At 39.1% G+C, this 142,040-nt stretch overlaps 11 protein-coding genes, 1 long non-coding RNA gene and 1 pseudogene across 26 annotated transcripts in view; 5 read left to right on the top strand and 8 right to left on the bottom strand.

Moving 5' to 3' along the window:
- The first annotated feature begins 4,995 nt into the window (after positions 1 to 4,995).
- Positions 4,996 to 7,056, top strand: LOC103718991 (uncharacterized). 2 transcript variants are annotated; one of them, XM_088709126.2, is made up of 3 exons: positions 5,065 to 5,457; positions 5,572 to 5,608; positions 5,720 to 7,056. In XM_088709126.2, the coding sequence occupies exon 3, from the start codon at positions 5,782 to 5,784 to the stop codon at positions 6,649 to 6,651; it is 870 nt and encodes a 289-aa protein (XP_088565252.2). In that variant the 5' UTR covers positions 5,065 to 5,457; positions 5,572 to 5,608; positions 5,720 to 5,781; the 3' UTR covers positions 6,652 to 7,056. The 2 variants fall into 2 exon arrangements, with proteins under 2 accessions (XP_089782851.1, XP_088565252.2); XM_089926725.1 differs by having other exon boundaries at positions 4,996 to 5,457; positions 5,572 to 7,056.
- A 5,400-nt stretch (positions 7,057 to 12,456) lies between these two features.
- LOC103718992 (stem-specific protein TSJT1-like) lies at positions 12,457 to 14,218 on the bottom strand. The gene is made up of 5 exons (XM_008808030.5): positions 13,927 to 14,218; positions 13,554 to 13,794; positions 13,342 to 13,462; positions 13,067 to 13,176; positions 12,457 to 12,944 (listed from the first exon to the last, which is right to left on the bottom strand). The coding sequence occupies exons 1-5, from the start codon at positions 14,127 to 14,129 to the stop codon at positions 12,903 to 12,905; spliced, it is 717 nt and encodes a 238-aa protein (XP_008806252.3). The 5' UTR covers positions 14,130 to 14,218; the 3' UTR covers positions 12,457 to 12,902.
- A 3,593-nt stretch (positions 14,219 to 17,811) lies between these two features.
- LOC103718993 (signal peptidase complex subunit 3-like) lies at positions 17,812 to 27,544 on the top strand. 3 transcript variants are annotated; one of them, XM_008808034.6, is made up of 6 exons: positions 17,812 to 18,133; positions 19,602 to 19,649; positions 23,394 to 23,456; positions 25,132 to 25,185; positions 26,226 to 26,312; positions 26,542 to 27,544. In XM_008808034.6, exons 1-6 carry the CDS (start codon positions 18,008 to 18,010, stop codon positions 26,665 to 26,667), a joined length of 504 nt encoding a protein of 167 aa, XP_008806256.1. In that variant the 5' UTR covers positions 17,812 to 18,007; the 3' UTR covers positions 26,668 to 27,544. The 3 variants fall into 3 exon arrangements, with proteins under 3 accessions (XP_008806256.1, XP_088565254.1, XP_088565253.1); XM_088709128.2 differs by lacking the exon at positions 23,394 to 23,456; XM_088709127.2 differs by lacking the exon at positions 19,602 to 19,649 and having other exon boundaries at positions 17,866 to 18,133.
- Positions 27,545 to 28,892: 1,348 nt separating this feature from the next.
- LOC103719017 (tetraketide alpha-pyrone reductase 2-like) lies at positions 28,893 to 30,928 on the bottom strand. 2 transcript variants are annotated; one of them, XM_039130144.3, is made up of 6 exons: positions 30,711 to 30,928; positions 30,464 to 30,636; positions 30,046 to 30,234; positions 29,609 to 29,771; positions 29,245 to 29,434; positions 28,893 to 29,131 (listed from the first exon to the last, which is right to left on the bottom strand). In XM_039130144.3, the coding sequence occupies exons 1-6, from the start codon at positions 30,814 to 30,816 to the stop codon at positions 28,969 to 28,971; spliced, it is 984 nt and encodes a 327-aa protein (XP_038986072.3). In that variant the 5' UTR covers positions 30,817 to 30,928; the 3' UTR covers positions 28,893 to 28,968. The 2 variants fall into 2 exon arrangements, with proteins under 2 accessions (XP_038986072.3, XP_038986073.3); XM_039130145.3 differs by having other exon boundaries at positions 28,893 to 29,126; positions 30,711 to 30,924.
- Positions 30,929 to 35,098: 4,170 nt separating this feature from the next.
- Positions 35,099 to 36,493, bottom strand: LOC103718994 (transcription factor MYB8-like). Its single transcript, XM_008808035.5, has 3 exons — positions 36,286 to 36,493; positions 36,045 to 36,174; positions 35,099 to 35,818 (listed from the first exon to the last, which is right to left on the bottom strand). Exons 1-3 carry the CDS (start codon positions 36,422 to 36,424, stop codon positions 35,362 to 35,364), a joined length of 726 nt encoding a protein of 241 aa, XP_008806257.1. The 5' UTR covers positions 36,425 to 36,493; the 3' UTR covers positions 35,099 to 35,361.
- Positions 36,494 to 47,870: 11,377 nt separating this feature from the next.
- On the bottom strand, positions 47,871 to 52,276 carry LOC103718995 (multicopper oxidase LPR1). The gene is made up of 3 exons (XM_008808036.5): positions 51,867 to 52,276; positions 48,786 to 50,243; positions 47,871 to 48,095 (listed from the first exon to the last, which is right to left on the bottom strand). The coding sequence occupies exons 1-3, from the start codon at positions 52,074 to 52,076 to the stop codon at positions 48,042 to 48,044; spliced, it is 1,722 nt and encodes a 573-aa protein (XP_008806258.3). The 5' UTR covers positions 52,077 to 52,276; the 3' UTR covers positions 47,871 to 48,041.
- A 4,079-nt stretch (positions 52,277 to 56,355) lies between these two features.
- On the top strand, positions 56,356 to 69,358 carry LOC103718996 (actin-interacting protein 1-2-like). Its single transcript, XM_008808037.6, has 6 exons — positions 56,356 to 57,079; positions 57,965 to 58,126; positions 59,423 to 59,609; positions 63,786 to 64,211; positions 64,757 to 65,164; positions 68,633 to 69,358. Exons 1-6 carry the CDS (start codon positions 56,688 to 56,690, stop codon positions 68,885 to 68,887), a joined length of 1,830 nt encoding a protein of 609 aa, XP_008806259.4. The 5' UTR covers positions 56,356 to 56,687; the 3' UTR covers positions 68,888 to 69,358.
- A 546-nt stretch (positions 69,359 to 69,904) lies between these two features.
- LOC103718997 (AAR2 protein family) lies at positions 69,905 to 102,354 on the top strand. Of its 3 annotated transcripts, none has more exons than XM_088709131.2 (13): positions 69,905 to 70,250; positions 71,545 to 71,627; positions 80,563 to 80,620; positions 81,061 to 81,120; positions 84,349 to 84,478; positions 85,241 to 85,467; positions 88,932 to 89,024; positions 89,095 to 89,166; positions 90,929 to 90,961; positions 96,805 to 96,945; positions 97,293 to 97,349; positions 101,947 to 102,036; positions 102,121 to 102,354. In XM_088709131.2, the coding sequence occupies exons 1-13, from the start codon at positions 70,137 to 70,139 to the stop codon at positions 102,178 to 102,180; spliced, it is 1,218 nt and encodes a 405-aa protein (XP_088565257.2). In that variant the 5' UTR covers positions 69,905 to 70,136; the 3' UTR covers positions 102,181 to 102,354. The 3 variants fall into 3 exon arrangements, with proteins under 3 accessions (XP_088565257.2, XP_088565255.2, XP_088565256.2); XM_088709130.2 differs by lacking the exon at positions 69,905 to 70,250 and adding an exon at positions 70,870 to 70,940; XM_088709129.2 differs by lacking the exon at positions 81,061 to 81,120 and having other exon boundaries at positions 70,003 to 70,250.
- On the top strand, positions 72,342 to 72,935 carry LOC149751562 (uncharacterized). The gene is made up of 3 exons (XR_016397945.1): positions 72,342 to 72,480; positions 72,561 to 72,665; positions 72,796 to 72,935. It is a non-coding gene; the product is annotated as an uncharacterized LOC149751562 (long non-coding RNA).
- A 3,374-nt stretch (positions 102,355 to 105,728) lies between the features above and the next one.
- Positions 105,729 to 108,247, bottom strand: LOC103718999 (uncharacterized). The gene is made up of 3 exons (XM_008808041.6): positions 107,849 to 108,247; positions 107,668 to 107,743; positions 105,729 to 106,967 (listed from the first exon to the last, which is right to left on the bottom strand). The coding sequence occupies exons 1-3, from the start codon at positions 107,885 to 107,887 to the stop codon at positions 105,925 to 105,927; spliced, it is 1,158 nt and encodes a 385-aa protein (XP_008806263.3). The 5' UTR covers positions 107,888 to 108,247; the 3' UTR covers positions 105,729 to 105,924.
- Positions 108,248 to 112,689: 4,442 nt separating this feature from the next.
- LOC103719000 (uncharacterized) lies at positions 112,690 to 120,851 on the bottom strand. 8 transcript variants are annotated; one of them, XR_016397943.1, is made up of 6 exons: positions 120,714 to 120,850; positions 118,420 to 118,476; positions 118,169 to 118,224; positions 115,511 to 115,973; positions 114,729 to 114,898; positions 112,690 to 113,054 (listed from the first exon to the last, which is right to left on the bottom strand). XR_016397943.1 is itself a non-coding variant. In XM_089926427.1 (5 exons), the coding sequence occupies exons 4-5, from the start codon at positions 115,952 to 115,954 to the stop codon at positions 114,791 to 114,793; spliced, it is 552 nt and encodes a 183-aa protein (XP_089782553.1). In that variant the 5' UTR covers positions 115,955 to 115,973; positions 118,169 to 118,224; positions 118,420 to 118,476; positions 120,714 to 120,850; the 3' UTR covers positions 114,540 to 114,790. The 8 variants fall into 8 exon arrangements, 2 of the variants coding, with proteins under 2 accessions (XP_089782553.1, XP_088565258.2); XR_015972255.2 differs by having other exon boundaries at positions 118,169 to 118,279; XR_016397944.1 differs by having other exon boundaries at positions 118,420 to 118,536; positions 120,714 to 120,847.
- A 3,134-nt stretch (positions 120,852 to 123,985) lies between these two features.
- LOC103719001 (uncharacterized) lies at positions 123,986 to 135,580 on the bottom strand (annotated as a pseudogene). The gene is made up of 10 exons (XR_016398051.1): positions 135,412 to 135,580; positions 134,597 to 135,223; positions 130,693 to 130,818; positions 130,403 to 130,600; positions 129,322 to 129,549; positions 127,878 to 129,035; positions 126,530 to 126,817; positions 125,620 to 126,157; positions 124,368 to 125,234; positions 123,986 to 124,125 (listed from the first exon to the last, which is right to left on the bottom strand). The product of XR_016398051.1 is annotated as an uncharacterized LOC103719001 (transcript).
- A 5,549-nt stretch (positions 135,581 to 141,129) lies between these two features.
- The window catches only part of LOC103719002 (small ribosomal subunit protein RACK1z-like), a 2,824-nt gene continuing 1,913 nt past the window's right edge, over positions 141,130 to 142,040 (bottom strand). Inside the window, exon 2 of the mRNA XM_039130148.3 lies at positions 141,130 to 141,552. Within this exon, the coding sequence (XP_038986076.1) occupies positions 141,451 to 141,552 (102 nt within the window). The 3' untranslated portion in view covers positions 141,130 to 141,450. The remainder of the gene's footprint in view (positions 141,553 to 142,040) is intronic.

The following is a 142,040-nucleotide window of genomic DNA, read 5'->3' on the forward strand; positions in this document are numbered from 1 at the left end:
CAATCAAGAAGTGATCTTGCCCGTTCAACATCTGATCCTTCCAACAAGGCATTGATCTCATACAAGATCTGGTCGAAAGATGCTCTGCCGAGCCAGCTTTTTTCCCCCAACAGTCACGAACCGATTCTACGCTCCGGTTCATGTTCTACAGTTCCGGAGCCAAAATCAAAATTCCGAGGCAGTTGCCAATGTCCCCCTTCCCTTCATGGGGCTATGGAAGATTTGTGTCGTCCGTGGAAGGTACAAGAAAACGATGTGCTAAGATAGGTAGCTATCTATTATTTTTCATAGGGGTGCGATGAGTCGGACGCAATCAGCCCCCTGTGGCTTTGCCTAGCATTTATTGATGGCACCACCAGCCTCTCAGGTTTAAGCAGGGGACAGGGGTGTGTGTAAAGCCGTTACATGGACAGAATAAAGTGTGTCTGCTATACTTAGGTATTGTAGGTTTTGTATTTATTTCAAATCGACACGGAGAGGTTGGCAAGTCCATCTGACCTAGAAATTGCTATCCCTAAGATAAATTTTATTCTACACCATGTACACCAACATAGCATACATCACCTCAATTAGGTCGTTTCGTTTTAATGGACTAATCACCGAAACGAGGGCATGATAAATGAGGCCTAAGAAATGAGACGATTTGATTGATATGGTGTACATAAAGGCCCACATGGTGCATACGGTACAGCACATAATTTCTCCTTCTCTCGATACAAAATGCATTAGATTAGAGAATACGCAAGGGTTTAAATAGTCTTGGACTATAGATTTTTGAATCTAATCTTCTTCTTTTTTTCATGTGCTTAGGAGCTGCTTGGCTCTAAAAGTCTTTTTTTTTTCTATTTTTTTTTGCATTAGTGAATACATTGTCCACAAATCCCAAAAGGAGGTATTTATCTTAGTTGTACTATTAAATTATAGTGGTAGATAGACAAGCATAGCATGTAGTTGATAATTGATATAAAACTTGGTATGAAATCTCATTTTCGTAAAATTTGGGGAGACAAGAGTTACCTGCAAAATACAGTATTCATCCGAAATAATAAACAAATATTAAATTAAATAAAAATAAAAATAAAAATAAAAATAAAAATAAAATTGCATGCCCTTTCATGTGGATTTCACGTGCCAGACGCTAGATGACCATCTGCCCTTCCGGTACAAGGCGAAGAAATCGATGAGGATTCCAGCTGGGAGACATGGAAGATAGAATTAACCGGCCTTGACCACGCACATTAATGGATCATCGCTTGGGTCTAGTGGGGAATGGGACGCACCACGGAAGATAGAATTAACCGGCGTATTGGTACGGGTGGCCATTGACACGTGGAAGACATGGTCACGAGGGAGATCCATGCCGCCTTAAATGAGGTCTTGCGGCTTGGCATTAAACGACCGTACCGGGGACACGTATCATCGATGTCTCATTTTCTGTGTCAGGCTCAGCAACCGGTCCGCGTGGGGCTCCCTGCAATACTCCACGGATATAAAGAAAGATGATACAAAATATTAAAAGGGAAGCACGGTTAACAATTTCCACTCAATTCGTTTTCTTATTAAAATCCACGACATGCTGCTTCCTTTGTTGCTCTAAAAACAATGACACACTTGAAGAGTAATGTTACTTTCGATTGGTCGTTGGCTTCTTATCAGATTAAATTATTAGGTTTCACGGGCCACCTGCCACGAGTGGAAACGCAGGAACATCTAATAATATTTTAGTTGGGCCCAAACCTAAATTTTATTCATTTTTAGACTGGTATTAAGCCGATTTTATATAAAATTTGATATTTTTCAGGTTCAAGTATAACCCTTTGAAGATCAATGTTGATGTTATTGGAGCAAAAAGGCATATAATCTGCAAAAAAAAAAAAAAATGTATATATATATATATATATATGGGCTCTTCTTACTTAATTGACTCACTTTTTTATTGAGAAAAAAATAAAATATATTATACAAGTATCATGACCGCATACTGTATGCAATGCAAAACAGATCGATAGCCTTTTATAACTTGATTTTATAAACTTATACCTTCATTGAGAGAAAAAAATTTAAGACACAATGTACAAGTGTTGAGGAAAAAAATAGACCACCCCACACATACAATTAAAGCACCCAAATCTCACAACAAGCCTGCGCTCATCATGCAGGTCGAGCTCATCATGCAGGCCGAGCTCAGAGAGCCGAGCCGAGCTCAGAAGACTAAGGCCAAAAGGCCGAGCACAGAAGACTAAGGCCAGAAGGCCGAGCACAGAAGCTGTCGAGCCCATCCAGGCCGAGCTCATAGTCCGAGCCAAGCTCAGAAGGCTGCCGAGCTCATCCAGGCTGCCGAGTTCAGAAGGCTAAGGCCAGAAGGCCGAGCACAGAAGCTGTCGAGCTCATCCAGGTTGCCGAGCTCAGAAGGCTGCCGAGCACAGCAGGCCGAGCACAGCAGGCCGAGACCAGAAGGCCGACCTCGTCGTCTATATGCTGCGGTCATCCCCTGCAGCAGCCTCACCGCACCATGCTTTACTTGCCGGCCACGCCACGACATATTAATCAGAAACTATACCCTGCTACGACTGTCAACGCCTCACCATTCCCAAGAATGTACTGCACTGCGCACCACAAGCAAGCTCTGGCTACGCGCCATCTCCTCCCATGATGGGAACGGGCCATCCACGGCAACTCATTACTTCACACGCCCACGTCCAATCGCGACGGTAACCCATTAATTCACCCAGTCACATTACAGGTAACCCTGCCACTCTCCCTATAAAAAGGGAGGCTTCTTCCTCCCAAAGAGGAGGCTTGGGACTGGGAAATACAGTCCCTCCCCTTCTCCAAAATTAAGCCCCCCTCTGACTTAAGCATCGGAGGGCCGGCGCCGGAAACCTCGGCCACCGGCTTTTTGCAGGCCCCCCACGGAGGACGCCGCTCGTCGACGGATCGTCGCCCGCCAGTGTTCGCCGGAGCTCCTCCTCCTTAGCCAACGACCGCCCCCGGGTCCAATTTCCAGCAACAACAAATATTAGAACAGGCGTACATAATATGCTGGCATATTGCAAAAATATGAATATATGTAAGTTTTTTTAATCTTACAGAAGAAAAAAAAAACAACAAAAGTGAAACAAAATATCAGAAGTCACTTAAAAAAAATACAATTACCCTTATCAAAAGATTTTAAAAAAATAGAATATGGGGTTGCCTCAAAAAAGATCTTTATCCCGTCTAGATACCTAGATGTCATTGACCACCCGATAAGTAACCAAAATATAATTTTAACAAGCACAAAGATCCAGTGCACCTTGTACAAATTAAATGGGGGTACCGACTTCATTCCAAATATTACCTTTACTAGGTCTTAAAGCAAAAAAGATGGTCTGCTCATATAAAAAAAACTTCGTATACTCCAAGATACGGTCGCAAGCCTTACCCCGGCTTCGCACATGCTGAATTATTATTATCAGCAAACTTTGTATATCATCAAAAAAGAAATATTATTATCACAGAATCCGTCAAGAACTTTTTAAGCTTATATAAATGGGAAAAGTGACTTACTTCTTGTCCTAATGTCCTGGTAAAGTAAAGCTCTATAATAAATGCAGCATGTAAAGAATCCAACGAAATTATAGTGCTGATAAAATCAAGTTAGCTTCGGTAACAAATGAATCAGTAGCATCGAGCAGTGCATGCATCCAAACAATTATATTCTTCCTCTTCTCTTTGGTACTAAACTAGCACACCTCAACCGGTGTGAGTTCTATTCTTAATATCAAAAGAAACAAGGGTACATAAAAGTAGACGACAAAAATAGCTTCTAACTAGAAAATTTTTTTACAATAATTTGTAGCAAAAAAGATGGCCCAATCTGCTGCCGTATTTGCCTTCCGAACCGTCACCTTGAATTCTTTCCCTCTAGCACATAATAAAAGGGTTTGGGTTGATTAGATGGCCCGTGCCATCAAAACCTTGTTTAGAAATTAAAAAATAAAATGAATTAGGTGTTACGTGCTTTTTATTCTTTATTTTTTTTTCAAAAAATCTTTGGTAACATGGATCACTCAATGGATGAAGGGTTGATGCACTCTAATAAACGGAGCCAGATGAACTGTATTACGTTTTTTTTTTTAATTTCTTTAGTTTCTAAACAAGGCGACTGTTTAATTAATAAACTTATGATGACTATCATAGTGTTGAACCAAACCTCTCTGGTCTCTTCAGAACTGGACTCTCAGCGAGTTTCTGATAATAAATACAACAGCATCCTGGAAAGAAGTCATCACTCTACCACCGATGTGGCCCAGGTTCGAAAGATGCGGGCCACACCTTTCAAGATCAGATGCCCTTCGTCTGGACATACTCGGTGGGAACACTTCTGGTCCGCTGGTATCGAGATGGTGCTAGGGTGACGTACTCACACGTGAATAACCACGGATTGAAGAGGATATAAGTAGGAGCTGCTACATAGGTGGGGTTAATTCTTCTTCTCCTCTTTTTTTTTTTTTACCAAAAAAAAAAAGTCGTCACTCTCAGTTCATTTAAAGATGTAATTAATTATTAAATGTCGGCGAGATAAACTTAATTATAAATTAACTGCATTTAGTTATTTGAACTATGTTCCCCTTACCTTGATATAAAAACCGCTGCTCCCAGTAGGGCACAGCTGTAACTGAGTTTGTCAGTGGAAATAACTTACCATATATATAAAATATTATTTGTTACTTAACTTTGTATTGACATTAAGAACCCCAATAATAACACCAATATGCGCCGGCTCACGCAAAAGCAGTGTCACCGGGGGGTTGCAGAAACCCATACCCTGGTCATTTTTCGAGTTTAAGAATGGTGTCTTGGCTTAGATAAATAAAGAGCGCGGGGCCATCCATCTTATCCGTCCATTCTATGCTTGCCCATCGCGATCGGGGACCTTTTCGCTCTTTTTCTATATATTATTAATTTAAAATTATATTACTAAGATGTCATTAAGATAAATATCTTCGGAAATGGTGGAGACTCTGAGAGTGGGGAGTGGTAGTCTGGTAGAAGAGGGGGTGCGTTGCGCCCCTTTTTTTTGGGGGGGAGCTAATCACAGCCATTGGTTCCTGATCCTGTGGTTGCCGCGGGCGTTTTAGTTGGGCGCATCATCGCTTTGAATAAATCCCGATTCTATCTCTAAAAGCCTTTTGCCTCTGTCTGGGGTTTTAGGAGCCGAGAAGGGGAGAGGAAGAACAGCGAGCCGAAGAAGAAGAGAGGAGAGAGCAAAGGATTTATGTCGTCTGATTCCCTCGAATCAGCGTTTCCCTGTCCGTTGCTGCTTCCAGAAAGCCGAGCTCTGCGCCAGATCTCTTCACTCTCTTGTTCTTCGTCGCTTGGCCTCGCTGTTCTTCTCGCCTTCTCCTCTCCCTCTCGTATGCGACGGAGGCCGGAGGGATCGAAGACGGCTTTGATGCGATTGCGATCTTTTGGGTATCGATCTACTTCCCCTTTCCCTTTTCCCTCTTTTAGTTTCTCCAATCTAATGTCTCGATATATTCATCGGTTAAATCCTCCTAAAATCTCTCTCCTTTCCTGTGCTCGCAGGGTTGGATTTGGAGTGAAATACCTTGGATTCCAACATGTAGAGAATTTTCTCTTCATCTTCATAAGAGGCGTCCTTTCCTGACAGAGTTAATTGTTTTTTTGTTGCCGCTTTTTAGTTTTTTTTCCCTCGATTTTGTTCTCTTTACAGAGGGAAAAGAGGAGAAAAGAATACCCGGGCGTCAAAGGCATCTCTCGAACCAAGAAAGAATCATGTTGAATAGAAAAGAGAGGAAGAAGAGGATTAATCTCGGCGGTCTCAAATATGGAGCGAAACCGCTGACGGTGGTGAAAAAAATTCGGATCCATTTCGAGGATCCGGAAGCGACCGAGTCCAGCGAGGACGAGGTAGAGAGGGTGATGAATTGGAGGGGAAGGAGACGGGTGATCCAGGAGTTCGCTGTATACCCGTTGGCCTCCTTTTCCACCCGGGCCCCCGCCTCGTCCCAAGAGAGCAGCGAGAGAAACCCCAAAACGCCCAAATATTTGCACAAGAACGCCAAGGCTCCCGGCTCGACGAGTTCGTCGTCCACCACCTCCCCGTCGAGGCACAAGGGTGTCCGCCAGCGGCCGTGGGGGAAATGGGCGGCGGAGATCCGTGACCCCATCCGCGGGGCCCGCATCTGGCTCGGCACCTTCAAAACCGCCGAAGAGGCCGCCCGCGCCTACGACGCCGCGGCCAAGCGCTTCCAGGACGAGAAGAGCGGCGTCTCCGCCGCCCCCGCCTCCATTTCGATCTCTACTTCCTGTCTCGCTGTGGGCTGCTCCGAGGCGGCGGCGCCCTTCTCCGTCCCGTCGCCCTCCTCCGTCCTCGACCTCTCCGCCGCCGTGGTGGCGGCGTCGGACGGCCAGGGCTCGCCGTCGAAGAAGGCGGCGATCGAGGAGGAGCGGTCCATCGCGGATCTCTTTGCAGAGCAACCGCTGCCGTTAACGGAGCTGGTCTTCGATTTCGGATCTGATCCGTTCTTCCCGCTAACCGACTTCGACTCGGTCGACCACTTTCTGGGGCCCGCAGACCTACCGCACCAGATCGACGGCGGTGATTTTGCAAGCATCGACGGCTGGATGGACCTGGACCTCTGAGAGAGCAAATTTTTGTAGTTTAATCAATAATCTATATTATTATTATTATTCTCTTAAGAAAATGTTCCGAGTAGTTTGTGATGTGGTGAGAGAAATAAGGTCTAAAAGGGTTGTTATAATAAGAGGGGTTCGTTTCGTTTGTCTCGGCGAGGAGAAGAAACAAGAGGTCTGATGGGTTTGGTGAGAATTTCTTGGGTTTTTCCGAGCTAAGAGAGCCGCCCCAAGGGAATATTTTGGTCTACATTTCAACGCCTAAACATTGCTATTATCTCCTCTCTTTTCTTTTTTTTTTTATTTTTTTATTTTGTAGCTCATCTTTCTTGCCTTTTGAACTTCATCTGCTGTTGTAGTGTTATGCACTATTCTTTGGGACGAACAGTGTAATGGAAGAGAGCCGTGTGTTTATATCGTGATGGTTGTGAATTGTGATGCATGTTTGCTTTTCGTTACACCTTTTTGTGATGAAAAGGGTGGTGGAAAGGCGCTTGATGAGCTCACTGCGTGTTCTTCTTATCCCTGGTTCCCATTGGTTGGAGTGGTCTTGTGTTCAAAGAGGCTTGGGTTTTACTGGGTCTCTATCTGAGACTAATCAAATGGCAGCGCAAGTGGTTCCTCCATTAGGAGGCACCCTTTTCAAGCATGGGGATGGTAGTGGGCAGCAGGGGTGGATCGTTCAATTTTGACCATGAGCGGCCTGTCAAGGCTACTTTGTTTATTGGAATCCAGTTTCTTGTAACATCAAATGGGGTGCGTAATTGTTAATTTTTGACCAGCACTGCAAATAGGGCCGGAATTGGTCGGCTAGGGCCCTAGGGTTTGTTCAGGTGAAGCTTAATTTAGGAGAAACAATTGCCTCGAGGTCTATGAAATTACTCGCCAGCATGGTTCAGCCTTTTGATGTTTCTATTGGAATATATATACAGAGCTGCTCCATGCAGTGCTGCTGATTGAATGGTCTTTTTTGTACTCATCATTTGGAGGTACATCTTTGGATGGGCGAGGCGGAGTTGTCGAGTGCACTCCAAGATGTATTGCTTTTTGATGTTTTTGGTTGTATCTGTACACGTTCTTTATAATACTCTCATCCCCCCCCCCCCAAAAAAAAAAAGACATATAGTAATTTTCCGTACTATTATAGATTTTTTTTTTATGCACCATCTAACAATCAAATCCTAATCCAATTTTTTGAAATGCAGTGTCTGAAAATCAATTTTTAGTCCAGATTTTTGAAATGCATCATCCGGAGGGTTGTGACAACTAGGACAAGTTTCTGCTCAATATATTTAATAAAACTAAGCTCTTGCCCGTTGACAATCGGAAGGAGAGCACGTAAGTTTGAAGACATTGATTAAGAAGCCAAACATGAGAAGAGAATAAAACTTGGCAAGAACATGAGAAGTAATTTTTCTGCATGTCTGTATTAGCCTAATGCTTTTTCTTGAAAAAGTACATGACGATGATTAAGTAACATTAAAGATAGCAACGGTTACATTGTCAACATATAAGAAGAAAAGAATTAAATTACAAGAATATCAGTATACATCTTATTTTCAATCTTCTCTTGTTATGCCATTCTCAAAAGAGACGACTACTGAGAATCCTACCACATGTAACGTGGCAAGGAAGAATTTAAATTATAAGCAACACATCCAAAAAAAAAAAAAATTATATTTTTTTTTGAAATTAGGAATAAATTATACTTACACTCAGTAGTATGAAAAACATGTACTTACCCTATTGAGGTTTATTTTTATTCAATATTTCAATCCATAACTTAACAGAATATTAGTCAAACCATTAACTTTTAATGAAACCCAAATTCAACGTTAGAATTTTTTTTGAAAATGACTAAAATAATCTTACAAAAACCTATGTGAGATTTATATTTATTACACTCATATTCAATATTTTGTAAAAACCTATACTTACACCTAATTAAATTGACAACATTAATGAAATTGTTTATCTATTGTAAAAAGTCAAAATTATCTTTATAAGAATAATGCTAATCATTCACTTTTTCGACTCTCGGAACTTTTCGAGTCGAATCTTCTTCTCCTCGAGATTAAACAGCTAGGGGTTCTTTCTCACTTCACCACCCCACCACGAGTGTCCTTCTCGACATCCTTCCAACCGATATCTGACGACTAGCATCCTTCCCAACTAGCCTCTATCCTTCTTAATCAAGTTTTGTTCTTAGTTCTCCGCCCACCACACCATAGAGATCGGGAATGCCGGTGTATTATTTGCGGATTTTGAGTTCTACTTATCCAATATTGTGACATAATTTCTTAATATTGTCACTGTAAATAAGGATTTCTATATCTATAAATGGAGCTATAAAGTTTTGGCAGTCTATCATCAAAAGGATCCAAATCAGTATGTGCGTGAGAACTCTTCTTTTTGGAGGGTACATCAGTTACGGTTCCATAGCCTGGCTAGGGCTATGGATAGGTTGTCTCAAGCGATAAAACTCTTGATATTAGTTTTCTGTAGCAAAAAATTTTAGATGCATGTACTTGTTTGAGAGATCTAGATTGCTTTTTTCTTGGCGCATAGCTCTTTTCTGATTATTCTTCAAGATCAAACTCTGACCGATGGTAACTTACAGTTCTTCTCCTTGGGTGGATGTTATATCACCTAATGCTAGTTTGGTTATTTTTTAAATTTTTTCTGACGTGGCAGTTAGGTCCTATTTAAGTTAATGGTTTGGCTAACATTTTGTTAAGTTTTGGGTTGAAGTGTTGGATAAAACAAACCTCATCTTAGGAGGCCTTTTGTAATTTAATCACCACTTAGAAATAATTTTGACTTTTTATATGAGGTAAATTGATTCACTAATGCCGTTAATCTAACTAGGTGTAAATGTAGTTTTTACAAATTAGTAGATATAAGTGTAATAAATATAAGTTTTTAAAAAAATCTATAATTTACTCAAAAAAAAATTTTGTTGTCTCCAACTATCTAGGGCCTGATCTAAAATTGTTTCAACCTGTCCATGCGCAAATATGCCATCTCATTAAACCACCAGCATGAAGCTTGTTGTTGGCACGAGGTTTGGGCCCCAAAGCTACGTCGTCTCGGGAAAACGGGAAGCAAACGGGATCCATTCATGTCTCTTTCAAAACCCCATACATGTAATTAATTGCCAACTACTTACAATACAGCACCGAGATGAACCCTCTCTCTCTCTCTCTCTCTCTTCCTTTTGATTGCCACCAAAATCCGATTCAAAGGTTGAGAAATGCCTATTGTTCTACGTAAAAAAAAAAAAGTGCAAATCTGCGCACAAGAAGAAGATAGAAAGTTGCAAGAGCTGACTTGGCTAGAGGTCCACCAATGCTTAAGTCAACGAACAGGCTTTGGAACTCTCTCTCTCCCACCAAAATTGGATCCGAAGGTTTGAGGAAAACTGATCGATCTGCATGGAAAGAAGAAGCGCCAATTTGTATACAGGAAGAAGACAACAAGGCATAGGAGCTGATCCCACCAAAAATCCGCGGATGCTTAAGTCAGCAAAAGGACTTTGAAAAATAGTAGCGGAGATTAAGTCCATTATAAGTTGTAAATACCCATGCTCCTCTTAACATACGTATTATATGCTGATTGCCTTGTTCTTGATAGAATTCCTTAGCCATAGATTGGCACAAGATTAATGGAGTGGGTAGTTCTAAGTGCATGTATTTTTATTAGTATCAGCTACCACCAGGGCTGGCAAGGTTGCCAGATTTTTTAAGACCGTAACCTCCAGCTAATGCTTCCAAAGATTCTTCCAAAGATTTTTTATGACAGGGTTTAGAAAGACTCAAATTGGCTATGAGTTGCCTCAAACTTGGTGGTGAATAAGTCCTTTTCCTTAATGGGCCACCTGCAACACAATTTTTCTACACACACACACACACACACACACACACACACACACACACACACACATATATATATATATATATATATATATATATTAACACTACAAAAGAAAGGGTATCTCCCGACGCTTTTTTTGGTCTCTCCCGACGCTTTTAAGCGTCGGCTAATTTCCTGCCCACGCATCGCAAAGCGTGGGTCAGACGTCGGGCAGGTGGGCATGGATCGGATTTAATCCGACGCGTCAAAAAAGCGTCGTCGGTCTATGCCGACGCTTTTAAGCGTCGTTCCTTTTATAAGCCTCCGACGCTTAAAAGCGTCGGCAATGGCATTTTTTTTAAAAAAAAAAATTTAACGCTTGCTGGGAAGCCTCCCACCCAGTTCACCGGCTTCGGCTTCGCCACCGTTCTCTTTGAAGACCGGCCGACCAGTGGCGATGGATCCTTCGATTTCGCCTTCTCCGCCCCCGAGATCGCGGCGGCAGGCGGAGGATTGGCTAAAGAAGAGGAGTCGGCAGCAGCGGCGGCCGAGGCGGAGGGAGGAGGAATCGGCGGCGGAGGTTTGGACTTGGATTTGGATTGGCGCGTTCCGAAGCGGGGAATGGGATCTGGCCCTCCGGCGAATCGATCGGCTCCGGAGCTTTAGATCCCGCCCCCTCGCGGCCATTTCCGGCGGGTGACGCTCGAATTCATCGTCGTCGTCTTCTTCTTCGTTGAGATCGAGGAGGAGGGCGAGGACCTGGGGCCGCTGGAGGTGGGAGCAGAGCTTCATGGGGCGGATCTGGCCGTTAAGGAAGAGCTCGTCGGCGGAGGTCATGGATCCGGTGGCGAAGGCGGCAGCAGAGGGGAATCGGGCGGAGAATTCGAACTCGAAGGAGCCGGCGACGGAGGCGTCGGGGGAGTCGGAAGGGAAGCGGCCTCCACCGCCGCCGGCGGAGGAGAGGATGAAGTGCATGGGGCTGGTGGGGGCGCTAAAGAAGTAACCACCGGCGACGCCGCCGCGGCCGGGGCTGGAGGGGGCGCCGACGTAGGGAGTGGAGCAGAAGCTGTCGACATCGTCCGAGGGGAAGCGCAGGGGGGAGAGGGGAGGGTCGAGGTGGTGTTCGCCATGGTTGGGTTCTGCGAGCTCGGAGCTCGGAGGGTCCTTGGAGCTCCATTCTCTCTCTCTCTCTCTCTCTCTCTCTTTTTCTCTGTGGACTATAGCTTCTCGGAGAAGATATTGTAGACGGAAAGGACGAAGGGGGAGGTGGGGCTCGTTGGACACGCAATAATCAGAAGGCGGGGGATGGAAGGGGAGAGGTTTTGAGCCTTTGACGACGCTATTTAGCGTCGGGGTCGACCGCTTAGACGACGCTTATAAGCGTCGTCCCACTAGAGTACAATAAACGACGCTTTTAAGCGTCGTTTATTCTTCAATAGGCTCCACGCTCTCCAAAAGCGTCACAAAATTTGGCACGGGAGAGTATTTTGCCGACGCTTTTCCCTAGCGTCGGCAAAAAAGAGTCGGCTTTTTCTAATTTTACTGTTGTGTAAGGACCACCTGCAACACAATTTTTCTACACACACGCGCACACACACACATATGCATATATATAATTACTTCTTTTATTTATTGCAGGCTTTCTCCACTAGCAATTTAAAATTAGCAAAGCCACCCCCAAAACTTGGGAGAACTTCTACGACGTTGCATCACTATCAACCCATATTAATTACCAAATCTAATAGACGGCCCCGGAACTCAAGGATGCATTGAACCTACCTCAGAAACAGGGTGTGGGGCCTGTTGTTTATGTTTTTATATTAAATCGTTCTGATTGCTACCTGACCTATCCGGTCATTTTCCATGCCATATATATGCATTATGTCAAATTATGTTGGCCTAAGAGATGTCATAAAATATACGCAACTCAATCATTGTACCCATTCAAAACAAAGGAGAGGAGAAACTGATAAGGTGCATGGCCAAGATGCATCATTCACAACAGCCACTTTATATATCAGGTTAAGCCATATTATTCAAGACAAAATGGTGAAGTTTACAACTCTAGTGACGTGGTAAAGCTAGCGAGTACGTCTTGTCTTCATCGCCCTAGTTGCTGGGCCATGACTCCCAAGCCAGGAGGACGTAAGCTGACAAGTTGAAAAGGAACAAAGGATAAGATGGATAGATAAGAACATGGATGCAGGAGGGTGGATATGTAGTCAAAGCAAAAGCAAAAGGTTCTCGTTATTGGAAGGAAGAATGCTTCAGAAGAGACCAATTTTAAGTTTTTTTCACATGAAACGCTCTTCCTTTGCGATCACCATAACAACCCAACATAGCTAGCGACCCATGACTAATACTATTATTTCTTACGACATGTAGATTATTAACTGGTGTTCCATCAGTTAACGCAGAACATCTGTTGGTTGCATGTTTGGTCTCTCAATCTGCGAACAACAAATACACGATCGAGTGAATTAATAAATTAAAAGATCAAGATCTACAACACGGTAATTAATTTTTATGAAATAGAATTTAAGTAGACTGCGAAGTCGCCTATATTCAGTACCTTGAAAGTTGCACCACAAATCTCCTCCTCCGTTGCGGCCAGTACTGCAGTGACCTTGTTCTTTGGATGCTCATAGCTTCGAAGACCGGTGCTCGTCGAGAAAAAGCACCCTTATTGTGTATTCCAATATTAATAAAAGTTTTGGTTAGAAATTATCACCTTTCCCAATTAAATCGGTCATATTACAAATTGTTCACCTATGTTAACACAAACTATGACACGGAGCACTGACATATAGAAGGTGGAGTCATGTACTCTGAGAGAGAGCGAGTCACCTGGAGGAAATGATGCCAATGATTTCCCACAAGCATCTCTAAGTATCTCAGCATCGTTGGAGAAAGCAAGACATCCATCAGCCGTTATCCCCAGGAACAAGGGAATCTTGCCATCTTGGTCCTGCACAAAGTACGTGGAATAGATTAGTTGTGCTTCCTGAAAGCATATGCATGGTTGTGTTCTCTGATCATATCTCATCATGCATGCTTACCGATGCGATGAAAACGCTGGACGCAGACCTGTCGAAGATGATGAAGGCAAAATTGCCAACGAGGTGCGAGAGCATGTGGTTAGTCGAATAAGGAGCTCGGTCCCTCAGAGCCCGATATGCCTCCATTGCCAAAACCACCTCGTTCGCATTCTTTCCTAGCCCATATTGTTGCCTTAGGCTCGCAAGGTTCTCCAAAGCCCCCTCAAACGTGCAAAAGATATCATCCTTCACAGCAAATGACCTGCGGCGCCAGTGATCATATATAGGATCTCACTATTTTCCTTGGGCAAAAATTTGTGCTTCATGACCATGAGAGATCACACATGAATTACCATTACGGCAAAGAATATATAGCAGGATCGATAACACTTGCCTTGGCTGCATCGAGGATTCAGTTTCATGGGTGTAGGAAATTCGCGCGAGTGGGTCGATGTTTATGGCAACCGAAGAAGAGAATTTTCGGACGAAGGTGTCGAAAAGCCTGTTCGCCGACTTCTTCGGTGTGGGGGTACGGTTGCCGGCTTGGACGAGCTCTTCGGGAGCTCTGACAACTGCACCACTGAAGACGGCAAGCATCTTTGCCTCGAGAGGAGGGGAGCGAAGAGGAATGGCACCTTCTCTCAGAATATAGAGAGGAATGTCACAACTGGGCAACTCCAGGGACGGACATCAAGCTTGTATAATATCTAAGCGTTGATGGTGACCATATTATCTTATCTTTCCTCTCTTCGAGGGGCAGAGAGCGACAAGGCGCTATGGAAAATGAAATCATTTAGTACACAATTCTATTGGGAGATAAGGGGTGGCTGGGCATTGGTTGTAGCGTTGTGGACGTGGGTGTCCTTGGGGTCGGGGTCTTTTGGCGGGGCTCTAATTACGATCGCGACGTTGGAGGGGCGACTCTGGTATGGCCGGCGAGGGGAGTGAGTCCAGGTGATTAGCGTTAGAAGACACGTGCCAAGCGCTTAGGGCGTCATGATGCATGGAGATTACAGACCTCAGCCGTGAGAAATTATACCCTACACTGTGTGCACCGCGTGAATCACCCCGTGGCACGCGGTGTGGGGTATGATTTCTCATCGTCTCCTCACGTACATGTGAATTATTGCATGGATCAGTTCCATTGTAAACCTTGAATGGAATAAATTCATTTATTCATCTTAGAGTGCAATGAATATATATATATATATATATATATATATATATATATATATATATATATATATATTGCCGGTAAATTATGAATTGGAGTCGAGATTCTCTTTGACGGGCTCCAAGGTCGGAGGTCCGTAAGGACATAAGAGAAGTCAGGTCAGGTAATATCGAGATGAAAAAAAAAGTTGATTGCTGCTGAGACCAACCTACAAGAAGTCTGCTCGCCGAAAGATTTCCGGACATTCTAATGCGTAAGTTAAAATAGTGGTGCAACAGTGTGAAAAAAAAAAAAATTTATAGAATAAAATCTCCAAATAAACTTATCTCCTGAATTCTTGAGTTACCCCTTTATATACGGTAGAATATGTATCCATTACCTAATTTAGTACTATATGCATTAACTGTATGGAAACGGTCGATTACACGTTGACAACATGGTAACCTTTCCATGCGAGCCACCTGAGGCGATGATTACGCTGATTGTCTTATAACCACAGTCTTGATTTAACCATTAGTTTTTATTACTTCGAACCAAGTGTCACCTCGATTTTTACTGAGGTTATTCATCTCGGTTATGGCCAAAGTCAAGAAGGTCAATTTATACCAAGGTCAAGGTGTCTAATATTAACCTCGGTTATGGCCAAAGTCAAGAAGGTCAATTTATACCAAGGTCAAGGTGTCTAATATTTTTTTCCATCAGAATCCACCTAGAATGATTTTACCCCAAGTCTCGACCCGATTCATCTAATAATTTCTCCTCTTGTTTGCATGAATGCACACCTACACCGTGTACGCAGGATATAATTTTCTTGTGGTGGACCTTGATGGCTGGCATATTCCAACCAGGTTGTCCAGTTGCCACGTATGTGCGCGCGCGTGTGAGAGAGAGAGGTATGATCTCCAAAGATAACTTGGCAGCCCTCCGCCCCGCTTGACCTGGGTCTAACTCGAAATGGCTTTGGGTCTAAAGTGATCTTGTATCAAATTCTCGTGGTGGATTGGTTTGGTTGGATCTATACCGGGATTGGGCTTGAGCTCCATCTTGATTGATGACATCCCATATCCCAAGCCTATGAAAGAGAGAGAAGTAGGAGTGAAACCCCATAAGGTAATACCTTTAACATGCAAAAATGGACCTAAGTTTTGGCATTCAACTAGTATATTTATATTGGCTTTTCAATCTACTAGGAAAAAATGGATTCTCTATGAATATACACAACCTTTTGATTTGTATCAAGATTTATTTTACCAGTCGCAATTAGCTGGTTGGATTGGATCAAGTTCAGGGTGATCTGAGCTTATATATTAAAGTCTATATGGCTTAACCCGAACCAGAGGTGACCTACCAGTGGGTCAGATATGCCTGACCCAAACCCAACCCACAACCAACTTGCTAACACATAGCTAACCTGCTAACCTAGTTAAGGTCCAAGCCCATTCAATTTTGGCATTGTATTAAATGGTCATGCATGATCTAGTTAGAAATTGGATCTATTGCTAGCGGCATGTTCCATTGCCGCTAATGGATATTTGGACTTTGGAAAACAATTCAAAAATTCAGTTATCCCGTTTTAATTAGACTTGTTGGGCAATCAAAAGTGCTAGATTTAGGCCCAGTTTGGCAGAGCTTCCAGTGGGTCAGAAAGTATTTTCTGACTATCCAAAACTATTTTTAGATGAAATATGAGTGTTTGATAAAAAAAGGAAAAACTATTTTAGCTTTACTAGAAAGCTATAAATATTTACTTGGAAAAAACTCCAAAATGGAGCGTCTTCGGAAAAGTACTTTTTGCACACGTCGAAAGCTGTTTTAGATTTATAATTTCTTTAGACCAAAATACTCATGATAAATCATATAATTACAGAAAGTGTCTCTTTATATCATAATGCATGAAAAATATTATATTAATAAAATATTAATATATAATGATAATATTTTATATCAAAAATATTCTATTATACTATAAATATAATATAATATTATATTATATCATGTAATATTGATATGCTATATTATATAATATCGAATTATGTTATATTATTATGCTATAGTATACAATATTATATTAACTATATTAGAATAATGTTATATTACATTATAGTAATATTATACTATATCATATTTTTTTTGTATGAATATATATTGTATTTTATTATGCTCTGTTGTATAATACTATGTAATATCTTGTATGGTTATTTTGCTATACCAATAGTACTTTCTCAGTTTTTAGTCAAACACATATTAAAGTTTCACGGCACTTCAAAAATATAGTTAATAAACAATAAGTAGCTACTTAAAAAAAAAAGCTCTACTTCAAAATGTTCTATTTATAAAAGCTCTAGTACCAACAGATTTGCCAAACAGAGCCTTAATGATAAACTATGTTGTACAACTGAACATGGTGACTAGGCGGATCATGGATTTCTTACCTTAGTAGATGGAGATGGTGCGCCTAATCCGAGTACAAACTGGTCCTTTAAGTTTATCTACAGCAGGCAGGGTCTGCTACAATTATCCAGACATGTTGATGTATACAATTCATTCATCACAGCCGGCCAACAGCTCCAGCGATCGCGGCTATAGAAAATTCTACAAGAACCGAACCTATTGGTCCTTTGTGTCTGTCCAAACTCCAAACCTATAAGTAGAAAAACATCTATATATTTTTTTTTATATATAAGATTTAGATTGAAAAAAGTTTGATCGATAAAGCTATATTAAAATAATTTATAAAATTAGCAGAAAATTCAATCAAGCTTGCTTGATAATCCAAAGAGGCTCTAGGCGTTTTATTGCGCTGGAGAGACGTACCAAGTCGGATCGGTGATAAGGCTCTGAATCCGAAGGCTATCAGGGTTCTTTTAGCCAAAAAAAGGCTATCAGGGTTCCCGGTGCATCTTTTGTAAAAAAAGAATATATATCTTTTTTTTTCACGATATATAGATGATTGGATCGTATCCCATACAGATCTTAAAAGCATTTCAAATTTCTTTATTCCCTCATCTGCACAGATCTCGAAGCAGTCACTAGGTGATTTAACGGTGGATTCGCGCGAAGGACGTGCAGGAAAGTTACGACCTCTGTCCGGGCTCTCATCGGCCCAACTAGACGGGGGTGTCACGAGGCGTCGAAAGATTTAGCCATGTGTCACTCCATTCCGTTACACGGTCTCCTTCTTCCTCCGATCCTCTCAACTGCGTGCACATCGTAGCTCTGAAGACAGGATCGGGTCGGCGAAGCTTTGTCTCTTTCTGTTCTTTCTTTCTAACGTCAAAGGGGAAGGGGGTGAGAAAGAGAGATGCATTCGTTCGTGTACCGGCTGAATACCTTGGTCACCTTCGCCGCCGTCCTCCTCGCGATGCTGTGCGCCGCCGCCTCCTTGCTCGACGCCTTCAACTCCCCGACCGTCCACGCCCACGCCGAGGTCAACCATCCAATCCTCTATCTTTGCCCCTTTAATTAACCTAGACCTTGATTCCAATTCCAAATTGAAATATTTTGTTTTTTTTTTTTTGTTAGAGGAGTGCCGTTCTGTTCCTCTCCCTTAATCTCCATTTAATTGTCTGTGGCAAGGGTTTCTGAGTCTATGATGAGTTGTGAAATTGCTGCCTTGGTTATTCACTAAGAATGCCTTGATATGTAGTACAGTATCATAATATCTTGTTACTTTACAACTTCTTAAATTGATGCACATGCTTTTCTACAACAAAATGCTTTTGGTTAGATAGCGAGAATTCCTAAAATCCAAGAAATCATGGAATTGGAACTCTAATTCCCCCCCCCCCCCCCCGCTTCTCAAATTGTCTTTTTTTTTTGTATCTTTGAGCTTTCTCAAATTAACAAAAACACATGTCCGCCTAGCACCCAAAAACATAGATATGTAAATTTAAGGAAGTGGTAGAAGCGTTAAGTTGAAATTAAAATCGTTCAAAAATAGTCACTAGTACTGTCATAGAATTATATTTTTTTTTCTCAGGATGTGATTTTGCTCTATTATGAAGTTGAAAGGAGAGTTTTCCAAAGAATCTGAACCCAATGCTTGCTAGAATTTAAGATTGAAGGCATCAATTCAATGCAGGCTAGAAGGAATCAATGAAGAATTCCCACTCAACTCAAGCTGCTATCATTATCCTAATAAGTGGTTGTTTTGCGTCCATGCCCATAGGAAGAATACCAATCTCACCAGCCTTTTTTTAAATAACATGAATTATCATAGGGATGATTTTGGTTGCATGGAGTTTGTTTGCATTATAGGGTTTATTTTGGATGCCCAAGAACACACGTGTTGTGTTTTCCTCATGGGTGCAAACTGTGGTCATTTTGTTTAATCGAGGGATGGTTGCATAGGAAATGAACAGCATAGAGGATTGGGGATGCCATTGATTCTGCAATCTCAAGATTCTTCGGATACTACTAACAACCCTTTTAATTGGATTGTCATATCATGTGTGTGGATTTTGCCTGGCAGAGAGAGAAGATATGGCATGAGAGAGACGAGATAAATGGGAGCAAAAGAGTGGATTTTGCTTGCATTGCACGTACTAATGCAATTCCTCTTATTTTATAGATTTGGTGATCGCTAATTAAGGGGTCAGAAAAGACTAAATGCCCTTATATGTTGATCAGTTACTAGGCAGCCCTCATATTTAAGTGCACGAATCATGCGCAATCACAACAAGCCCTCATATCCTCAAGCCTTAATCACAATTAGCAAGTATATGCCTGGATCTGCCAAACCTCTTCTGTTATGGTTCTTATATTGCATTGTTTTTTGTCATTTTCTCTTTAATAACAATTACTTCCCTAGAGGATAAGTACTGCTCAGTGTAGATTATAAAGATGCTAGGTCTTACCATCCGTAAGTACATAATCACCTCTTCTTTCTCTTTCAGGTCATCAAGATTAATCGATTTCGAAAACAGTTGAGTGGAAACGATGAGGTTAGGCTTTTTTTTTTTCATTTGATGTGCTATTGCTATCTCTATCTTAGAAATAAGTGAGAACACATCTTTGATCAGCAATTACAATCTTTTCAGTTGGTCAATTGCATATTTTGTCTGCATTTTTTGTCATTAGATGACGTAGAAGATCATAATATCTGTTACCTATTTATCTACTATGCTGTTACCTTTTTCTATTTGTATAATATACTCTCACAAAAATACATTTGCTCATTTGGGAACTTGTGCTGTGTGTTTTGACGGCTAATGATCATAATGCTCATGATTCCAAAATTGAATATATATATATATATATATATATATATATATATATATATATATATATATATATATGTGCTTATGTACTTTGCTTTGGTAAAATGTCTGTCAAATTTTGACTGTGTTTTTGTTGCATTTATTAACATGCAATGGCCCAATTTTTTTTCCTGAAGATACTTGGTAATTCAGAGCACAATTCCGGTATTTTCTGAAAGTAATTTGCAACAAATACACATTTAATAATCTTTTTGTCATGGCTGTGTTTAGTCTTATGATCCATTTTACCTACTTTGACTGCAAGATTCTCATCTTTCTTCTGTCCCAGATGCATTTCCTTTTAAACACTTATCACAGACATATTTCTTTTTAAACACTTAAATCACAAATAAAATACAATTAACATAAGGTTCAAAATTTATGTCTCGTCAGAAACAATTTTTTTCACACTTATTTTACTTAATATATCCTTTACTGGCAACACTGTCAGACAATACCTCTAATGTTCTGCAAGCACCAAAGTTTTTCTTAGACTAATAATGAATTTCATTTTCTGAAACAGAACTTTAAGGATACATCATGATGTTTACTTGTTCTATCCTTGTTCTCTTTTCTTGAAAATAACACTTTAAGAGAATGAAGAAGAGGCGAAGAAGGAAATATATAATAAATGATTGCAACCATGACATTGATGCTGGTTATTGAGTCACATTGGTTTTAGAAGAGGGGGGTGGGGGGGGGGGGGGGGGGGGTGTTTACAAATGCAACCCAAATCTCATTGCATTCCCTTTATACGGCTAGTATATGTAGTTGGGCTGCATATGGGCTGAAAAGATGGTTTGCTGAGCACCATATGGATCCATATGTAGTAGGATTAAATATTTTGGGGCTGCATGTGCATCCTACTTGTTATTGCATGACCATATATGTGGCTTTTAGCACTGTATATCATGAGGTTGGCCACTGATTGCTAGCCAATGCAAAACGGGGCATGTTGATGGTTGGGTTAGATGGGGGTTTTAGATAAATCAGGTATCTGTATATCAATAATGTCAATATGTTATATGCTATAATTATAACTTAAGAATTAAACACTAAGTAATAAGCACAAATTGCTGGATGTTATTGTTATTGATATTGCCATTATTTATAAAATATTACTATTATTATTAAATAAAAATATTTATTCTTTTTTAGATATTTGAAGCACTAACTGCATATGCAGCATGCATAACGTGTGTGCTTTGTCCGTTGACTGCCTGTATATTGTAGCTACCTTGTGAAACATGGACTTGCCAACATAGTTAAGTGCGGGTTACCTAAAAAAAAGAACTCTTTAAGCCACTCTCAAATAGCCTATCCATGCTTAAACTTCAATTTTGTTATAACTGCCTTTACTCGTCTAATTATTTTTTGACGTGAACTTGAGCTGTTCACTGGCAGCTCCTTTTTTTGACTTTCAAAAGCCCAAAGTCCCCTTTTTGTCCTTTACATCTAACAAAACAGTTGAGATGTATTCTTCCTTGTATAAAATAAATCTGTATCTAATAAGCAAATTTAGAAATTAGAATTTCTTTACTTAAAATTAACTAAATATAGTTTTGGCATTTTATTTGTATTGCTAGCTTTAACATGAACGTGCTACTTAAGATTGACTCACTCGTTTGGCAGTAGTCTGTGCATGATAGTATAATTTTCTTTAAACTTCTTGCTAACTTGGATTTTTGGCGTGGCCTTCCAACTACTGGCTCCTTAACTTGCTTTTGTTTCTGGTCTCCCTCTTTTCATAACCACACAAAGAATAAAATCTAAATCCTTTACCATGATGCATATCATTCTTATCCTTAAATTGTTTTTCTTTCTTTTGCTACCTCTTTTGATAACCACTCTAAGAATAGAAACTAAATTCTTCACCATGGCGCACACGTGTTTGTTGTCCTTCTGCAATTTTTTTTGCATTTGGCTCTGTAAATGTGAGTTCAATGGTATTCATGCTTAGTTTTGAACTTATTGAAAAATGCAGACTGAGATTGATGGATCATATAAATCAGTCCAGATTAATCCATAGTCTATCCAAGATTCGCCAGATAGCTGACTGCCCATCATCTTAGTGAAATTTTGACATGCTATACATTCCTCAGAATCTAATCCTTTTTTACCAAATATCTGAGAAAGACCTGCTGCAATCTAGAAGCCATCTATTGGTATTATTCCACTTAGTGCCTTGTTTTAGTTTACGGGAGTAACATCCTTAGGCATATTAGAAGGGTTTTTTTTTTGTCACAAAGCGAAACATGCTCAAATGTGGACTTATGTGGAGCTTACTTTCCAGTCCACGTTTTTGGAGCTTTCAGTTTTCATCCCCTAAAACTTTTGCTAGAAAGTTCAAGACAGTTTAACTGCTATCAACAGCAAAAGACATGCACAAATCATATTATTGTGACATCTAAATACAAACATGATAAACAAGATAAAGAAAATATAAACTATAATTGTTATCAAATTTATTCTCATTGTTGATCAAAGAAGTGGATTTAAAATCATGGCCTTTTTTTGCAGTAAAAGAGGAAACTTTTTTTGTTTGTGATTTACAAAAAAAAGGTTCTACAAAACAATTGTTTGGCCTTATGCCATGTGTTTAGACTGTATTTGGCAGCTTCAGATGTGATCTCTTGGGCTTTGGGGAGATCATCCAAATGCATTCTGTCTCATGCTTCCTGCGATTAAGTGCCAACCCATCAACACATTCCAGCATGGAAACATCTAGTATCATGGAACATGTCTTTGGGAATGTATTGCCCCTGTTCTGATTTACGCATTCTTGCATGTGTCATGAATGCAAGCGAACCATCTAGCATTGGAAGCTTGTCTATAACAAGTTTCTTCCTAGCCTTCATGCAAAGGGTACACCCATGGGTATTACACGATGGCGAAGCTTGATAGTTATGTCTTTTGATATGTTTACTTAATATTCTTGGACCAAGGCATAGCACTATAGCTTAACAAGATATCAAATACGCAACAAAATAAATAATGGCATAATCAAAAAGTAAAAATTATCCTGTCATTATCTTAATTTCTAACAGAAGGAAGAAACACATATAAAGAGGTTCGCCCCCTGATCTCTACTTTGTTCCCCTCTTGAATTGTATGTGGCAATGTAGAGTTTTATTCCTAAATTCTAAGGTCACCATTGGCTCAATATGTGAGTCCATGACTTCCTTGCGTATTTGACCTTATTGCATGTTCTGTCCTTATGGAAATGCTGAGATTATTTGATAAATTATCTTGACCTTGAACATTCATTTTGGATTGCTCTCTCTCTCTCTCTAATATATTATATCTGTGTGTATGTATACTTTTGGTTTCATGTTGCCTTAGCATGTGCCTTATCTTCTCAGTTATTCAGATACATATAACTATGAGATGCACAGGAAGTAGTATTCTGAAACGGTTACTATCTGGCAGGTAAGCTTGGCCCTGAACATTTCTATGGACTTGCGATCACTGTTTACATGGAACACAAAGCAGGTATTTTTGCAAGTTGTTCTTATAGTTTCACTGTTTACATATAACACGAGATTCAAGATTCATCTTCTAATATTTTAATATTTATAGCAAGTGCTATAAACGTGTTTTATAATGCTCTTCTGGTGGTCCACACCATTGTTGTGTATAGATAGATTAAGAGTTCTGGGTCCTTTGCTTCTTTATGTGTAAATTTTCATGACCATAAGCACAATGTATCCCTCCATCCTTCAAATTATTTTCTTGGTAGTTCTAATTATGGTACAAAGTCTGCTTATATTCTACTTAACATTCTATAATTTTATGCCTGTAATAGTCAACTATTTGCAAGATGACTTTGAACTCATATCTCTATGCTTTTGCTTGATGGGTAACACTTATTCTGTCATTAGCTTTGAAATCAATCAAGCTATGCCAAAATTTGCTTTTGTTGAAAGCTTTAAGTTTGATGTCACCATTGATCCTTAATCTTCTTCTTGAGGCTCAAAGTTTGAGAACAGTGTTTGAGATTTTTATGTCTTCTTTTCTTGAACAATCTATCATACTTTAAAAAGCCCCATATAGATGAATTCAACATCACAATTAGTTATTAGGTTATATATTGTTTTTGAGGACTCTAACTTGAAGAGCAGGTATTAGAAAGTTGAAACGGTGCAAATTTCTTCTAGCTGGCTATAGTCACAATATACAATTTGGAATTGTCAATCAGGTCATACATATAGCACATTATATTTGAGTCTGTGGCATGCTTACATGGACAAATACAGATGTTTCATGCAGTTCATGTTTGTCAAATAGAAGTCACAGTAGACATTAGAAATATGAGGTATGTGGTCTTCATAATAAAGAGGACAAGCAATAGTTTGTATATAAGAAAGCAATCAGGTGTTTTGACTGTTATAGTAAACAAGTAGCAGCTGATACTTATGTGCATTGCTTGTAAAAATCTCAATTATTTGCTATTTGTATGACATTCTGATTAGCACACGGGAGAGCGATAGGAGTCACATACATGATACACTTGAAGATTAAGAGGCTTACGATATGAGAAGAAATGGTGGGTTGCAATACTCATTCGGTTGACAGGGACAATAGCCCTAAGGCGCATTCATTATAATGGTAAGAATACCATATATGTTGTACAAGTTGAAAGATTGATTAGATAATATGTTCGAGAGTATTGATTTTAATAATACTCGATCATACATAGTCATGATTTAATCTAGTTTTAAGGTTCTTAGCTGATTTTTATTGGGCTTGATGCAATACCGCTGATCTTTTGGACTAATTTTAAGTGGTAAAACATATTATCATGGCTGGGAAAACCTTAGGGTATCCTGGTCATTCAGCTATCTGTTAGTGCTTAATCTAATAAGACATGAATAGGACAGAAAACTGCAAGACTGAAGACATCAGATCAGACCAGACATCTGCTTTCTTTTCATTCTTGTGCTTTCTTCTAGGTCATTTCCTCTTCATTCTTCTAATTCATACTTTCTGTTTGTTCTTTCAGTCTTTTAAAAGATATATTTTCTTGCTTATTTCTTCGTGGTTGTGGATGTTATTATGTGATCTAAGGCTTCTTTTAGAGATGTAATGTCTTTCTTGTTAATCTATCCCAAGGTTTTGATCATATATACGCTGCTCTGACCACCTATGTATTTTGATTTATATGCAGGTTTTTATCTTTCTGGCTGCCGAGTATGAAACTTCAAAAAATTCCCTAAATCAGGTAGGCCGTTAATTACGGCTCTTGCAGCAACTGCTGTCAACATTAATATTGTTGTTGTGCTCACTTTTATGGTTTGGTTTGCTTGTCAGTCTATAATATGTTGTAGGAAATTTGTGACCATTCCAGATATTGATAAATATACATGAAGATCATAATCTTGTAAATATCTCTTTTTTTTTTAAGTTCTTTTTGGACTCTACACATGCATATTGGTTTGCTACCATCCCCATTAATAATATCGGACTCCTACCTTCTCTTCATTTTTCGGTTAGTATGTTAGAAGAGCTTTTAGACATGTGATTGGAATTTTAGAGTTATTCCTGGGTTGCTTACTAAAATCCATGGAGTCACTTGGTAACTTTATTGTCAACTCATCATGTTTTCATTGAATTAGCCACTGCTTTCTGTTTGTTTTTTACTTATTAATAATGACCATTTTGGCTACAATCAACTTTGCAAAAAATCCAAAAATTGTATGGCTCCTGTTCTCTTCTTTGAATCCATTACTAGAATAATAATATTCAATGTTTTAAGGTATGTTTAATATTACCATTTTCCTTGAATCTCAGCTACCAAAGCAGGGGTCTGAATTTGTGTTTGTTTCTGGTATTATTCAATGTCCTTGCTCTTTGAAAAACCTAAACCATGAACCAGTCAATGTTCCTTGTGAAAGTTAATGCTGACATATGAGCTAGAAGCTTAGTCAGTGTGACCCCTCAGAGTCGTTCTCATTGTCCGGAATTTTAGCATGGTTTAAATTGGGAGAAATCAAGTAAAAGTTATTATGAGAATTAAAAAGTCGGGAAATATAGCCTTTATATTGTGTTAGATTGTGGAAACCGCAGATGTGTGGATTCAGTGGTCCAGGCTAATAATTTGATTATAATAGTAGACATGTTATCAGGGTAATGTTGCTTCCACCATTACATAACTGGGACACTTCTTCCATCATCATTTTGTGCTGTTGTATGCACTATGGTGTTACACAGGTTCTTACTGAAGAGCATTTCATATTGATTTTTCTGTTGTCCATTGTTCAGATTTCGCTATGGGATCATATAGTGCCTGATAAGGACCACGCAAAGTTCCAAGCACAGGTTGCCAACAAATATCCCCTAATTGATCAGGCAAGTTTCCTTAGAATCCGCACCTCCGTAAGTACTCACAGTGCAAAATTGTAAAAAGGAAGTATATTTCAGAGTACTCAGTTTGATTGATATTTTATAAAATAATGGTCTCTTTTGATTGAAATGAAAAATATCAAAAATGCAATGGACAGATTTCTTAGACTACATAATACTTTATATCGTAAGATTATATATCAAGAACCTAATGGTTTACATTTATTTTGTCCAGGGAAGCAACCTTCATGGTAAGAAAGTTGAACTTGCTCTCCACTGGCATGTTATGCCCAGGACAGGTAGAATGATTCAAGATAAGATGGCCGTGTCCAGTTTCTATCTACCTGGGACATATACATAGTTTATAGCATGTCCCATTGATCACTGATTGTCAGTGATAGTTCACGGGTACCATAGTCAAATTTTAGGTGAACTTCTATTTAAATATATTTTTTCCTAATGCCTATTGTTTTCTTTCTTGAAATCAATTTTGTTGCATCCCTTGAATAGAAACATTAATGATTATCAATGGTCTCGTGTATTACATCAAAGATGGGTACTTCAATTCCTTCTTTTTCCGTTGTCGCTAATAAGAGGAAGTGCTTTATAACTCTAATAGCGGACAAGTGCGGAAAAGATGAAAAAGTGTCCCATGCCACCTTCTGTCTTTGCCCTAAGAACCGTCTTCCCCTGTATGGAGCCACCGTCGTTCATCCTTGCTCATAATTTTTGCGGAGGCTTTGTTAAGTGCTAAATTTTTTTTCTCCGTGTCAGTAAATTGCAAGCAGTACTCATCACTCTGCCAAAGAAAAGACTTTTTATACATCATACACACACATACATATATTGATGGTTACAAACTTATATAAACTGATCTCACTCTTAGAAGTTTGTTTAATATACTGCAACTATGTACTTATTTGTGATGGTACTGTTAATGAATGAAAAGCAGCTCTCCGAATGGAAGAGGTGGTGGCCTAAAACTGTTAATTGTCTGACAAAGCCAATCCTCTTTTTACCTGAAAAAATAATGAAAAATAAAAGTTCAATGCTTTCCCTGGAGATTGTGTTCGATAAACCCAATATATGGGAATAGAACTTGCATGTTTGAATCAGATCTTTTTCTTGCTTCTTCTGATTTCTCTTGTGACCCCATGATCGGTCCATTCTCCTAAACCTCTCAATATTGCACATGTTTCTGTACCAAGTTCATGGTGAAGGATTTGGGCTATTTGTTTGATCATGTTAGTATATTGATATTGAGACGATTATTTCTTTTCATTTATTTCTACATGTGTTTCAATGTTCAATTATATGACTTGATATTTTCAGGAAATTAGATTTGCAATGACTTGTGGACCAGATTATCCCTTAGTCTTTTGGCTTAAGTGGTAAAATAGATCTTAGCTATCATGTTCCTCTGAAATGGAAGTGCTACCTAACCTAATGGGCTTGTCAGGAATCAATGTTGATGCAAATCACCATTATTCGAAATCAAAGTACAGGGGATAATGTTCCATACAGAGCCACAAAAGTCTTAGATGTGACTCGATATCAGACTTTTACGTAATGTTGAATCTTTTTCGAGATAATCTTATTTAATCTTGTTTGAAGTCATTGTTAAACTACTCCTCTAAAAGGATTCATAAAATTTGTAAGGAGACATCATGCGTTCAAGTTGACTGGTAGAGTCAAGGCCTAACTTTTGACTCTGAGCACTCAATTTGGTTGAATAACTGATACTGGTTGCAATTTCTACCACAGAATCTGGATAGATATGAAAGGTTCCGCAACTTTTGATCCTTAATTTGGGAGTAGGTAATTCTGACCCCAATTTTCAATGCAGTTCTGTGCCTAAAACCCAGGCAGATGTACTGCAAAACTACTAATATGAAAAGGTGTTGGCAAGGTGTGAAGAAAGAAATGGACAATGCAATGCTGTGTTATATAGGGAGATACCATGAAGTATTAGCCATCAATCGAGCGGTGAAGGTTTTTTTTTTTTTTTTTTCTTTTTGTTGTTGTTGCTCTTTCGAAGAGATTATTATCACTATCATAAACCTACCAATGTTCTTTTCCAGTTTCCAAGATCCAAGACTTTTTTTTGACCAAAAAAGGGATCTAGGACATTTACTCTGTATTTCTTTTCTAATTATTTGAAGTAGGTGGTTGTTTTGTATTTGTATGTATGTCTTCCAGTTCCACTTTTTCTCCTCAGAGATTATCACCATGCTAAACCTACCAATGTTGTCTCAAAGATCCAAGACATTTTAGTAGCCAAAAACGATCTAAGACATTTTTTTATATCCAAAAACGATCTAAGACATGTACTCTGTATTTTTTCTATAATTTTAAAAAGAAGACATTTCTTCGACTGTGGAAATACCCAGCACTTTAATAACGCGGATTTGGTCTAAAGCTCGAATTTGGCTTTCCAAAATAAAAAGTGCACCATGAATCCTGACACCGCCTACGACTTCCGAGATCATAAGTTCCAGCCAAAGCGTTGTTGTCTGACCTCCGGAGATGGTAGATCGAGCAGAGAAATCCATCTTTAGTCACAGAAAATTCTTGACGCTAATGGAGTAGATCAAAACACTCAAAACATCTTAAATTGATATAGATATAGCACATATTGCTGTTCCCAAGTGTCGGATGGCCTTCAACAACGAAGAGCTTCACAAGAATCCCTTCTCTTGGAGACTCTTGACGCAGTCATCAAGCATCTGGGGGATAGTCTTGAAAGGCGGCATCCCGAGGTCCCTGATCTTAGTGGTATCCATGCTGTGGGGGTTGTCCTCTCCATGCTCATCGCCACGCCTAAACTTTCCACAGATCCAGCAACACCATGTCAAGAAAGCAGAATCTCTAACAAGAGAAAGAGAGAGAGAGAGAGAGAGAGAGCTCAAAAAGCAGAAAACAAAAAAGGAATTCTCACTTGTTGGGGATTGGATAGGATGGATATTTGGCTCTCAGCATCTCCACAATCTCGGACCAATCAGCTACGCTGCCTGAACAAATGAGCCTTCCTGAGGCTCTGCTCTCCTCCATTGCCAAAATGTGGCCGAGGACCGCATCATCGATGTGCACGAATCCCCCCTTCCTGTTAGGATAACGAGGGCGCTCTCCTGCTTGCCGATTTTTGATGGACAAGAAGAGCAAACGTGTGTGTGACATTTATGACTTCATTTGATTAATATAATTAAAACAACTGGACATATTACATATATATATATATATATAGAGAGAGAGAGAGAGAGAGAGAGAGAGAGAGGCCTTGGATTTGGACTATAATGCTTCACCTTTTATGATGGATAGTAGCGTTTTGAGGGTGCTTGTGGGCTGTGGCGTAAGCAACGTCCCTACAACAAAAGATGGGAGCACAACCACAAGACTAATGCCATATTCCTTTGCCAGTTGCCATGCCTCTTTCTCAGCCAGCGTCTTAGCGTAAGCATACCACATCTGCCATTCAGCCCAAAATCCAAATCAAATCTAGCATGCTGCTCGATCTCCAAGTTGCTACACAGCAAGTGGCGAAAATAATAATAATATTAATTCCTACCCTACCAATAACGCAGAATACCAGAGGCCGGTGCAAAGATCTTTTCCATCTTACTCAACTTCAAGAATTGTTCTTGAATCGAAGCATTTTTATTGATGTAAAGAATTGCTAGAGCCTGATGGTCTTTTGAACTCATTAAAAAGAAATGAAAGGTAGATAGATTGAGAGGATTACGTTGTATCTTTTGCAGTACTCGAGGTCACTCCAGTGCGACTCGTCGAGCGGGGAGGCGGCAGTCACATCGTCTCGATACCTGAGTGCCGCGCAGGAGGAGGTGAGCACGACACGCCGGACCGAGTTTGCTTTAGAGCAGGAGTTGAGCACATTTGCTGTGCCTCTAATGGCTGGATCAATCAGAGCTTCCTGCAAAACATTTTAATATATATATATATATATATATATATATATATATATCATATCTATTATTAAGCGATTTTTTGAGGTAAGTTCATGCATAGTTCAGAGAATATTGTTGTCATGATGCGCAGATAAGGAACTAAAGATTTGGCCTATGACGTGAGTAATTCTGATCATGGATAAGAAACACAACAGCTAAATGATGATGCCCGTATGCTAGCTGGAACCCTGCTACCTGAATGTTTTGGCCAGGGAGAGCATACACTGGGCTCGCCGTGTGGAAGACGCCATCAGCTCCGTCCACGGCCTCATCGAAGCTTCCTTCAACCAACAGATCAGCCTTCACCAACCTGAGCCTCTCCTTGGCTCCATCAAAGCTCCATAAGAAGCCAACCTTGGCCTCATCCCCTTGAGAAGAAACCAAAGAAAGTTGAGCTTTTAATTAGTCCAATATAATTGAGACATAGCAGGGCCCTAACTACCTGGATCTCTGACGGTGGCCCGGACTGTGTGGCCTTTGGCCAGCAGTGCTCTAACGAGGTGAGAGGCTATGAAGCCCGTCCCCCCGGTCACGCAATACTCCGGCATCTACCCGCTGCTTCCTCCTTCACTCTTTTTCGAGGAAGTTCTTTCTTTCTTTCTTTACACTTTGTGCACTCTTCCACTCTCGGTCTTCTCGATCTCTCCAGTCTCCGCTCACAGTAGTCGGTTAATTATTGGCGTAGTTTTTCTGACATGTCACTATCATAATATATTTTTTTGTTGTTATCATTTCTCCTTCCTTTTTCTTTGCAAAAGGCCCCACAGAGGTATTGGATGCATCGACTATCATAAACTTTGCAAGTCAATTACTGCAAAGCCTTCCTTGGTACCAACATTTTCTTGGAAAAAGTGCTTCCCTGAAGACTCGATTTATATAATAAATTGATGGCTTCACACGTGTATCTACAAGATTTGCCGGCCAAAATAAATCTCCCGATAACATGATAGTTCGGTTTAGCTCCAAGAAGTTGAGTGCCTCTTGGTGGGACTAGAAGAATCCCTTTACGTACCAACTACACTATTGCCCGTAGTTTGTGGAATGCCATCAAAATTCAATGAAACGGAAATGGTCATACTTTGGACCGGTTGGAAGTGAAGAAAATTTCAGCCTCCTGGAAGAAAGTGGGAGACTAACATTGTGCAGCTCTGTATTAAAAAATCTTAAAAAAAGAAATGCAAGAATCTTCACTAAGAAGATCTTCTCCGTTTACGCAACTCTTTTAAAAATATTGTACACTTTCCACAGTTGGCGGCACTTGTATTCTAAATAGAATAGATCGTCATGAGAAGCTATGGTGCAGCTTTGTAACCTTGACGCACAATTTAGCAGACTGAATTTTACTAGCTTCTTTTTGTATTCTGCAGGCTTCTTTTCTTTTTTTTCTTTTGTTCATAACCATTTCCTATACATAACTTCTTCTATTAATAAATAGGGAGAAGCTTCCTCCTTCCTCCAATTCTTTTTCACAAAAAAAAGAAGATTAGAAGGGTCCCAACTCTTTATATAAAGCCGTAAATGCTCCAAATTTTTATCTTATGAAACATGCAATGCCCTAAGTAAGGCTATAGCTTCAGCTTCCCCTACATTTTCTGTCATTATTGCTTTTGAAGATGCAGTGTGCTGCATGGATGTAATTCTCGCTTTGTCCTCGTGTTAAATGGGATTTTTTTATTCTGTTAAAGACAAAAAGAGCCCATGGCGACCATATTTCATTTAATTTGGATCTGATGCTGAATTTTTGACTACCGGGGATTTGTCCAAGGAAACATTTATTGTCATCCCCAAGTCAACGCACTCATACTGATAATGAAATAAATCAAAATACTACTTATAAATTTTTTCCGAGATGTACGTAGCATATATTGCCGTTTTCGAGTGTTAGATCGTTGCCATGGTGGATTTCAAGGATCTCACAGAAATCGCCGCTCTTGGGAAAACTTGATGCAGTTGTCAAACATCTAGGCAATAATTTTGAAGGGTGGCAACCCTAGCTTGCTAATCTTATTCATCTTGAAGCTGTGTGGGTTGTTCGTGGTAATGCAAGATCTATCCCTTGTATGTTCAAGATCTTTTTTCATTTCTCCTTCTCTTTTGTTCACACATTTTCTTTGCAGTGGCCTTTGTAAGGTGTTGTTATTTTGGCGTAATAGTTCATGATTTTGATGATCTCTTATAGCTTTTTTACTCTTTTACTATCATTTTTTTAAGGAAGGATAAAAGATGAAGTATGAGTTATTTATCTCAAATTAGTGTTTATATTTTTAATGTGAATAGAAAGTTGATTTACATTAAATTTAACTCTATTTACCGGCCTTCTAGTTCTCATATTTAATCCTAGAAAACTATGGCTGCCAAGCTTCCGAACCAATAAGATGGCTTACTATCTAAAACTACGTTTATAATAAGTTATTAGACAAGTACTTTTGCTTTTTCCTTTAGTCGTATTCACTTATCCCATCACTTGGTATCAGATTCTAGTAAACCATGCTTTAAACACCAAAATGGAGCTAGAAAAGAATACCCATCTGTCTAACATTTGAAGTAATGTGCATATAGATTTGCCCAGTCATGTTCAAGACAACGATCGAAGAGGAGCTAATTTCTCTCAAAAGGAAGATAGGTATAGGAGTTAAGAAAATCGGGAAAAGGCTATGGCCTCATAGGAAGGAGAAATTATATCCTAAACCACGTGCACCACATCACTTGCTCAAATTCCATTTGAATCCTTCTTTCGCATGCAACCCAAATTCCTTTTATGGAATCTTGGCGGTGCGTCGTTTGCACCCTAAAATGTTGTGCAATGCAAACGAACAACCATCCAACGAGATGCCTTACATGCCATATACGATACGTTACTATCGATAGCTACTCTTCTGATGATAGCTATCAAGTGTTGCACAGTATTCTGCGATGCATAAGGTCCTAGGTCTTGACATATCCATCCTATCATGCTGTGCCATTGTCTATGGTTCCTTGTCGAGTAGAGCAGTGGAACTCATTAGCAAGAAAATCCTGTCCAAAACTCCTCAAATCCAATGATTGCTGTGAATTGCATTGGTACGTCATTAATCATCGGACATGTGAGTTTAGAAGGGCCATTGGATCCACCCCGTGAGGGTTCTCTAGACGCACGCAATTTGTGAACTCTTCTTGTTATTATTATTATTTTTTTTTTGTTGATGATGATAAGGGAGGCTGAGCTGCCTCAAAGACTTCTAAGGCACCTATCAAGGGTGTCTATCAAAACTATGTTTTTTATTTGTTGTTGGGCCCCGGGTGGGGGAGGCTCCTGTAGAAAAGGATTTACGCAAGTTGGGTCTCCAAACGAGCTGAGAGAACCATTGAGCTGGTTGTGTAATCCTATATGTGTATGAGAGACGTCGAGCTTGTGCTTTGCCTAGTCAATTTATATATGACTGAATTAAATAAATAATTATTAGTATCCTTTTTTTATAGTTATTATATGTAATAATTCTGGTTTATATTTAGTTCTTAGATACTAATATAAATATCTTTCAGCTATAATGTTGATATCTCACTGTAGAATAAAATATAGAAGATTTCTAGCTGGCTTTGGATATAACTCTTTTGCGAACGACTCAAGATTGGCTTGACTAAAATCAAACTAAGATTGAGCTAGGCTTACCTTACTTAAGCTTGACTTCTTTACATTCTTAAAGACAACATCCAGGATCTTGTTTTTATTTTTCAAAAATATCACTTAAGTGCCTTCAGCTAGGATATTTCGTAGAAATATTAGAATAATTATGCATATTGTACATCATGGAAACATCTCCTAGAGATTTGCCCGAAAGACCAACTAGTACTTAGACTGTAGCCTAGTATATATACCCGGACCCAATCTTCGATCTCATTAGGCATCATATAGAATTTTATTAAAGATCAAATGTCTAGGTGCTAATGCCTTAACATGGACGATCGGCATTAATGCTTTCGAAGCCTAATATCTAGGACATCTCCATTGGTGGCAGATGCTAGCATGAATAGAGAATATTGCAGTTTATTTCAACTAAGATGGAATGCCAGAAAATTTGAAAAAGATATAATTCAACATCGATGGACAAATAGATTAGACATTTAAGTTTCAGTCACAATATAAAAATAAGACTAATTATTAATAATGCATTTTTTAATATTTAACTATAAAATATTAAAGATTGTATAAGAAAGGTCGGAAAATCGGATGCAACGTATGTTACCATTTTCCGGAGATACAAATACCAATTTGTATATGGATGTTGATGCAAATATAAACTGACATATCGGAAACCTTGATACACATAATAGAATTCCGATATACTAGGATGCTGTTTTGTAAGAAATTAAACATGTACATTCCATTTTTTTTAAAAAAAAAGAAAAGAAATTTTTTTTGGAACTCAATGAGGCGGAAAAGGTGGTGTTGATTTTGATACACAGTAGAGGAATCACTTGCTCCTTTGTTTGACTACCATTTTCTTCAGTTCTAACACAAGTATTATTTTAGTCTTCTACATGTATATACTTAGTCTCGTTTTTGCATTCATATGTACTAGTTTCTTGACATATATAGTTATATCTTTACACACTTCTGTGCAGGGTTAAACATATATAAAATGGCTATGAAATCTAAGGGTTAAAATAATTATATATAGTTATTGAAGTTCAATATAATTTGTTTTGATAAATTAGAATTCAACTCATAGTTAAGCTTTCTTGATTTTTACAACTTGGGCAGCTATTTAACATAATTTCCATCTTTTTATCTATGATTTGGACCAGCATTGGCAACTTGAATGGTGTACATGCATATTAAAATGCAAAGGGTTCTTCTGTAAATTTGGAATATCTTACTGATATGCCAAAAATCTATGACTGCATCATGGAAACAAACAGTCTGCACTGCCATATCCATTTCGTTTCCCTCTCTTAGCCTTCCCAAATCTTAATACAAGCACAAGATTAGCCTTAGAAAAGAACCATGCTCTCGCTTCCATGATAGCTAGGTTTCAGAACAATAAAGGATCTCTCCCCTTACCCACTTTAATACCCTAATATTCAACACTAATCCAACATCAAGCATTATCAGGTTATCTAAAGAGGAGGAGCGTATGGTTGGTTGCATTCCCTAGGTCTGACGGTGCCTCCAACTCTGCTGATTCTTGGTTCCACTCCGTAAGTGTAGTAGATGGAGAAGGAACGGACATGGTAGGATCAAGGTTCAAGTCGGGCAGCACGTTGGTGTTGTCCTCCAGGCTGCTCGCAGAATCTTTTTTCGGTGGGAGGCAGCTCGCAGTATCAGACAACCGATCATTGTCCGTCGTCGAGATCAAGGGCCGCCATTCCTTACGTTCATGGTTCACAGGTCCACCTACCAAGGTTTCGTTCCCCGAGCTTTGTGGCCGGTGGAGAGAGAGGGTCTGGCTGACATGGTGGTTGTTGGGATCAATCCCCATATTTATGAGCTTCCTCCTCAGATGAGAATTCCAGTAATTCTTCACCTCATTATCTGTTCGTCCAGGCAGCCTTCCAGCTATCAATGACCACCTAAAGCCAAAAAATAGATAAGCAATCCACGATAAGCGTACTTCTCATAACTTCCGAACATGGTTATATATATATATATATATATATATATATATATATATATATATATATATATATATATATATATCCATATGCACATACACAAGAGTAGAAATCCTTAATTTCTACAAATTCATTGGTACTAGAAAGTATATATTACTGGTTCTTCATTGAAAGCTAAGCGTACCGGTTGCCAAGAAGAGCATGGAGCTTAATGATGAGGTCCTCTTCATCCTCTGAGAAGTTCCCTCTCTTGATATTGGGCTGTAGGTAGTTGATCCATCGAAGCCTACAACTCTTACCGCACCGAAGTAGTCCTAAGAAAAGAATCTAGAAACAATTATTCAAGGAACCAATGCAATCACTCATAACACTCTTCTTTTTTTAGCAAGATCAGTCATGATACTCAGACTTGTGGTGTGTAACACCTGCAGCCTTGGGGAGAGATCTCCAAGAACCTTCTCCATGGGCGCGGATGTAGTCAATGAGCTTCTTATCCTCCTCCTTCGACCATGCTCCCTTGTTGGTGTCTTGCTTATCGCAACAAGGCTTCCTCATTGTCCTCATTGTTGTGTGTGCGAGAGAGAGAGAGAGAGAGAGAGAGGTGTCGAGGAGAGGGCAATGGGGAAGAATATATAGTAGAGATTCTGGGGGTCTAAAGAAATGGGAGGGCTGAGAAGGAGTTGACTATTGGCCAGAAGAATGGTGGTTTGGGATCGGGGGGTGTGAGGGAAAGTGTGGCCTGTTAGTTGCGGTTGGAAGTCGTGGTATTGTTACATTTGCTACGACCGCTAGCAAAAAAGTAGCCAACCTGTCGACGTGAGATTTCTTCCAGAATGGTGATAGAAGCTGGTTGGTCACGCGCTCCCTCTCTGACCGATAGCTTTCCATCCCCATGCACCCCTCTCTCATCGATCCTTTGTGCGCCCACGGATCAGCTTGAAACTTCAATTAAAGTGCTGTTCGACATTTAGCCGTCCAAGATATGAGATCTTTTTGGGCTCCTATTCTGCTCCTAGAGCGTCTCGCTTGGTGTTCTTCACCTAGAAGGCCCCATCTTCGAGCTTCCTCAAAGTTAATTTTGATGGATGTGTACTGGATGGTGGTAGCAGAAGAGGAGTGGGCTTCGTCGTTAAGGGTCTAAACTCTAGGGTAATTGCGGCTGGTGGTTTCCAGATTTTCGATACCTCTGTCCCGAGGGCGGAGTTGAGGACTATCTTAGTGCTTGAGGGCGACTCGGTTATTGTCATTGGATGGATCCAACAGAGTGTGCGAGGGGTGGGTAATTACCATCCACTCCTTAGGGATATTCATGAGATAGTGAGAGGTGGAATGGCCCTGTAGGCTAAGCATATGTATCGAGAGGCCAACGGGGCAGCAGATTGGGTAGCCTTCTATGTGGCTAATCACTCTACAGAGACCTTGTGACTGGGAGAGAGAGGGCTATCTGGTGCCTTCCAAAATTTGTTATCTTTTGTTTTTTTTTTTAGTGTATTCGTACCTGCTATGTATGATACATCTGTTTTCAGCAAAAAAAAAAAGGGATCTTTAGTACTTGTTATATTTCCAAACAATGATGTTGAAGGAAATTCAATGGAATTTAAGTGATCGCACAAATATGGTGCTATGAAATTATAATACAAATTTTGCATGTAGAAAAACAAGTTACAGCTCCTCAGATCAACCTTAGATAAGCTTCCTTTGGAACAAGGCTTGGGATGGGGCACCCTTAACCTAGTCCAGAGTGAGCTACATAGTATAAGCTTAGACCCACCAGAGCCGAAAAGGTTAATAATCTCTTTGACCAGACTAACCATGCCAGAGTTGAATGCCGACGCTTAATCGGGATGATTGGTCCTCACCAGCTGCAAGATTTTTTAGCTAGCTAGGCTGGCACGTTGCAAACCAATCGTTCTCACCCTTAGGACGTGAAGACTTTAACTATACGAGGATGAAATCCAGTTGGCATATCACTACTTTTAGAAGAAACAAATAAACACAACATGGTAGCCAATATCTATTGCCTTTAAAGGAACCAAGACTAGTTATATAAGGACCCATGTGGGCATGTGTTTAGTCTTACATCGATTATTTGTTGGGTAGATCTTGGGTACTTATATAGGATCAAGGAACTCAAATAATACCTTCCAGCTAGCCATTTTGGATGAGATCCTGGGTTGTTGCAAATGGTATCGGAGCGGACCTGGCCTATAACCTATGTGGACTAGGGGACACTGTAACACAGATCCATTAGTGCTGACCATAGGCCGATTGTGGTGTTTGTGATTAGATTTGAATGGATTTAAATCTCTAGTCTGACGAGGACGTCAGGATTTAAACGAGGAGAGTATGTAAGAACCCGTGCGGGCATGTGTTTAGTCCCACATCGGTTATTTGCTGGGTAGATCTTGAGTACTTATATAGGATCAAGGAACTCAAATAATACCTTCCAGCTAGCCATTTTAGGTGAGGTCCTGGGTTGTTGCAAGTTATTTCTGTCTCTTTTTTTTCTCTTTCTTTCTCTCTTTTTTTTTTTTGACAAAATCCAATCCCTTCTTAACTGTTATAATGGAAAGTTTGTATAATCTATTGGGATCTTATAAGCCTTGAGCTCAACCTCACGCTTGATATTATAGGACATATACGAACATTTCGGCCACAAATTTTTGCTTAAAAATAATTTTTTGTCTTTTTGTTTTTTTGCATTTATGCAGCATAATTCTTTCACACTCTACCTTCCGGTCTTCGTACTAGCTAGACCGAAAAAAAACTAAATTTTGAAGAAAAAAAATCTCTAAACCTTGAGAACATGGACAAATGGAGAGTGTTTTATTTTCTCTCACTAAACATGGGACCTATGTAGAGATAGAAGCCGGGCAGTTTTTTTTTTTGGGGTATTCGACCTATCTCAAACTTTAATAGGACTCATTTAGCAACACCCTATAGGGGAAGGATTTGGAATTTAAAACTAAAATCCATTAAGACTTTGGGATGGGTTTGGAATTGACCCTCGAATATCCGTAAACAGAACTCAATTATATAATATATATAAATATATATTATAAAATTTTACAAAAATATATATATGCAATGGAGGGATAAGGGGATTATAGACTTAATATTGGTATTATGGATTGTGGTTATTTGTTTAAGTTTGAATTGGAAGTTTGAATAGGTATCCAATTCGACTTGAATAATCTAATTTGAATAAACATTAATCGAACGGATTTGGGTACCCAACAGATTTACCATTTTTTGGTGGGATGGGTTTGAAATTTTTAGGCAATTTTTTAATCAAATTTTGAATGATTGGATTCAAATACAAGTAGAGCAAATTTTGCAGGTACTTTGTCCACTGTCAATCCTAGACCTATGGTTCCATTAAGCTATCGCCAAGCTGGTCGATCATGCTCATATCCAAAGAATGAAGGATAATGGATTGGTTAGTTGTTGGATGGGGATAGCAGGCCAACCTAGGTACTCCTGGTCTGCATGGTACTGAAGGACAAAACTGAGGTTTGGTGAAACTTCGACACGTCGAGACCACAAACATAATAGATAGACAAAGAGGTCGTGTATATCTTATTCTTATCCAAAGCATGCATGAAGCGACCGTAAAATTTTTAGCTGGATCAGATCCTGGAGGACCAATCCAGCTGTAAAGCAACACGTACAAATGCTCATATATACGCTCTTATCCTCTTTATTCATTTTGTGCATATTCTAGCCTTGCGGTTGGACTGATCCACCACCTCAGCATTGGACTCGTTCCACCCAAGAACCACTCGAAGTGACCCCTCAAATTGGTTCCTAAGGTCAACATCTAGGGCCTACAATTGCAGGTGCCAATGGGACGTGTCGTTTTCAATTGCTTGGCATCCTTATCTACCACCAAACCAAAATATCTGATTGGTCGATGTGTTTGCCTCCAACTTGATTAAAAAAAATTGAATGTTACTTACATATTTTTATATTTTTTAAAAATATTTTTATATCATTTATATTTTAAGTTTAAGAGAGAGAAATAAAATATGTGCACCACCCAAGACTAAAAGTTTGGATTTACATTTATAAATAATAATAAATTCTAATAGTAAGAATTGAAAGTTCAAAACCATCCATACTATCTTCATATGCATCATCATGCATCCCAAGAATGCCATGAGATGTTCCCACGCATAACGCATGCTAAGATCTAGTCCATTTAATACTGGCTGCAGTTAGGAACTTTATTCATATATATCTAATTATTCCATCTTCTATCTCAGCAAAGATTAGTCAAAGGTATCCCTGTTCACCTCGTTGGAAACCTTGGATCGATAGGTGGGCCTGAACCCTGCATTGATAGCGAACGCCCTTCCTATCACATCATTTTTATTAAGAAAGTTGTGTGGAAATAGCCCAAGGGCAACGTATTGTGGGATCCAGGTCTTGTATCTAGTTTTGTTTTAAATGTAGTGATGCCATGACAATTATTAACCCCTACTAGAGACCTGCATAGGATCTGTAATTATAAAAGTCCGTACAAGCATCTATTTAATTTCATATCGATCATCCATTGAATAAATATTGAATACTTATATATATATATATATATATATATATATATATATATATATATATATATATATATATATATATATATATATATATATATATATATATATATATGATCAAGGAATCCAAATAATACTTTCTGACTAGCAATTTTGGATGAGATCCTAAGTTGTTACAAATGGTATCAGAGCGAATCCAGCCTATAATCTATATGAACTAGGAAATACTGTAGCACGAATTCATTATGGCCGACTATGAGCCGATTGTAGTGTTTGTGATTATATTTGAATGAATTTAAATTCTTAGCCTGACGAGGACGTCAGAGTTTGAACGGAGGAAGTATGTGGGGATCCGTGCGGACGTGTATTTAGTCCCACATTGGTTATTTGCTGGGTAGATCTTAGATACTTATACATGATCAAGAAATCCAAATAATACTTTCCGGCTTGCCATTTTAGGTGAGGTCCTAGATTGTTACAGTAATGATGTTTAGATATGACTGCAGTCTTGGATTATACACATGTTTGTACACAACAATTATCCACATATAAAACAGTTTAATGCCAATAAAACATTACTCCCCATGTAGGGCAACACTAGCCGAGTACATGTATGTCTATTTCAATACGAAGTTGGCAAGGAAATAATCCCAGAGATGTTTTACTTTACCGACATTTGTGAATCTTGTACTCATAAAAATATCCAATTTCCACGTAACTTGATAAATATAGAGCTGCATTACTTCTTTTTCTGCTGATCAATAAATATATTGGGGATGAATCAACAAAATATTTTAGAACGAATACAACCAGTAGAGGATGGTATTTGTAGGCGTATGATGTTATCCTATTCTTATGAGAAACTTTTGGATCTACATCTGCCTTGTGAGATGCAATAAGCCCTATAGCTTCCCAATAACTGAGGACCTTCACCTCAAGGATATTTTGGGTGCGACAGCCAACTGGTGCCAGAAGTGCTGTGATGCGGACCACTTCATCATGCCACGTTTCATAGCATTGGCGCATTCTAACACGTACCAATGTTACAACATGCAGGCCGTAAGAGGGTTCATGATAGTGGGGGAATGCCATTTGGAAAGCAAATGGTAACTTAGGATACTTGGATAGGTAAGTATTTTATCTCAAGATGTATTAGAGTATGAAACCAAAAACTTGAAGAGGCATGCAAGATAGTCCGTTTCACATGAATAAACTGGCATAGCTATACTCCATAAAAAATCTTACCTTTTCTTTTTTCCAGTAAGACAGGAGAATTACATTATAATCTTTTAAGGGACCTGCTGTGGCATGAACGAAAGAGAGAGTTTTGAACCCCAAAGACCTGATAATGATGCTATACACCTTGTTTCGCAAGACAACTTTGAATCTTAATCTCTAATTTGTCTCCTGGTATCGATGCTAATATGTTCTATCAGGGAGTCGTAGGGGTCTTGTTGAAGGTTTTATTTTGATCCAAATGATCATTATCACAAGATCCTCAACATGTAGGAAATTATCTTTCTCCTAGCCCAAATTACTTCATATTGTCTGGTATGAGCTCAATCATTTCCACATAAGCAAGTTACAATGGAATAGATTATATATGAATCACTCTTCTTTGATGATCTGTTCGAGAAAGCCAAGATTTACTGATCTTTAATTTGTGTCCAAAGATCCCTTAGAGTTGAATTTTAACCGCACTACTCGGTGGATATATCTGATTGAAGAAAAATGATTTCGGGAGGAAAAGTCTCGAGGTCTGAATTTCCCAGAAACATAATGACTACATAGCTTTTGGATAAGCTTTCCCATCCGTGAATTAGTAGTTATTCCTTTGCCTATATTATGAACCTAATGCAAATCACATAAAATCGAGAGAAAAAATGGTTTTCTTGTTGGTAAACCAAGGGATGAGTCCCATTAATTGCACCTCAAAAGGAAACACCAAACTAATAAAATCCTATGAGATCATATTACATGCCTTGAGGGATTTTTAATTACATCCAAATGTGTGCGTCTAAACAAAATAAAGACTCTCAACCACTCTGAGAACATTCCCGATAAATGGTTCAATCTTTATATAGCATTCACCCATGCACAAATCTTGCATCAATGCCTAGCTACGTTACTAGATATGGAACCAAAAGCGTGCTTGGAACTCTGTAGGTCGATCTGCATGCAAGTCAAGTTATAGATATAGCCAATCTCAAATGTTTGGAAGCCTATAATTTGAAATAATATTGCAAAGTCTAGTTGTGGCATGCTTGTAATTGAGATTCAACAATCCGTAACATGACTTGTGACTAAAATGTTTGCAAGACGAGCTGCATGGCTCAAATCCTAAGCTCCCCTTCTCTAGTTTTCCGCTTTGCATCTCCACCCAACTTCCTGTGCCTCCCTCTTCTCCTTTGTTGCTTTCCTCCTCCTTCCACCGTTTGTCCGAGAAATGCAAGCTTGGACTACCCCTTGCTACGGGACATTTGGATGATGACAAGGAATGTAGAGGCTTTTCAGGCTAAGCATATATTTAGAAAGGCCAATTGGGCTGACGATTGAGTGACCGTTTATGTGGCTAACCATTCAGAGAATGTCTTGTGGTCAAGGAAGAGAGTTGCCTCGAGCACTCCGTAAGATTGTCTTTTCTGATTTTGTTAGATGTGTTCATACACGCATTGTATGGCTAACTCATTAAAGCAAATAAATAAATAAATAAATAAAATATTGTCTCCTAAACTTGATTATCACAATTAAATTGTAATACAACCTGAGCTGTAATACAACTTAAATTACATAGTTTCAAATAGGAAAAAGATGGTGACCCATGCATGCAACTACGAATGCAACACAGCACATCCAAGATAGATCTCATGGTATAGATTGTGACTCTCTTTTATCCATTTTCTCTCAACTTAATATCACTTATCAGGATTGAAAGGCTTCTTTTCACTCTCTTACAAGTATCCCGTTACTCCCCATTCCCAAATCAGACGCATGCTCATTGACCGGTAGGCATTGACCGGTCGGCCCGGCATCACTTTAAAAAAAAATACCCTCAAAGGTGGAAGAAACCGCGAAGCGCGATTTTTACCAATTTTTGGAGTTTGCTGAACCGTTGGATGTCACTGCTGAATCGGTCAAGATCCTCTTCTTATCGCCAAGGAACGGAACTGTAATTTTTTTTTGACTGTACCGAACCGTCGGATGCGACAGCTGCACGGTAAAAGATCCGCTTTCTTCGTTGAAAGAACCCATCGAGGGGCATATCCGTAAATTACTAAAAGTAAATAAAGTAGCACCCTTGTGACGCTTGCGTGACGCCAGCGCGTGCGTACCTGCGGCTTAAATCGGGCCCCTCCCAGCCCTCTCTCTCCGCCCAAAGGGCGTCAGAAAGGCGTCCTTCTCCCCGGTCCCAGCCGCCCTGTGCTCCAATCAAGAGCCCTCCTTCTCCCCACTACCTCCAGGTAAAAAAAGAAACCGTCGCCTTCCTGCCCCCTCTCGCTCCTTCGAGGGAGCTTACGCCTTTTTCGTAGCCTTTTGGGCTCTCAGAGGAGTTCTTCCTCCTCGCTCGCAGATCGTCGAGGCCTTCCTTCCGGAGGAGATCGGCAATGGCGCCTCTCCGAGACTGGTCGCGTCCTCAGCATCCATTCCCACACCGTTGAGGTTTTCATCCGGATTCTGTCTTCTTTCCTCTCGATTACCAATTTTTTTCCCCTCGTGGAATCATATAATCTAGTCTTTCCGTTGGAAAGTGACGGAAGTTCCGGATGGTGAAAAAAGTATCGCCCTGGGAGTCCCCACCCACTTGCTATCTTAAAGTGGATTTAATGGGAACATGCTATCCAGTGGAGAGTGGTAGGCGTGGCATTTGTGATTAGAGACCATGCTACCAGACTGCTTGCATGCAAGATATATATTGGAGGCTGACAAAATTATACCGGAGGGGGACTCTGCTGTCTTGGTTGATCATCTTCAGACAGAAAGATGGAAGGAGATGGAACATCTGCTTTTTTCTGATATGCATCGGATGCTACGGGAGTGTTGGACTATTCAGATCAGACATGTTCTTCGAAAGGCAAATCAAGTGGTTGATTGAGTCGCCTCCTTTGTTGCCTAGCATTTCGGAGAGTAAATATGGACTCAGTAGTTCTCAATTTTTTTTTGCTCTTTGTAGTTTTCTTGATAGTGATATATCTAGTTGTGCTTATGTGAGAACAGTTTTAAATGGTGGGAAAAAAAAGAAAGTAAGAGAGAGAGAGAGAAGTATCGCCCTTTCTTTGGGGAAAGATGAATGGGTCCAGGAATGGGGCCAAATAGCTACAGAACGAAGCCTTTTGGACGAAAAGGGTGTACTTTCCGGCCCACCTACTAAACTCTACGGCATCTGATACTAAATGGTAGGGGGGGAAAATACAGGATATGACTTCGATGCACCATGAGATCGGCAACATGAATGGCCTCAAAGTCATCAAAGATTTCCTGAATGACCCCCTCGACTCAAAAGTGTTTCTTTTTTTTTTTTTTTCAAATCACAGGAGTTCCTACAGCGAAAGAGAGAGAAGCTACGATTTCGTCCTTGAGCAGTACTTTCTTTAATTTTGTGCTCATAGAGTCAAGCCCTAGAAAAAATAGTCTAGAAAACCTGCCATACATATAGCACGCGAGTAAAATACCTCGCAGTCACTTTTTTTCTAGAATATGGGTTTTTACCATGTGAAGTTGGGTAAATCAGTGGGCAAGAGGCATGACCCTGCAGAGTCTTAAAGTTGTTGAAGTCCATAAAGCTGGACACTCAGGGGTCGGTTTTCTTCAACCGAGAGGGATGGAGGAAACCAAATCAACTCAACCCAATTCAACTCAACTCAACTCTGTCTATATTTTGTACATAGTCGTCCCCAAGCCTGAATAAAAGAGGAGGATCATGGTAAGTTGACGGCCAGTAGAAAACTGTAATTACATCCTATGAACATGGATGAACGAAACCCAACCTTAAAAAAGCGTATAGGAATTGCCTTCTTGTGGAAATGCCAGGTCTTGGGTCCATATGGATGTGTTTTCTAGTTAGGATTGCAAGCATCTTAGCCATATTCAGTTTAGGTCGTTATCATTTTCATGTTGGAGACCTTATACAGGTTGTTTAAATATTCTTATTATTGTTTAAATATTAAAAATTTAAGTGCATATATGCTTGCATATGGGGCCCGCGTAATTGTTAAAATTATCACTTGTCTTAAAAGATTAAGCTTATAGAATGAAATAGATTTATTTATATATTTTATATTTTCTTATATTTCCTCTCACATATGGGCTAGATTTTCTTTTAATGGATGAGCCCAACATGTAAAATTTTTAATATGAAGTTAAAGAGTGCAGAAACAGAGTTCGAACTTAGGAGCTCTGCTCTGATACCATGTTAAGATGGATGAATTTGAGAAGTTTTGATATTCAGTGGTATCATATGCATCATGCGGTCTTTGACTGCGCTCATACGACAGCTACCTTTTAAAACATTGGTTGTGCCCCCAAATTAGAAAGTTTAATTAAATACAAATTCTAAAGCTAATGGCTCATCTATTGCTAGACTAGATCATTAACTGCCACTTCTTTGTCATCATACCACTATTTCCCACTTTAGCATCCTTCATATATGTACAAAGGCTGAAGTAGTCAGCGTACGGGTTTGAACTTCCAAAACTTGGAGAGAGGAGGATATTAAAGAGTAGGGAAGTTCCGAGATTAAACAGAGATTTTGGGTAGATCCTTGAGACTAAAGTATTTAAAGAGCTGGCCAATTATGGATTTAAAATTTTGGTTGCACCTGCATTGCACAATGCCTTTTATTTCGTTTTCGGCTTCACTTCATGGTAGTTTTGCCATTTTCATATCATAATGCCTGATATTTTTCTGCTTATCATTATTAGGGATATGTTGGCAACAAATCGGCTGTCTTTCCTCTTCAACTTCTTGGCTATGATGTGTTTCCAATCAACTCTGTGCAGTTCTCCAATCATAGTCAGTTTTATGACATACTATGACTTATTAAAGCATATCCACTTGCACCTTCATGTCAGTTTTAGTTTCCGAGTTCCAGTATTGTCGACATGCATAATGTAATCCATTCATCTCTAGTAGTATTCATTTAATAAATTTTTAGCTTACTTTTTAAAATTCAATTGCCAGACTTCGCATAGGTGAGCATCATTTTAAAATTAATAGCTACAGTTACGGTTGCATCAAACTGTCCAATTCAAACTGATGGGGGAAAAGTGGGCCCACCAACGCACGTGACTGAGGAACCCAAATCCGACGACGTACGTAATCTCAATAGACATGATCTCGGCAACCATGACCTTGGTGAGCACGAGTTCGACAAGCGCACTCTGACCGAGCAGAACCCGCTCGACCTCGAGACTAGAAAGGATCCAGTCAAAATCCACAGCCGACTCCACCAAGAATCAAGCTGATCTCCGAATCAAAACGGCTACCACGTTCTCCATATCCGGGATCGACCCCTGCAATCAACGCCACGACAGCTGTCGAATTCAAATCCTTCCATTCTCCACCAAGGGCCAGTTAATTCAAATTCTCAGGCCAATTGAGGTAACGTATTTCAGTCTGAAATCCCCGCCATAACGCCGGATAGCGTGTAACTACCACACCACCTCTTATAAAGAGGAGAAACTCCAGAAAGACGGGGACTCTTCTTTCTCCTCCACGCCTGGGCTTCTCCACCAAAAAACTATCTTCAAATTCCTCTCTGACTTAAGCATCGGAGGGCCTTTGTCGGAACCCCCGGCCCAAGCTTTTTGCAGGTTCCCCGGAGGTAGCCGTCAGCCGCCACCATCTTCCGAAGATAGCCTTCTACAACCGCCTGCGGCGGAAGCTCCTCCCTTTGGTCCGCAATCACCCCCGGGTCCTATTTCCGGCAACAACACAAACTATGCTTGCAAGAGAAAAAAAAGTGAAAGATAGCTTATAATTCTTCAGTAATAATGTTGTCTATAAAAGAGTACAAATCCTCTACAATTCCAGGTCCTTGAAATATATATCACTACGAAGTCCAAATATAAATTTGAGCATGCATGGTAAAACAGTCCAGAGTATGTATTATATGGTTGGCGGTGTTCATAATTTATTTAAATAGTAGAAAGATTTTTGTATGCAAACTAACTACTCATTTAGCACTCATTGCGCATGCAATGAGGAATGGTATGTTTTGCACAATTAAGAAGCTCCTTTCAAAATGTTTGCATTGATAAGTATTATGATATGTGATGCATATACTTTAGTTTCAATAAAACTAAAAAATATTTAAAGAAATAATAAATATTGGAGGAAGGATTTGAACTTTTTGACCTTGTAGTTGTTAACCGCGGGATTGGCAGGATGGGAGAAACATGGATGGACACGCTTCATGCACAGGATACATTAGATGGATTGATTTCATGTAGGAGAAAAGATTTTTATCACCTCTAGAAAAGTTAATTCATATTTGATATCATCATGCAAGTTGGCAACTCCAACCTTAAGGATGCCTTTACAGCGACAAAAGGCATAGTTGCCTTTCTTCTTTATCAACTGAATACCTCTTTAAACAAGACTCGGACCATTTGATCAATCAGTAGATCCTCTCAAGGTATGAGTTTTAAAGGCCTCATCATCTCATTATCTTCATGATCTAAAATCTGCATTACAAGTTGAGCAAAAAAGGTAGTTAGTACAAATTCATTCAAAAAAAAAATACATGTACAGCCGAGAAATTAATTAAAAGACTAATAATTTTTTTAAGATTCTGTATAACTTAAAAAAGGTTCCACTCTGACAGTCAGTCAGGATCTGAACATGGCAAGTCTCACTAGATACACCACCAAAATCAGATAGGATTTGGTCATAATGGCAGTGATTTTTCAATGACGCTAATGATTGGCATCTTGCAGATTTAGTGACATAGAGGTACAGGTGGTGCACAAGCTAGGTGGCAAAACAGTTGAAGATTTGGATATTATATGCGTAACCATATATTGTGGGAAACAGGATAGATTTTGGTGGTGGTGGAAGTGCTCTGCTGCCAAAACAGATGTCAAGAGGCAGGACATTAGATATATATATTTATATATATCCATTGGATTTGGGGCTAAGCGCAAAGCAACGGTAAAACGATAAAGTAACAAACAATAAATAATAACAAAAAAAAAAACTTAAAAAGATAGCTAGGAGCATTAAGTCCAGAAGTTTAATTATGTTGATAGGATTTAGGTCTCATTATTTGTATATGTCCGTGGACCATGTCGTTCAGAGATTCTTTTTTTGCGTCAGAGAGACAGAGAGAGAGAGAGAGAGAGAGAGAGAGAGAGAGAGAGAGAGAGAGAGCTTACGTGGCAGTGATAAACGTAACCCGGCTCCTCGGTCGAGTTGAAAGGATACTTCCCCTTCTTCGGCCCGAGGGGCCTGAACCGGACCAGGATCCTCGTCACGCACCCGGGCCTCACCTTGAACACGTTCTTCCACCCTCTCTCGTACCGCGGCGCACTGTATCTCTTTCCCTTTGCGTGATCCGCCACGCGGCACTTGATCGCATTGTTCAACCTCATCATACAGTCCTTGAACCCGTCTGCGTCCACCAGCTCCCGCTGCTCCAGTACCACGAACACCGCGAGATGGATGTGCAGCGGGTGATTGTCGTCCGTCAGATTGATTACGTGCCACACCTCGCTGCTGCCCTCCCTCGGCGTCTCCGTCGCCGGCTCCAAGAACGACTTCCCGTTGAGGTATAAATGGGTCGGCTCCCCCGTCGCGCTTTCGTACTCGTACATCGCGATGTACCGCGTCTTAGCCGCTCGGTGCACCGCCGGCGCAGGATACCGGAACAGCCTCTCCGGGATCCGCGACGAGTCCTCCTCCCTCCGCCGCCCGATCACGAACTTCATCACCCGGCCGTTGATCTCGTCGGCCGGGTCGCCGGAGGGGTACGGGTACGGAGCGTCGTTGGCGAGCATCGCCGAGTCGGTCGGTGATCGGGAGAAATCGACGATCACGTCGGCGATCTCCGACGGGGCGAGGAGGAATTTCTTGGAGCTCACCGGTCTGGGAAGGTAGACGGAATCGGAGGCGACGTGGACGAATCGAAGTCCGTTGGTGAAGAAGAAGCGGAAGAAGCGGGCGTTGCTGGCGTTGATGATCCGGAAGCGGTACCGGCGGCGGCGGACGGCGAGGAAAGGCCAGGCCTTGCCGTTGACGATGATGGCGTCGCCGAAGTACTCGGGCTGCCACTGGGGGTGGATGTGGGGGTTGTTGCCGGTGGAGTTCATGTAGATGGAGCCGTCGGAGAAGAAGCTCCGGTCGAAGACGACGAGGGGGAGGTCGAATCGGGGTCCGGAGGGAAGGCGGAGAGGGGATTCGAGGGCGGGGGCAAGGAGGGAATAGGCGCCGAAGAGACCGGCGAGGAGGTTGACGCGGGTGAGGGCCATGGCATGGTCGTGGTACCAGAGGGAACCGGGGGGCTGGGCGTTGGGGTAGAAGAAGGTGGGGCGAGACCATTTGGGGCCGGTGGCGGAGAAGGAGGAGGTGAACCAGGCGAGGGAGTTGCCGTCGGAGTGCGGGGGGTGGACGCCACCGTGGAGGTGGACGACGGTGGGGACGCCGCCGGCGTGGGGGCGTGGGGCCGGGAGCGTAGGGTCCCAGGGAAGGATGTGGCGGGAAGGGAGATGGTTGGTCCACGTCACGTGCGTGGGGACGCCCTGGAGGGCCTCGATGGTGGGGCCCGGCACGGTAGCGGTTTCTTTGGAGGTGCCGAAGGCGAAGACGCGCGTGGGTGGGAGGTCCCGGTGGAAATTCTGTCACGAAAAAGAAATATAAAAATTAATAACCAAATGGGATCATCGTTCATTTGAGGAATTGCGACGGCTGTCACAAAAAAAATTGATAGATAAATAGATAAATACATAAATAATATTCTATGATGATGTGGTGTGTGGTGGTGATTTGGCGGCTTTTTTTTATTGGTACAAGTGATTTGGCAGCTTTCGGTGGGCGATGTGGGTGAAGTTAGCGCCGAGACCCGAGAGTTCTTGAACAGCTTCCTTTTTGTGATTTTCCTTGCAATACAACTTAGAGAAGATCTTTCGTACTTGTGCAAGGATAACACTGCTGAATGGACTATAAAATGCAAGTTTCCCGATAATCGCCCCTACGCTCGATGGAACCCAATCCTCACAACTAAAGCATTTGTTGTCACGTTTAGATCCATAAGATGCCCCTACTTTACGCAGTAGATGTGATCCAGCTCCAACAAGCCCTTCTTTCCCGTCTTTCATGTAGCAGCCATATTCAAAGTGAAAACCTACTAATTATATATAGACGAAAACCTACTATATCACAAGACACCAACTGAGAATACGTATACGTAATCACGAAATCATGTCAAAGTGAACAAAGGTGGATTACCATAGTGGTGTTATCTTGGTGCAACATCTTGGTTTTATATTTAAACTGTGTGATAGAAAATGGGAATATCCTCTCAAATACCCTATAGTCCCCGAAATAGGCCTGGTAAGAGAGAGGCGATAATTCTATTTTGCTAATTTAGCTGAATAGAATTATCCCATGGAATAGGAAAAACGTATCCCCTCTGGTTAGAATTTTGCCCTTATCCACCTTTAAACATGTTGAAAAATGGAAGGACAATTTTTTAGCACTGTCATAAAATCTAAATTATTGTACAGCCGATGCAAATTTGTTATGCTTATCCCTTCAATCAGATACCAAGAGGAGGTTTATCCTGTGAAATAACTTATCCCTTACTGTGCACGGCACAGCTAGGCCTTTTTTAATTCTTTTAATTTTTATAGTGGTACGATCTATTGGTCTTCCACTTGTTGAAGATTACGCTAATCCAAACAGTAGCGAAACTATTTCGATGTGGACAGCACAAAAGTGAAGCTATTAGCACTCAGACAGTAGCTTTGTTTATTTCCTTGCCTTAAAGTCCCATGTGGACAGCACAAAAGCGAATCTATTAGCAGTCAGACAGTAGTCAACTTAAAAATTGTTATTCCAATTCCATCTTTCTCCAAAAGCGTTCAAGGCAACGGACGCATGTAGGAGATTAGCCTACTCCAGCTTCTACTTTGCCGAGGACTACGTGTGGTGTAGGCTACTAGGTAAAATCTCAGGGAGGATTAGCATCCTTAACTGAGTTTTTTTAATGAAAGAAAGCGAATCACTGCAATCATAATTTTCTATATAATTAGAAATTAGCCTCATTAGAAGGAGATGCTTGATAAGCAGCCATCTGATGCCGAACCATCATCGTCGGACACGGTGTCCAACCACGGCCGCTGGGCCGGTGGCCGGCCGGTGAGCTCAGATCCCAGCACCACCCAGGGACTCAAAAAACATGGGGCGAAAAAAAAATGCGAAGGGAAAGGATAAGGTTTATGGGCTACAGGGGAACTGACCCATGTCTTTTCGTACATGCCGATGGTGAGATTACCGGCGACCGGAACGCCGTCCCTGACCTCGTACCCTCGGAGCCTGGGCATGTCGGGGAGCTCGTCCACGAACATCTCGAGCTTGGAGGCGCTGAACAGCGCTTCCCCATTATCACCACCACCCCACGCTCCCTCCACGGCCAAAGAGAGTATGAGGAAGAAGAGAGCCATCTCCATGGCCGCCTTCTTTTCGCCTTGGTCTTGGTGTTTTATTTTGTATTCTTCTTAGCTCTCGCCCGTGGGATTAGGGGAGAAGGCGTGAAGGGCGAAGTGCGTGGGATTGGGTGCCTTTGGGGGTGGCTCTCCCTTGTTTTTATTGGAGGGCGCTTCCCATTTTTGAGAATATCTTCAGCTGGCTGGATATGGAGGAGGCGGTTGGCGTTGATCGGGAGGTCGCTGTATCTTATTAGTGTTGGCTGTCGATTCTTTCCAGAGGGATTTCGAAATAAAGTTGATGGTGGGGTCATATGCAGTGCCTTTTGCCGCGCATACGAGGACTTTTGGCTGCCGGGGGCTTAATATAGTCCGTTTGTCATCCATTCCTAGGCTCCACATAATCTGCAACTCTGGATGTGGCTTGGTTGCTGAGCCAGGTCGCTGTATCACTGGCTTTTGGTCGACATTTGGAGACTATTAAATGAGTATGCTGTCCTCCAAACTGTGTATGTTTATTGAGACACTAATGGACTTGATCACCTTATTTACGGCTCGCCACTCTGGTCATATTCTCTAAACCCATCATGTATCTGTTCCTCCATCGTTGGGGTGTATTCTCTCTTCGAACTTGTATGGCAGTGCTCATGCAAGACTAGTGTGAGCAGCTGATATACCAAAAAAAAAAATCTAAATCTTTAAGATATTTTCTTTTCCTTCTGTTAGAAATAACAAGATATTGATTATTACAGTAATTAAGTATCATTATACATATAGTTTTATATATATACACGTGTACATGTATGCATATAATTTTGAAAAGGAGGGGGGGGGCGGGGGGGGGGGGGGGGAGAGATAAGGACTCTTTCAAAATATAATTATTCAAATTTAGATTTTTTGGAGTGCACTATGCAAGAATCAAATGTACAATAACTCCAAAAGAACATGATAGTGGAGCAAGCCCCAATTTATGTCTTTAATAATTATTGCCCTAAACAAAATTCAAATATATAATATTTGCCGCTTAGACAAAAAAAAAAGATGTGGCAAGATGTAGCTAATAGGGCTAGCACCCACTTCATCAAATACTTTTCATTGTTGCACATACTAATGTAGATACATAGAAATATCATTTTCATTTGGTTGACTATAATTGAAAAAAAGAGCCTGCTAGATCCAATGTTTGGAGGATACAGGCTCATAGATGTATCATCACAATTATTATGCGATCGAAACATTCATCAATTAAAATTTCATTGAACATGCACGATGGCATTATGGTGCCGATTTAGTTAGGATTTACCACTAGTTTGATATATTCGTAGTATTTACAGAAAGTGCTGCTTTCCATCACCACTCCAATTGCTATTGAGTGCATCAGTCTCCTCTGGCAGTCGGGGTTTGGTATCGTACATGAGGTTCATGCGAGTGGCCAGCGGTTCCTAGATATATAATCTACACCATACTTTCTTGACTTTTGGGGGAATCTCTGACAATTTGCAGGCCAGGCTTCCTTGTTTAAGATAGTGAAACGTCTAAAAGTCTCCAAGTAGTTCATGGTCTTTTCGCTTTAGCGTTGGATAAAAATCTGTGCATATAAAATTACAGAGCAACCAGTACACAAGTGATAATGAAATGGACAACGCAACCTCCCCAATAAAGTGCAGAGGAAATTTCTATGTGGAAAGGTGTGCTTTTTTGCTTGGTACACAGACTTAGAATGCTTTGTTGCTCAAATGGACATAATGTGTCCAATGAGTCCAAACTCTACCACCGCCGTTCTCTCTCATGCAGGGTCGGTGGTGTATCTTTCGTAGGTCTGTTAACGAGCCGAGCTGCTCAAGCTCGGCTCGAGCTCGACTTGTTAGTCAAACAAGCCCGAGCCCGGCTTAAAATAAGGCTCGTTTAAACTCGAGCTCGAACCCGAACAGTTCACGGGTCCTTTTGGGCTCGTGACTTAACACTATCTACCGCCAAGAGCCTTTTTGAGCCCCCCCTCTCCTCTCCTAGGCCCACTTGGAAAGGCTCTTCATGTCAACTAGACGACATCCCATTTATTTTTTCCATCTCTTTCTCTCTTCGTCTTCCGAGCGTGGAACCCTGTCACCGGAGCCATGACCAAGCGGCGGCGACTAAAACCTCCGCCGCTGCTGGCTGCCTCAACTCCTCCTCCTCCGTTGGCGACACCACCAAAGCAAAACCCTAGTCCTAACCCTAAGCCTAAGCCGGCAGCCGCCCGGACCAAAACGTAGCGGTCCCTTGCCCCCTCTCTCCTCCGCTCTGATACCGCTGCCGCTGGATGGGAGCCGCTACATATCTCCTGCTCCGAGCTCTCCCTCCCCCGCTCCCTTTCCACTGGCCAGACCTTCCGGTGGCGGTGCACCACTGCCAATTGCTTCACCGGCACCGTTGGGCTCTCATGAACTCCTTAGAAGAAGAAAAACTGTGATTTTTAGGGTATTTTTATTTGGTTCAAACTCCCCCCTCCTTTTCCGGGTCCACTTGGAAAGGCTCTTCATATCAACTAGATGACATCCCATTTATTTTTCCCATCTCTTTTCCTCTTCGTCTTCGGAGCGCGGAACCCTCTCACCGGAGCCATGACCATCGCCGCCGCTGGCTGCCTCAACTCCTCCTTCTCCGCGGGCGACACTACCAAAGCAAAACCCTAGCCCTAACCCTAATCCTAAGCCAATAGCCTCTCGGACCAAAACGCAGCGGTCCCTCGCCCCCTTTCTCCTTTGCTCCAACGCTGCCGTCGCCAGATGGGAGTGCCTACATATCTCCCGCTCCAAACTCTCCCTCCCCCTCTCCCTTCCCACTAGCCAGACCTTCCGGTGGCGGCGCACCGCTGCCGATTGCTTCATCGGCGTCGTTGGGCTCTCAAGAACTTCTTGGAAGAAGAAAAGCTATGATTTTTAAGGTATTTTTATTTGGTTCAAAGTTTCAGTTTTTTTTTTTTTTTGTTATTTTTACTATGGAGGGTGTGATTTTTTTTGTTATTTTCTTGTGGTGTTTATTTCCTTCGCATAATAGTTGTTTTGAGATCTGTGCGGCAATGGATGGAGTTTGGAGAACTTTAAGTTCTATGCAAGGCGCCTACCATCGTACAATTCTGAGATGCCGTCAAGTCCACCAACTACCTCACTCTCACCGCCTGAGATGTTGCCAAGCGAAGGTGCAACGGAAGGCTATCCCTTGCTAATTAGGTTGATTACCCCCCCATAGCTTGATGCTCCCTGACCTCGGCATCTTCATCACTGGGCCCCTGAACCATTTTTCCATCGATATAAAGGTGTGCTGGGTTCCCCATCGGCCATCGAGCTCTAGTACTCGTACATTGTAATGTATCTCCTCACAGTGGCCTCCCGCACATTGTCGGGCTGATAATTCACTAGGCTTGCCGAGATCCTCGAATTATCGATCGGGGTATCAGCCAATATGATGAGTTTGAGCCGATGATACGAAACTTGCGGCATTGTATGTACGATGCATGCATATATGTATGTAGAAGTAGATATGTAACAGATAATCTGTTTGGAAGGTAGGTATGTATATATGCATGTATGTAGAAGTAGATACACAACAGAGAAACTATTTTGATCAAGAATGCCATGGAGAGTATCAAATTAATTTTTTTCTGTCTTGGATCGGAGCTGCTCCAAAGAGGGAGATGACATTGTTGCCTTTTGTACATGCAAAGACTTCATTTTCATTCTAACAATTTTATGGACAATATATTTTATATTAATTTCCTGTAAAGGAAGCTAATAACTTTAAAAATTGATGAGAAGTCATTGAAATTGAAGATCCAAATCTTGAATATGATTTACACCACAAAAGTATCCACAAACCAAAATTTGTATAGTTTGGAGGGTAACAACTATCCTAGTATGGTAAAATGGGTAATAGAATGCATTCTTTGGAAATTTATTTCATGGATCATAATCTATACATCTTAAATAATAGTTAATTTAAATTTATTAAATTTTGTTTGTTAGATCTATCAAAATATAGTATTATATTATTAATCTTATCTATTTTGGCACATATTTAATTAAATTAGAGACCACTAAAATATATAAATTTTAGTTTCTAACTATTTTTTTTAAGTATATGAGAAATACAACAATTTAGATGTTGAGTTTACATAATCTATATTAAATTCAGATTATTAATTCTTGTCAAAGAATAATACGAACATAAATTTTTTGTGCATATCTTTCGATTTTCTTGAAATATTTCACCAGTAGGGCAGGGTCATAGCCATTTATCATATAAGATGTTCTGTTTTTCTCGAAATGTCATGCAGGGTTTTGGCCGGCTATCATATGCTTTTCCTCCAACCAATCTCTAGTGCAAGTGTTATCAAGTGATTAGTTTTTATTTATTTATTTATTTATTTTTATTTATAGCAGCATGGAGAAACCTACCAGGTTCATGGTTGAAGGGAGAGAGAGGCGATGGGACAGGAGTCGCTGGACATGTACATAAATAAGGTGGGTCTCACCGCACGCGACGGGCTCCATAACCGGAGAGCATCCCCACCGTATATAAGTAGAGAGGAGCAGCAAGCATCATTAACCACAGCGTCCTCACTCCACGCTTCTTCTGCCATCTCTCGTCGGCCACCGAATGGCGGAGCTCTCGGAGACGTACGCGTGCGCGCCCTCGACGGAGCGCGGCCGCGGGATCCTGATCTCCGGCGACCCCAAGACCAACTCCATCGTCTACACCAACGGCCGGTCGGTGATCATCCGCCGCCTCGATGCCCCCCTGGAGGCGTCCATCTACGGCGAGCACGCCTACCAGGCCACCGTCGCCCGCTTCTCCCCCAATGGCGAGTGGATCGCCTCCGCCGACCTCTCCGGCACCGTCCGGATCTGGGGCCGCCACGGCGACCGCGTCCTCAAGAACGAGTTCCGCGTCCTCTCCGGCCGCATCGACGACCTCCAGTGGTCCCCTGACGGCCTCCGGATCGTCGCCTCCGGCGACGGAAAGGGCAAGTCCTTCGTCCGCGCTTTTATGTGAGCTCGCCCTTTCTCTCCCATTTGACAAACGATCACTTTCTTGATTTATGCTTTCCGAGTGGGTTTCTACGACTTGGGAGTTTCTTGATTTATTTCTTTCTCATTCGATTTCGACATACTGGCCATTTTCTTGATTGTTAGGTCTAGGGTTTCTTTCGACCGCGATCCCTTTCTCTATCTGATTGGTTGGAACGAAATTATGATGGATTTGAGAAGCTAGTTATAACTGGAGGGCAAGTCCTTGGTCCGCGCTTAATGTGAAATCCCTTCTCACTTGTGATGGCTTCCTTGATTCATGATTTCTGATTGAATCTCTACCTTGATTCGATTCTTGATAGTTGGCTCTAATTTTTTATTATTTTTATTATTGTTGGTCCTGATATCCATAAGATTCTTGGAACAGAACTATGGTAGGTTAAAAAGAAAGTGATAGTTCTAGTTGGATAGTTTCAATTCAGAGTTTTCGCGCTCATGCTCATATGGAAAAACTTATTAATCTAAATTTTGTTATCCTTCAGATGACTATTCCTGATTTCTTCTTCTCTAAATTGGAATATAAAAATTATTTTCTTCACATAACTTGGAACTTTTTATTCTCCCGAATCTTGATTGCATCTTCAAATCTGTGAGCACCATACATCAGCGGATTAATCGGGTGGTTGAATGGAACTTTAGGCATTATAAATGTAGATCTTGGGGTACTATCACATTAAATTTTGAAATATTTCTCTAATATTTGATGAGTAACTTCTAACACTTTGAAAGTGTTTAAAGTAAATCTTTGCTAATCTTCCATATTTCATATGTTATTTCTAGTTATGCTGTGTATACATATTGAGTACAAGCTGATTGCGTAAGCTTGGGAACTTCTATGTTGTCTAGGTGGGATTCAGGCACCAATGTTGGGGAATTTGATGGACACTCGAGGAGGGTATTGAGTTGTGCATTTAAGCCAACCAGACCATTCCGCATTGTCACGTGTGGAGAAGATTTCTTGGTTAATTTCTATGAAGGGCCACCATTTAAATTCAAGCTCTCCCAACGGTCTGTTACAAATTTTTATAATGATCATCAGATGCTTTATTTTTGTCCTTTGAAATGCAACTTGCTAAATCTTGTCATAATGTATGTATGTCTGTCTGTCTGTATGTATCTGTGCATGCTTTTGTGTATTATCTGAAATTGTGAATACTAAAGTGTATATTATCACAATGTCATAAATTGAGAATAAACATCTGATCTCCTCCATGAGTGTGAAGCATAGACATAAGGGACCTTACTGTGGATATACTATGCAGAGTCACCATATGATTATGTAATAATACATGATCTGCTTCTCCTTAAATTCTCTTTATCAAGTCAGTCTATTACTACTACGAATACCATCATCAACTTGCGTTTTTTATGCATGTAGGAGATTAACATAGTAAGCATTGGATCAACGATAAAAGAAAACAAATAAACAACCATAACAAAATCAAGGCACAAAAACATATGTATAAGGAAGAAACATGTATAAAAGGAACACTCGGTGCAGTCCTCCAAGTGAACCTTACCCTTTTCACATGTTCACCCCTGCATTAACTTTTTTAATCAAAGAAACATATGTACACAAATGCACGTACATACATATATATTCATCTATATTTCTATGGTGTTATCACATATATCCCTATATTAATATGTATATAAGTATATCTATACATATATAACACTTATATAGACATACATTCATATTGATATGCATGGTATGCCATACCGTACCGAATCGGACGGTATGGGGCGTATCGTACTGTACCGGTTCGGTATCGTTACATGGTACGAGAGGACGTAGCGATACTCGGTACACCGAATCGGCCCTTGTATTGGGCGTACCGATATAGTGATAGGGTGGTACCAGTACGGAGCCTGATACCAAGATGGCGTACCTTGTGTCTATGTAAAAAGGATGAAATTTTTCTTAAAAGGCTGAGAAAGAAAAAAAAAAAAGATGATCATTAACACATCCTCAAGGTGAGGAGAGCAACCACAAGAGCACTACCTATGACTACTATTAGAAAAATAGGTGGCCAGTGCATGAGGCTCCCACCACTGTGGGATCTAGGGAGGGTCATATGTATGTAGCCTCACCTCTATGTGCGGAAAGGTTATTTTCATATTTCAAACTTGCGAAACCCAAGTCACAATGGTGCAACCTTTTGTACCAAGGCTCCTCCTCTTGCCAATGACTATTGTATGTGGTTTAAATTTTTTCCGAAGATCTTATCAAGACTTAGTGGAGTCATGTTGACAATGTAGAATTGCGCATTTTGTGACATTTTTATTTTCTTTGTATTGTAGGGAACACTCAAACTTTGTTAATTGTGCACGGTTTTCTCCTGATGGAACTAAGTTCATTAGTGTCAGCTCAGATAAGAAGGGTATAATATATGATGCAAAGACAGGAGAAAAGATTGGAGAGTTGTCCATGGAGGACGGTCACAAAGGAAGCATATATGCTGTTAGCTGGAGCACTGATAGTAAAAAAGTAACTTTTTGTTCCTTTCAGCTATTATCTGACAATCTTGGTTTTTATTATGTTAAGTATTATTTCTAAAAGTTAAATTTTCTATACAAACAGTTTACTTGGATGATCCATCCTCTTGGTAAACTATGTTCATCACTTCTTTAGCATGCACTATTCAGGTGGATCTTCTATGAGTAAATTCTTTTGCGTGCCTTTTGTGGTGTTTATTGTAAGTAACATGCAAATTTTTAGGCATCGTAATCATTTCACAAACTTATTATGATGCTTGCATGTGCATGTAAGATACAAAGCAAAGTAAAAGAGTTTAACCTTAAATTTTTTCATGGTAAAAAATAAGTCTAATTCATTAATATTATTTAATCTATTTTATGGCATATATGATTTATTCCATGGTTTACTTGTTGGCTTCATAGTTTAAATTTTGAAAGTAATGTTAATTCCATGAAAGATTCGTCTGAAGATCTGGTAAACAAGTACAGATAATGTGATTTGACATGCACTTATCTCAGGTAAAGGTTAGTGGTGATAAAATATATGCTTCATTAAAAATTAAAAATAAGAAAACACAAAACATATGAATAAATTTTAAAATTGTGATGCTAGATCATTAACTTCAATTTAACTGCAAAACTTGGTTGTTGGATTTTTTTTTTTTTTTGGGATGTATGACACTATTATCTATTGACGATGGATGCCATTATTAATTTAACCTGGAATAGCGGAAAAAGGGGGCATAGGTGTCTCATATAACATGTCAAACACTCGTATGATGATTGCAATTTGCACTATTTTTGGGCACTTAGGGCATCTTGGGAGGGTTTGCTTACTTTACTAGGAATTGATGCCTTGAGGGAGATCAAATATCGCATCATATGGGGCATGTTCAGCTGACGGATGTCATACAAAGGCAAAGGCCTGCATGTCATTGAAGAATCATCATTTTGGCTCATTGATAGGAAGGAAAAACCATTTGTGACCATCTATTGGAAAATCTTTATTCCAGGACTGTTGGTCTTGTGATCGTTGGTCTTATTGATATCGAACCGCTCAATGGAGAACCATGTAAAGTGATTTTGTAAGTAGGTATGCCTCTGAAGCAACCTGTGAGTGACCAGCTATGCGATGGTTTCCTAGAAGGAAACTTGAAAATGGAAGATGTAGCATGCAAGCTATATGGTCCATGCAACCATATCCAGCCAAGTAAGAGCTTTTTCCATTATACTCAGCCAGAGAGAGTGATAGAAAGGAAGTCTACAGTGTAAACGAGTCCTAAGATGAATGTGTGAAAAAACAGAGTATATTCTTTTTATTCTAGACTCCTCTTATAACCATGATTGCAGGTTCAGGTTCTCTGCAGACATCTTCATGCAACAGGAAAACAGAAGAACAAACAATTTTCTTGTGGCGGCAAGGGGTTACTGAACTACAACAAGTCGCACCTTTTAACTGCTGCCTAGGATTTCTCTTTTTGTTTCTTTTCCATGGATATCAACCAAGGAGGACTTGTAACTATGGAGGCTGCCACAAGGCCTCTTACCAATATAAAGCACCTGGCCTGGGTCATCATAAATAGCTTGTCTGGAAGAGGATGTAAGAGCAAAATTAGATTGGGACGTAAATATAAGTGCAAGCACCCGAAAAATTTTAACAGAGAAAGCAATTTTGAGTAATATAAAGTAAGAAAACATGCTTATCTGGTGGTTCTTCTATGCTTATTTGCACAAAATTCATGGATCTCGAACATACAGTAGTCAGTATATGTTAAACTTCAGAGTTGATCATTGTATATGAAAGTAAGAAAATTAAAGTTGATAAATGAGTTAACTGCAAGCATGCCAGAGTTTGTGCAAATATGCAATTAAGACTATGGGACAACTGTATCTAAGTGAAGATTCTGGTTATTAAGCTCTCATCATCTTAAATGATGGATAGGCCTGCTCGAGTCCTTGATTTTTCTATAGTTTATTCTATTTTTTTCTATATTAGGAAAGGTATGAAAATAACGTGTGTTGGAAATGTTATGAAGTTTTGAAGCTAGACTCTGAGTCTAGCATTAGGAATGGGAGATGGTTTGTAAAAGGAAGTCTTGCTTTTAATTGCAATCAGTTTCTTATAAATTTTTATAAAAGAGTTTTTTTTTTGTGTCTTGGTGATATACTAAAACTTCTTGGGCGAGTAGCTGATCAGTACCATTTAAACTGGAAGCTCATTGAGTGTCTAGTTTCTGCTCTTGCTGAGGTGAGTTTCCTCAAAAGCAACTCCTCTTTGTTAGCTGTTTCTTCAATTCTTCAAGTTTATGAACTGAATATAACATAAGAAGAGTGTTCAAGAACAGAAGTAAGTCAAGTAACAAATCTTTGTTTTCATGGTTTCCTAAGCCCCTTGAATCCAGGATTTGATTGAAAAAATATGAGTTTGAAACCGATTTCTTTACTAATATTATGTTATATAAAATTCTGCTTGCTAGAATCTTCATTTGAGGAAGAAAACAGTAGAAATTTGAATGTTATTTTCGTTTGCTTGAATCAGGGATCGATTTGAAATTGTTTTTCATCTATAATCGTTTTCATGCAAAAGTCATCCACCTAGGAGCTCAACTCTATGCAAGATTGTTTTCTATAGGAGTCTCCAAATAGGAATCTGTTTCATGTAGGAGTTTAGCATATATTTCAAATCAAAGTTATTACCTTTCTTCTTACATTTCTTTCTAGGAGTTAAAATAACATGTATTTGGGTAACTTATTGAAAAATTTAGTATTCTTGTGGTTTTGATGAGTAATATTGTCAAAGTGTTTTGTTTTAATTTTAGGCTCAATTATGAAGTCTTGGAGTTTCTAGGAATTTGCTTTTATATGCGTTAAAGATCTTTCTCTATTGGACTCTGTTGACCCTTTCTGTACTTTGATCACTTTGTAAGTTCATATATTGAGTTAATATATTTTCTTTAGGTATGGATGGTTTTAGTATTGAGTGTAGGACAAGGAATTCTGTTAGTCCACAAAAGGAGAATCATATTTCATGTCGAGCCAGATTACATGCAGAAGTATAATAACATATCTGGTTTCTTCTCTTCTTTGTTAAGAAATCATTACCAAAGATACTGAACATTCCATGATGCGATTACTTTCTTTGATCATCCAACTTCCAGTATGCCGATTCTGTCCTAATGCAAGATTAGATTTTTGAGGCTCATCCTCTGTGAATTTAACTCAAGAGGAAAAGATTACTCGAGAGCAGATATAACCTTTTTGTAATTTTTTTTGGTAATTTTTCATTGGCCTCTTTGCCTGATGAATCGAGTTTAATTGGTTTGTGGCTTGGAGTAACTACTCCATAGTTGGGCCTACTGTGCTGGAAATCAAATGCAGCTTTTGGAAATTTCTATTTTTGTTTGGAGGTAAAAATCTGAAGAAATCTGAAAAGTGATTGCTTGTTCTTCATTAGTCTCAGATCTATTTCTCTGAAAAGAAAAGAAGCATCTGATTTGAGATTGTCTTGCTTCACATTGCATTTCTAAGTTAATATGACATGAAGAAGCTGGATACATTCTAATCATTGGCACTATATTCAATTCTCCAAATGTGTTACTTACTGTCCAAGCTGGACATGAAACCAAACTAAATAATTAGAACCAAGATGGACTTGACAAACTTAAAGACTAGGTGTATGGCTTGAACTAAGTAGGTTATTATGGATTTTTACATCACAATAACTTAAATTATGAGTTTTGATGCCTCCGGTGACCTGATAGAGTTTTTCTACTTCACCAAGGGTATGCTTAATTCCACTGTTGGCTCCAATCATGCTCAATCAGTCTAACTATTCCTTCCTGAGCTCAAATGATTGACCATTTTTGGGGAAGCTTATTGGATTGGCAAGCTCTGTAATTTCCAATGCTTTTATTATGCATTCTCTTATTATGCAGTGCCAGCATGAAGTATTTCTATCAGCTTTAGGTTTCTGACTTACGGTAAACAGTTCCTGGTCCCACATGCTGGTTTATGGCAAAACTCTTTCTCCTCCTAATCTTGTATCTGCTTTCAGTTTTCTTGAGCATGTCCATTCTTATGATTTACTCTCTGTTCTTGGCATGCCTGGTACATAATCTATTAATTCAGTTCCTTGTTAACATAATAATATTTGTCATGAGAAATTGCCTGACATTACTGCATGTAGGTCCTGACAGTTTCTGCTGATAAAACTGCCAAAATATGGGAGATTATGGAGAATGGAAATGGGAAAGTGAAAACAACATTGGCTTGTCCTGGCTCAGGCGGTTTGGATGACATGCTTGTTGGTTGCCTGTGGCAGAATGACCATCTTGTCACTGTTTCTCTTGGTGGTATGATAAACATATATTCAGCAACTGATCCAGATAAAACACCAATATCATTTTCTGGGCACATGAAGAGCATCACTGCTTTAGCTTGTACTCTTCAAAGTGGTGAGAAGGCAATCTTGTCCAGCAGCTATGATGGTGTTATTATTCGATGGATACAGGGCATTGGATATGGTGGTAGGTTGGCAAGAAAGGATAATACTCAAATTAAATGTTTTGCTGCAGTTGAAGAAGAACTTGTTACATCAGGGTTTGACAATAAGGTGAGTAATAACATGTGCGCTTTCTCGTACATTCTCTGCTAATTTTGGGATGAGTATTCGCATTATTGATGATAGACTTTTTTCACTTAATATACACATTTCATAATTGGCATCCTATGAAATTTTGATTTGAAAATTTCCTGGACAAATTTCAATTCTCAATGCCTACCTTTGTTGATAAAAGCCCGAGAACAGGATTTATTACGATTGTCGAGACAGAAGCATGCCCTAACAAACTATTGCAGTCATGCCTTTTCATTTTTAACATTCTATCCTACTCAAAAGAGGGCATGAATCTATTAAAATAGTTGTGAAACATGGATCCAGCACTCCTTTTCTATTGAGAGAAGTAATGTTGCCACTATGTATACAGCATATCATGTGGCTTTGGTTTCTCTCTCTCTCTCTCTCACGCCTTCTTCTTCTTCTTCTTCTTCTTCTTAAATCATAACATCACTGCTATGCAGTCAGCTAATGGACCATTTACTTGCCTTCTACACTGAATATCATCTTTTTCCCTTTTCTCCACTGATTCTTGAAAACAGATTTGGAGGATTCCTCTAAATGGAGATCAATGTGGGAATGCAGAACCAGTTGATGTCGGCTCTCAGCCAAAGGATTTAAACCTTGCAGTTCAGACTCCTGAACTTGCTTTGGTTTCTACTGATTCAGAAATTATCATGCTGCGGGGTTTACAAGTAGTTTCAACCATTAAACTTGGGTATAGTGCAACAGCTTCAACAATTTCCCCTGATGGAAGTGAGGCCATTGTTGGTGGTCAAGATGGAAAACTGCATATTTATAGCATTGATGGAGATAGTCTTAAAGAAGAAGCAGTTCTTGAGAAACACCGGGGTAGTATTACTGTAATACGTTACTCTCCAGATGCTTCCATGTTTGCTTCAGCAGATGCTAACCGAGAAGCTGTGGTATGGGATCATGTATCTCGAGAGGTAGTATTGATACTCTCTTCTAAACATCACCGTTTGCTCCTTGTGTGGGACCTATGCAGGTTCTTGTTATTCACATTTTGCATTTATCATACTTAGCTGTGATTGTTTCCTTCATTACGATTTCCATTTGTTGATGATCATTTGGTGTTGCACTTAAAATACCATGAAATCTCTCTTGGACATTGGTTGGTTCCAAGGTTGGCAAAAGCAAAAGGTGCCCTTAAGGCAGCAAAGCCTCCATAGTGCCCGAGGCACTAGACACACAAAAGGCACTCGCCTGAAAAATTAGGCACTAATTTATGAAAAGCTCAACAATTGCATTACGAATAAAAACAATTTTCTAGAATCGATATAAATATCATAAGATTAATTATTCCAGTTTCAACATCCTAAATCATAACCATATGGATTAGATGTCATGTTCATATCTTTTAAAACACCAAATCAAAGTACCACTTCCCATAGCATGTTTTTAAACAAAAGGTCAACAAAAATAAACCACTAGACATCTTAAATTAACTTCAAAGTTGAAACATGGTAGCAAAACACCACTTCTCAAAACATGTTTCATATTTCTAAACAAAACGTAACGCAAAACAGTAGACTACCGAACATCTTGGAGTAACCCTTTATTTATGAAGGCTCCAATAGACTTAAATCCACATCAAGTTAAAGCTAACTAAGCTGTAGAAGAATAAGTGAAATAGGACAGGAAGAAAAGTGCTGGATATTGGTGAGATGCTTGCCCTAATGTCTGTTGCTCTGTCCCAAGCACTCACCTAGGTGTTGCCTCAGTAAAATTGCCTCGTCCGAGCTTGTTGAGATGCTTAGGGGTTTCAAAGTTACATCACTCAAGAACCTAGGAAAACGCTAGGAGTGCCTTTGACAATGCTAATTGGTTTCATATGTGATCATTTGTGCATTTGTGATAAGGTTCATCATGATTGGTAGCTCCATGCACCCTATAATATGGTTATATCTTTTCTAGAACCTGCCAACTAATTGGTTTTTAAGATGAATAAATGAACCAACACTTGATATGCAACAGCCCAGGAAAGTACATGACTTAGCTAGAATAGAAACAATGACATATTAAGATATGTTTTAACATCTTTTTTTCTTAGTTCCTGGCCACTTTCGTGGGGTTAATGAGTTCGACCAAACCCTAGCTTAATTTGAGCATCTATCGAAACCTCAGCCCATGAACCTCCTATCCTGATGTTGACCCATAGATACTAGACATGAAGTTGGCTCGTTTTTTTTTTTCTTTTAATTTTTCACTAGGTTTGGCTAGGCCTTATTTATTTTTCAACTATACTCTAGGCCTAGGCCAATTCCATGTGTTTTGTCCTTTTTAGTAAGCCAGGCCTTTAAAATACTAGTGTTGGTCCAGCTCGTTGACACCCTAATGGGGAATGAAAAAAATAGTATATTTTAATTTTTTATATTTTTCAAAATTTTTATTTATGTAATTATTAGAGTTGGTTTTAGGGTCCTATTTTAGGTGAAATTGATATAAAAGAGTCATATAGTGGGTATATATCGGGTTGGACAAGTCATGAAATCATTAGCATTTGATTTTTGGTTGTTTTGGGTGCCTTCCTACATAGGGTTTTGTGCTATTTCGAATTATATTTTTTTAGAAAATATTTTGGGATTATTTACCTGCCTATCAAGAGGCCTCATTTACTTGGGAAGCAAGTCATGTAAAGTCTATAAAAGGGCCTGTTAGGGTTGAATGAAAACATATTATACATGCTTTGTTTTGAATGAATAAAATGATTTTTGTAGATTAGGCTTGGCCTTGCTTATCTTTCTATCTTTTTGTCCCTATTCTCTTATGCAAGATTTTAAACTCGTGGGATGGGCCATCCAGGTTCTTTCATGGAGCAGGATGCGCCTGTCTAACCATGTCCTAAGACTTGGATAGGGATGTCCTAGGACTTACAGATCGGGCCACTGGGACGATGGCGGGATAGTTCTATCCTGAAACTTGGGAGAGTAACCTGTCTAGAATCTCGGGACATCCTACCGGGATTCGAAACCATGCTCTTCTTTATTTCTTTTTCTTCTTCTTCTCTCATTACTTTATTTCTTCCCTACTTTCGACTGTTCTCTCTTATTTCTCCTGCTATTCTTCTTCACTGGATTGTCGGCACTGCTGTTTGATTTTTTGCAGGATAATAAATTTGATCTTTGTTGGAAATAGCCTTAAACCGTTTTAAACCCTTGTTGCACTACATCACACCCTTAGTCATTTTTAGTTGCTTTTATTAATGCTTATCATAAACAAGCCAACATTTTGTGTGCACTGTATAATCTAACAAAGTCCAATGCACAAGTATTAACTACCTTTCTGTAAAAAATAAAAAAAAGTATAATGAAGAAAAAGCTTGAATATTGTGATACAACATACAGGAAATGCATGTGTGCACACAAACGATGCAATTCATTTATAAAATAGAACATAGACTGGGAACAATGTAGGCAAACATACAGAAAATTCCAATAAGGTGCATAGACATCTTCATCTGTTTCTTGCTTAATGTGTGCGATGGGAAGTGTGAAAAGCCATATATTACTAGAGCCACTCATTGTATTGCACCATATACTATGCATACTCCAGAGGGCAAACATGTTCTTCAAGTAAAAGGCACCTGAGCGGTTATGTATCGTGCTGTTCCATAGTGCACACAAGCCAATACATAAAAACACAAAACTACTGAAAACATGATACTTCTTGCATCTTCTTTATTCTGACAACTAGTTAGCATTAGAGACACTAATTTTAGACATGTGTCATGAATATGAGTTCCAGTTATTGCTCCACTTTATTCTGGCCATGTTGTTCCCTTGTTTTATCTATTTTCCACACTATTTTTTCCTTCTCCTTACTTCATCTGTTTCCTCCCATGCATGGTTCCCATCTCATGTGATTGCACGTGAAATGGTGGAACATCCAAGTACTCTGGTTGATGGCTGGTTGCCTATTCTCTTTATATATGGTAGAAGTTGCACGCATACACCAACTAGTGCATTGCATACTTGAGTTGTTTGCTTTTTGGTGCTCTTGTATGACATGCAACTGACATGTGCATAGTATGATTTGAACGTCTAGCGTTCTTCTCAAACCTGGTAGCATCAGTTGTTTCTCGACAATCATCATCTTATAAGTCACCCACTAAGGGCATTGTATAATTTATTTCTTAGATAGCACAAGGTGATTTTTAGATTCTTGCAAGCATGAAGCACATTTATTATCTGGAGTGAGTGAAAATTCATTCTTCATGAACCTTGCGACATTTCTTTCCTTTAAACTGGAGGGCTTGATTTATCTCATATGTTTTATTTTTAAAATCACCAAGTTTAAGATGGCATCGTACTGATGCTATAATTGTTTTGCTGTTCTACATGCAAACATGGCATATTGGTTTAACATGGTAAGAGATTTTGACAAATTGTAAACAGGTGAAGCTAAAGAACATGTTGTACCACACCGCCCGCATAAACTGCCTCGCGTGGTCTCCTGATAGCCATTTGATTGCTACTGGCTCACTGGACACCTGTGTGATCATTTACGAAGTGGATAAGCCTGCATCAAGCCGAATAACAATCAAAGGAGCCCACCTTGGAGGGGTGTATGGATTAACTTTCAGTAATGAAAACAGTGTGGTGAGTGCAGGGGAGGATGCTTGTGTCCGTGTATGGAGACTAGTGCAGTAGTGAAACACTTCAGCATGACCTGGTTTGGCTTTATCAACGAGTAAGCATGTTGCTTGTGCAGTTTCTTGTCATGGATAGATGGAGCTAGGGTTTCTCTCATGCCTGGATTATTGGTGTGCTAGCGGGGTTGCCTTTTCTGAAAGACTGGCTTGTGGCATGTTTACATAAGGCCATTATTGCTCTATCAAAACCCACGAGTTTTTAACATCTGAGGCAGAGTGCTTGAAGTGCATCTTGAAGACCAATTTGAGATTTGATCGTTTGTAAAATCTGTTCATGGTGCTTTTGCCGCCGCGCTTTTGTTTTTTTTGTAATCTTTGATTTAACTATTGGTTTCTCTCTCTCTCTCTCTCTCTCTGTGTGTGTGTGTGTGTGTGTGTGTGTGTGTGTGTGTGTGTGTGTTTGTAGAAGCGCGTGAGCTAATATATTGATTTCTGGATGATTTAATGCATAAGCAGGAAATTTCTAAAATATCTAAGTTTTTGTTAAATGTGCCTTAAATTTTGTATGGAAACATGGAACATAAGAACTGCGATGAGGCCCAAAAAAAATTGCATCGGCACTGGCATGTGGTAAGTTGTCTAGTCTATTGTGTAGGTCGGAACTGTGATTTGTGGTTTAGCACCATATCCAAAATTCTGTATGGATAAATATTATCCCTTCAGAGGAAGGTGCAAAGAGCACGTAGACACCGGGCAGATCCTACCATCTGAAATAAATGGAGTTTGCATATATCCGACTTAATCCAAGAGAAACGAAACACACAAAATGAAATTCAGTCCAACTCCAAAATTCTAACTCAAACACAACTTGAGTTGGGGCAGTTTAGGTCCGGCTGGCTCAACCAAAGTTTTTAACCAGATTAGCGTGATCTTAGATATATGATTTAAAATGATATTGACGGCTAAAATGATATGAAACCATATTTTGCAATGAGCTGAGCATCAACTTAGTTCTGAACTTATACATGTTTTATCATATATAAATCTTGATCAATAAAATTAATTCTCAGGTATCATTCGCCGTCCATTGGGTTGGCGTGGTTAACACGCGCAGCGACGAGATTCGTACCTCCCTTTACGAAACCCAACCCGAGAACCGGATCAACGGTAATATCTGGAAGATTCTCGGTCCATCTCTCCGTCTTCTCGGAGCTTCCCTCCTTTCAACCCCCTTTTTTTTTTTTTTTTTTTTTTCCGATTACCGGCAGAGCGAGGACAGGCGACGTAGAGCAAGGGCGACGGCCGCTATGGCTTCGGGCCTCCAGATGGATCAAGAAACCTCCCTCGACCTCGTGAAGAAGGGCGCCACTCTTCTCCTCCTCGACGTTCCGCAGTTCACTCTCTTCGGTATCGACACCCAGGTCCTCTTTCTGCTCTCTCTCAAATCTTGGAAATCCTAAAGATTTTTTTCCTTTCCTGCGAAACTAAGGAGTCCAGTTTGATGATTTTCTTATTGTTCTTGATTTGAGGGCGAAATTCCACTAGGTATTGTACAAAGATGCGGCTGATAGAATCCGGATTCTTGAATTTACAAGAAATTATAATGTCCTGTGTTTGCCTAACGTTTTGGTTGATTAGGGTTTCTTCTTGGAATTTTTTTGGCGGAGAATAATTCTATTATCATGGTAAAGTATAATTTCTTTAAATACTGGTGACTGAAAGAAACGGCACTGAGTTTTGCTATGATAATATAATAGAGTGATTTAAAAGAAAGGAGGTGGATAGGTCTGTCGGTGGTGGTACTCTCCATTAAATTGGTACACTAGCGTCTTCTCGTGTAGCGGGGAGAAAAGTGCACGATAATCTAGCAATATTATCTAAAATTTTAGATTGTATAGGACCTTTAAAGCCAAAAATTAATTTTATTTGAGGGGATTTGCCTAAGAGCCATTTGATTTTCAAGATTCTTAATAAATGAATCCGATAAGTTTCTAAGTTTTTGACGTGTGTTCAACTTGCAAACCTATGACTATAGATGCTTGAAGTTGGACTCACTACTCTGTAATGTGACAAAATGCAGTAGGGTGATCTTTGAAGCAAGAGTTCATGCTGTAAGTTCTTTCTGTTAACTTGTAACTGAAGCATATGAATTTTGCAATAAATAGAGGCAGGGCCTACCGGTTACAGCTAGGAACCCTAAGCATGCACCGGTAAGCCCTGCATATTTTGGAGAGTATAATGATTTATAATTGTAAGGTCCACTATGATTTCTTACAGTTCTGATTTTATTCAGAGCTGATAGTGGACAACGAAGAATTAACCACTAAATAAGTATATAATTTTTTTGAATAATCATATTGAGGCTGCTATTTTATGAGAAAATAATTTGTAATACTTACAATTTGTACCTGTTTTTGATTATGAGGTGTATGCCATTATTTTAAATTTGATGACATATTGAATATTGCAGTAGCTCTCATTTTCTATTCAGCTGCCTTCTGGGACCTGAATATTGTGAAGCATTAGCCTAGGAAGTATAGGATCTACATGTGTCTGTATATGTTTTCTAGAGTTTTGATATATTTAGTTGATTATTTGTATAGTGCATATGAATTGCTCATATTATTTCAAAGATTTGCAGTATTAAAGGCACCGAGTTTTGTTGAAACTATTTGTTTCAAACTCATGTATACATTTTTTCCCCTCTTTTTCCAGATGTTCTCTGTGGGGCCTAACTTCAAAGGCATAAAAATGATCCCGCCTGGTCCACATTTCATTTACTATAGCTCCTCAAACAAGTAAGCATAACTTCCTAAGAGCTGGAATATTTTCACTTTGGTCTCATTTCATGGTATAGCTAAGCAATAAGTCAAGTTGGTAATTTTTCATGTATCAATAATATATGTTGGCTTTTTCTTGTACTTGCCTTCTTCTTTTGCATGGCCCAGTAAATGATTAGTTTTTGTGAACTTCTATAGTATTGCTTTTGAGGAAAAATGATGCCGGACTAATTTTGAAATGAAAGCAGGAGAAGAGGAGAAGAGAAGGAGGAAGAAGGAGAAGAAGAAGGAGAAGGGAGGAGAAGAGAAGAAGAGGAAACGTGGGGAAAGAAGTCTTTTAATTCTGCATTGAAAACCCTAATCAGCTTACAAGTTCCCTTTAAATAGGGCCACATAAGAACAATTAAAATAAACCCCTTACATAAAATAATTCCCCACAAATAAGCCCTAAAATGAAAATAAGCCCAGAATAAAATAAACCACAAATAAATCCCTAAACACAAATAAACCCAGAAATAACAATAAGCAAATATGCAAATAAAATGGGGACCTAGCTGATGTCCCCATCAACTCCTCCCGGGTGAGAAAAACTCGACCCCGTCGAGGATAAATCGGGGCGGCTGTCGTACTGCTCCAGAAGATCCGGGTCAAGGCGCTGCAACTCAGCTCGCGAAATCCACGACACATCTGATTCAGGTCGACCTTTCCACCGAACAAGGTAACGTTGGTAGCTTCCTCTCCTGGTAGATATAACCTGCTCATCTAATATATGTTCTATGTGTTCTCTGCGTGCATGAAACTGTGGAGGTGGAGGCTCACTAGCAGGTGCTAGAGCAGGGTGATCAACAACAGTGGATGTATCAACAAAAGGGTCAGAAGGAATGAATGTTGATTTCTTGTATGGGACTAAATCTTCAATATTAAATGTCGCACTAATCCCATAGTCTTCAGGAAGATCTACAACATACGCATTCGAACTGATTTTCTTTAGGACTTTGAATGGTCCCGCACTACGAGATTGCAACTTTTTGAACGTCCCCGAAGGAAGTCGTTCAGGTCTAATTCTTACCATGACTGAATCACCTACATTTAATTCTTTATAACGGCGGTGCAAATCAGCAAAGGATTTATATTTTAAGTTATTAGAGTGAATAAGCTTGCTGATCTCCTGATGCAATGAATGCAGGTGTGAAGCAAATGATTGTGCAGACTCAGAGACTCTATGTTGATGAGACATGGGGATCAAGTCTATGGGTTGCCTAGGTTTATAACCATTCACCACTTCAAAAAGGACTCATGCCTATGGTCCTATTGACCGAACTATTATATGCAAACTCGGCAGTTGGTAACACGAGATCTCAAGTCCTAGTATGCTCACCTACCAGACATCTGAGAAGACTCCCTAGACTTCGGTTGACAACTTCGGTCTGGCCATCAGTTTGGGGATGATAGGCAGAGGAAAATTTTAATTTGGTACCCATCATGTGCCAAAGAGTTTTCCAAAAATAGCTCATAAATTTAACATCCCTATCGGACACAATAGATTTAGGGAGACCATGGAGTCTAACGACTTCGTCAAAATAGAGTTTCGCAATTCTAGAAGCATCAGAAGTCTTAGAACATGGTAGAAAATGAGCCATTTTAGAGAACCGGTCCACTACTACAAAAATGGAATCATGTTTGGTCGAGGTACGTGGAAGCCCTAACACAAAATCCATGCTAACATCTTGCCACGGACAATCAGGAACTGGTAGTGGAGTGTAAAGCCCAGTGTTCTGTTTACGTTGTTTGGCTAATTGACATGTGCGACACTGAGCGACGATCTTGGCCACGTCTCTCTTGAGACTCGGCCAGAAGAAACGTCTTTCCACCATCTCAATGGTTTTGTCTCTCCCGAAATGCCCAGACAGTCCTCCAGCATGTACTTCCCATACTAGAAAATCTCTCAAAGAAGTTCGAGGAATACACAATCGGTCGGAGCGAAAGAGATAATCATCGTGTAAAAAGAAATCATCGTGCTCTCTCTCTACTCCATCTCGTAAGGTCAGGTATACATTACTAAAATCGGGACAGGTGGTATATTGTTCCCTGATCCTTTCAAAACCAATTACTTCAGTGCTCATCATGGATAGGAGGAAGATCCGTCGACTGAGCGCATCGGCAGCCTTATTCTCAACTCCAGCTTTATGTTTCAGCACAAAAGTATAGGCTTGTAGAAACTCAATCCATCGGCCATGTCGAAAGTTTAATTTCTTTTGAGAATTGAGATACTTTAAAGCCTCATGGTCTGAATACAGGACAAATTCTTGCGGTAGCAAATAGTGTCGCCAAGGTCGCAAAGTTTGCACTACCGCATAGAATTCCTTATCATAGGTAGAATAACGCAACCTGCCGTCACTTAACTTTTCGCTAAAGAACGCGACAGGGTGACCTTCTTGGCTTAACACACCACCTATGCCAACGCCAGAGGCATCACATGCGACCTCGAATACCTTAGTGAAATCAGGGAGCCGCAAGACAGGTGCTTCGGTCATCCTATGCTTAATATCTTTAAATGCTTGGGATGCCGATTTAGTCCAGATAAAGTCTCCTTTCTTCATGCAATCTGTGATAGGAGACATTATTGAACTAAAATTCCTAATGAAGCGACGATAGAAAGTAGCCAGACCATGAAAACTACGTACTTCGGCTAAGGTCTTGGGCTCAGGCCAATCGACTATCGCGCTTACTTTTTCTGGATCAGCGGAGACACCCTTGGAAGATACTATGAACCCTAAGAAGTGACGTGATCAGTCAGGAAGGCACACTTCTTAGGGTTTGCAAAGAAGCTTTCTCTCTGCAGGACTTCACAAACCTGCCGTAGGTGTGAAAGATGGAGCTCTTGAGTTTGACTATAAATGAGGATGTCATCAAAGTATACAACGACAAATTTGTTCAAGAAAGGTCGAAAGATCTGTGTCATCACCCTCATAAAAGTACTTGGAGCATTTGTTAATCCGAAAGGCATTACTAACCATTCGTAGAGTCCATCTTTGGTTTTGAATGCTGTTTTCCATTCATCCCCAGGACGAATCCGAATCTGGTGGTACCCACTCTTTAGGTCGATCTTGGAAAAAACTGTAGCACCAGACATATAGTCTAAAAGGTCGTCCAGCCTAGGAATGGGAAAACGATACTTTACTGTGATTTTATTGATAGCACGGCTATCTACGCACATCCTCCAAGAGCCATCTTTCTTGGGAGTGAGGAGTGCAGGTACAGCACATGGACTCAAGCTCTCACGAATATACCCTCGAGTGACGAGTTCGTCAACTTGGCGTTTCAGTTCAGTGTGCTCGTTTGGATTGAGTCTATGGTGGGGAAGATTTGGCAGTGACGCTCCAGGAATGAGATCAATTACGTGCTGGATATCACGCATTGGAGGGAGTGCCTCTGGAAGATCAGTCGGGAAGACAGATTGAAACTTCTCCAACAGAGGAACTACGGCGGCCGGGTGTTCGACATTTGACTCCACATTAATAACTCTGGCCACAAGGGCGAACACAGGTGAATGGCTTTCGATATCTTTCATTACCTCTTTCGAAGTAATGATGTGGAGTGACTCTTTCTTTTGTGGTGTAGCACTCTTCTTCTCAGGTACGGGCTCTCTAGGAGGCAATGAATTCAATATAATTTTCCGACCCTGGAACATAAAACTACACGAATTTGACCGACCATGAAGTGTGACGTCCCTATCGTATAACCAAGGTCTTCCTAAGATGACTTGACCTACGTCCATCGGAAGGCAGTCGCACCAAATCTCGTCTTTATAAGATAGGAATTGAATCGGGACAAGGCATCTTTCTGAAACCGAAATGGACGTCTTATCTACCCAGGCTACTTTATATGGATTAGGATGAGGGGTAGATTTTAGGCCAAGGCGAGAAACAACTCCAGACGCAATGGCATTGATGCAACTTCCGCTATCAAATAAGATTTTGCATGTTTTACCATTGATCTTAATGAGTGTATAAAATAGGGAGGTTCTTCGCCAGTCTTGTTCGGTCTTTGTTTGGGCTAGTGTGCACCTCACCACATGGAGCCTATGGTTTTGGTCATTCCTATCAGTGGGCTCATTTTGGTGTTCAGTCTGAACAAACTCTAACCCGGTCTTTTCGTCTCCAAAGTCATCTACAAAATCCTCAATGTTTGGTTCATAGACTTCTTCAACACATTCAGTATCCTGGGTTCCTGCTTCCAGTTCAGTCATTAAATAAGTCTTGGCATTACATTGGGACGCAATATGGCCAAACTTTTGGCACCTGAAACACTGGGTTTGGTTTCGTAAGGGCGGGTTGGACCCTAATATGCCTTTTCCTTTATCAGTTGATGTACTTTGAACAGGCATCGGGAACGTCCTAGTCGGTGTTTGGCTAGAACCGGGCTGTGAAGGATGGTTGGAGAGTGGTCTGGGTTGTGGGAGATGGCTTTGATTAGGTCGGGCTCCTGGGGGTACGAACCGAGAGTTGGTACGTCTCACCACAGGGACTCGTAAAAAACTATCCACATCTTGAGCCAATTGGTATGCCTGGCCAAGGGTAGTAATCTCTCGGAGGATCAATTCTTTCTGGATCTCCTCACGGAGTCCTGCCCGAAACCTAGAAAGAGTAACAGTCTCCTCTTCGATTACACCACACCTCATGTGAAACTCCTCAAATTGTGCAATGTAATCGGCAACAGTTGAAGTTCCTTGAGTTAGTTTCTGCCATCTATCCATAAGGCGTTGTCGGTAAGAGAATGGCAGATACTTCTCATTCAGTTTCTCTTTCATATCCTCCCACGTGGTGATGCGTGGAAGCCTCTGGGTCTCACGCCGATGTTCAACGTTATGCCAGTACCAGTGAGCTTGCCCAATAAGCTTCATTTTGGCAAACCGTACTTTTCTATCTTCAGTCATATCGTACCACTCAAAATAATTATCCATGGCTGCTCTCCAATCAAGGTACACGCTCGACTCTAATTGACCAGCAAATGTGGGGGCTTCTACTCGCACGGTACGAAGTAGTCTCTCGTCAAGATCGCGCTGGTGATCAGGATGATGTTGGTTCCTAGGGGGATGGGGAAAAGCTGCAGGCGGTGTGGTCAAACCAAACTCGGGGTAAGCTGCGATTGGGGATGATGGTTCCGGAGTCCTAGGGTGTTGTACTAGGGCACGGATCTCACGTTTGAATTCGTCGTTATCAGCTCGTATTGCAGCTAATTGTTCCAGGATATCTTGTATGACTCTGGGGTCCATGGTGGATGAAGGGGTCTGAGAGTCAGTGAGGAGGTACTCCCTACCACTACGGGTGGGCATACAGGAGCTACTCTAGTTGGTGATATGATATGCAATACTACTAATGAACCCTAATTGTCTAAAGGTAATGCAGGACAACCTACTGATGCAACCCACTAATGCAACCTACTATGAATTCGGAAATCAGCAACTTTTCACAAAAATAACTTAAAATTAAATGTTACTAATTTGTACCTTGGTTATTTCGGAATTAAAGTAGAAAATTAGTCACTATAAGAGATTAGGTTGCAAACACGTTTTACGGTCATTCAAAGTCTGAAAGTAATCTGATCTATGGATGTTGATGATGTCCTGACACTAAGGTGTGCTAATTTAATATTTAGATTTAATTGGTGGGTAGGACGGGTGTGGTGGAAAATGTTCTAGGTTTTGCAGTTTGACAAGAAAATAAGTTTCAAAATAAGGCTGTCATGCAAGAGAACTAGAACATATTTAGATAAGCAAGCCCCAAAGTAGGAAGAACCTATTACCTGTGGTGAATGCAGTTGACCAGAATCGTCTGCTCGTGGAGTCTCGGACACGAAGTTGGCGCCGGGTAGAGCTAGCTGGAGTTATGGACCTGCATTTACAGTACAAGGCTTCCTGGGCTGTTGAAATGGGCTGATGAGCAATCTGGTTTGGGCCTGAGATCGGACCTGCAGCCGCTTGGGCCTGGACCGCGCTTAAATGATGGCGCACGGGCTTGGGCCAAGACGGGAGCAAAAGCTGCTGGGGTGGAGCTGAGTCGGTGGGATTGGAGCTGCTGGCCTTGGTTCGTGTAGGAAGGATGGAGGGCCAAGGGGGGGGGGAAAAGGCAGAGTGGGAGAGAAGATGAGGGAGGCGACGGTTGGGATGGCGGCCGAAGTCGGGGAGGTGCTGTGGTGGTGCTCGGGGTGGCGGTGGCGAGGATGGCGTGGGTCCGGTGCCGTTCACGGGAGACGTCTTCGAGTCGCAGTGAAGGCGGACACGACGGCAGTGACGGCGGACACGGCGGCGGCGGCGGACGAGGCTCGGTGGAGGCGGAGCCCGGCGGAGGTGGCACGGCTCGGCAACGGCGGCGGCGACTCGGCGATGGTCGCTGTGGCTGACCGTGAGAGGGAGGCGGCCGAGTGGACGGTGGTGGCAATCAGGCGGTCGCGGGAGCGGCGCGGACGGCGGCGGCGAGGCGGCGCGGCTCGGTTGACGGAGGAGAAGGCGTCGGCGGCAGAGATGGCACGGCAGGGGCGGCGGCAGTGGCGTCGGCGGCGGAAACCCTAGGGTTTCCGTTCGACAGAAACAGAGGTAAGTTTTGTTTTTTTTTTTTTTTTTTTTTTGGAAACACGTGCAGGTCACGTGATCCTACGGGATTTTTTTTTTTTTTTTTACTTACTGGATGTGAACCCGGGTTAACGGGTTTGGGGTAACGGGTTTAGAACTTACCCGTTACCACCCGTATCCTTCTTCAACCTCCCGAACGATTCGGGAGGGCGTTCCGGCCGCTTCGGTGGTGGTTGCGGAACGGCCGAACGGCAATGTGACGGTGGCTCCGTTGTCGGCGGCGACAGGCGGTGGCTGGTCGTGGTGGCGGCCGGAATCTTGCGCGCGGTGGTCGGCGGGTGCGTCGACAGTGCCGAGGGACAAGGTGGCCAACAGATCGGCGACGCTCTTCCTCTTTCCGGCAGTGGGAGTCACACGCGGTCCTTCAACGCGCTCCGGTGTCCGTGGTCGACGTACGGCGTAATACTCGTGCGGCCACAGAAATCCAGGAATCCGGCGACGCTCGGCCATACACCGGTGGTGGCACGATGGTGAAGACGCGGCAGAGGTGGTGGTGGCGTCGGTTGCAGGCTCCGGTGGAGGGCCAGAGGCGGCGCTGCAGGGAGGCCTCCGGGGAATCTGAAGGAAAGAAGTGGTTGCGGCAGGGAGGGGCACAGTGGAACTGCTCGGCCACGGGGGAGCTTCCTTTTTTTTTTTTTTTTTTTTTGCTCTGGTGAAAACACAGACCGAGAGAGAGGAAGGTTTGGATGCGGGTGGCTGTCGATCTGGGTCTTCACAGACTCGGCAGTGACCCCCCCTTTTTTTTTTTTTTGGTGAGCGGACTGACAGAGGAAAGGGGCCTGTTCTTGTTGTTGATGGTAACCGAGGGAAAGAAAACTGTTGATGGATCGGGGCTTTGGCAGTAGAAGCAAAACCGATTGCTCTGATACCAAGTTGATGCCGGACTAATTTTAAAATGAAAGCAGGAGAAGAGGAGAAGAGAAGGAGGAAGAAGGAGAAGAAGAAGGAGAAGGGAGGAGAAGAGAAGAAGAGGAAACGTGGGGAAAGAAGTCTTTTAATTCTGCATTGAAAACCCTAATCAGCTTACAAGTTCCCTTTAAATAGGGCCACATAAGAACAATTAAAATAAACCCCTTACATAAAATAATTCCCCACAAATAAGCCCTAAAATGAAAATAAGCCCAGAATAAAATAAACCACAAATAAATCCCTAAACACAAATAAATCCAGAAATAACAATAAGCAAATATGCAAATAAAATGGGGACCTAGCTGATGTCCCCATCAAAAAAGTAAGCTAAACAGTGGCGAGCAGATGCATACACACTTGAGTTTTAAGTCAGCATTGATGGCTGATATATGCCTTTGGGTGGTTATTGTTGGAAATAATGCTTTTAAGATTAATATTGAAATAGTCTGGACAATGATAATTGCAAAACATGCGGAAACCTTTTTGAACTCTTTTGTTACAAAAATGCAAGAGAAGATTGGAACAAGAGAAAAAAATAGCAAAGCAAGAGAAAATCTGGCATGGATCCCTGCTAATCATCCTTGAACATTACCTAGGTGTAATTAGGCCACTTGCCATGCTTACTTTATTGCTGCTTGTCTTCCATCTTCACTTGCCTGCTGCACTCACCATGTGGTGTCGCTGCCACTGCTGGTTCTCTAATATCCAACATCCTCTTTCTATATTCTATAAACAAGACTTAATGAGAGGGCTGAAAGTTCAAAACCCTTAAATCCCCCTTGTTGTAGCTTCCCTGTTCTTCTTTCTAGGCGACGGTGGGTCACTGCTGTCATGGCCACACATTATATAATGATTTTTTGGAGCTAAATCCCAATGGCAGTTAGCAACAAGACTTATTTCTCTTCCTTCCTCCTTTTTCTCTCTCCCTCCCTTTCCCTCATGCAAGTTGATGGGGCCTTGCTGAAATTTGGTTGAGTTTTGGACATAAGGAGTCAATCCAGGTTAGGCCTAAGCCGCAGCTTGAAAATTCTAAGTGGCCTAGGTTAGGTATAATCACAAGATAGCTAAGTTATGATAAGCTCTGGCCTGGGATGACATAAGGAGTCGATCCCTTTCTGCCTATAATGAGGGGCAAATTTATCATTGATCTGAATTGATTACCAAATGAAAGGGACTTTTTGCTTGAAATACATCCAAGAGCAATATTACTTTGCAAATGTATTTTGGGTTTCAAACAATGTTGTTTAGAACTGATTTGTACTATTGAAGTTGGAAATTTTGTCATATTTGTTTTCTGAAGGTGGCAAATGTTTGTTCTTGCACCCATGCAATATTGATCTAGTGATGAATCATTTGTTTACTGATGTCCTTGACATGCTGAATTACTTTCTGCTTTTCCTGTTATTTATATAGGGAAGGAAATGACTTTTCGCCAACCGTTGGCTTCTTCCTTACTACTCAACCTGCTGAGGTACTCATATTCATATTTTTCCTGCTATGTATTTGTGTTTTCCAAATCTTTATGTAGATGCAGTATATGACCACTGGATAAACTGCTTCTTTGCTTTCTTAGAGTCTTAAGTATTACTGCTAGTATGTCTTGGATTAACCTAAACAACTTGGTTGATGCTTGTATTCTGTTTGTTTGTTCATGCATACAGACAGGAGAACATGCATATGTGCTCATGTGTGTATGGTAGCCAGATTCATTAAATGTAAATAATGCTAAGATCAGCTAGGCTATCATATCAAATGAACTCTCCCAAAAAATAGTTAATCTTCATAGAGCGTTTAAGAAAAAGAATGAAGATATGTATAAAAGCACATGCTTCTCTTACTGTAAAATATTGAAGTTTTTTCTTATGTAGCATTTGATGCATGGTGGGATTTATTGATCTATGAGTTCAACAGGTGGTTGTTCGTAGGTGGCATCAGCAAGAGGAGCAGTTGATGAAACTTTCAGAAGATGAGGTTGCCATTTATCTTAAGTGATTTTTGCATGGTGCATGTTAAAATCTCTAAATACGATATGATGGGCTTTATTATTTTATTACTATTTAAAAGTTTTGCATCATAGTTGCATCAACCTCATGTAGCATTTTTGATAATATTGATGATTGAAGGTGCATGAATGATTAGTGCAGCAAGCTACATTTCAGTGTCTGCCGTCAAATGATTTAATATGTTATATATCATAAATATCTCGTTGATAAATCTTAAGTTCATTCTGGTGAGTAGTGCAATTATATGAAATATATACAAAAATCTCGTGCATGGTCCACCCCGTACCGCCCGGTACGCCAACTGGTATGAAACTTAACTTTAAGTCAGTATAAGCCTCACACCGCTCTTACCGAGGCGTACCAATCCATACCGAAGTGCGTACTGGTCTGTATTGAGGCATACGGAGATAAAAATTGAAAAAAATTGTTAGAGCGGTATTTCGGTACAGAGGTGTACCGTACTATACCAATACGGTACTCGGTACCGAGATTGCGGACCTTGCTCATATGGATAGATGCACCACAATTTGTCATTTTGTATCACTAATAGTGTCATGTTTTTTGTTTTTTGATAATTTAAGAATGTAGACAAGATCCAACTATGGCCTAATGCAACCAATTTGATATCTATAAACAAACAATATTTTCGTCTCATGTTGAATCATATGACATTACTACTAATGGAATTGTTTGAATAATATTTTCCTTTTTACCATCTTGATGTGGACCAAGGGTTGAATGAATATGGAAACAATCATTATCTTGAACTGATTCTATGACTGGATTTGGTCTAATGAGACTGGTCTTGATCTAAGGGCTCATAACCCATTTTAAAAACGAAGTGAATGGTTATAATTGATTCAGATGAGATATACCTTGTTTAATGGTGTCTTCTAGCTTTTGTGTTTCCAATATTACAATTGAATCACATTTCTCTGATGGCACAAATGGAACTTGTTTATTCAATAGTGCAGACTTAATTATGATTCCAATCAATCCTAATGGATCTTAGCTAGCAGTTGGAATCAATTTATTCTATGAATCATTTAGATTAGTTCAACTATGTTAGGTGCCTAGCTGCAAGGAACAACCTTGCGTATTTGATGATGGTGCCCCCCACTAATGAATGACCATTGAGATTAGGTCTCAACTATGTTTGGTGCCAGCTACAATGAACAACTTTGTATATTTGATGATTGGGCCCACCACTGAATGACCAGTGCTAGGGACCAAACTTGATCTTGCTTGTCAACAAGAATGAAATCCCTTAATCTGACAGCGCAAAATGGTTCTAACATCCAACAGCTTAAAATCAAGTTAGCTTTTGATGTTTAAATCCAAATTAATAGAGCGGCCTGATTTAATCGCTGCTTTCTAGCTTTGATGATACAATGATCAAAGGTCAAGAGACCAATCTCACTTTTGTGTCTATGCTTTGGATTTTCGATGTGTGAATTGGTGGACTTTCGATCTCTTATGCCAAAGAAAAAAGAAGGGTTTTACTCATGATTACATGCGAGTTATCCATTGACAATAAAATGGTTAATATCAAATTGGATCATTTAGATGGTATCTGATTTCGTTTGGAATGGGATGTATTTATTCCATTTTCTGAAATCTCATAGACAATCCGGCTCTCAAAAACCAAGTATATACAGCTGGCTCCGTTTAAATGATTAGGCATCATCTCTTGAATGATACAACAGCTGGAACAAGATATCACAGTACTTTAAGGTATCCACCATATGGGCTTGAATTGTTGATTGTCTTCTCATGTCACAAGACATGAAGACTCTTCTTTAACTAAATTGCTGAAACCCAGCTAAGAATCCTCATACGATCAGTGATCATGTCTTGGTAATTGCATGACCTACTGTTTCAAAAGTGGCTGCGGTATGTCGGTGGTCAAGGGACTGCAGCATGCGGGTCGCATAGTGCATATGCAGTATGTAGGTTGCATATACAGGTACACATGTGATGACTATTTTTTTAACTATTTAAAAATAAATATAATATATTAAGTACAATAAAACAACAATAATTACAGTAAGTTTTTATTGATAGAATAATATCAATATTAATAACACTAGCAGCTAATAAGTGCTTATTACTTAGTATCTACTACCGAACAGCAATGATTATAACATAATCAGCATTTTAGCCCTATTAATAGCCATTTTAAGCCCACCTGAAATCACTATCAGCTTGAATCTGCTTCACCTATATGAGCCCTATAAAAGTGGGTCATATATGTTGCTTTAGAATGCTAAGCGGGTTCATTTATGAAACTGTACGATACTAAGCAGGCCATACATGCGGCTGTGCAATGCCAAGTGGACCACCTTTTTGGTCCCTATGTGGTATGATCGCATATAGTATTGCATATAGGCAACGCAATATGGTCAAGGGGTTGAATACACATATACAGGTGTAATGGTAACATGTACCACATTTTAAAGCACTGGCTTGACCAGTAGAATTAAAGGGCCCCACAATCTTACATCTCCCATAGCAGAACTACTTGTTATATATGCCCTCAGCTAATAAGAAATAGCGGTGGACAAGAAGAAGAAAAGAGAGAGAAAGCAAGAGACTCAAATTGTTAAAATCATGTATAAATGCTCCACCACTAGTAATTCAGGTGTTTTTTTCAATGTTTTTCATGAAAAAGTAGTTTCTATAAATAAATGTATGCACTTAGTCTGCTGTTATAGCATGTTCTGGAATTTGGATGGCTGGAATGTCAGATGCTATTTGGAAATGCATTTATCCCTAGGGTAAGTGTGAGTCAACAAAGTCTTTGCTGTGAAAATTCTTTCTTGTTAAAAAGCTATGTAAGAATTATGGATGCATTCATTATGTTGTTTGCTAAATGGTAATTATAATGTTCCAAGTGGTCTCCACTCTCAACATGAAAACAAGCCAAAGGTGCATGATTTGCATTGATTCAGATTTTCAGTGTTCTGGTTCAAAAAGGTATAGTGCAAGTCAGTTGCTGGACATCATGAATATTGCAAAATTGTTTCATATGTATGTTGGATTTCCACAAAGATTTATCATGAATATTTGTTGACAGGAGATATCTGTTATCATAATTTTATTGCAACATATTTTCTATTCTTGGATGCAATAACTAACTCTGTTATCTGCAAAATAGTCTTAGTTAGTTGCATTGCTAAAGTCAAAACTTCAATAGGAATACAGATATTCTGATGCTGTGAAGCGTTTTGAATTTGATCAACAACTTGGGCCTTATGCTTTAGACCACCATGGAGCGTGGAAGCAACTTTCTACTTACATCACAAAGAATGTTATCGAACGGATTGGTATATCTCTTTTACTTATATTTTTCTCTTGTCCTAAGCTAGTTTGATGCAATGCTGACATCATAGTCACTAGGAGTTGTTTTGTCAATTTTTTTGGTCTCATAAAACATGTTATGATATTATATCAATTATTTTTAGTGGTCAAAGTTCAGTAAAGCTCTCAGATCAAATGTAACTTCTGTCAAAATTTTCTTTTCCATTTATCTTCTAAATTCTGCATGCAAAATTCTTCTAACTTGTAACTACCCTGTCGTTCGCTTCCAGCAAACCTTAAAACTCCAATTTGGTTGGCATGCAAGAAAAAATTTCCGTAGTTATTCATCAGTGCAAGTCCTGTTGGCCTTAAAGTTGTTACATGAACAGGACAAAAGTTCTGCAACATCCAGAATGTGTTGGAGATAGTGAGATTCTACTACATTATCCTATATTGTGGCAGTGAGATTCTACTACATTGTCCTATATTGTGGCATGTTTCACATGAAATCAACATTATAAATATTCTGAAAAAATATTGGAGAATGACCACTTTTGGAGTTTACGAGACACAGTCACCTCTGGTACCTTATTTTGTGAAGTCTTCATTGTGGAGCATATCAAATTTAAATTTTTTTGCTTAATCTGCACTTTTATTTTCTAGTTATTTTGTTATATCACATGTAAAATTTTTCCCTGACTTATGTTCTCTCTGAAGAACCCCAGATAATTTAGGTGTTATAAAGTGAATAACATCAAAGTGATTTTAAGTTTTCATCTGACTTGCAGAACCTATTGGAGGAGACATTACAATAGCGTATGAGTCTGGAATAATTGACACAGCTCCTAAAACAGCCATGGAGAGATGCTTGATGGAGCAGTTAAGAAATAGTAAGTTTTCAAACAATGCTGCAAAAGAATCTCGTAAACGAGGATGTTACTACACAACTATTCCCAATGCTGTTAAGAGTAGAGATGTCTTCGGGGAAGAACTTACAGCATTGAATCTTGACAAAGTAATTTTCTGTGTATTTTCTCCAATTCATTTAAGTAGAATATGTGGGATGTTACATATTGAATTGCATTGATCTATTATTTACCTGAAGAAGAGAAAAATACACATTGACAAATATCAGTCTAATTTGAAGCATCCAAATGTCAAGCTGTTAAGATTTGATTGATATGGATGTGCCAACTTGATGCTTGCCGGTTTATCCTCGGTATCCTTTTGATTAGTCTCTTCAAATAACTTTGCACGATATGCTTTTACTAGTTAATTTCAGGGTTGCCATGTTATCCAAGGTTAGTAAACTTACTTCTAGCATACTCTTGGATGTACTTTTTCTTTTGTTGAAGTTGTATCCATCATCCGTTACTTCTACTACTTTTCTTCTTGTCAATCAGCTAATCTAAAAGGCCTTAACTAACCCTTGACCAGATCATGATTTTTAGGAACCAAGCCACAATTATCATAATGGAAGAGGGTGTTTTCCCATCATCTGAACTAGATATGAATCTGCAACGGGGAAATCAAACACCACTTAGGATTCATGGTAGTGTGCACTTCCAAGAATCAATTCTCTTTGTTCATGCTAATAAGTACATTGCCCTGTTTGGACAAAATAATAATGTTCTTTACTGCTAACAAAAACTCGATTGAAGTTCACTCATCTTTTCATTCAATATCCAATAACTAATACAGCAGCTAAGAATTAGCATTTGTACAATACTTTTTTCAATGGGGGAACCTAATTACATTGGTTGTCCTTCCAAGCATAAGAGAAATAAAAGGAGTACCCTGATCTTTCATTTCCATCCAAAAGTCAACCTTAAGCCGATGCACGCCGAACTCTCTCATCTGTAACAAAATCTTAAAATACCTCTATAGATAACATGTCCTATGTTATTCTGACTCAATGAATTAACCCTTAAAATACTTCTATGGATAACCTGTACCATGTTATTTTGACCAAATGAATTAAAAAAACTCTTAAAATACTTCCATAGGTAACCTGTACTATGTTATTTTGACCCAATGAATTAAAATGCTACCTGACATACCCATTGGGATCTAGTTCAAGACTCAAGGCTATACTCAAGGGTTGAAGGGTTGGAACTGGTAAGCATGCCTCTCATGTCTTTTAGGAAGAAGGAGGTGTTGTAATATAATATATAAAATTTGAAAGATTATGTGAATGGTGGTTCTTTATTTTTCCATTAGTGAATTTAGTGGTTTTATCTAAACAAAACATGCTACTTTTATTTAGAAAGTTAATAAAAGAAGTCTGTCTGAAAAATGTTTAGGAGTATTACAAAGTGGATCATTTGTGGGATAGAGATTGTAGAGATAATGCAATAAACCAAGAAGATTGTCTCCTAAGGAGGGTGCATCGTAGGATTAAAAAGAAATTGCTTATTGACCTAGAAGATCAAATCAATAAATCTGATTATCATCTTAGAAGGTTCTATATCATAGTTATTAAAGACATGCTAAATGGATGGCACTTGTTGGTTGACAATGCAAAACAGCCCTCACTCATTAAGATATAATTATCCTCATCTGATTATTTAGATTTCTAACTTCTTCCAACAAAGGTCTAGAAATATTATTGCATTGACCATTCTTGATCTCTTTCTTCTAAGTGATCTTGCAGCCTAAATTGACCACTGCCTCCCAACCCTGTCTGTTGAATACTTGAGCATGAGATGCCTTACATGTTTTCCTGATGTTAAAATCTTTTCTAACTGGTGGAACCTTTATTAGACATCCACGACCGGTCAAGAGAAACTCTTATGAAACTAAGGCCTAAGCACAGCATGTGCTTTCCCACTTGGAATTCTTTATGCTTTTGAGAGCTTTGCTGAAAGAGAGAGTGACACTTTTTATTCCCATTTGCAGTGCAATTACTTCCTCTAAGGGATCACATAGTTAAGAAGAGGAGCTTTACAAACTTTGTCATCCTTCACTAATTAATTAGATACTTATATTCAACTGAGAGTTTATAGATGTACCCAATCCTCAATGCTAATCCTAATCCTGATAGCTGGAAATACATCCTCACCACACTGCTCAAAAATCACGTATCATCCGCAAAGTTGGCCAACCTCGCGCACGTCTAATCTATGCAGTCAAATTTATGTATTGAAAGGGAAGAATGAGGATAATAGCAAGCAAAGCTAGCTAGAAAGAATTACAACGGTGTCGAGCTGTGTAACTAAAGCCATTTAAGAATCATAACATGGATATTTTTAGGGTTAGGCTTGGGATTACAAAAGGACATGTGCTGACATATGAACTTTAATTTGGCTAAGTTGTGGATAATATTTAAATGACTCTGCAGTTGAATAAGACATTCTAGTTGTTTGGCAGCCCTTTTATTTTTTTGTTCAATTGGATTGCTGGGTTAGTTAATGCTTTCCCTCAAGATGTAACACAGTAACATGTTATGTCGTACCGTACCGTACTAGATGGTATCGAGCGTACTGTACCGATCCTCGGTACACTAAAAAAATTTCGTACTGTACTGTACCGACACTATGCTAGTGTGGCACCGGTATGGGGTCTAGTATCAGTACGGCGAATTTTGCACAGTAATAACATTTTTGTCTCGATTCTTTTAGGCCTAGTTGATTCCAGAATAGAACCCTAGAGAGGCCACTTATCATGTCCTATCTTGGGGATAACTGCCAAAAACAAGCCTAAGTTTAGGGTCAAACAACTGAATCCCGAAGGGTCAGTCAAAATATGGATCACTGCAGATCATTAATTCCTTATATCCCCATAACCAGGCATTCCAACCATTTGAACCCACCTGATTAGGGATTTTGTCCAAAAATACTTTTCATTAGCAATAAGTAATCAAAAGTGGCAGGGGCATATTTGTTTTATATCCAAAAAATAAGCACAATTATTGGATGAGGATAAGAGTACTTTATCAAACACAAATTAAGACATCCTACCTGATATTGGAATTAACTATATCCCAAGTATAATAAATAGTTACACCAGAATTTCTATCCTGCTTCCAAACTATTCCTTAGTGTTTTATGACAATTCAACAGAAACTGGTAAGCAAATTTTGTTGAAATCCAGAATCGTCTAAAGGAAGCATTCTCTATATAGGGGCTTCAATGTGATTAGTTTTTCCTCGAGGTTACATGGTGATTTCTGATTATAATTCAACTCTATATCCCCTAGCTGTATGGGACCATGTGTCGGTAGTATATTTCATGTTTCTTTTCATGTTGTCCTAAGAGAGTTTGGCTCCTAATATCCATTAACTTTCATATATTGTTTTTCCGAAACTGTCACTTCCATGACTTGTTATGTGAACTTTGCGAAACTTCCTATTGCAACAAATTTCTCATGAACAGTAACCTTAACTGAAGTCCATGTATTGACTACATAGAATGGTCATCTTCCTAAAACAATGTCATAATATCTGACTAATAATTGATGAAGTAAATACTATTCTCTCAGACAAATTTATTAGAGAGCATACTGATGAAAGACTATGGAGGTGCAGAAGATCTACTTTTGGGGGAACTGCAATTCGCTTTCATTTCATTCATGGTAATTATCGGCTGGTGTATGTTTCCTGCTTCATTTGTATTATACCTTGTTGACATTTTTAAGCATACAGATGGGGCAATCACTTGAAGCATTTCTACAGTGGAAAGCATTAGTTACCCTTCTTTTCAGCTGTACAGAGGCTGTAAGTGCTGACATATCTTCTTTTGAGATGAAAATCATGAAATACCTCTTATCAACCTTGTAAATTATTGTGTATCATGACACCCGATGGGTTTCTGTCTTATTTTATATTAGTTTTCTTATTCTAAGTATCTTCGGCTTGATGCATTTTGAGTTCAATAGAAGTTACTCTGTCAAGGTCATTGCATTATTGCATAACAAGCATATCCATATTTTAGTGCACATTAGTAGTGTATATTAGTGCATACTTATGTTTGTGAAACATGGTTGACGGTCTAATGACATTTGATGACTGAGTGAAACTTGTTGTTGTGAACATTTACTGAGTTTTGCTTGTACATGATAAAGGAAATAGCACTAGCAATTTGGGTTTTGTTCTCATAATAAGGGAAAGATATAGAAGAATATATGGTAAAGATGTTGAAACTAAGTTGATTTACAATTTTGCATTTACTTCAGTCATACTTTAAATGTAGCATTATGGGATACATCTTTGCTTAAGATTAAAAGCAAAATACACAGATAAAAAGCAAATACACAGATAGGCATGATATTTTTGGCCCTTGCAGAACATTACCTGCTACCGGAAAGGGCATGTGGTCTTGGTTGCTACAAATTTTGACTATTTGTAGGTCATGAATCATTGTGCTATCTCTTCACGCACACTTTTATTCGCATATATTTATGTATGAGGGCTGAACTATTGTTTAGTATATGGATTTATGCTATTTCCCCCATTAGTTGATTTCTGCAAATTTCAATATTCCCATTATGTTCTAGATCAATGTTAAAATCTTCTTCTACATTATTGGCCAATCACCAAACTTATCTCTAGATCAAGCCAAAAAAATATTTGCGTTGGCTTGAGGCCGAGAGAATAGTTGGTGTCTCTTCAATGCCAGAATCCAATTATCCATCAGTTTTTGACTATCCACATAGTTACTGCTCATGAATTGTTTTTCTGAGGTCTTTTTGTTGTCAAAGGTCCTTAAGCTTGCAAACTTTTCCTGATAGGACTGATTTAGCATGTAATATCCATTTGAAGTAATCCAGGGTGTAGCTACTGCAGCATTTGGGAATTGAAAGAAGTAGCTACTCCAGCACTTGGAACGGCATGAAATATAGTCATGCTTCTCTTTCTCTCTCTCTCTCTCTCTCTCTAACCAATCCAACTCTAGTTGGATCACCTCTTTAGCCAAACCACTTCTTGTTCAGTTTACATTTCTTTTCTGCCTGTGATTTTTTTTTGTTCTTTTCCATCTCGTTTCATTCATCTGATGATATTCTTGGCTGTTTAATGCCTTGAACCATAATTCTCTGCCTCTGGCTCATTCAGTTTGATTTGGGTTCCATTTTGCCTCCATCCTTACCATCTTTGACCTTTCTGAGCTTATTTATTCACCCATATTGAATGATCTTTCATCCTTCCTGATAGAGATTCTTTTAGATGTACACCTCCAGCACAGTTAGCAAAATTTCTAGTAACAACTCTTTCTTTCACCAAAAGCATACTATTTTCACATTTATTTCTGAAAGTCGGATAAATATTTATCACCCATATATAGATTCATAGTATTTAGGTGTTTTGGACTACAAAATGGTTCCAGCAAACACATAAATATTTTTTCCCTTCTTTGCAAATGATTTTTATTAGATAGCTATTAATGCAACTTTATTTTTTGATGTCTAACTGTATATGTTTCAAATAAATATCAAGTTCTTATTTTCCTTCTTTACTTCTGATCTTCTCTTGTTTTTTGCAGCCCCTTAGGACAAGGACTCGGCTATTCTCGAAGGTAATATTTTACCATGTATTCAGCTAATGTAGTTACTTGGATGAAAGTTGTAATCCCTCTCTACTGTTATGACTAGGATGTGGTTTTGTAATGTGATGCAGCCACTTAAAACTTTAAAGGCTATATGTTGATATCGCAATATCAACGAAGGATTGAATTCAGATCTGATTAGATCTGAATCAATATGCAGAAGAGAACATAATAGATCAAGAGAGAATAAGAAGAACACATTAATTGAGTTGTCGAACTCCTCAAATTATAGCGTTGAACGTAACTAATTGTCAGCATAGTCTTTACGTCCCCTAAACCTGTACTTGAGTATAGTTGTATCCCCAGATCCATTGGTAGGCTCTCCCGTTCGATATCCGATTCGAAACGTCGGATTGCTGCCTTTGTTGAATAAGGGCCTCAATAATAAAAGGATAAGGGAAAGGAGTGGAAGGAATTGGTTGGGGGGAGGGGAGAAGGGAAAAGGGCCAGTGGTCAACTTTCACTCCAATTAAGTTCCATAATAACTTCAAAACAGCATTAAATAGACTCAATACTAATATTCATAACAATAGCAAAACCATAATATACTATCTATTAACATTCCGAATCAAAAGATCTCAGCTGTAGGCTAACACAAACCCACTAAAGATAAACAAAAAAAACAGAAACAACAAAAAAAATTAACAATCAAATAGATCTGTTCTCGATTTTGATGACACACAACACTTGGATGTATCATAATGTGTAGCAACAGGAAGAGGTTTTGAGTAAATTTTCCCTAAGTCTGCATACTATGATTAACTTTTACCCAAATAATTAGCCTTAAAAGGCTATCCGATTCTCAGATGTAGAAAATCTGTGTATCTGAAATACATTATACTGTAGGGACAATGATAGACTTATAGAAGGCAAAAAAGGAAAAAATATGTGATTATGTGAATATTAGTGAAAGAAGATAATAAGGAAGGAAAAAAAGAAAAGAAAATAAGAGAAAGAAGAGGTATGTAGGCAAAATAACAAGGAGTATGTTCACTTGTGGCTATATCTAATTCAGATTTCCTTTAAGGGTGCCCAAAGACCAAAGTCCCCTTAGAGAGAAGCTGACCATTAACCAAGGATTAAAATAGTGTATCATGCCCATGCCTGTCAAGGTGTGGAGCACAATATGTTAGCTTACCATGCTATGCCATGTTGACGGTTGGCATGTGCCAGCATATAAAGATAGAGAAGTCTACAAATAGTCTAGAACTAGCATGTAAGATATATTTTTACTATCCTTTCTAATGATATAACACTGACAACTTTATACAAGCATATATACATGTTTTAAACTAATAAACATAGATTTTAACTGATCTATAAAACAAAATGGTATAAATCATCATAAATATCTTTAAAGATTGTACTTTAACATGTTCTTATATAGTTTCAACTTTCAACTAAGTTCGCTGAATCGGTATCGGAGGCCGTAATGGCCGATAATTGGTTCAGCATGGTACAGATCCATACCATATTGTTTTGGAGTATATGAGAACAGGGAGAGTCGGAGAGGGGGAGAGGGAGGAGGGGAGAGGAAAAGAGGGAGAGAGAGGGGGAGAGCAAGGGAGGAGAGAGAGGGAGGGAGAGGCTGATGTTGTCGTCAATGCGGGGGGAGGGGGGTCGTCATCGCCACCATTGAGAGAGAGACTTACCTAGAAGACCTCGTCATCGATAGTCGTGGCAGCATTTGGCATCTTTTGTCGAGTCGGCTGGAGATAGAGAGTTAGAGACCATTATGGCTTTGAGGGAGGAGGGGCGAAGCCACAAATCGAGCGTCGAATGATCGGTTATTACCATTGCCCCAGTTGAATTAATTGAACAGTTATATCAAACCATACTGATGGTTGACTGATCTGGTTTGGTATGGTTTGGCTAACACTGGTTTCAACCATCGAGACGCATGCTAATCTTACACATTCAACAAACTTGTAAGCTCATACGCACATTCTTAATTGTCAATACTATGGAATATTTATGCTTTTGGTAGAACTAGGAGAAACTTATTGATGTCGGAGTGCCTAGGATTATGGTATGCTGAACCGGTCCGGTACAGGTATCGGTTGGTTCAGACCGTACCGGTTCAGTTCCTAACCGGTCCGATACGGCGGTGAAAAATGGTTCTAGCCTCAAGGGGCCGAAACCAAGCGGTACAATGGCATATTGGTGCGAATCGGTCCGGTTTGCACCGGTACAAGTCCTGTACCACATTGGATTGGTGGAAATCGGACTGCTTCACACCGGTACGCGTGCCCGCGCAGGCGCGCTGGCTAGGCAAATCGGTTTGGCATCGGTATGAACCGGTCCGAATCGGTCCGGTAGGCCATCGGTACGCCAACCGATACCAGTTTGGCGGACCATGCCTAGGATGCACATGATACTGCATAGATTGCAAGTCCTAGCTGCATTGATCGCGAGTTCTAGCTGCACAGGTCAGGTCCCGGTCGTATGGTCGTGACTAGTTTTGATGATTAGTTATTTTCTTGTCTCAGTTATGAAAGTTTGACACTAGTAAATTTTAGGAAGTTATAATTTTTGTGAAATTTTTTTTTAAGAACTTTTGATGTTAGTAAGAAAGTAGTTAGGGTTTTTTGAGTTAGAATAGAATTTGGAATTCCATATTGGAGGGTTGGAGAAAAGAGTCCCCTTGTACCACTTATATATATCTCCATTGGGGCTCCTCTTGTAATCATACTAAAGATACTTGAAATATCTGATTAGTGGAGATCAAGGTTTGCTGAACTGGCATCAGGATCCGTACCGGTCGGCGGACCCGTACTGAAACTGGCCCGTCCATTTTTTTTGGTGGAGTTTTTTAAAGTTGATTTAATTGGTAATCAATTTTTTTGAACTTTTTCAATAATTTTAAGTCTAATTTGTTATTTTTTTAATATTTTTTGATGTTTTTTGATTTTTTAATATTTTTATGATTTCAGTTTAAGCTAAATAATGTATCTTATTGTTTTAAAATGATACAAATCATAAAATAATTAGTGAGATATTGCATGCTACAAGAAGCAACTTGAAATATCCTTAAATCAAGTAGTAAGGTAAAAAATATAAAATAATACAATCAATTACATATATTTAAAGTACAACATACATACCAATATCTAAAATCTTGTCGAGTGACGATGCCTCTCGTAGAAATTCGGATCATCAGTATAGTTAGGAGGCAGATCAGCCCACTATAATGAAGTGGCATTGTAACCTTGTATGTTCATCCCATAAGGAACGCGCTCTAGGTTATAAGTATTCTCGGATCTCTTGCTAAAGTTCTAGCTATGAGAGATGTCCTCTGGTTGATAAAACAACCATGAAGAGGCCCATCCGAATAAGTGACGACAAAATTCGATATGTAAGATGTTCTAGACTGCGTAGGATAGTAGCCATCGGAAGATGCCTCAAGACGCACCATATCTATTTCCGTATTTGTATGGATCATAGGATGCCTGTGGTTGCGGATAATAGGATCCAGCATACGACTCAAAATCTAATACGTCTATGGAATCTACTTCATGTGTGAGGTCATCTGTAGTTGCATCGTGTTTTCTTGAATGACCTCGAGGAGTCCGTTTTCTATATGCAATCGGATCTTAGCGGGTTCTACTAGATCGTGCATCATGGTCTCTATCCTATGTAGCATGCGTAAACTGGGACGCCGGTGAATCGAAGAACACCATGCAGCTGTCTCATAAACGGTGATCTCATATTCTCCACTTCTTTTTTAGCCAATAGATCCATGACTATCAGAACTGCTGCTTATGATCTCTGAATGTGGATGAACTGACTTCTCGACACTCTCCATTGGGGCTACAGGTGCTTTTTGTTTTTTTTGGTGTGCTGGGCAGTTTTCTTGCCCTTCGTACCGCTTGCTGCCTGCTTACTCTTCTTGCTCCTCTCATAGGATCATCCTCATCATCAATGAAAGCACTATGGATCGGATCTGTGCACTTTAGCTCTACTTCCTCCTGAATATATTTCAACCTTAATCTCAGATTGTAGTGAACATATATAAGGTCGTTGAGGCGCTTCTGTGTCAAATAGTTCTCCTGCTTGCTGTGGATGAGGGTGAAAGTGGACCAGTTACGCTCACGGCCACTCGAGGAGACCGTCTGGAAGAGAATCTGTATAGTTCGTCGCTTAAGATTTTTCGCGAACAAACCAAAATGAATCCACCATTCAGCTGCAAAATTATTAAAAAAAAATTACATATAAGATAGTACCATATTAGTAACCTCTAACACCAGGTAAATGTCCTTATGATGTGTAACATATCTATATTCATACCTTTCTTACGTATGACAGCTGCTGAGACTCCAAAACTGTCGATGCTTTCTCTAAATATTTTGGTATGTGAAAAAGAACTGTGTTATAATATGTTAATAATTGAAGATATCAGTTAAATTACAAATGTCACTTAAGTTAACTTATCTCTTTTAGATATAGGATCGCGACTTCTGGATCATTATACTAATAAAAGCAGCTCATGTCTTGTATCATTATATTAATTATATTATTTTTCTAAGTAAAAAACCCATACACATTAATCAAGGGTCGTATTAACAAGGGTAGCTGAACCGGTATCGAGCCCCGTGCATGTCGACTGCCGATTCGGTATAGGGTGAACCAGGCGGTTCATCTTGTTTTAATAGACTATGATTTAAGCCTTTTAAAGAGATAGGGAGGCTTGAATTGGTTCAAATGCTTGGTTTGCACCGTTTCCACTCCGAACCGCTCGGTTCAGGATGGTTTGGAGCGCTTCGGGGGGGGGGGGGGGGGGGGGATTTTGAAATTTAGGGCCAAACGGTCCTGGTTCCTCACTGGTTCGATTCGGTACGGGGTGAGCTAGGTGGTTTGGTCTGGTTCGGCATACCTTGGTATTAATAATGTGGAGACCTATATATTATTTCTCCCTCTTTTCCCACCCTTCACCAAACAAATAATTCTGATTTTTCAAGATATTTAAACGTTTCAGATTTTTGGTATATAGCACATATTCTGAATGCATGTTATTTCCCCTGAGTTAAAATATCTCAAGATTATTATTAAGAGTATCAAAAGATAAAATACATTCTTATTCTTGAAATAGGGATGAAATGACGTTAATTCCTCTGCGAAGCATGCGAAGCACAAATCATAAGAATGATATAGTTAGAAACTTAGAATGGTCTTGTGTATTAAGCCATCATGATAGCAATTCAACTCAATTTCCTCCCTTGAATCTATATGTATAGAAATAAGGGTCTAAATATCAATGATTATGTAGGAAATTAAATATGAAAAACCTTGTTATGTTTAGTTATATTTATCATATGCTCATACATCTTATGTTTTTATAAGAATGACTGCTTTTTTTGAAACTATATATTTTTGAGGTGGATGGAGCAGTCTCTATGGATTTTTAACTCCATGGAGCAACAGTTTTAAGAGAATAATCTATTTCATTTTTGGTAAACATTGGGATCCTTCTGCTTTGTTTTCTGTTCCATTGTTTTCGTTATATGTTTCCTTGAAGGAAAATCTAAAATATGTCTCTTTTAAATTTGTATGTATTTTCATTATGGCCTCAGCTTATCTGGAGTGGGCCCTATTAACCAAGATTAATGTCAGTCAGATGAAAGCAATTTATGACTTAATATCTTTAGGCTGGCAAAAAAATTATAAAGTGATCAGTCTACCACAATACGTAATGCGAGGCTGACATTTTGTTGTATTGATGTTTCTCCAGCATGATTTTGTTTTTCACATTTTATTTTTCCTTTGGGACAACATCAATTTTATTACATATCTGATTGAAGGAGTGCTCCATGCAGTTTCTCAGGGTGATATACTTCCAGTTAAAGCATGGCTTTCATAAAAATAAAAAAGATGGGAATGCCGCAGACAATGGAATATCTGTATTCTTAGATGATGCATGGTTCTCTAGAGACATATTTTTGTACCGTCTTTGCAAGGTAATTTGTTTGAGGTGATTTTGTTATGATGCATATGGAGAAGGTTATATTTGACTTCTTAAGCGCCTCACTTAAAGGATCATTAAATATGCGAAGAAAGGAGTTTGTAAATTTACGACAAGATCAGACTAAGAAAAACATATTCAGTAAATTTACCAACTTTATATGAGCCAAACCTGGTCAAGAATCTTACTTCTCTGCATAATTTGTCAAGTTCTTATTTTTCTTCCTATGCTAGTTGACAAAGAACTTGAGATCATGGCATACTTGAGTGTTGATCAAGAAACTTGCTCATCATCAATATGTCATGATTTTTCTTAACTTTTGGATGTCTTTTAATTTTCCAGGATTTTTTTCCAGTGGTTCTAGAATCCTCAGTTGTTGATGGAGATCTTCTGTTATGGGTAACCTTCTCAGCTTTTTGATACAATATTGTTATGATCTTTACAATTGCAATAACTGGGCTCCTCAAAATTGTTATGATCTTTTTGTGGAAAGCATCCAGTGGGATGGATTCGGAAGATACATCCTCTAAGCATTTGTAGGATAAAAAGGTACAAGACATACCAACCCGAACCCAAGTGCTAGCACAGTACCCAAGTGTTTTACTAAACAAAAGGTAAAAAGGTAAAGAAACTACAAATGTGATTTCAAAGATCCCAAATACACAAGCAGAGGCAAAACCAAGTAACCAACGCCCGGAAAAGTTAACCAAAAAAGAAGGCAGCCCCACACTAGCATTCTATCCTAAAGACCAACAGTTATTTGGCAATTGCAAGAGCCTTGCATGTCAATATCCAGGGGAGTGGATAAGCAGTAACACCGCAGTTTCCTGAAACATGGTCAGCAATACCATGAGAGATCCAGAGATAATCTTCAGTAGCTCGAATGATTTGTAATTTACCACCTACTCAGCTGTGTAAACATCTATCAACAGATAATTGATAGAGAAATGAATCCTATAATAGCTCTTAGATTTACTAGTTCAAGTTATATATTTCCTTTCTAACCATGTCATCCAACAAAGCCAGACAATGGCAAAAGCCCAAGTCTTTTTCTTTTGTGAGTAGGCATGCTTTTCACCTGCCACCTAGTCCACAAAGGAACTAAAGAAGCTCCTGTTCCTCTAAGACCAAAATATAACTGATTGAAACCTCAAAATCTATGGCAAAAGAAAGATACAAAACTCAGTGTCCATAGCTGACCCACAAAATGTACAAAACTAGCCACCAGTGCACCTTTTTTCTTCAAATTTTCTTAAGTGAACCATCAATTTTGAATACAAGCGAAATGAAAATCGTAGCTTTCACCATCATTGGTGAATTCAAAATGTGCCTCTTGAAAGGACTGATTAGACCACCATGGTTCAAGAACTTGTAGAAGACACCTGACAATGAAGATGCCTTTCTTGTTAAATCTTGGAACCTGAGATTCTCTCTCATTGTTGAGTTAAATGTTGGAAAGAAGTTGAAGAAAATGGTGATTCCTCCATTGGCACACCCTCAAAAACTCTTTGAAATTTATATTCTCAACATATTCGACCAACTGAAATTCTGTATTTGTACCTAAAAGGGTATTGCCCATATCATAGATCATTTAGGATGCCTGCTAACCAAATAACACTCAGCAACGCATCATTTTATCCAGAACTTGGTAAAATTCCTGACTCCAACTTCCCTGCAAAAACAAGGTTTTCCACTGATATAGATCTTTCAGCTGATTTTAATCTGAGTACCAGCTTCTGGCAACCTCTGAAATAGGATCTGAAAATTTAGTCCAAACTAAAGAGCCAGACTCATTTGACACTATCCATTTCCACTTTTCCAACAAAATCTTGTTGAAGTCCATCACATGAATCACCTCTTATGGCCTAATTCTTTTCCTTTGCATATGTTATCCCGATTGATTAAGCGAAACCATGCTTATGATCCTAGACCTTGCGCAGATCTCATGTAAAGTTGATCGATCCTATGCATAACCATTCAGAAGGCCTGTAAAAATACAAAATAAAATGGTATGCTGATGCACAACGTTTATTAGCACTAGAGATCAGAACTGAAGATAGAGCCTTTCTCTCCATCCTTCTAACTTCTTTATCACTCTATTAATCTAGTGGGTCTGATTGGATCTACAAAGTTTATTGTTGCTAAGATGGAAACTAGAAGCCTTTTGCTTTTAAGTCAGTTACATGTATATGGTAGAGTGCAAGCTAAAATTAGTAGATAAAATTACATGTCAAAGGCATGAAGAATGACTTTGTGAAAGCAATTTAACATTGCATTATGAATTAATAACCTAGACCAATTTATGATCTTGGCGAGCTCACATCATTCTCTAATGCTTACATGTTCTTAGATACTTTTCAATCAATAATAAATTAATAAAAGAGAAAGGCTTTGATTGATATATCGAATAAGAATTACTATGTGCACCAAGAAGAGACAAAGTTTGAGCCAATGCAATCTTGGTGGACATGATGAATGGTTAATTTTGAAGGTCATGATGCTGATGTTGTTGGATGAGATGTGGGCTGTAGCCACTGGATTTGAATAAAAATTAAATGAAACTTTGGGTTTGGGCTCTACTTTATGGAATATAGACAATGTTATTGTGATAGTCCATTGTGCTTTATTGGCATTTTTTTTTACATATGTATGTGGAAACATATTTATTGCCATGTCCTAGCTGTATAATATCATATATTTTCAGTATTTTCTGTATCAGCATGTACATATTGAGTCATATCTAGATTCTGCATCCTACCCATGCCTGACAGCTCAAAAGTTTTATATAACCTGATAGTACTAACAACATAAATTTGAATGATGATGAAAATAATCCTAAAAGTAACATTTTCAAAATGCTTTGAGACATTTATCAAGGAAGCAGTGAACTCATAGATCTATGGCAAGGAAAATTTTATAAATCCCAGCCTGAGCTTGGAACATGTGTTTTAAAACCTAGTCAACTTGCCCAGCTGAACTTGGTTGACCCACAACCCACTAGGCATCTCAGGTCATGTTGATACAGAATCCAGAATTTCAGAGAAATCACTTAAGAGTATTGGCTGGGTGGTTCAATTGGTCATACCAACTCGGTCAAACAGCTCAGACCTGCACAGGTTTTTCATTTTTTTAAACCATAAATACCCTAAATTTCGAACTGGTCCATTGCTACATTTCCATATCTCTGTCCCTTTGTAATGTCTTTTAGCCTTCAATGATTGCCTTAGCTATGGCAGCTTTCCTCTTTCTTCTCCATATCCCATCGCTTATGTCCTCTATCCACTTTTTGTTTTTTAGATGCTAAGAGGAAACTGGCAGGACGTCATTGTCATTCTTTTTCTTTTCTTTTCTTTTTAAATTTATTTATTTATTTTTTGCTTAGACTACTAAGAGCATATCTTTCTTTGCCCGTGTTGTTGGTTGTTCACAAGGAAAGAGTGAAGTGTTACAGATCAGGGATTGCTGACTTTCCTTCCCAGATATGGGATGGAGAGTACTCTTCTTCTCTTCCTTGATCTTCTTCCAATATAAGCAAAACTAGCCATATATGAGGCACTTTCCTTTTTTTTTTGGGTTGTTGGGGGGGGGGGGGAGGGGGGAAACTTCTTATTTGAGGCAGTTGGATGGACATGGGAAGTTGAAGGGATTTAGGGAATCGGAGAGTCAAGCAATGGGGTTGGGGGAGGGGTAGGAAGTGGGAAATGGTTCTGGCCTTGTTGGATTGGGGAATTTTATTATAAAAGCAAAATTCGGCTGGTTCAATTGTGGTTGGCTTGTGGTTGAGCTGATAACTCATGACCTGACCACCTAAATAGTTCAGGTTGGTTCAATGGGTTTGATACGTGGCTTGGAACCAAACCTATATAGTAATCAGATTTGCTTGATCAGGATCTTAATTATCAAGTTTGCATGTCATTTGCCTTATTGAATTGGTGCAGTTGAATCTTATATATAAAATGCCTTTAATTGAGATGATGCTTTTGCAACTAGTTCCCTTGATCTTGTGACACATGAGGTAGCATAACCATAATGATTGATATGACTTGTAGACACAGCAACTTCAATAGTTCAATTATTAAATGTGAGGTGTGAAACTCTCGTATTCTTGTCATTTTATCTATGGTGTTTTTAAAGCCTGTCTTTGCAATAAATCTCAAATTCATGCTATTTTTCTTTTTTCAATGCTTCAAACATCCACAAAGGGAGTTGCAAAAAGTATTACCTTGTATGCACATCTATTGTCCAACCTAATATTGGTATTGAGCAAACTAAATTAGGAGTGCATGGTATGCCATGCTAGTGGATTAGCTTGTTACACTTCCCAAAACATTAACCTTTCCTATATTCTTTAAATTTTATTGATCTCGTAATTCTTGAATGATATTTGTTCATCAGCATTTAGCTTAAAGATATATCTTAACAGTTTAACTTAATATGGATGAATAAGATTTGGTACAGAACTCAGTTATCTGATTATACCACTACAAAAACTGGTTCATGAACAAGAATTGCAATCTATGTGCTGGAGGTCCTGAACTAAAATCAACTGAGTCAACAAATATGAGCAATTAGTGGGATCTGGATAAACAAACTGCATAATTTCCTTGGTGAAACCTGGTGGACGTGCTTGGACGAGAGATCTTGTCATCCCCTTTGATAAAGGGTCAGGATTTGTGTAGCATAGTGTTGTACCTGTTGATTTAATAGTATTTGTTGAAAGGAAAAGTATGGATTATAACATAATCCTTTGGAATGGAAAGGATAACCTAAAATGCCACTGCAGTAACCAGTAGCCAGATGATATTCTCTCACAATAGTTTGGTTCTCTAATTTCATATGACATATCAAAATCCTGCAGCGGCAACTTCCTATATGTTCTTCATCGTTTTCCATCTAGTCTAACCAACCCAATAAGGGTACTTAATTCTTTGTATTTTAGTATGGGTTTGTTAACTTTGTCAATTCTGTATATGACAACTTGATATTTAAATTTCAGACCAGAAAACTGAAGAGACTGCTTGAAACTGCACTTGGTTGGGATTTTGAGGATAATGCAATGGATCTTATCTTTGAAGAAGATGATGAGGTTTTTTTTAGCATCATTTCTATTGAACTATAGCTTTCTGTTTCATATTACTGAGTAATTCTTAGTCTTCCTCTTTAATTGCAGTTCTCTCCTGTCGTTGTACCTTCAAATGAAGTGAGTCCCGATGAGGGCCCTGTTGCTTAATGCTTAATAAGGGGATCTAGATGTCCAGATATGTTATGCCATGGTTTATTTTCTATTGCATTGCCAGCTTCAGCAACCAGTTTATGGAGAATCTCCTGTGAATGGAGTATACTTGTTGTATTGCTACTAATGCAGTAACACCTGAAGCAATAAATCCATGCTGGTATTATCATATCTCTTAGATCCTGTGTTTCTTACTTTTTCCTCTCTTTCTTATTTCAATCCCATCTTATCTGCAGCAAAAAAAAAAAAAAAAAAAAAGCGCAACTGTCCACTTGTTTATCAGGAAGATTAAGTTGTCAAAGTTCGGACTATGATCTGGATTTTGATCTCTTGGAGAGAGTTGCATTATGCAAGTGGATGGTTCTGCATCATGTGAGAACGCCATAATAAAGAGCACAATAGTTGTTTTCTTCCCAGTAAAACTGGCTGCTTTTTTACTACGTACTGGTCCGGAGAATGATGGTTTGGGTGCATGTACTCAGCTTGTTATTTTGTTAGGTCAATCAATCAACTTTATTAGTAAACAGCATCAGCAATAATGGCCTAAGGGTGCACACGTCTTGGTGAGTTATGTTACAGGGATAAAACTCGACTGCTCTAGAAGACCTTGTCACCCAAACCCATACTGACTGACAGGTTCATAGACCCATTTGCCAATCAGAACTTCCATAACCCTCCCGGGTTCGATCCTGCCCACCTAGCGATGTTTACGGGTCCCCTTTGGATATATAATCCTCTGATTGATTGGCTACCTGGATGAAACTTTGTCATTGTTATATGGTGCTAGTGATGAAGTTTCTAAAATTATATCAGTGACAGATGGTAGCATTTTGAAATATTAGTAGCGTATGCAACTTAAGGTAGCTGTCCTTAGAGAAGATGCTAATTTTTTTTGCAGTACTTATTCTTGGTAATGGGGGAGCAAAATAACACTCTTCATTCATCTTCAATGAGGTCACTAGTGAGGATGGAAATGGTCCATGGAAGTCTGGTAGGGACATGCCAGTAGGTAACTAGACATTTATTGGTTGAAAGTAAGATACATATTGTTAATCCCTCGTGAAGATACCTTTCGTATGAGTCATCCTTTAAGAAAATAAAAGATATAAATGAATTGCTCGGCACTTGAATCATTTTGCATATTCTAGTTTTTGCCCTCCGTTCAAGTCCGTATCCTCTGACCCCATATGAGTTTGGGAATTCAAATGATGCCGTCTTCTTGATAGTTAACTCTCCTGAAGGATTTACATTTTGGAGACCACATGGAAGTACCCATTAGTAGCGCTGTACGAAGATGATGCAGATTTTGGAAAAGTTATTTTGTCCAAGTTTCTGACATTGAGGTGGACGATTCTTCAAGAGGTCTGAAATGTTCTAAACTTCCGATGGGGATACAGTGTGATGGACACGTTATTTATTCATTTATCATTTATTTCTGCAGTTCTTTAGCTCGATACCATTCAACAAGAATGGTCAAGATATTGTTGACCACTGACAGGAACTATCTTTTTAACCACTGTTAACCACTGTGGTCTCTATGATTAGCAACCAAAAGTAAGAACCCGCAAGATTAGCGGTAGGTTTGATTTGGATAGATATGGAATCAGGAGTAAAATATTAGATTTTAATGTCGAGCACGAGGTGAGGTAGCATAAATTATCTATCACTGTTTCAGGCTGAGGGAAGCAAGAAAGAAGCTTCCTGCAATTCATGCAAGGAGGTGTGCCCTCCCTAAAGTGGTCCTAGGTAAATAGGCAAGTAGTTTCCTTAAAAGTTGCATTATATTTTATGGGCACTCTTTAGTACTGTATGATTCTCTAGCATAGGATTCTTATCTGAAATGCTTGGGCTGTGTGTTATGGCAAATAAAGATTGCGTTTTGATGTCCCTTGTACAATTAATAAAAAAGCACCATTAGAATGACCCAATTAGGTTTCTATTATATAAAGGTGTCCTGATCATAGGTTGGCCACGATATCAAGTTGCATGGTATTTTTATACTATTAGCTACTGATTCCTCCATCATTTTAGCCAGGATTGAAGCCAGGCATAAATAGTTGGCCAAGATCTGATCATTGTACTTCTGGTTGATGCTGTCAGGTTGATCTAATTTGGTCCAAGCATTATTCATGCTCGAACCTGTTCGTTTAATTGTGTTGGACTAAGTCTAATATTATTCATCTGATCTGTTGTGAGTTGGCCACAACTGAGAGAATGACAAATGCAAGTCGATCAAAGTTCAAGGTGTCATCGGGATCAAAGCATTGGAGAGATTTAGTAATCATAGTTATGTTTCAGAAACTGCTTCTGAGGTTGGTCTAGTTTGGTTCCAAAGGATGTAGTTTGTTTTCGTTCATTGTCTCTTGAATAAATGAGGTCTGGTCTTTTCAGATTGGGTTCAGTAAATCGTTCAGTTCCAACCCAAAGCAACATGCGAGCCCAAACCTGACCAACCGTTCCAAGTTTTGGTCTGTTCCACCAGCTGCAGTTTGGCTGGTGATCTACCATTCTGTAGGTCTGAAGTGGTACGAAGCAACGGTGCTCCATACCTGGAAGTCAAAAAGGCAATAGCTCTGCTGCTTCCAGCGGCCAGTCCCGGTACCTCAATTCCCTTCACAGATCATCAGCCTTTATGTCATCATATCCCTTTAGCAAAAGCAGGTCTCAACATTCTCCAATGATACTAAAGCTGTCTATCAAAGTCTGGAGAAGGTGTGTATGGTGTGCAGTGCTTTGGCTTTGCTTGTTACAAGATGTTCCCAGCTTTTGGTCTCCAGGTCCCTCTGTTCTGGTCTCCATGTGCCCTACCAGCCAAAGCAAGAGAGGACTGGTAAGTGGATATCACTTGGATGCTGGGAACTACTCTCTGCACCCATGGGTAACTTCAAGAGAAGGGCTGCTGACTACCTCGCTATCTGTGAATGTAAGTTGACTGCAGGGAAGAAAGAAATATATCTTTGGATCATAAAATTAAATTTAATCTAATCGACATCTTGGTCTTATCATGCCTGATTGCCTTTCATCCAATGGAATTAATTCTTTTCCACCCACTTGTGGACTGTGGATCTGAACCGTGCTTCTGAGTTGAATGTTATTATATTGCAAGAGCCTTTTTTTTTCAAAAAAAAAAATCACATTAGATGTTGTCGTATTCATAGTTCATTACCCTTGCATCCTTATTTAAGCTAGTTGATTTATTAACTCCCATTAATCTTCTTGTGCCACTTTATCCATGACAGTCTTGGGGAGAGTGAATCTTTGAGAAGGAGAGGTAATATATCAGTACTCTGCTCAGTTGGCAAATATTTTCTCTCATGGGATGCTGCCAGCTACTTTACCATTAAATTGAAATGTGGGACAAATCTGGCAGAGCCCAATGTTGACTAACTATAGCGACTCATCCATTCAGCGTTTCTTTTTCTATTCAGTTGTTTAATGTCACTCATGGGCATATGGACATTATAATTAGAACCCAAAAGCCCATAAGCACAGACACCGAAACCTTTAACACAAAACCAGTCAGTGGTAACTGGTAACAGAGACAGTGGAAAGCACAAAATAGTAAATTACATTAATATATATGTTCCATAGCTGCTTGAAGTAAATATCCAGAAAGCCATCAGTTTTAAGCACCAAACTAATGCACTAACCATAGGAAGAATCCATAAGGCCATTGCCACAACGAAGAACTAAAAAGAAAAAAAAAAAAGAAAAGAAAAAACTTCAAGCAATGAACCGCTTCTACATCACAATACAACCCTTGGTGTTCTCGTCGCTGAAAAGATGGACACCATAGTCATCATTTTCTGACTGGTTATTGGGATGGTACGGGTTTGGATACAAGTGGTGGTAGTAACCAGTGTAAGGAGGTATCTGAGGGGACCTATGGTACATCATCTGAGGCTGCATGTATGTGCTGGGATGCATCATCATGTTATTGTTGTGCCCTCTCAGGTTGTTCATGATGGATGATGGATGGGCCTGATACCCTTGCATGTTCATCATCATGGGGGATTGATGATGCCCGCCATTTCCCTCACCATTTGATGGGAACCTTGTGTAACCAGGGAATCCATTTCCCTGAAAGCCGCCACCTTTGTTTGCACCAAGCCCATGGAGGCCCATCATCATGCCATTGATGTCATTCACCCGTCTTCCCTCGCCTGCATGAGGATTACCACCACCCAAGTGGACACCATTGACGATTTTGCTATGACCCGGAACATCGATACCCTTTTGCTGCGATCCATTTGGGTTCTTCATCTGATTCTGGTTGGGATTTCCTCCACCCTTGTTTCCAGCTCCACTGTTACCATTCCCAATAGGATTACCATGGCCAGTTTTCTTTGCATTGGCTGCTGCATTGCTCGCCTGTCTCAGAAAATTGATTTGGTTCATATTGAGGAAAGGCAGCTCGTCTAGGCCATCATCTTCGTCGTCGTCATCATCATCATCATAATAATCCTCCTCATCAGAGCTCAACGAGGAAAGCTTATTGTGCTGATTCTTGAAGGCTTGGAGGCCTTGGATGAGGCCTTGCTTGCCTTCGTCTTTGTTGTTCTTTTGGCCATCCTTCATCGGATGGGCAGCAGCAGCAGCAGCAGCAGCAGCTTGCTTCTGTTGCTTCTGTTGGTTGGTCTTGGGGTTTTGGCTGCTGGTTTTCTGAGACCAGATCTCTGCACGCTTGCCAGATCTGGCCAGCTTCTTGATCAGAGTTCCAGAGTCCACATTTCCTGTGACAGTGACCCTCTGGTGCTCCACATCTATGCTTACCGAGCAGACTCCTGAATCAGATGCAAATAAAGAAACATTAGATAATAAAATACGGATATATAAGACTGGCGTGGTTACAGTTCCATTTTTGTGTCCCTCGGACTGCTTGGCTGCAGCAGGTGTCGTCATATTTCGGGTGCTCAAAGAGTTCAGAAGGAAATGAGCCAGGTTTGGATAGAAAGGTAAAGGTATAACTTTTTCTTCCATTTCCACGCACCACTTCAATCAGTTCGCAGGAAAAAAAAAAAGAAAAAATAAGAAGAAAGATGGGGAAAGGCTAAACAGATGGAAGAACAAAGGGGAAGTTCTACAACGAAATACATTTATGCTGATCTACATGATATGCCCATAGACACTCTTCTTGGTAGAGCAGAGATACTCCAATAGCCTCCAATACGGAATATTTGGGTGAGCTCTTATGGGTTTCGGATCAACTCTCAGTTTTGCTTAGAAGCTAGCGAAGTTCCATGTGCCTCCATTTTACCAGCAGTTAAAAAGTGTCACCCAGAAAACTGTTTTAACTTAAGAAATAACAAGAAAATCTTACATTTGTTTCAACTTTTTCTTATATTGCAAACAACCTGACAAAATTTTATGTAAAAAAGAGGGGTCTCCTGTCTGGAAAACCATATTCAAATAAGTAAAAAGAAACAAGCAAATCAGAAGAAACTTGGGGGGGAACCAAGAAAATGAAACAGGGTGATCGAGTACCCTCAATTTTTCGGAGGAGCTTCTTAACTTTCTCCTTGCATCCATCGCAGTGCATGTTCACTTTGAGTATGTATGTCTGCAAGAAACAAAATATTTCTTTCAAATACTCTTCTTAGAAGACACCCAAGGAGGGAGAGACAGAGAGCGAGAGCGAGAGGAGCGGAAGAGGAGCAAGAGTTACCTGGATTTTGAGGACCTTGAAGTCTCCACCTTTAACCATTTCAGTTGCTGTTTGAGATCAAACTACAAGAAAACCCAGTCTTCTCTCTGCGGAGTGTGAGTGAGAGAGTGAGTGAGAGAGAGAGAGAGAGAGAGAGAGCTACTCGCAGCTAAAGATGTGGGGAAAATGATTGCATGAAGGCTTATCTCCGGCACTAGAAAATACCTCCCCACTCCCACCCACCTCCCTCTATTTATCACACTTAACCCCGCATGGGCGAATGGCTATTCAGTCCTAGCATAGTAAATTTGATACACACACCCACACTCCTTTTATTTGATTAAAAATATGCTCCTGTTTCAAGTTTCTCCAGAAGACTGCCTAAACAGAGAGAACGAGAGAGAGAGAGTGGCGTACAGCAAGGGAAGGCTACTTTTTCTAGTAAAAATATATAGCAGACCTCTCAATCTTAGCTTGCAAAAAGCCATCCAACGGCCAAAGCAGGACCATAGATGTGGGAAAAGACACAGAGAGAGATGGAGGAGGAGACATGATGTTGACGTTTAATGCTAAAAAAAAAAAATTGGTAAAGGGGCAAACCAACAGCGACTTGACAGGATCGCGTTAACCAGGAACTCCTCTTCGCTTTAGCACAGGGGGACTTCAGTAAAGTGCTCTTCCCCTACGACCGTTATTAGCTAACATTACAGTGGCTTTTTTTTTCCCCCCCTCTCCTTTGACATCCGTCTCATCAAAATTGTTTGACATTAAATAATAACAATCCAACGAACATTATTTACTGTTATAATGGAATATGACAATAAATAACTAAAAAAATAGCACCGTTACATATTCCAATCACAATATATTGAATAAAAAATTATTTATTCTGCTATTATAATGGTTTATATTTAAAAATATTATTTTATTTATATAGTTGGGCAATCTAAAAATTAAAAGTAAACTGGTGCTGTTATATAATTTATTATCATTATTATTATGTATAAAACATAACAGATTCCGTCCATAACCATTAGAGCAGTCGATTATTTTAACCTTGCTCTGCCATAATATTGTGTAGCAATAATGTTCGTAGAATTATTATAAAATACACTTCTTAAGAAACACTAATCTAGTTTGTGGCACAGCCTTTATGGCGTAATTTTCTGGTCTATCATATGCACCAACGGCCAAGCATTAGATAATACCATCATGGTTAAATAACAGGTAGATTTTGGATCATTAATTCTTTTCAGCCATCATTTGGATTAAATGTTGAGAGATAGATCTCCAAGCTATTTTACAGGTCATAATGGTAAAAAAAACAGCTCATAACAGCATTATTGGGGACTTTTATCCTAGAGGAGGCAGAGTAATCACCTAATTATTTTTCTCGTGTCAATCATTGCCTCCAGCAGGCTGGACCCTTTGGGGAATTCACAGGTACATGATGACAACAGTTATCAAGCTTTCTTGCGCATAAGTAAATTGCTATTTCTTTTATTGACAGCAGCCATGATTTTAGTAAGAATTTTATGTCCCCAATGTTGAGGTACTAAAAGAAGTGGTTTAAGATATTTTATGAAGGTTATGGAGTACTTATTATACAAAGAATATAATCTTATTTGGGATTTGCTTAGCATTACTTTAATCTAGATTGTGCAAGAATCTTCTATTTCTGAGATGGATGACATGGTAGTGATCCGATCCGAGCATCCACCGCATAGGATCCATGCTTCACGGCGATAACTCCTTCAAATTGAAAAGCATGGCGAGAGAAGGTTATACAGATACCTTCCAAAATTAAATAGTACTCTTGTGCGTTCATAACATTTGTATAATATCTGCCATACAGGTAGCTTCACATGCTTCTAATGTAATGTAAAGCATCCAAAGTTATCATAACAGATTCTACGACATCGCAGCACCTGTCACTTAAACAAGATCCTTGTAGTTAAAGAGCATCTCTCTCAGTGATGGTTCCCATACTTCTTTTCTTCTTCTTCTTTTTTTAACAAATAGGACATTTCATTGGATCATGTTTTAACAGAGCTCCAGGGGGTGGGAGGGAGGAATTTCAACAGCAAAATTAGGACCAACCAGACTGCTTGCTCACATGTTTGCTTAATTTACCTTTATATCTGAAATAGCAACAAAAATAGTAGGATCTTTTTTATATTATATTAGATCGAGGAAAAATATTTACATGCAACCATGCCTGTAAATGTGACACAGGTATGATGTACTTACTATCTGAAAGCTAATGCTGATCATCAGAAAGCAAACATCTCAAATACTCATGTTACAATTACAATGATCTGAAATTATTTAATGTGCCAGCTTTTCATTAGCGGGGTTGTCCTCCTTCCTTCCAGGAACAAATGGTAGTACCTCATGTCTTTGCCTTCATTATACAACTGTGCTCCCTTTAGGCAGAGTGTAGCTCTGGTAGTGGAAAAGGAAGAGCTGTAAGTGGTCGCAATGCCAAGCCAGGTAGAGCTGCTTCTGTTGTAGCTCGGTGCAGGCCGGTCGGGTCCCTATGCGTGCTCAAAGGCCAACTCTTTTTTACATGCCATCAGAGAGCTCGGCCACCGAAGACCAAGCATCCGAGCACTAATGGTGGAGCCCGAGAGATCCTGCATGTCGTTGCATGGACCTTTGCCTCACGGTGGACTCCAAAGGAGGCGCAGAGCTAACGCTCGAGCAACAAAGAGGCAGCTATGGGTTTCCTGCATTCCATGAGGTATTTAGGTATGGATGGTATTGGACGATAAGATGAAGGATGTTGTGTACAATGGCTTTGGTTTCTTCATCTCTTCCTGCCTTCCTCCCTAGAGACGGAATGGTTCAGATGCAAACCCCCTCCTTATATGGCTTTTTTCATATATGGTCTATTCTAATTCAGCTTCTATTTTAATTCTGTTACTCATCTTTCTTGACTGTTCCATTCCTTTGTCATTTAATTCCATAACGTTTCTCCATTGTTCTGTCCCTGCGTGATTCAACTTTGTAACATCCCGAGTCATCCAATTTTATAATGTATAATTCTTGAGTTTGCTAATGCTGTCATAAATAAAATGAGAATACTGTAATAACATATGTTCCTCGACAGTTCTGATCCTATTATGTTTCTCGAGTGTTCTAATCCAATGTTCCATTTAATTTTATCACTCATATTTCTCCATTGTTATATTCCAGAGATGTACTTAATTCTGTAACTTACATGTCTTGATTGCTTGATTTAAGAGATCAATCAACTTTATAACATATATTTTTAGAGTGTTTTGATTTTGTACCGTATTATAAATGAAGTGAAATTACTGTAATTTAATGTAAAATATGTTTCTTTAGAGATCTAATCCAAGGTCCAACTCAAGAACTTCTTCGACTCTAGGACAGCGTCAGACGATAATTGAGAGCGCCCAGCCCACACATCAACGGCAGAGCTGTTGCGAGAGAAATAGAGACAAAATTAGTTAAATACTATCCTCATATCTCTGCTATTTTTTTACCCTTATTATCCTAACATGCTGCCTCTTTGCATTTGTAGGCAAGGAATCCCTGCATCCACTCCATCGGTGCTGGCCACCATCATCTCTTTCCAGCATGGTAACATTCCCAGGCAACTCTAACAACCCAGGCTTCATGTTTTGCTAGAAACTGAAGACCAAAACAGCCAGAAAAAGATTGGGCTTTGGGATGGGTGATGGGGAGCACCAGAATGGGAGAGGAAGAGGCAAAGATGCACCCGGAGCAGAGAAGGGTAGATGGGTTGATTTGAGGGTATCTCAGGAGTTTTTGTTTAATTCCTTTCTTAAACGATCGGGAATGCGGATTCTCCTCTACTCCAGGCGTGGAGAAGCATAGGAAAGAGCCAAGCGGGGCTACCTAGCTTTTTCTTAGATTAAAGCATTGCACGAGCTATATATTAATTGCTCTAAATATACCACATAAAGGCCCGTTCGGCATCATCGTTGTTTTAAATATTGATGCCAATAAAATTATTAAATGTCCAGCAGTCCAATGGATTTTGGTTGCTCGGCAAGTGGAGGAGTTCCTCAATGCAACCATAGAGATTCCCCAGCCCTCTCAGTCCACCAGACGACCCCTCTCGACTCCGATAGGCTCTTCTTTGACTCTGAGCGCGACAGTGAAAGCCCTGGAAGATGGCAAGCTAATGGACCGGACATGACAGGCCCATCTTTGCTTTCTATTGCAGGAATACCTTTCGAATGTGATGGGTCGATCATGTTGCCTCTTCCACTTATAAACCAACGACCGATAGGGTGGTGAGATAAGGAGACAACAAGAATCTTGGCCACCAAATCTAGTGTCCCCATGTGGATCATGGCTTGCAATAATTTTCTTGTAGTGATTTCGTCGAACAGGCTGTGTTCATTTCCCTTTCGGAAATGCTAAAGACGGTCTGAGTGCCTTGCACATCTTCATCGCTCATAGCTGTTTGGGTACATCTCACGAGCATCGCATATTTGGCAATGCATCCGACCAAAGCCATAAAATGGTCCGACGAGGGAGACAGGAGGAGCCACGAGAATCCAATCACAGAGGTGCAGGACTGGAGCGGTGGGATGGAAGGATTTGCCGGCGGCATCGGAGTCAGTGGAGCGGGGTGGACGAGGGGAAGGGAGGAAACGTTGGTGCGGACGTGGGCATAAAATTTTTATGTGGAAGCAAATCCGCGTAGAAAACATGCGGAAACCATAAGGTCCGCATATAATTCCTGTGCGGAGGAAATCCGCATATACGAAAATATACGAACGTCCGCGTAAACGGAAAGCAACGCATACACTTTTTATGCGGAACAAAGACTGCATGGAAGCCATATACGCGGAAATGAGATGTTCGCATAAAAGTTCTCTGCCATAAGAAAATCCGCATAGAAATATTCATATAGGCCTCCGCATAAGTTGGACAATGCGGACAGGGAAATGGGAAATGAGAAGGTCCGCATAATGTTTCTATCGGGTAAATCCGCATAGAATGATGTATGCGGACGCTTGTAGTAAGGTCTACATTTTGAGAAGAAGCATTTACCCGGTTTCAACCTCTGCCACTTCATCCATGACCCCGCCGGATGTCTAAACTCCGGCAACCTGCCATCCTCAATGCCGGAAGCTCATAGATTTCCACCACCACAAAGTCTCGGTCTCCATCACCCTCTGCGAAGAGCCCATCTCCTTCTCCAAGAGAGACTGATAACACCCTCCTGTCAATCCAAATTCGCCTAAAAGACATCAGAACATTCCAGGAGTTTTCGATTGGATTGTCATCCATTATCATCATATCTAATGAGATAAACACTGTTCTGTTAAATGAATCAATAATGATCCATAATGATGATCTTAGTTAATTTACATCACCTTGTATCCTAAGGTGTCTATATCAAAATAAGTAAAAAATCTCGATAAGATTCACAATTGGAAGTATTAGTATGATATAAAATTATATCATGTTCCAAACTATAGGTGAAGACTGTCAACTTGCACAATAGGTGATTAGTTTCATGCTAGTTAAAATTATAAGAGAACGGAATAGAAGTAGCTGCATTTTTATATGTTTCCAATGAACAAGTAAAACTGAGACATGTAGCAAGTCCAATGGCATCTAGTTGTTAGCCTTGAGACCAACTGTTAATTGTACTTCTAGGTTTTAGAAAGCTTTTAAAAATCATGTTATGCTCAAGTTGCTAAACATTTGACAGCTAAACAATTGTGATTCAACTTGGGTCATTATCAAACCATTTAACTTTTGTTATCCATATCCATAATGTTATAATGCGAATATCATCAAGTTCAGCTATCCTGGGCTAATCCAAGACATATAAAGCAATTTAAATTAACAAGTAAAAGCAGGGAAGCAAAACTATTGTATGATTTTATGAGTATAGAGATTAAAGAGAAACTCAAACCAAATAAAGGAGTTAGCTTTTCAAATAGATCTTAGTCTCATTGATCCTGTCTTCTAATCCTTCTTCACCAGAATATCAAAATGGATTGATTTAAATAAAGATGACAATAAAACGAAGATATGATCTTATCTAATCTTTCTCATAGTAGCCAACCGCATCAAGATGATCCTCTTAGATCAATATATCTTGTGCTAATATTTGGCAATTCTATGGTTCTTAAAAGTGCAAGCCGGAGGGAACCATGACATAAAAGGAAGAAAGGAGGAACGAGAGTGGAAGGGTGAAAATACATATACTCCAACATTTCCCATTCTATCATATATATATAGAGATACTATTCGAGATTAAAAATGGTTTATAACAAACCAACCATTTCTTTAGTCTATAAAATCATACATTAATGTTTTATTTTAATATGGGATTAATGTGTTAGTTACTTCACAAATGATTTAATTTGATATAATTCTAATTAATGGGTTAAATAAGGGATTTAATTTCCATAAATAATAGACATTAAATTAGCGATTAAAATCAATATAATTTTAATATGTTAATAAGAGAGCAAATTTAAGTTAAAATATTTTGGACAAATCCATGATTTTAGGAGTACTAAATGAATGCATGCATGCATGCATACATGCATATATGAATATATACCTACATATGTAAGTACATACGTACTTAAACGTACGTATGTACATACATATATGCATGCATATATACACACACATGAAAACACAGCCAAGGAGAGAAGGTTGGAAAAAAAGGAGAGATTGATGACCATTGATGAAAAGTTGAACCTACTAGATCAATAAAGGCCGATAAGACAAAGGCAGAAAAGAACTGTACAACCATTAACAAATTCAGGAACAGACCACACGCTTGCAGCAAGCATATATGAGGTGAAAACCCTTATGTAAACAATAAAGTAAAAGAGATCTAATATCTTATGCTACTCCCAACAGAACTTACAGCATAACCTCTACAGAATGCACTATATATAGATGGTCAAACTTTTGACCCCTTTGGGCAGATCAAATTGAACTGCTTATCCCGCTTGCATTAGCTCTCTCGGAAGGATCATCCAAACTGTTGCTAGTCTCAGAAGTTTCAGCAGAGTTCTCCACCTCATCACCTTCATACTGCGCATGATCACATTTTGTGAGTTCATATTTTTTTTTAAAAAAAACCTGTCAAATTCATTGAACCCAACTCCAAAGGGAATTTTTAGACACTTAGGGCATGTTTGGATGACTGGGCCGAAAATTCTATTGGTTTTGTGGATTGGTCCAGTACAACCAACAAGAATATAGGATTACATGTTGGGCTAGGCCTACATTCATAAGTACCCAGAAATAGCTTTGAACTAGGCCAGCCCGAATCCCGTTAAGAGAAAAAAAAAAAGACTTCTTAGGGCCTTTTTGGGTATCATACATGATTAGGCTGAAAATTTTATAGGATTTGTGAATTGGGCCAGCATAACCAACAAGATCATAGGCTACAGAAGTTTCCTACAGGTTAACCAGTATAACAGGCTCAATTCCTATAGGATTTCCAGCCCAATACTATAGAAATATCCAAACAGGCCTCAACAAAATTAAATTATGACTTTCAGATTATGATCAAACAAGTTAAATAATAAAATGAATCGTCATACAATAGGACTTGAACAGGGTAGATAAATAGAACAGAAGATTAGAAGGTCGAGTATCATAAAAATGTTAGATCACCAGATGAAGTGCATAAGTGGGTACCTCAAGCTGCTCCAGCACATCGATTGTCTGATTCAGATCACCATGATTTGCATTCAACAATTCAGCCAGTGATTCTATAGAAATATTGGGAAACAAGGATGAGAGCAAATCCATTATCAGATTGGGATCATCCATCACACTTTGCTTCTTACTTAAAGGAATCACATCTTGGAAAGTGTCATCAGAATTCCACGGGTCACCAATCTTTCTGGATGACTCATTGGAAGCTTCAAGATTCCCTAAGTGCTGGACGTCATAATCCACAGAATCAGAGTCTGCTAGCTGGTAGTCTGCAGACTTCTCAATGACTTCCTTGTTTTCAGCATCACCCAATATCTCCTGGGTGGCCTTATTCCCTCTTTCAAAACTTACTCCAGCAATAACCTTTGAGAGAGGCACATAGGGAGTGGCATATGGATTCAAAAGAGACTTCCCTTGCATCATAATATTGGTAGGAGCAGATCTGTCAAAATCACAATAAAATAAATCTTCAGGGATAATTATAAAAAACAAACATACAAAATTTAAAAGAAGGAATAGGATGACACTGCCACTAAGTTGAGGAAAATTAAGGGAAGCAACAAACTGTCACCTACTTATTAAGCATATTTAATTTCTGATAGTTAACTCTAGAAAAATATAATGGCATAGGTTACTTCTGATATGAATAATACAGCTCGGAATTTAGATTTCGCTTCTGTTAATAAAAAACAGAATTCCCTCATAACACATTTGATAATCATTACTGACCGGTACATCAGTAATTTCAGCTTGATGACATCTTTGTACCAACAAATTCTCTATAATTAATACAGCATGTAATGTCTTACACTTTCGAAGACTTTATAAAAGGAGTTGGTTCATTAATCATTTATGCTACTTAAGCACAGATGTTTGTGATTCAAAACTAGCAAATAAGTTGAAACTAAATGGTTATCTTACACTCAACATGCAGCTATCTGCAAAAAGAAGTAAATAGAATCACCCGCATTGGATGTTATCGGAAATCAGCTGAACTTGCATAAAGAGAATAGAATCAAAAAGGTAGCATTCATGTGAACAAGAGAGGGAAAATCAAAGCAAGAGAGCTGTAGAGTCAGGACAGAACAATTATGATTTACGACCAGTGAGACTTGCATCCTAAATTAAGCAACCATCATTAGCAGTATGGCTAGTGTAAAGCCTTCGAGGGATGGTGTAAGAGGAAACCACCTGATGAAAAATCCCAAAAGAAGGAACCATAAAATCCCGATATTTTGTTCTAATGATGAGAATACTTAGATAACACCTTAAAGGTGTCAAAAGCCAGTTTTGAAAAGAATAGCAAAAAATAATTACTTGCAAGAGTAATGTCTAACTTTTTTTCTACAGAAACAACAAGGTGACAGAAAGTAAAGTTAGCCTTTATGTACCAAAATGCCTCATACCTAGCTGATCGCTACTTGCATAAAGGGTACAAATGATACACTCACTTTGGAGGCTGAAATATACTAGAAATTAAACAATAAGTTTTGAATTGGAAACTAGGACAGTTCAGCAACCTTACTTTATTATTAAAAACTGAACCAAAAAATTGACTAGGCACAAGGAACCAATTTAACAAAAAAGAACGACAACACTAACAAGCCTTCACCAGCATAGGACCTAAGATCATTTCTTACCAATACAAATAGAAAACAATCATGCTGCAATTCAAATTACGTTAAAAGCATTTTTCAAAACAACAGCAAGGTGACTAGTATGCAGTGTTTTAAAATGCGGTGCATGAGGCCGCATATGCATACGCTGTCCCCTTATGCAGATAATATATGCAGTTGGGTCGTATATGGGTCAAAAAGACGGTTTGTTTAGCACTGTATGAATGCACATGGAGTAGGATTAGCACTATGCCATTGCACATGTGCCTACTTATCATTGTATGTGGCCACTCTTATTTATAAATGCCCACACAAATAGAGTGGGTTCAAGTTGATGGTTGGGTTGGATGTGGGTTTTAGATGGACCAGATATATGTATATTAATAATTTCAATATGTTAATTATGATATAATCATTGCTATTAAGAATTAAATATTAAACAGTAAGCACTAATTGCTAGATGTTATTGCTATTAATATTACTATTATTTATTAAAAAATGTTTCTATTACTATCTATCTTATTTGATATATTTTATTTGTTTTTGTATATCTAAAATACTAGCTGCATATGCACCTGATATGCGGTCTGCATAATGCATATAAGCTATGCAATCCCTTGACCACTTGCATAGTGCATCCCCCTTTTAAAACATGCTATTCTGGTCTGACAAAAGATTATAGAAACTTGCATGGAAACCTAAAGTGCAATAATAATACCAAATCGAATCTCTAAGAAATGTATCTTTTAAATATATTGCAAAATGAATCAAAAAACAGCTACATTAATTATATCTCAGTTCTACTTTCTGATACTCAAATCTATGAATGCAAGGTCATTTAAATTTTCACAAGATAGGAAGAGTTTTGTATTTTCTGAACTGCATAAGATCTGATATTAGTCTTGGAGGGACAAAACACTTCATGATTACAACATGACACAGGAACCATGTACTGGAACAATTCATCCTACAGAAAAGTATATATTCACAATGAGTTGATCAAGGATAACATCAGACTGACCCCAGGAATCAGATGCTAGAAATGGAAGCCGGAGTGAAGCACTGTTCAACTTCAAACTGCAAAATAATGAATCACAATAAATCTTCAGGTCAATTTGGTAACCCGTTGCAGCTAGTCAAATTGGCAGGAAGCTTGATTGAGTTATATAGCATATGCCAATGACATGATGCTGTGCAATCTATGAAACAACATCTTAATTCTTGTACCAAATAAGCAAAGTATAGGAGCTAACAAATGGTTAATCCATAAACCTTGATATGTACGTTCTCAAAAGCTTTTGGATTTTGAATCAACCAAGTCATAGGATCCTGCAAATAATAGTATCCTTGAGCAATACGTAGGCCATATAACAAGTAGTTGGGCATCAACTGCAATGTTGATGGTTAATCCATGTACATGGAGCAGAGAGAGAGAGAATGATAAATGCTTTCATTTTAAAGAATGCTTCATATAAGAGGTTCAGATTAATTTGTAGAACAAGCAACAGTTGACCAAGATGATAGCAATTAAAAAATGAGAGAACACAATAATAACCTATTATGTAGGTTGAAAGCAGACAAACAAGCCAAGAAGTTCAGCCAAGTTAAGAAAAGAAAAGAAAAATTAATCACCACTGGTCCAGGATGGCTATGTAATAGTTGTTGTAACAAACAAGTGCCTCCATTACTGAACCTTAACTATACAAAACCTTCAAAAACAAGATTATGTTAGGTCTAGTTAACCCATAACATCGTTGGATTATCAGAACACACAAATCCTTTAATCCAATCCATCCTAGCAATTTTACTAAATGTTTTTACGAAAAGGATCAGATATTCTGGAGTTCCTGATCATCCATCATTATGTCATTTTTTCAAGCAGAATTACAAATACTTTAAATGCATAATTATCATTATCATGATGCTAAACACCCCAGCTACTTGACTATCTTAATGATGGCATCTGTCATTGAACATCATCATCCCTATTTACTTATCTGGTATCTTGTCCCCACCATCACCTTTTCAATGTGTGAAATAGAAGATAAAGGAACTAAACAAAGAATCGGTCATCCTACATTAGGAAAGTCAAGGTGTGTAATTAAGAGAAAAAAGACTCAAACAAAGAATTACTCTTGTGACCTGCAGTTATATTAAAATGAGTTTCACAGTAACTGCAATCCTCACAAGCACTAAATACTAATGAATTAGTGGGTCATCAGTGACCACCTCTCGGTGCTTTTCTTTGTATCAATAAATAATATATACTAAATGACATAACCCAATATTAGCTTCACTACTTATTTTCATATCAACATCACAACTGAAATTATTTCTGATGGCTAAAGGAGATATCAGCAAGGTTAAGCTGCTATGCAGATCGTACAATCTTCTTCAAGAATAGTCACAACATAAAAAATGGAAGTACAGGTCATGAATTTATTGAGAAAAGAAGAAGGAAAGGAAATTGTTTGTACCATGCATTGCATGCATAAGAATCTTGAATTCAGTGGAACTAAGTTGAAGAAAATCTCAGATTTTAGTTGGAAGTTCATATCAATATATGTGGCCATACTAATCTTATCAGATTATCAGTGAATTTGAATCACATACCAGATATAAGGATCGATAATGTAAGTCAACCACATGACATAATAAATAACAAATTAAAAAGGTACTTTAAACTAAATCAAAACATAAAACAAAACACCTGAAGCCCATTATCAACACAAAAGAATTTCTAAACATGGCTTCTCGTAAATTTAACTAACCAAGATCCAGAAACACTATGAGAATGTTAAAACTTCCTAATAGAATCCTACATAGTTGCTCAAGGAAGCCTTCCAGGCTCTGACGTACAACATCTTCATATCAGGATTACATATGAAATTCCTCTTGACATAGAATATAAAATGCATTACAAGTCCTAGTTCAAAATAAATAAAAATTGAATATAAGTCAATAATTTCAGATTGAACCAAAATAACATAAGAAATTCACAAATACAATAAAAGCACAGCAAAAAATCTCGCCCTAAGCAACCATTAAAACATTCGAGAACGAAAAAAAAATCTTTTACGAAATTCTTTAACATATTTGCCCACCAACCTTTTCAAGAACAAGAAAAATCAAACCAAATGAATCCCCAAGAAAGAAATCTAAAAAAAAATTGTTACTTTTTCCGAGTAAGCTCATGAAAGCATAACGCACAACAAGAAGAAATTAAAGAAAACCAGAAGCCTGCACCGCCATCAATATCTTGTAGCTATTTTTTTTCTAGAACTAAAGCCTAATTCTTTACCTCTCCACGAATTCCAAAACCTGACCGTTCCATCCGACACAAAGAAGAGATCAAATACATGTATTTTAACCCAAGATCGCAGCCAGATTAGAAAAAAATGCAATCAGAAAACAAAGATAGAAAGAAAAGAAAGATCCGATTCCAAGAAAGTTGGATTTAACCAAATAAATTTCTAAAAGAATCCCCGATAGAAATCGTATAGAGAAGATCGCAAGAAATAAAGAAAGAGAAACGAAGACCGTAGAATGTTCCGATGGAGACTCACCTGGGAGAAATGATTCGGAGGGCGATAGAAACCCTAGCTCCAGTTCTCCAGGGTTCCTCGTCCTCGCCCAGGATCGACCGAGGAGTTAATGTCACGGAGCAGAATAAAGCAATGGAGTGGGGGCGAAAAGCTTTTTCCAAAAGTACAGTCGGAAAGGTCGTATTTATGGTGGGGGAAGGTTGGATGGGCCTGGGTGGAGGGAAAGTAATCCCACACGCTCCCTCAATCGTGTATATAACGCATGACCGTTAGCTGTACCGGTGTAATTCGGTAGCTGTTCCGTTATGGTGTTCTTCACGTAACGGATTTAATGCAAGTCTACATCAAAATAAATCATACTCTTCACTAAGTAATACTAGGTTGCTCCTACGCTGCGGATCATATGAAGAAAAATTTTTTTTGAAAGGATTAGGAATCGCCCCTTCTTCTTTTTTTTGGTTTTATTGGCTGTGCTCGTGCACAAAAAAAAAAATTAAAAAATAATTATGCAAAACCACGTAATCCTAGTCTTCAAATTTAAATGCAGTAGATGTAAATCTTCCTCCGTTATCAAAAGAAAATGAGCTTAAAAAATTTGTTCTATTGCTGGGATTCCATCAAAAGATTAGATATCTAAAGATATAATATTTTTTTAAATCAAAGTTCACTCAAAAAGCAAAAATTTTAATCCTTGTGCTGAATTTATAAACTTATTTTTCGCATTCTGCAACTGTTTATGATAATTCATTAGATACAACGATATGGCAATAGGTAGAACCAGAGAAAGCCAGAAAGGAAATCCGTCGCAAAGGAATTTAAATTCAGTTTGCCACAAACACATCCCTATGTTCCTATTTACCCATAGATTTCATTACAACCAATACGCCCCCACCCCCCCGCGGGGAAGCAGATCCTCTCCACTATTTCCTATTAATAATCATAATTAAAATGAAAGACAGACAGTTCCCAGCTAGGCGTTCAACGAGATTTTTGATAAATTCATGATTATAATAGAAGTCATCACTTACTGGTGAAATGAGAAAAAAACTTGGTGACAGTAAGAATAAAATAACAATATTATTTGATCATATCACCATTCAGAAAACAAATAACATTTGTATCCATTGTTCGCAATGACTTTGATGAAGAATATAACACTACTAGGAAGTAACTCATCATGAGTTTTCCTACTAATCTTCTGGATGATCTATTAGCTTCCAATAAACCATTTGACAACAGCTCAGAGAGAGTGGAACTTTGAAAGTGCCACCAGCTATTTCTCCAAGAAATGATGGGAAGAATTAGCTGCGACCTACCCTCAGGGAAGACTTCCTGCTGCTTGAGCACGGAAGCTCAACCGAGGAACTTCGAGTGCCTGTAGGCATACACCTTTATACGCAACAAAGAAGCTCCTGAAATCAAAGTTTCTGAACTACAAACCAGAAAGACCTCTTATAGCGTAGCAAATCAGCATACGCATCGGAAAAGCCCTTTGTCCAAAAATTTACGACTCCACAGCACAGTTTCTATGTTTTTGTTGGCATCGGCATTAGTCAACTAGTTCAGAGTTCTAGCCGTACCAAACACAACAAAAATATTCTTTATGACAATGACAAACCAAATCACATAAGTATTCTAGTATAAGTCTCATTACTTACTGCATATATATTCCACATATGCAAAGGTCAAACGTATCCCTGAAAATAGCAGACCATGCAAAGAAAAATTGTCCTGAAAATATTTTGTTGGTTTTTTCCCAGAAACTGAAACAATCTCTTTTTATAGCAGTGTACGCGTTGCCGCTGTAGGAAATGGGAGAATACTGGTTTATTTACTTGCAAATCTTTTTTAATCTTCATTGTGTTGGTGAAACTTATTTTTCATTCAAGATTTGTTTGAATATTCCTATATAATTGAGCTGAGAATCAATTATTTTTTTGCCTCATTTAGCTCGTATCTTCTAAAAGTCTATCAAAATCTAGATTCTAATCTTTTAGTTTTTTACAGGACTTAGGCTGAATGATGTTCAAATGGATGGTCCAATTTGCGATGCAGAATTTTTCAACTCAATTCTATAAGGTTATTCAGTTGAACTCTAGTGAGTGTTGTCTCGGCCGACAGATTCATTTGGCTTCTATATTTCATTTCCATCATAAAGAAATTTCCATGCATATCTCGTGTCTTTACACCGCAATGAACCACTTCCCTCTAGAATGAAGTTTATATGGGCGATGCCTACACTTCATGCGAAGTGTATATCAAATCATGTGCAAAAGGCATATGCAACATTTTTTTTTCAAGAAAAAGCTTATACAACAATTCAAATATGATAATACCCTTCAAAGAAAATTGTGAGTCTACCAAACAAAAAACAAAAGAAAATTGTGTGTGTGTGTGTGTGTGTGTGTGTGTGAGAGAGAGAGAGAGAGAGAGAGAGAGGGAGAGAGAGAGGATATGCGTTTAGAGTTTTTGTAGTGGCAGGAAGATTCAAGAATTTGAATGTATAATGATCCAACAAAAGTAACAAAGTATAGTATTCTCGTCCTTTCATAAATTATCCCTCCAACTCCATTTATGTGGGTCGTCACTCGTCAGTGAGATGATTGAAGAAGATTCTGCCACCATTATTCTTGGATCATGTTGGGCTAGCGTGCTTTCTCACCTTCTGATCTACTCACATTTCATCAGAGAAATTATATCCCAACACCACCATTGATCACAACCGTTTGTTTTTATATCGGTGTATTAAGATAAACGCTTGGAACCTATAGAAATGAGCAGATATGTTTGGTGGCATGCATGGTCACGTAGTGCATGCGTGCAGGATATAATTTCTCCATCTCTTGAGAAGGAAAACCTAAATTTAGTGCTGCCCAAGTGTTTTCTAGATGAGCAAATAGAATAATCTAATCATCGTTAGAAGCAAACTGATAGCAACAAGAAGTGGCTCCAGGTTTTCGCCTCAAGTTCTCTGAAGCTAAGCACATCTCACACTGTCAAGTAGAGGCGTAATCGTATACCAGAGAACAAACAAACTTTAACAAGCTAATTAGATTAATAATGTATCAACGCCAAAGATATACCCTGGAACTTAAGTTACAAAAATTATAAAGATATATGAGTATTTATTGGATCCAGCAATGATCACTAGCAAAGAAAGATACAACCTATGCCCTCACACCATTTAACACCGCTCAGAACTCTGTTGCTCTAGAATTGAGGATCCAACACTCAGTCGTATTCTTTTTTCCCCAAATAGACATTCGGAGAACATGTATGGCATTCCAGCACCACATGGTGAACCGACCAAAATTGCAGGCCTATTGTCAACAATCCAAGCTGAACCAAGATTTCTGCAGCTAAAAAATTGGCTTCCTCCACAGCAACTACGTGCTTGACTGATCACCACTGATGAGCCTCTGAACAATATTATCTGCAAGAGTGAAACATAAGAATCCATGGCAAGCCAAATGGAAGCAAGCTTTAAATAGCAAGGACGCTAGGCATAAATATTCTTTCCTTGCCACTTCTAAATCATAAGAACTGAACTTTTACTAACAACTTCTTTACAACAACATCAAAGTTGATAGACAGAGTGATATTTAGTGGAAATATAGTCTGATTATGAGTACTAAAAAGATGCCAAGCCTACTAAAAGCATGTAAGATAACTCACAGGAAAGATCGTAGCCTTTGGCATCCTCTTTCCCCATCGACTCAAAAAGCCTCCTAGCATTTGATCTATCGTGTAGGAATCTTGAAGGGAAGAAATGCGTCCCCTAATTGAGACTCACAAAGAGAGTAAGTTTCTGACTTCAATGCCCTGAGAAAAGACTTGTTCAGGCTCAATATTGAGACTGCATGCAACACCTTGGTGCAAAACCTACGCACTTCTGCACGCCTTGACTGTTTTTCTGGCAGATTGCTCAGGAGTTCTTGGATCAGCTCACCAAGTGCTGGCAAGTATTTGTTTAATAACTTAGATTTACTTGATGAATCATTATTTTTCTCTGCTTTCCCTGTCATCCTTAATTTCATTATACAGTCTATGAGATCCAGTGTTTCAATTCGTCGAAATTCTGATTTTGCACTCCCACATTTCTCCAAAAGAAAGCCAAAAAGCTGCTGCCCAAGCCAGGGATGCCTACAAATAACCTCTTTCACAAACCCAGGTTTCAGCCGGGACTTCTTATTATTGAAGTAGTCAACCAATACATTTCGAAAAATATTCACCGCCCCCTTGAGTTCAGATTTGGAAAAATTTCGTGAATGTATGATTTTTAATATCCAGAATGCTGAGGTCTGAGCTAGAGAAGAGATTGTCTTGAACCGTGAACGTGATGCTGATTTCAGACTCTTCTCCAACAAGATTTCAAGACTACTGAGCTGGATGTCGTCACCTTTTGGATAGTCCTTTGCCTTGAATACTTTTTCTGCAAAAGCCCTCCAATGCGTTGCCTGACATGATCGCTACCCTCAGTGGTATGTGAATTGACAAAAGCTCGAGCTAAGTAAGAATAAATCATCAGCACCTGAGGCTTGCCTGCCACCAAATTCCAATAAAGTTAATATACTATAAAAAAATGGAAACAGATGGATCCATATTAAGAAATATATTTCACTTGTCCCTTGGAATTTTTAGACAAATCTCTTGTTGGAGAATTAGGTTCATCAGGTTCCATAATTCCAGGGAAACCATAGAATGCGATGTGGAAATAAACAGAAAACAAATCTCATAAGTGGAAAAAAAAAAAGGAAAAAGATAAAACGTTTACTGTATTCCCCTTATCCTGTAGTCTGGAATGTTCCTAATTTACAAAATGTCTTTCACATATTTCTTTCATCATCCTATAACCCAGTGTAGCAATTATGAGATTAAGTAAAAGCTAATTGATGAAGTATGTTAGGAGTCTATTTCAGCGTGCTACCTGGATTCTTCTGCAGATATATTTCTACAAGTGAGAGCACACGAAGTTTGAACGGTGTGAGCTGGGACTGAGCACTGTCATTCCCAGAAATTTTCCGCTCCTTGAAAATTTGTGCTATATAAGTATCCATCCTAAACATGGCATCATCATCCATACCACTATCAGAATCATCCAAAGCTGAAAGGTCCTTGTCATTTTTGGTATCTTCTTCATTAGTTGCCTCAACTCCATCTATTCTCTTGGAACCCTCATCATATTTGGTAACTTCCTCATCAGCTGCCTCCGCTCCAAGCATTCCTTCAGAATCATCTAAACAGTTATCGCTGTCACACGTCTCTACAACCTCAACTTCATCAGTTTCCTCTGCTTCAATTTCATCATTCTCCTCTGCTTCTATTTCAAGGAAATCATCATCATCATCTTCATCACCATCACTACTAGCTGCTTGATGTCGAGGAGGCTTGAGATCTTTCTTCACAACACGCAACATCTGAAGGAGTCCAGCATCCGTTATATCATCACAGAAGAAACTGAAAACCTGGATAAAGGAAAAGGAAAAATGAATAACTGGATGATAACTCCATTAAGCAGCTCTACTAAAGAAGCCTATATTGTGCTTAAAATAGCAGGGATTTCTGGGGACAAAAGAAAACATGGCATTAATTTACTATAAATTGCAGAACTATAATTAAACCATTCCCACAAAAAGCACACATGCCATGAGCTCTCCATTTTGTACTGGGAGGTACCTTGAGTAAAGAATCCAGAACTGGTCTTATTGACAACATTTGCTATTTTAAAAATATTTAAAAATAGTGTCTGGTAAAAGTTCCATTATGTAATGGTATTAATGATTCAAACTCATGAAAATAGTAAATTTTAAAATAATTGTCGCATAATGTAAACTTGCCTGTTCAACAGCAAAACAAATAGGACCAGATGACTGAGGCAAGAGAGAAAGCAATGTGTCTACTAACACATCCATCATCTCTGGTGCATCACTATCATCAAAATCATCTTGTTCCTCTAAAGAGTCACCATGAGCAGCAGTAGGGAAAGCCTTCTTGCAACATATGACTAGTTCCAGCGCAGCTTCAGAGAACTCACCTGGATGGAGGACTTGCAGCAATAACTGAATCAGCAAATAACGGACAGCATGCAATTTATTTGCATCTGGTCCAGGTCTAATTTTTCTTTCCTGTAATGAATGAAAATGTGATTCATAGAGTAAACCAGAAGAAAATTAAGAGTTAACAATTGATGAAGCAGCACTTCATAAGATCAGAACATACAAGAAAAAACAACATTATTGAATTTTGAGATGAACTTTGTCAGCCAGAAATGATTTGGTTGTTTATAAAACTAAAACATATCCACATTCATATGGTTATTTAAGGGATCTGGCTCAGGCATTCTTCATCAAGCCATCATCAACAATCCAGTGACAAATTAAAATCTGGGAGAGAAACATCTGGTTTTTGTATACATTGTCAAAGCATAGCATTCTTTTACAACATAAATCAGAATAATCATTCCATAAACATGAGACTAAGACATAGCATAATAGACTACATGAAGCCCTTCTTGTTCTTGTTTCTTAGAACTACTCTTTTCTCTGTAACTGCTCAGCAGCAAATATAGCATTGGACAGAACAGAAAGTGGATAAGGCCTCATGAAGCCAACATCAAAACAAGTAAGACTCCTCCACAATATCTTTATCAATTACATGAGTAAATTGTTGGTGAGGGATTTAGAAAGGATGCTCTTTCTAAGCTATTCCCAACTTTCAGTCTAAAAGTGATTAATACTGGAAACTAGATTTTATTGTTCATTGATTTGAGAGAGAGGTTGTATAATAAAGTAGTAATCAAGAATAGCAATATCATATACAAATCAAGATTAGCAAAAATGCAACTAGCCATGATATAGAGGACTAATACCCACCCAAGGAAATGCGACACACTTAAAGCTGTTTAAACATATACTAGGTAATTTGCCCAACTTCAGCATCTCCTCGTTTACTATGACAACTGCCCAAAATCATGTGAAATAGTATGGCAGGTATTATAAATTTATTTATGTAATAATTTTTTACAATTTGTTAACATTTTAGACATAATAAATCAGTGGTTCCTGAACCTTAAATAATTTATTATACCGGTAATAACAAGGAACGGGCAAATGCCAATTACTACTATAACAATGTGCAGTATTCACCGAATATTGTGGGATTTTAGAATAGGAATTTAACAAGTACCTCATGAGAAAGTCTAGACTCCATTCCTTGCAGTTTCTTAAATGCCTTTTCATCTTCCTTGCTCAAGGTCCTGTAGAGTGAAAGAGAAGGAATGTTGCACAAAGTGTTGAGGAAACACATAAAGTAAGATCCAAGATCATTGAGCTCAAGTCCATTTAGTAGATTCGAGCCCTCCCCTCTTTGTGCATCTTCCAATAACAACTGGAGCTGCTCTATACACATCCTGCACAGAGAACTGGATGTAGCAGCTTTTAGCCATTTAAACTTCTCTTGCAACTCAAATGATGTAACTTCGGTGCCTAGAGATGCAGAGAACAAACCCTGAACCGCCAAAAATTTCATTATTTCAGTCTGCACGCAAAATTTTTCTTCCATAAATTTTTCTTTTTCTGTATGCACCCAAGATTTAGCATTAGAATCCAGTTTTAAATTTTTCAAAACACGAGGCATGGTATCTATAACCCAAATCTTTAAGAAGTCTGTATTCCCTGATGCTGGAGGTTCCTCATCTTCCATTGAGCATATTTCTGAATTTTCATCTGTGGTCTGACTTTGATCGGATGATTCATCTGTGAGGGCCCTTTCATCTACAAACAAGCTCATTAAATTATGCACAAAAAGCAAGCAACCTGGTCCAGTTTTGAATGTGCCAACCAACTCTTTGACTGCCTGTGTCCTTGTGATACAATCAAATTTACCGTTGCTGTGTTTCTGCAATGACACAATAACAGCAACATGTCGGTCATCGTCATCCCCAGCCCAGTTTAGTAATTCCTTCAGAAAGTGCTGAGTAGCATTGTACAACCAGGAACTCTTGTTTGAAAGAATGTCCATCAAACAGTGCACAAGCTTGTTAGATAAGACAACTTGAATGCATGATACTGGCAATTTTGGCAGGAGAAGCAGCAAAACATTTAATGCCAAATGTTTCCTGTCATGAGATGACGAAAGAAGCGATCCTTCAACAACAACCTCACAGAAACAGCGAATATTCTTCATAACATCCTCAAAAGAGATCCCTTTCCTGCTCCTCTTGTGTTTCTTACTAGAAGTTGAACATACAACAGCATCTTCATTTTGAGATGTTGATTCAGGTATAAGCAAATTTACCACCAAAGGCCAAAGGCTGTGTAAGCGCGGTAGACAGAACGTCGATTCCTGAGTAGCAAGAATCAAAATGAACAAAAATGCAAACAGAAAAGCTAGAAAAAGAAAAGTGATATATTCGTGTAAAGCAATCATCCTTAAATATTTATTTAGGCTATCATACTATTTTACAGCTAAGAAGTTTCCAGTCAGCTCTTGCAAAATTTATAATATCTGAAAGTCCAATTACTTAAACAAGTTGAAGATACTTCCTTCAAAAGCAAAGTCAAAAGAATAGCCATTTAATAAACAATTTCTTCACCAAGCATGCAAATAAATCACATATTTGAGATCTAACCTTGAAGCAAGGGGCAAGATATAACAGATGGTCTTGAGTAAAGAAGTTGTCAGGACTGAATGGAGATGGCAGGAGCTTGCCAAACATTTCACTGTCGCCACATACTCTTTCTTGCAACTTCAAAGCTAAGAACAGTGCATCTGGATCTCCAACTTCAGCAGCTCTCTTGAACCACTCATGCATGCCAGGAGCTATAAGAACTTGGCTCAACAAAGCTTCCGCAGGTAGCTGTAAGACTAGAAGAAAAAATCATCAGATCTAACTAAATCTCTAAATTGGAATAAGAAAAAAAATCTAATAAGAAATAACATCAAGAAGGAAATTGGAAAACATAACTAGAACAGCAGCAGATCAAATTTATAGAAAACAGGAGTCTTTCCAATTGCATGTTCATATTACTGTTCAAAAAAGGAAAAAGGAGCTCAAAAGCCTGATGACCTGGTCAGACCTAATTGTGCTTTAGATTCAGCTTCATGCTGCTTGAAGTAATTATATAATCAGATATTTCCACCATGTTATGATCAATGGCAAATCAGTGCCCCTAAACTGCAGATATTTGATGCAAGCTAAAACCTCGGCAGCAAGAAACATGCTCTTAAGGCAAACTCAAACTAATTCCAGAGCTAAAGTTGAATCCGATAATGAGAAGACTGCTAACAAAATCCCTATAGGTCTATCAGACTATTCTATTGACTTCTATCTAATAATGCAGTCTTTTTGAATTTTTGTATGAGAACGATACTGATTTCAGGACTTTGTGGGGACGTAGCCCTATAATGAGCAGGATAAGAAAGCACAGAGCCACTCAACTCCAATTGGTACAAATTGAGTAACTAGTAGCAACTTGAATATATGCAATTGCTAAAATTCAGAAGCAGTGCAACTGACGAAGATAACTATGATGTTTTTCTTCATGATAATCAAGGACTAAAGAACTAAAGGAACAAGACAGCAAGAAAAGTTAATATTAACATTAAGAATTAAAAGAATAACTTGCAAGAAACCCTTCTATCAATTCAAAACAACCAATAAAATGGTTATATGATTTATATTAAGAACCAGGAAGATAAATAACATATACCTTCTCGACCATTTCCAAAATGACTGCAACAGCTGGCTCACTTAAATATTGTTTCTTGCCTGCAAGAGAAATGACAAGGTTTGTAAAATCCTTGACGAGTGATGTACTGCTATCCAGAATCCACTCTTTAGCAATTCGTCCTGATCTAGCAAGGGCTCCATAAGCAAAGAGGCGACCCAAAAGGCAATCTCTCACTTCCTACAATACCATCAAAAAGATAATCAAAATTGAAACAAATGGATAACAGCAAATCCTTTGCTTATGTTCCATGAATATGTTTTAATCACTACCTGACCCTTCATGGAAGACGAAATTTCCAACAAATCAACTATTAATTTCATCACTGGTTCCACTTCAAGGGTATGAATTGCCCCAACCACAGCCGATAACCCCAGTGCAAACCCTTGTCTTGCACACTGTAAAACAAGCAATAATAACAAAGGCTAGTAATTTATTCCCTGCAAATTCCTGATAGATGATTGTGGTATAAAAAGAATTCAAAACAATTGGACTTGCAACCTTCACGGACGATGTACCGGGACATGAAAGGATGCCCAAAATTATATATAGCACTAGTTTTCATTTGAACCATCAAATACAAGCATTGTTATTTTTTTTACCAATCATGGCAAAAATCTATTTCTTATGAATCAAGCTATGAACATTCAACCTGTAGATGATAGATAGCTGGTCCACACAATCTGTGAAATGTGATGCATTAGTAATATGCCTTGTATAGTGAAAAGGCATTACAATCTTGAGGATAAAAATGAATTAGAAGAGTTAGTAAGAGCATGCACTATGTAGATTTGTTAAGCATCACAAGAAAACAATTTCCAGAAAAATTGGATATCTCTACATTGCCTCTCTCAAGAACAGAATTTGGATAAGTTACAATTTTCTTAAGCTAATCTTCTTAAGAAATTAATGAGATATTACATAGTAGCATCAATATAGCACAGCATAACAGAACAATGAAGGAACAGATCCTACAATCCATCCGTTAAATCTGCATATGCTTGTTCCTGATTTATCTTGGCAGTCTGATACACTAATTGCACCCATCAGCTGACAGTTATACCTAACAGAGCTTCTTCAGATGAAGCAAGCAGACAAAATCCGCAAGGACTTGTTTCTAAATTATTCATTTGACTCAAGTTTGAGTAGCATGTTTTGGATGATTTCCAAATTAAAAGTATTACCCCAAAGAGATAATAGCAAATTTAAATTATAATAAGTTAAATTACAGCAAAGAGATATAGCTCCCCACACGTAGCCTGTGAAAAATGTGTGCTAATAGCAAGTGTATATAATGCATATATCTACCAGTCCTTCCTTCCCCAAAAAAAAAAGAGAAAAAGTTCAGAAAATATGAGAACAAAACATTCATAATACTCAAAATTCATGCACCTATTTCACTCATGAAAAATCAAGGACTAAGTGTGTATTGTGCTCGTTCTAGTCAAAGGGCAGGAGAAGGTACATATATTGCACTTCACCATATGTTAGCACAAAGGACAAAAAAAAAAGAAAAAGAAAAAAAATGTCATTACTGATGGACATGGCATGGAATGGTAAGATAATCTAGACAAAAAGAAAAACAAGAATCTTGGCCCTTCAGATAAATTTGACATCTTAAGTTACAGACTATTAAAGAGAACATGTAAATAACTAGGTCCTATGCAGATATTTACACTTTCTCAAGAAATATAATATACAAATTAATAAAAATGAACATTTTATAAGATTAAACAAGCAAAAAACAAAGAGAAGCAGCTAATAAAGGGTTCACATGTTACACAAAAAAAAATAATGACAAACTAATAAACAATCTCATCCGATCAAATAAGATTGTCTTTCAGTAAGTTTAGATGTATATACAACATGCCAACTTATATTATATTCCACCATCAAGATACAATACAAAATAGTTGCTAATAATAATTGTCCCATGGATGCCAACACTAATGTTGTTAAGATGACCTGACTGTGTTAGGCGAACGCGATGGGACCACACTGCCCTTACACCAAGGGCAGGCTTTTGCCTAAGCACTCAAATGGATGCATAGGCTGGTTTTATTTACAGAACTAAAAATAACAGAGAGACACACATATATGTGCTGGTGTGTACATCAAATTATAAGTAGAAAAAAATGTAAAGAAAAAGAAAATGTAAGTAAACTAAAGAAAAACTTAATTTTCTATTTAAGGACCAATATTTTGTAACTTGTCATGTTAAATTCCAAATCAGAAAAACTACATAATTCACATAAATGCAAAAACGCAATTCTATCAACAGCCAATAAAAAGTAGGAAACAAGAAACTAGTCAAGAACTAGCAAACCTTAATGCTGTAGCTTATAACTAAGTCAGTGTTAAGGTAAAGAATGAGATATAGGGAAACATGAATAACTTGCCTGTTAATCCACCAAATATTTAGAACTGCCTAGCCCAATAATGAAACTCAATAATTCAAATAAGTGCAAAAAAACAATTCTATCGGCATCTAATAAAAAGTTGGAAACGAGAACTCAATAATTCAAATAAATGCAAAAACGCAATTCTATCAGCAGCTAACAAAAAGTTGGAAACAAGAAACTTGTCAAGAACTGGCAAAACTTAATGCTGTAGCTTATAACTAAGCCAATGTTAAGGTAACGAATGAGATTTAGGGAAGCATGAATAACTTTCCTGTTAATTCACTGAATATTTATAACTGCCTAGCCTGACAACAAAAGATAGTCCAAGATTAACCTGCCTACACTGCCTTAGGCAGCCCCTATGTTACCTGCTAGGCAGCAAACTGCACATAGAATTGCAAAGGCAATTGAGCCCCGGGTAGATTTCAAAGAGGATGTGCCTAAGAATAAGTAATTACATAAGCAATACAGGTCTCCGCCTTATGAAAGGATGAATTTTACAGTATAATACCCATTACAAATAGAAATAAAAAAATTATACCCTTTTTTAAATTTGATTATTAGCGCATTGAAAAGCACTTATTTTATCACGACGTCTAGAAAACAAGAGCCCAAACAGCAAGCAAGACACTACAGCTGAAGGACCTCCAAAATGATGTTGCTGCTGTTAGCTGCCTACGCACAAGATAAAGAAAGCTGCCAAAATATTGGCCACTTAATTCTTGGTTGGAGTAAGCATCCTCATGGAGGCCCAACATATGTTAATTTAAAATGTTTTAACATAGTAATATTAATCATGAGTATTAATTGAGAGATAAAATGGTTTTCAAGTTATCTATTAGAATAACACAAACATTAAGCAATAGCTAAATAACTTGAGCGCTTGCTTAACATTGTGACATATGTCATAGAAAAAAAAAAGTACCCTATAAATTTACCATCATCTTCTTCAATTACTCGTTTCATCATATATCGGCAGCGAGGCCACTTTGTAGATCATTCAAAATTAAAGAGGTATTTTTATTTCTCTTTTTTTCTTGTTCGAAAAAAAGTTAGACCTGGATTCAGATGTCTACAACTTTGACAGCTTAACTGACTAGATCTAATGCTTTCCTGAAGCACAAAACAAGTTGCATATTGGCAGCCTAATGTCTTTGTGGTCGCAATTGATTACATGAAAGAGGTCTGACCTCAGCTGTTTCCAGTATAATGATTTCTACGTTGATTCTTTTGACTATGTAAATGAAATAAAGTTCATTAATGTGCAGAGCCCCACATTACAGTACAGTACATGTTAATTGTATTTACATGACTACTCTCTCTGTAATTAACTAAAACATGGTGCCAATAATCATTACCTAGAAACAACACAATAAGCATGGATTGTTGCAATGAATTAAAAAACTGTCCATTCCTTAATGAAAAAGGAAAGACATATAATGTGGAAAAATTACCAAATAACTGGACTAGAGGAAACCTTTTCAACTTTTCTTCTCGATAATCTAGGGAATGCCAGCTATCAGTACGAAAGAACTAATAAATTTCATCAGAAATCATTGACTCCGATACATGCATTCATTCTTCCCGATCTCATTCTGACTATGAGTTAGTTGTTGCATTTAAGGAACCTCTATCATATCCAATGACAAAGGAATGGGTTATTGATCAAACATGGAAGCAGAAAACATGATATACCGTAATGTAACAATGAAACTTTCAGCCACTTGATTAGCAAGCAATAGAAAGCAAAACCACACTATCAAAATTATCATACCTCCCTTGAAGAAGACACTCCGTGGATAAGTCTCCAAATAGCATATCTCAAAGAGGGTGAACAGTGCCCCATCCCGTCATCCTTCTCAGCTTCCAGTTGAACCGCTCCATTGTCCTCTTTCTTATTCTCTAGCTTCTCATATGCCTTCTGAACCTCACACAGCTCTACAACCAAATTCTCTGCTGCCGCCTCCCTAACTGACGGGTCCGGAGATGACAGATCCCTAAATACATCAATGTGGAACCCAGGCAGGTTACTCGATGATGAAGAAGGCAATGATGCCCGATTCTCAGGAGGGCATTCACTAGACTTGCTAGCATTGTTAGCTTTGGATTGATCATTGGATTGCTCCTTGTATTCAGAATCAAGGCGGTGCCTTTCCTTATCCATCGCTTTCCTCTTCTTCCTTCTTTCCATAGGTTTCAGCGATAAAGGGATTACTGGAGTGGACGCACCCTCGGCCTCGGTCTTCTCATCAAAGGTTCTGCCTTTCTTCGGTTCTTTCACAGTTTCTGGAGAAATTCCAACAGGGGCATCTTCCTCGCTGGCTAATTCCTCTAAGGATTTGGAGGGCCTCTTCTTGCTGCCCATTTGAACCAAGAACCAATTTCTTGCGACCAAAGATTTCTATGGATCAAGCAAGAGCTCTGTTAGAATCAACATTCCAAAAAACCAACTGATAGGAGAAGCAGGGCGGAAAATAACCATATTACAGTATGATGCTAAAAAAGGGAAAAAAAACTTATAAAAACCCTTCGAGCACTGAGAAGTTCTACAAACAAATACACTCGCAGATACGGGAGGAGAGAACTTACCACGAATAAGAAATCTCGAGAAGGAGACGGAGTCGAGAGAATAACTCCTTCTGGGGTTTAAAGAAGGGAAGCTCGTTGGTTCTTAGGATTAGGGTTTGGATCGGGGCTTCGGCAGAGTAATATAAACCCACACGAGCCGGAGGACGCTTCCCTGTCGTCGATAAAACGCGGGCGGGCATGGGCTAGGAGGACTTATATAAGTCCGCCAAATGACGAAAGTACCCATAACAATTTTGCATAATGACACCATAGGACCAGGTTGGCCAGACCTGGTACATTTAACCGAGCCCGACCCAATCGAACTGGAGCGGTCTGTTTCCTTGGTAACTTGATTCATACTTGCACATTGGGCTCGTTTGGTTCATGAAAAGCATTTTTCCTTCTAAAAATATGATTCATAGAAAGAAAATTTCTAAAATGAGAATACCTGAGAATGTACTTTTGGCATGTTTGGTTAAACATGGGAAAGTAATAGATTTCTAGAGTACTTATGTTTGGTTGACCATCCACTTTCATAAGAAAGTTATGTGTAATTCTTATTATACCTTTAATAAAAATTAGGACTTTAATGCCTCTTTAATGCTGAAGGGTATTTTTGGAGAAAAAAAAAGATGGAGTGATTTCCGCCTCATAGGAAAGTAACTTTCGCATGTTTCTCATAGAAAAGACTTTCTCATGAAATGTGAAAATCATATTCCCATGTGAATACAACTTTTCCATCTCTCTTCTTTAAAAACTTTAACCAAACAAGAGACATCTCATTACTTTTCTGTTGACCACACTTTTCTCCTCTCTTTTTCCGCGAACCAAACGAGCTAATTATGTTGAGATTTTATATGCTTAGCATTATGTGTATTTATTTAGCTGAAAAATGTGGGTTTAAGTTACACTCCAATTATCAATCAAATAAGTTACGTATCAATTTTTAAATCAAGCTATTTTAATCAGTTTAACTTGTTTGTAGATTTTTTTTGTATTGATTGTCCAATCAACTAATTTAGTTACTATTCTACTTGGATTTTCTTAGGAATCAATGTAGATACGGAATGTCGATGAGTTTGGGGATTTACAATTCTATTATTTGATTTAAACTCGGAACTAATATCTGTTAAGGATATTAAGCTATTACATGAACTTTATTTCTAAGAATTACTGTTCCTTTCAGAAAATCTCTCGCTTTAACCACATAACAGCCCATGCTATTGGCTTCCCAAGCAACTTACGTCTAAATGCCAAATTGCAGGTCTGGCAGCATAATAATACCGAGTTTAGGTATTTCTCTAGTTCATTTTTAAACTGGAGAAATGCAAGTTACCTGCTATTCCACAATACAGGTGATTGCATCAGACTTAATACTCCCATGGTGCTCATGTTACCTGCTCTCTTTATGGTATGTACTATATCCATCAAATGCGTTATTATCAACATGAAAGGAAGCATTAAAGGCTGTGATCCTTCGATACCATAACAAGTTTATTCTGTTATTTTGTTAGTTTGACATCTGTTATCTCATTCTTTTTACCGATGCGCTAATAATCTTCATACTTTTTATTAAAAGCAGGGTTTATGGGGGTGTTTAAAACGGAGATGACATCGATCACATACATTGTGAATACATATATTTTAGTTCTAATTTAACACAAACGTTCAGCATTGAAAAGCAACAAAAAAAAATTGGAGATAAAAAATAAATTCATTTATTGGACTATTGAATCGCGAGGCTGACGACCATCTGAAGGTGCTGTTAGTTTCGCACTCAGAAGTACCAACTCCTAGAAGACCACAACCCTCCGACCATTCCTTTAACGTACCTTTTGACCGGCGTTTCCAATTCCTATCATCCTGTGAGCTGTGATGACGGCAACTTATTAAAGAGAATCGAACAGCGTGCGCGTCCTCTCTCTATATATAGCCTCAAACCCCGAGTCATTGCGGTACCAAGCAACTCTCGACTGAAGGCATCAGTTTCCACTAAGCTTAACTTCGAAGCAATGGAAGGCAATAGGGGCGTCGGAGGCGGTAAAGGCGGCAGCGGAGGCGGTGGTGGTTCCTCTGCCAAGTCGGTTGGTGGAGACGGAGGAATCATGAAGGCACCAGGTGCTGAAGGTAAGTACATCTCAAGGGAAGAATTTGAGAAAAACACCCAGGGTTATTTCCATGCTCTTCACCATGGAGACGGAGGAATCATGAAGGCACCAGGTGCCGATGGTAACATTTCAAGGGAAGCATTTGAGAAAGACCCACAGGGTTATTTCCATCGTCTTCACCATGGAAGCAAGGGTGGCAATTGAGTGGCCTCGATCTACTCAAGTTATCTTATATATAAATAAATACAGTGAATAGTAGTTATCTTATATGCATTTGGCTTTGGTGTCTGCTGTTGTGTTGGGTCCTTATAGTTCTGGGCTTTTCAGGTGTTTTGCTCCCAAGTAGATTGAATGATCTTGGGCTTAACTTCAACGTTTTAATGTAGTATCTATGGTAAACCTTTTTTATATCTAATTACATGATCGAGCACCTATGTTTCTCTTGTTTTATCATGCAGTACTTTAAGCAACATCTTAAGATTCTATCTACATATGGATTAGTTGTTGTGGCATGAGCAATTGGTGAAAGTAACAGAGACATGGATGGGAGTATTTTCTCATATTCCTTGGTATTGATATTATGATATACGGTCATTTCATTATTCGATTTACTCTTCGATCTAGTGGCATCTTTTCTTTGCTTATGGGACTGTAGCCCATGGTTCTCATGCATGGTTTTTCTCAGTTCTGTTCTTTGCCGTGAACTAATGTGGTCATCTGGGTCAAAAGAAAGGTATAGTAACTTCGGACCGCTAGGGGACACGATATCTTAGAGCGGACAATTTGTTTCTTAATCGTTACTAATATCGCTTTTCTTTAAAAAGAAAACTGTACACGTGTGACCCTTTAAAACTTTTTTACTTAGATGACTCCCAAAAAATGGCTCACCGTTTGAGAGTGGTCTCGTTGTTACACGTATTTTTGGATATTTGGAAAATCAGGAAAAAAAGAAAAATATTTTGTAAAGAATATTTTAAGTCAAAAGTAGAATATCCTTTTCTATATTATTTATTTTTTTGGAAATTCAAACTTTTTAAACCTTTTCTGACTTTTTAAACCTTTTTTAAGCAACCAAACATATACTAAATAATTCTACATCATCTAAGAAGTGGATTTGGTAGTTATTTAACGTTTATGGTTAGATATGGAACTCACAGGTGCATGTTTTATATTCCAATCGAGTTAATAATGAGTGCTTCATTTATCAAGCTGGCGGAACCTTCCAAGTTTATATAAAAACATCCAGAAATTCAATTTTTTTCCTTCAATAATCATGCAAATTTTCTGAATAAAATTTATGTAAGATTTTTTTTTTTTTTTGAGCAATAAGGAGGCAGGTGACCACCCTGCCTTCATTTAGAGATAATATCTTACAATTAGAGTAAGAAAAATTGAGTTGAAGCACTCTTCATCCGAACTTGCGTTTGTAATGCAGTATAACTAAAATGGTTTGCTGAACTAAATTGATATGTTCGCGAGTTCAGCTTAATTTTTCTTTATCCCGTTTGATTGAAGTCAGCTTACTATCTTTCGGCAATATGTTCCTGTTTTTAAAATGTTTTGAGTAACTAAACGTTATAGATTGATTTATGCATTTGGCTAAAATCTCGTTCGGCACTGCCGTAGGTAATAGAACTTCTATCTATGGAACTTTGGATAAAAAATCTTTCACTCTAGAGTTTTTAATAAAAAAATTTAGGTAGTAGAACTTCAGAGGTGCTGCGTTTTTGCTAGGTCTTGCATCTTTTTGCTTGCATTTCTGCAAAAAGAGCATAATGCACATAGCTGGTATTTTTTATATGTTTTAAGGTATGTAATTACAACTATGTCACAGGGAAAAATAAATTATTTAAGCAATATAAATGAAAGTAAAAGGGATGCAGATTTGCAATCTGGGCAAGGTTGAAGTTGTGCTCGCTGAAATACCAACATACTGTACCTAACGTGGGATGCTCTGCACTCCTCAACCAAGCCTGTGTATAAGAATCATGATTTAAACTCGGATTGCCCGAGCTCTGAAGTATATATGCAAATCTGTTTCATTTCATGGTAATACATGTCCATAATAAATCTCTCGATGTATCATATCCATGCAAAATTTCAGGCCATATGCCATGGACAATTGCCTTCAATTTACCATTCAACATGATTTTTCTCACTATCCATCATTTTTAGCCCCCCAATTGTTGCAACTTCCCTAACATGATCTGTCATGGTAAATAAAGAACTGGTATAGTGAATGAAAGATACATGAAGCGAATCTTTTAATTGAATGCCACCGAACTAGGGATACCGATTCTTGCTTGAACTAATTCAATTAACCTAAACCAAAACATACTTTCTCCAAAACTCACTCATCTCGAACACAACTGATGTGAATTAACAATAAAATACATGAGTAACAAAAGGTATAAGGAACGGTAATGTGTTCATAGATATATATCTTTCACCAGTTCAAATACACCAACTCAACTTTTAGAAGCATAACAAAGCTTTCACCATCATTGAAGGGCCTACCGCCCCGCCACAGAAAAGAAGGGCTTGGAGGCTGGGCGAGGAGGACTTGGAGGCTGTCTGGGTTCTCGGAGGGCGTCTGGAGCCGGAGGGACGGCTTCCTGGAGGAGGTTCGGGGCTGGTCTAGATCCCCACCGATGCGATATTTGGCCGTTAGAGCGGCATGTACAGCTTACCAGGTTTGGTTGGCCAGAAATGGTCGTATTTTTGGTGATATCAGTCTGTCCCCATGGTTTGTGATGGAGCGGGCTCGGGCACAGGCAGCGGAGTTCCTCCATGTAGACTCAGACTTTGGACCTATGATAGCTCGGGACATCTGGGGCCCCCACTCTGCTTCGGCAGCTCCTCATGTGGTGTTTTTCCCTCGGAGCCCCCACCCCCGAGCTTCCTCAAGGTCAATTTTGATGCCTCAATCCAGGATGGTGGTAGGAGGGGAGGTGCTGGGTTTGTCATCAGGGGCCCGGACTCCTGCTTGGTGGCAGCAGGAGGCTGTCAGATCTTCGACATCTCGGTTCCAGGGGCAGAGCTGCGGGCAGCTTGGATGGGGTTGCGATATGCGCGATCCGTTCTTCGGGCGAGCTCCATCATCCTGGAGGGAGACTCGGCCACTGTGATCAGTTGGGTCCGGAAGGGCCCGTATAGCGATAGGGCAGTTCACCCACTGCTCCGGGATATTTGGTTGATGGTGAGGGAGGAGGTACTCTTTCGAGCTGGGCATGTATATCGGGAGGCCAATGGTGCGGCAGACTGGGTGGCGGCGTTTGTTGCGTGCCACTCAGGCGGCTCACTATGGGTCGGTGAGGGTGATTTACCTGGTGCTATCCGGGAGATTTTGTATGCTGACTCTTCTAGGTGCATTCGTACCCGAATAGTATGAATCATCGGTTTTAGCAAAAAAAAAAAAAAAAAAAAAGAAGGGCTTAGAATTACCCCAGTGCACTGCTTCACTGAATAGCCTGAGGGCTAAATAAATGCAAATAGCAGATTTTCATGATAATTACCACTTTGTATGATTTTCACAGCAAAAACTGGTCCTCGGGCATGAAAAGATTAACACTGCTATTAGATGCACAGAAGTGGTACGCATATGAGACAATCAAAGATTCCACAAGAATTAAACCAGCAACTATGAACAACCAAATTAAAACATTACCATGAAAGCACCTCTACAATGTGAACTTAAACGCCACTCTATTGAAGAGAAATAAGGATGTTGTAGGCAGAGCCAAGAATGATCTTGAAATTCCAAAAACATAGCCTACATGCTAAAATCATCGTCCATAAATCCAAATTAACTAGACAACTCATCCCATTTAAAGAACATTTCAAATAAATAAATAAATGCCCCAGACAAAACTGCTGTAGTAAGCTCGCTTCTAATATTAACTTCTAACAACTGCTAATATGTGACCAAAACCCCTAACATAACTGCTAGCTTCTAATAACGAGAAATGCCCCAGACCCTGATAACACCATCAGTGTAGCCAGTAAACAGTGTGCTTCCATCAGAGCTCCAGTTCAAGCTCGTGCAGTACAGCATCTGCAAATGTAGAAAGAGGAGCCAAGCTTTTTCTCAGACAAGCATTTAGGTACATGTAGATAGAACAACAGATTATTCAACAAAAAAGTAAAAGGGTAGAAAACATCTACTCTGCATCCATCAGTCTACTAGTTTTCAATTGCCAAGATCTCGGCCATCTCGGAGGGTGCTTGGAAATGTTGGCCGATATTATAGGAACAAGATTTACTTGATGTCGGTTAATATGGTAAACAGAGATTAACTTCCATGTTTAGCAGCTGATTTGAATAATTAATAATTGAAATATTATTTAAAATTCCTACAACAACAAATAAAAAAAATCCCAGAAGACATTTTGATACCATATTAGCTGAGATAAGAACCTTGATAAGATGGCAAAGAGTGTATCACCAGTGTAAATCCAAATACATGAGAACAGCTACAAGGACACTATGGATTTAATTATATTTACAAGCAACATTTTTCCACAGGTGCTCTGTCTAGCCTGA

This window comes from Phoenix dactylifera, chromosome 12 (genome assembly GCF_051530095.1).
Source record: "Phoenix dactylifera cultivar Ajwa chromosome 12, Ajwa_hap1_PhDact_Kaust_v1.1, whole genome shotgun sequence".
Classification (NCBI taxonomy): Eukaryota; Viridiplantae; Streptophyta; class Magnoliopsida; order Arecales; family Arecaceae; genus Phoenix; species Phoenix dactylifera.

Excerpts from the sequence above, each read along its gene's own strand:
- LOC103718996 (XM_008808037.6), top strand. The coding sequence starts at position 56,688 with ATGGCGGAGCTCTCGGAGACGTACGCGTGCGCGCCCTCGACGGAGCGC. Across the intron at positions 57,080-57,964 it reads TCCTTCGTCCGCGCTTTTAT|GTGGGATTCAGGCACCAATG; the intron begins GTGAGCTCGCCC and ends TATGTTGTCTAG. Across the intron at positions 58,127-59,422 it reads AAATTCAAGCTCTCCCAACG|GGAACACTCAAACTTTGTTA; the intron begins GTCTGTTACAAA and ends TTTGTATTGTAG.
- LOC103718992 (XM_008808030.5), bottom strand. The coding sequence starts at position 14,129 with ATGCTTGCCGTCTTCAGTGGTGCAGTTGTCAGAGCTCCCGAAGAGCTC. Across the intron at positions 13,795-13,926 it reads GAATCCTCGATGCAGCCAAG|GTCATTTGCTGTGAAGGATG; the intron begins GCAAGTGTTATC and ends CTGGCGCCGCAG. Across the intron at positions 13,463-13,553 it reads CCAGCGTTTTCATCGCATCG|GACCAAGATGGCAAGATTCC; the intron begins GTAAGCATGCAT and ends TACTTTGTGCAG.
- LOC103719000 (XM_089926427.1), bottom strand. The coding sequence starts at position 115,954 with ATGATGCAAGGGAAGTCTCTTTTGAATCCATATGCCACTCCCTATGTG. Across the intron at positions 114,899-115,510 it reads ATGTGCTGGAGCAGCTTGAG|TATGAAGGTGATGAGGTGGA; the intron begins GTACCCACTTAT and ends GATCATGCGCAG.
- LOC103718995 (XM_008808036.5), bottom strand. The coding sequence starts at position 52,076 with ATGGAGATGGCTCTCTTCTTCCTCATACTCTCTTTGGCCGTGGAGGGA. Across the intron at positions 50,244-51,866 it reads GCATGTACGAAAAGACATGG|AATTTCCACCGGGACCTCCC; the intron begins GTCAGTTCCCCT and ends TTTTCGTGACAG. Across the intron at positions 48,096-48,785 it reads GTTACGTTTATCACTGCCAC|ATTTTAGATCATGAAGATAA; the intron begins GTAAGCTCTCTC and ends CTTGTAATGCAG.
- LOC103718994 (XM_008808035.5), bottom strand. The coding sequence starts at position 36,424 with ATGAGGACAATGAGGAAGCCTTGTTGCGATAAGCAAGACACCAACAAG. Across the intron at positions 36,175-36,285 it reads ATCTCTCCCCAAGGCTGCAG|GACTACTTCGGTGCGGTAAG; the intron begins GTGTTACACACC and ends TTCTTTTCTTAG. Across the intron at positions 35,819-36,044 it reads CATGCTCTTCTTGGCAACCG|GTGGTCATTGATAGCTGGAA; the intron begins GTACGCTTAGCT and ends TTTTGGCTTTAG.
- LOC103718999 (XM_008808041.6), bottom strand. The coding sequence starts at position 107,887 with ATGGTTAAAGGTGGAGACTTCAAGGTCCTCAAAATCCAG. Across the intron at positions 107,744-107,848 it reads TCAAGGTCCTCAAAATCCAG|ACATACATACTCAAAGTGAA; the intron begins GTAACTCTTGCT and ends TGTTTCTTGCAG. Across the intron at positions 106,968-107,667 it reads GCTCCTCCGAAAAATTGAGG|GAGTCTGCTCGGTAAGCATA; the intron begins GTACTCGATCAC and ends CATCTGATTCAG.
- LOC103718993 (XM_008808034.6), top strand. The coding sequence starts at position 18,008 with ATGCATTCGTTCGTGTACCGGCTGAATACCTTGGTCACCTTCGCCGCC. Across the intron at positions 19,650-23,393 it reads AGTTGAGTGGAAACGATGAG|GTAAGCTTGGCCCTGAACAT; the intron begins GTTAGGCTTTTT and ends ACTATCTGGCAG. Across the intron at positions 26,313-26,541 it reads AATATCCCCTAATTGATCAG|GGAAGCAACCTTCATGGTAA; the intron begins GCAAGTTTCCTT and ends TATTTTGTCCAG.
- LOC103718997 (XM_088709131.2), top strand. The coding sequence starts at position 70,137 with ATGGCTTCGGGCCTCCAGATGGATCAAGAAACCTCCCTCGACCTCGTG. Across the intron at positions 70,251-71,544 it reads TCTTCGGTATCGACACCCAG|ATGTTCTCTGTGGGGCCTAA; the intron begins GTCCTCTTTCTG and ends CTCTTTTTCCAG. Across the intron at positions 89,167-90,928 it reads TTTTCAGCTGTACAGAGGCT|CCCCTTAGGACAAGGACTCG; the intron begins GTAAGTGCTGAC and ends TGTTTTTTGCAG.
- LOC103719017 (XM_039130144.3), bottom strand. The coding sequence starts at position 30,816 with ATGCCGGAGTATTGCGTGACCGGGGGGACGGGCTTCATAGCCTCTCAC. Across the intron at positions 30,235-30,463 it reads TCCCTGGCCAAAACATTCAG|GAAGCTCTGATTGATCCAGC; the intron begins GTAGCAGGGTTC and ends AATGTTTTGCAG. Across the intron at positions 29,132-29,244 it reads TCCTATCCAATCCCCAACAA|TTTAGGCGTGGCGATGAGCA; the intron begins GTGAGAATTCCT and ends ATCTGTGGAAAG.
- LOC103718991 (XM_089926725.1), top strand. The coding sequence starts at position 5,782 with ATGTTGAATAGAAAAGAGAGGAAGAAGAGGATTAATCTCGGCGGTCTC.